This window comes from Homo sapiens, chromosome 17 (assembly GCF_000001405.40).
Source record: "Homo sapiens chromosome 17, GRCh38.p14 Primary Assembly".
In the NCBI taxonomy this organism is placed as follows: Eukaryota; Metazoa; Chordata; class Mammalia; order Primates; family Hominidae; genus Homo; species Homo sapiens.
In genome coordinates this window covers 44,642,841-44,754,467 of record NC_000017.11, presented here as the reverse complement: position 1 = coordinate 44,754,467, position 111,627 = coordinate 44,642,841, and the positions used below count along the sequence as shown (strand labels likewise).

At 44.7% G+C, this 111,627-nt stretch overlaps 3 protein-coding genes, 4 long non-coding RNA genes and 3 pseudogenes across 34 annotated transcripts, besides 6 other annotated features; 5 read left to right on the top strand and 5 right to left on the bottom strand.

The window, feature by feature from the left end:
• Positions 908-1,408: an enhancer, noted in NCBI's record as "H3K4me1 hESC enhancer chr17:42830428-42830928 (GRCh37/hg19 assembly coordinates)". NCBI's record gives its function as "activates a minimal SCP1, AML or CMV promoter by ChIP-STARR-seq in primed H9 embryonic stem cells {active_cell/tissue: H9 hESC(primed)}" and the evidence as "EXISTENCE:reporter gene assay evidence [ECO:0000049][PMID:30033119]".
• On the bottom strand, positions 2,204-45,803 carry DBF4B (DBF4B-CDC7 kinase regulatory subunit). 24 transcript variants are annotated; one of them, NM_025104.4, is made up of 15 exons: positions 45,629-45,803; positions 45,102-45,164; positions 31,446-31,588; positions 24,372-24,563; positions 23,453-23,503; positions 22,203-22,290; positions 20,305-20,378; positions 17,602-17,638; positions 16,044-16,089; positions 13,016-13,132; positions 7,277-7,385; positions 6,953-7,077; positions 6,003-6,127; positions 3,791-3,873; positions 2,204-2,528 (listed from the first exon to the last, which is right to left on the bottom strand). In NM_025104.4, the coding sequence occupies exons 1-15, from the start codon at positions 45,645-45,647 to the stop codon at positions 2,505-2,507; spliced, it is 1,296 nt and encodes a 431-aa protein (NP_079380.2). In that variant the 5' UTR covers positions 45,648-45,803; the 3' UTR covers positions 2,204-2,504. The 24 variants fall into 24 exon arrangements, 21 of the variants coding, with proteins under 21 accessions (NP_079380.2, NP_663696.1, XP_047292776.1 ...); NM_145663.3 differs by having other exon boundaries at positions 2,204-3,873; NR_148206.2 differs by lacking the exon at positions 6,003-6,127 and having other exon boundaries at positions 2,204-3,873; positions 13,016-13,067.
• On the top strand, positions 13,561-20,375 carry LOC107985044 (uncharacterized). Its single transcript, XR_001752906.1, has 3 exons — positions 13,561-14,105; positions 17,045-17,512; positions 20,287-20,375. It is a non-coding gene; the product is annotated as an uncharacterized LOC107985044 (long non-coding RNA).
• Positions 33,853-34,731, top strand: RPL6P26 (ribosomal protein L6 pseudogene 26; annotated as a pseudogene).
• On the top strand, positions 35,338-35,607 carry RN7SL819P (RNA, 7SL, cytoplasmic 819, pseudogene; annotated as a pseudogene).
• Positions 44,969-45,482: an enhancer, noted in NCBI's record as "H3K27ac hESC enhancer chr17:42786354-42786867 (GRCh37/hg19 assembly coordinates)". NCBI's record gives its function as "activates a minimal SCP1, AML or CMV promoter by ChIP-STARR-seq in primed H9 embryonic stem cells {active_cell/tissue: H9 hESC(primed)}" and the evidence as "EXISTENCE:reporter gene assay evidence [ECO:0000049][PMID:30033119]".
• Positions 45,483-45,997: an enhancer, noted in NCBI's record as "H3K27ac hESC enhancer chr17:42785839-42786353 (GRCh37/hg19 assembly coordinates)". NCBI's record gives its function as "activates a minimal SCP1, AML or CMV promoter by ChIP-STARR-seq in naive H9 embryonic stem cells {active_cell/tissue: H9 hESC(naive)}" and the evidence as "EXISTENCE:reporter gene assay evidence [ECO:0000049][PMID:30033119]".
• On the bottom strand, positions 64,158-64,687 carry LOC124904010 (uncharacterized). The gene is made up of 2 exons (XR_007065770.1): positions 64,614-64,687; positions 64,158-64,473 (listed from the first exon to the last, which is right to left on the bottom strand). It is a non-coding gene; the product is annotated as an uncharacterized LOC124904010 (long non-coding RNA).
• Positions 64,370-64,959: an enhancer, noted in NCBI's record as "H3K27ac hESC enhancer chr17:42766877-42767466 (GRCh37/hg19 assembly coordinates)". NCBI's record gives its function as "activates a minimal SCP1, AML or CMV promoter by ChIP-STARR-seq in naive H9 embryonic stem cells {active_cell/tissue: H9 hESC(naive)}" and the evidence as "EXISTENCE:reporter gene assay evidence [ECO:0000049][PMID:30033119]".
• Positions 64,562-64,701: an enhancer, noted in NCBI's record as "active region_12265". NCBI's record gives its function as "activates an Ori minimal core promoter by ATAC-STARR-seq in GM12878 lymphoblastoid cells {active_cell/tissue: GM12878}" and the evidence as "EXISTENCE:reporter gene assay evidence [ECO:0000049][PMID:35858748]".
• CCDC43 (coiled-coil domain containing 43) lies at positions 64,692-77,028 on the top strand. 2 transcript variants are annotated; one of them, NM_144609.3, is made up of 5 exons: positions 64,692-64,918; positions 70,509-70,596; positions 72,330-72,465; positions 73,825-73,883; positions 75,425-77,028. In NM_144609.3, the coding sequence occupies exons 1-5, from the start codon at positions 64,715-64,717 to the stop codon at positions 75,610-75,612; spliced, it is 675 nt and encodes a 224-aa protein (NP_653210.2). In that variant the 5' UTR covers positions 64,692-64,714; the 3' UTR covers positions 75,613-77,028. The 2 variants fall into 2 exon arrangements, with proteins under 2 accessions (NP_653210.2, NP_001092695.1); NM_001099225.2 differs by lacking the exon at positions 73,825-73,883.
• On the bottom strand, positions 65,455-75,506 carry LOC105371792 (uncharacterized). 2 transcript variants are annotated; one of them, XR_007065769.1, is made up of 4 exons: positions 75,419-75,504; positions 66,445-66,614; positions 66,175-66,290; positions 65,455-65,527 (listed from the first exon to the last, which is right to left on the bottom strand). It is a non-coding gene; the product is annotated as an uncharacterized LOC105371792 (long non-coding RNA). The 2 variants fall into 2 exon arrangements; XR_934780.1 differs by lacking the exon at positions 65,455-65,527 and adding an exon at positions 66,720-66,818 and having other exon boundaries at positions 66,250-66,290; positions 75,419-75,506.
• A 352-nt stretch (positions 77,029-77,380) lies between the features above and the next one.
• Positions 77,381-98,000, bottom strand: MEIOC (meiosis specific with coiled-coil domain). Of its 3 annotated transcripts, XM_005257236.4 has the most exons (9): positions 97,786-98,000; positions 97,207-97,341; positions 91,997-92,151; positions 88,980-89,084; positions 86,235-88,092; positions 84,951-85,085; positions 80,922-81,102; positions 80,374-80,492; positions 77,381-77,518 (listed from the first exon to the last, which is right to left on the bottom strand). In XM_005257236.4, the coding sequence occupies exons 1-9, from the start codon at positions 97,852-97,854 to the stop codon at positions 77,513-77,515; spliced, it is 2,763 nt and encodes a 920-aa protein (XP_005257293.1). In that variant the 5' UTR covers positions 97,855-98,000; the 3' UTR covers positions 77,381-77,512. The 3 variants fall into 3 exon arrangements, with proteins under 3 accessions (XP_005257293.1, NP_001138552.2, XP_047291758.1); NM_001145080.3 differs by lacking the exon at positions 77,381-77,518 and having other exon boundaries at positions 78,667-80,492; XM_047435802.1 differs by lacking the exons at positions 77,381-77,518; positions 80,374-80,492; positions 80,922-81,102 and having other exon boundaries at positions 85,055-85,087; positions 86,236-88,092.
• Positions 97,987-98,196: a silencer, noted in NCBI's record as "silent region_8599". NCBI's record gives its function as "represses an Ori minimal core promoter by ATAC-STARR-seq in GM12878 lymphoblastoid cells {active_cell/tissue: GM12878}" and the evidence as "EXISTENCE:reporter gene assay evidence [ECO:0000049][PMID:35858748]".
• On the top strand, positions 104,119-108,104 carry LINC01180 (long intergenic non-protein coding RNA 1180). The gene is made up of 3 exons (NR_110661.1): positions 104,119-105,700; positions 107,082-107,183; positions 107,764-108,104. It is a non-coding gene; the product is annotated as a long intergenic non-protein coding RNA 1180 (long non-coding RNA).
• SMCO4P1 (single-pass membrane protein with coiled-coil domains 4 pseudogene 1) lies at positions 108,053-109,202 on the bottom strand (annotated as a pseudogene).

The following is a 111,627-nucleotide window of genomic DNA, read 5'->3' as shown; positions in this document are numbered from 1 at the left end:
CCTGGCACCCGGCCTCGGCTAGACCTCTTGCCTCTCCCTTGATCACAGTCCCCAGTCCCTGAGGTTCCACCTCCCCTGTCTCATGCTTGCCTCAGCTCTCTTAGGAGCTGTGGGATCCCCACACAGAAAGCTTGCTTCACGTTCTTTCACCCACCGTCCCTCCTGAGGTCAGGGCTGTCTGTTTTCTCATTGGTGGCCCTTCATCAGACTGGGACTTCAGAAGAGCAGGGCTTGTCCTCCTCATCAGACCTGACCCTGATAGCAAGGGCTGTTTTCTGCTTAGATCGGGGCAGGCCTGTGTCTCCCCCTCAAACATAGGGTTCCCTGGGGGGCCCCACCTCAACTTCATAGCTATGGCTGGCTCCTTCGGTCCATCCATTGAGGCTGGGGCCACTATTTCTGCTGCCCTGATGCCACTCTTGGGGTTGCTCTTGCTGAGGGAGCTGTGGGGCCCTGAGGGGTGGGTCTCTGGCCTCCCTTAGGAAGCCCCTTCCCTAGGAGGCCGGAGCCTCCTTCCTTCTGCTGCTCTTCTAGCTCTTTAGCCGGTTCTCTCAAATTTTCCTGCATAAGGGCCAAGTTGGGGATGCAGGGCCAAGACCTTGTCTCCGCAACTCCAGGTAAGGGAGAGGTCCTGGTTGCCCCCAGCCCTGGGGTGATACCACCGGCAGTGATTCCTGCCAGTGGAGGCCGTCCAGGCCTGGTGACCAGCCTTAAGTCCTGCAGCACAGACCATGCTAGTCAAGGGGGCAGGATTCAGGTCTCCAGGCTGGGGTCCCAATCCTGCCTCCCCCACAAACTGGCTGTGTGACCTTGAGCAAGCCCGCTGGCCTCTCTGGGCCTTGGTTTCCTCATCCACGACACAGGGGTTAGAAAACCACCCCCCTCACAGTGCTCCTCTCGGGGATGATGGCTGAGCTGCCCATGCTTGGAGCAGCGTCTGGCACATGAAAGGGGCTCAGTCACCCTGGGCTCGCACCGTCCAAGGCGCCGAGGAGCAAACCGGCTCCCTGGCCCTTGCCCAGGACCCCAGGCCTCTCTATGGCTTGGGGTCCTCGGGGTCCTCTCTCTACCCAGCACAGAGAGAACCTGTGCCTGATGTCGTGATGTGGAGGGGTGGCAGCAGGGGAAGTGCCTAGCATTTGGACAGGAAGTTCATCCTGCTTCCTCTTAGATGCCAGCCCAGGGTCCAAGGACCGTTCTTCTCATCTGCATAGCTCTCCCGGGAAACCTCATGCTCCTCCCTCTCAGGCGTCCAAGTGGCCCCTCTTTTAATCTCTGAAGCTCTCAGGCTTCACCAAGGGAGGAGTTGGGGGCACCTGGGGCACCAGGATCCCAGGCACACTCATCCTTTGGGAGGTCTGTGGGGCACAAATACAGTCACACCCATAAGGGCCCAAGTGCCACTTCTTTTCCACAAAAGGGATCCTCCTGGAGCTCAGGAGAGGGCCCTTGGGAGGGGGCCTGGGACAGGGGGTCTCACAGTGCCCCTCAGCAGCTTCATCCACAAATGCTCACCCGAGATGAGGACGCCAGTTACCAAGGGACACTGCCAGGTGGGAATTAGTGAGAATAAGCTTTATGTAAGTTTAGGAGGGAGGCCTCACAGGCATGTGTGCCTGTGGGTAATATGTTATTTGTTGAGACAATGTGCCAAGCTCTGTGCCACATACCTCACAAACACATCTGATTTCACTCTTGTGATTTCCTAGCGAGGTAGCAACTATGATTATCTCCATTTTTCGTATTTATTTATTTATTTATTTATTTTCGAGACAGTCTCGCCCTGTTGCCCAGGCTGGAGTGCAGTGGCACAATCTCGGCTCACTGCAACCTCTGCCTCCCAGGTTCAAGTGATTCTCCTGCCTCAGCCTCCCGAGTAGCTGGGATTACAGGCATGCCAGCATGCCCGGCTAACTTTTGTATTTTTAGTAGAGATGGGGTTTCACTATGTTGGCCAGGCTGGTCTCGAACTCCTGACCTCAAATGATCCGCCCGCCTCAGCCTCCCAAAGTGCAGGGATTACAGGCGTGAGCCACCGTGCCCAGCCTAGATTACCTCCATTTTTTAGATCAAGAAAACAGTTTGAGCTGGGCACAGCTGAAACTCCCCTGGGAAGGGGAGCCAAGATCCAGGATGAGAAGGAGTGCTCGGGTATACAGCACTCCTGCTGGTGGCAGGATAGGGAAAGACATAAAAGATTTGCTGGCAGTCACAGTATTTTATTATTGGAAAGGGTCCTGAAATCATCTCATCCAAGCCCCTTACTTAAAGACGAGGAAACTGAGGCCCGAGTAATAAAGGCATTTTTCTGAGGTCACAGTGAGTTGGAGGCAGCTAGCTCCTGCATTCCACCCAGCAGAAGGGAGTTGGGGTGGAGCTACCAATCGGTCACATCTGCCGAGAAGTGAAAGGCTCAGCGAGAAGAGGCAAGAACAAAGGCCTGGGGACCTAGTCTGAGTAAAGTAGTTAGGGCTGGAGGGCTCTTCAGGTGTCTCGGAGCTGACTCAGGGCAGACGGCAAGGCCTGTGCTGAATGAACGAACGAGGGAATGGGCAATGGTGAGGAAGGGCAGGGGGACAGGAGAACCAGGCCACTGAGGGGCTGCTGCGACCAAGGGAGCCAGGCTTCAAGGAGGAAAGAAAGGAGAAAAGGAACCAACTTTGGTCACCAGTAGCCTGTCCATGACCTTGGAATAGATGATCTTAGTGGAATGCTTCAGGCAGAGCTACCCAGGAAGGAAGTGTGGAAGGGAAGGAGGTGAAGAGGAGGCGGTAGGTATAGACCGCAGGAAGGAGCCAGAGAACAGAAGGTGGGAGCCTTCAAGTATTTGAAGTCGATTTACTGAATCAACTCAAGTGTTTTCCAGGAGAGGAGCATGGCATTTTGGGGCAGAGGGGAAAGGTGGCAAGTCTGAGAAGGAAACCAACAAGAGTGGTTGGCGAGGTGGGCTGGAGGGCCAGGGACAGACAGTGTGACTTGTGGAGGGAGGACACCTCTTCAGAAAGAAACGGCAACATGTTGAAAAGGGACTGACTGCAAGATAAGGCAATGCCCACTGGGTCTGGGTAAAAGTCATCTGGTGCGATGTGGAAAGGGGGCTGGAGTGGAAAGGAGTCTGAGCAGTGCTCACGCCAAGGAGCCACTGCGGGACCTCATTCACATCAAGCAGCACCCATCCATCCTGGGTCAAGTCTCAGGTGTTCTGGGTTCACCTCTAACCTGAGTCTACAGCCAGGAAGCCGCAATGGAGAAATGGCTGAGGAGTGTTCCAGCCTTGGGGTTTGGCCTGGCAGAGATGTCCAAGGTCATGATCATTGAGATAGGAGGGGAAGGCAAGGGTACACGGATGTGAGGTTCGGGGAATGGGTCCTGCAGTTGACAATGAGGGCACCCGAACCCGGCACCACAGGCTTTGTGTGAGCAGCAGGTAAAGGTATCCAAGTCTGAGACAGGGGCAAGGGGAAACTTCCTCATGCAGAGGGGTGGTGTCATGGGGAATGAGGCAACCCCATGTCACAAAAGGAAAGGGACGAACCCAGCAGCGTGCAGACATAAGCCACGGTCTGGCTTCAGGGAAGAGGAGTGGGCCCTTAACAGGAATGTCCGCCGGGGCAAAGGAGTTTTCTTGGGAGGGATGGAGGGGCATGTCCTCTGCAGGCGACCACTCCCCAGGCAGCAGAGCCAAGGAAGTGACCAGATGAGACTGGGTAAAGGAGGCTGGGCAGGGACAGAGGCAGCCCTGCTCCCTGGAGCCCTTGGGCAAGGCCGGCAGGAGGGTTGTGGCACTCACACATGTGTGACTTGCAGGAGGTCCCATCACACCATCTAGTGATTCTGTCCATCGCTGCTGGCCCGCAGCCCTGCCTTGGGTCACTGGAGGGCAGATCAAGGACCGACATATGGCATTCCAGCCCCATCTCTTTGCTATTTGTAATTAACAAATTTATTTACATTTCCTGAACCAAAATTAATTGTAAAATTTAACAGGAAGGGGGTAACATGACCTCTAAGGTGGGCTGTACACATAGTTGCTCTATTTCCAAACTAATAACTTGAGTCCTCACCCATAGCTGGGCCCCCCCTTCTTCCTTTGAAAGGAGACACAGAATAGCATCAGGCTTCCGGAAGCTTCAACATTTAAAGAGACAACTCTTTAAATGCACGGACGCAGAGAAGGGTGAGAAGAATCACGGTACAAATTGTAATGAAAGAAAAAGTGGCCAGAGAATCGATAGCAAACCCATTTCTGTCTCCAGATTAATGGCTTGGCTGCCAGAAATGGGGGGAGGTCCTTGGGGAAGGAGAGGAGGGAGCGAGGGAGGAGGGTGATGTGGAAGTTGGCAGGTGACACACTGGCCCCGGAACAGCCGAACTTCGGGCAGGCAGCTCAAGCTGAGGAGGCAGAGAAGGGGCGAGAGGGGTCCCAGAGGGGGCTCTGGCCACATCCTGGGCTCAGGGGAAAGGTCAGTGCTGGGCCCCAACTAAGTGCCTGGGGGAGGGAGCTCTGTGAGTGGTGCAGCCCAAGCCCCTCCTCTGCTTCATATGTTCCTGAGGATCTGTGTGCGGGAGCGTGGGGGGCTGGGGGAGGGGACAAACACAGTCATTTTGGAAAGCAGGAGCGGCCACATGCTCGTGAGAAAGGAGGCCGGGGTTGGGGGTGGAGCACACCAACAGCTAACCCGCGGCTCTGCAGAGAGGCAAGGGCCTGTGGAGGGCCAGGAAGCCGGGCCAGGACTCCTGCTGCCCCAGCTCCTTTGTGGTCCCTCCCCATGCCAACTTCGCCTCTGCCTCCTGGCGTGGGCGGCCAGCCTCAGCTGGGCAAGCCCACTGTAGACTCTGCCTGGTCAGGAACATGGCAGGAGGCAGGGGTAGGAGAGGGCAGCCCCCAGCCCAGATTCTCTCCCAAAGACCTGGCCAGTGGGAGGGGTGGCTCTGTCAGCTCCATGGAGCTGAGCGTGACAGCTGCTTGCTGGACTTCAAAGGCCAGGCCCGGGCCTCCTTCTAGCTCTTTTGGGGAAGTCCTGGGGTTCTGCCCCTCCTGCGTCCTGGTCAGCCCTGGCCGGGTGTGCAGCACCCAGCAGAGGAGTAAGTTGTATCTGTGGCCCTTCAATCTGGAGCTGCCTGGCCCTGTGAAGAGCCAAGCACCTTGGGGACTCGTAGGAGCAGCTCTCTGCCAGCATGGGGCTGGGGCTGGGGCTGGGGTTGGGACCAGGGCTGGGAGACAGGGAGACAGGGCACCTGGAGAGGCTGGGGGGCCCAGAGGCATCGGGAACAGCTGGCTCCCGCACTGGCTGGCAGGGGCTGCAGGAGGGAGGTAGACCTGCTCTCTACAGGTGCTCCCGAGGGCTGCACACTGGTAGCTGAGTACAGGGGAGCTGATGGCCAGCCTGGAGCTGTGGGGCAGCTGAGGAGCTGGCCAGCCTCCTGGGATACAGGGCCAGTGGCTGTACACTCAGAATCCTCAGGCCCTGGGGGCCACCCTTTCCCCAGCCAGGAGGGCTGTGTGGCCCAGAACTCTGCTGGTCTGTCTGTGGGCTGCCAGGGGAAGGGGTCTGGGAGAGAGAGGCAGGTCTGTGAGTGGCACAAGGGCTGGAGGGAGGCGAGGAGCCTGGACTCATGGCCTGTAAGGGGAAGAGAGGGAAGACGCTTGCCACTAGTTGTCCTGGTGCCGCAGGGGTTGGGGGCTATTGGGACAAAAAATGAAGCCTGTGGCCAGGAGGCCCCCACTCTCTTCTTAGCACTGCCACTGGGGAACTGAACCTTCCGCTTGTGGCCAAAAAGTGCCAGGTCTGGGCCAGAGGAGAGTTCCATAAAACCAGAGCTAGGCAGGAGGCATTGGCAAGCAGGGCTCCTGGACACTGGTATCCCTGGGGGGTCCACAAACACATCAACTGACACCCCCAGGTCCTGGCAGCTTGCTATAGGTCCAGGTACCTCACCAGTCCCTGCACGTTCAGCTGGTGCCTGCGTGCTGTCCACTGTCCCATCCTGCTCTGGGATACCTGATGCCTGGCAGCTGTCTTCTTTCCTTATCCTGGGAGATGCTGCCCTGGGATGGGAGGGCTGATGGGGGTGCAGAGTCTCAGGACAGAGAGGGTCACAATCAGAAGCTGGGGAACCTGACCACCTGTTGGGACAGAAACACTGTGAGCTGCAGGTTTCAACTTCACAGCAGGCCTGGGCCAGGGCTGAGGGCACAGGGAGAGCTGCCACAGCTGGCGGTTCATGTGCCGAGAGAGCTGCCTTCTCTGAGGCCCTGTGTGAAAGTCCTCCTGTTTGGGTCTAACCTGCCGCAGCAACCAGCACTGTGTGCACTTCTCTTGGCTCTGCAGCCTGTGGTTGGGGCCGGCCAGAGGAATAGGTTAGAGGCTATTCCATTTCATGACTTCACAGAGGAGGCTGTGCCCTTTGGCAGCTGAAGAAAGCAGCGCAGTGCCTGGCTGTGCAAGTTGAGCTTGAGGTGGAGATTTGGGGTGAGAGGTGAAGCCACAGCCCCAGGTGGGAGAGGGTCTGCCTTGCTGGCAGCAAGGGGAAGCAGGGCTCAGAGGGCCCTGGAATTCCCACCAAACCCCATGCAGTCCTTCTTTCTGGGGGTGACTTCTACAGAGGGGAAAGACTTTGCTTTTCACCTATCTAGGAGAGGCCCAAGCACTAACCCCCTGCTCCCTGGCCAGAACTGCTTATCAACCACATCAAAGCCTGTGGAGTTGGAAGGGAGCCACAGTGTAGTCTGGGTCTAGTCTTCATCAAGTGAAGCCACAAATGGAGGTCTTTTTATTTTTTTTGGCCAGCCCCAAAACAAACAGGACTGAGGATAAGGGGAAAGGAAGGTGAGAAAAGAGGAAAACATCACAGTCTGGTCCCAGCAGCCACCAACCTGAGGGTCTCTTCCCACCCAGAGGGCAACAGAGGAGAGAGCAGACACAGTTGTGCCTGCCAGCGTGGCACTCACCTGGGGAGGCCAGCCTGGAAAGGGATGTCTGCAAAGCTGTGGCTGAGCTGAGCAATGATCCTGTCCACTTCTGCATATAGATGGGCTTCCAGGGCAAAGCTCCGGTGCTGGGCACTCTGAAGATGCTGCCGGCGGGGGAGAGGAGCACAGGGCATTAGATGAGGCCTGGGGGGAGGGGGACACGGAAGCTGACCTCCCAGCCCATGCTCTGGCCCTGGAGGACAGCCATAGCAGCATAGAGATCGCATAGGAAGGACTCATCCCCAGTGAGCAGGCTCCCTCAGGGCACTCTGGGAGCAGCTGCTTAATGGGGAAGGGGCTCACCACATGGAGCTCCTCGAAGGCCTCCTGACAGCACTCGCAGTAGCCTTTCTTCCTCCTGGGCATGGTGTGGGCAGCTGATCGTGGGCTTGGCTCTCCATCCTTGGATTCTCTGGGGAGGGTACATAGTGCGGCAAAGTGGTTACTGCTGGGGCCCTTGGGGGGAGGAGCCACTACTTAGAGCCTGGAGCCTAGGTCAGGGAGGGGAAGGACCAAGATGGCCAAGGGGCTGTGCAGGCACCGGCAGGCAGGCCTTCCCTGAGCTTGGTACCAATCATCTAAGAATGGCAAGAGGGGAACAAGGAAGAAGACGTCTGGAGACCTCCCTGTGGGCAGCCTGTCTTATCTCTGTCCTCTCTCTCTTTTTTTTTTTTTTTTGAGAGAGTCTAGCTTAGTCACCCAGGCTGGAGTGCAGTGGTGCGATCTTGGCTCACTGCAATCTTCACCTCCTGGGCTCAAGCCATTCTCCTGCCTTAGCCTCCAGAGTAGCTGGGATTACAGGCGCCCGCCACAATGCTCAACTCATTTTTGTATTTTCAGTAGAGACGGGGTTTCACCATGTTGGCCAGGTTGGTCTCAAACTCCTGACCTCAGGTGATCCACCTGCCTTGGCCTCCCAAAGTGCTGGGATTACAGGTGTGAGCCACCGCGCCAGCCATCTCCGTCCTTCTCTTAAACGACAGGTGAAGATGGGATGGTGACGGCAGCAGCAAGAATCCCTTGTAGGAATTCCAACTCTGTGCTCAAACCTACACCCACATTCATGAGACCTGAAAGATGAAAGGGAAAAGGTCTCAACCACAGTGAAGGGACTGCTCTTCTTTTCCACCCTGAATGTCTCCCCAGCTTGGTTCAGTCTGTCCCTTCTCTCATGCTGCCTTGGATCTCTCACAGCTGTCCTCACTGTCCGCTAGGATTTTCAAACCTTCCTCAAACCTGACTTCTTTTTTTTTTTTTTTTTTTGAGATGGAGTATCGCTCTGTCACCCAGGCTGGAGTGCAGCAGCATGATTTCGGCTCACTGCAACCTCCACCTCCTGGGTTCAAGTGATTCTCTTGTCTCAGCCTCCCGAATAGCTGGGATTACAGGAACACACCACCACGCCTGGCTAATTTTCTTTCTTTTTTTTTTTTTTTTTTTTGTATTTTTAGTAGAGACAGGGTTTCACCATGTTGCCCAGGCTGGTCTCAAACTCCCGACCTCAGGTGATCTGCCCACCTCAGCCTCCCAAAATGCTGGGATTACAGGACTGAGTCACCACATCCGGCCAAGCCTGAATTCTTATCTGAATATCAGCCCCATATTTCTAACAACCAAAGGGCATTTCTATCTGGCTGTCCAGCAAACTCGACAAGTCCAAAACACTCCTTTTAAAGACTTCCTAAGTATGACACAAACCCCAGAAGATATACAGAAAAACTCATAAATTCAGCTATATACAACTTTAAAATATGTATGCATGGCAAAGAATCATTAGCAAATGATATGGTTAGGCTTTGTGTCCCCACCCAAATCTCATATTGAATTGTAATCCCTATAATCCCCAAGTGTCAATGGAGAGACCAGGTGGAGATAACTGAATCAGGTGGTTTCCCCCATGCTATTCTCGTGACAGTTCTCATGAGATGTGATGCTTTTGTAAGGGGCTCTTCCCCCTTCACTCAGCACTTATCCCTCCTGCCACCTTGTGGAGAAGGTGCCTTGCTTCCCCTTTGCCTTCCATCATGATTGTAAGTTTCCTGAGGCCTCCCCAGCCATGCTGAACTGTGAGTCTATTAAACCTCTTTCCTTTACAAATTACCCAGTCTCAGACAGGTCTGTATAGCAGTATGAAAATGGACTAATATAGCAGAGTTAAAAGACAAACCACAAACTTGGGGTTTTCTTGTCTTTTAAAAGTATTTACAACTTCTCTGCTCAGGGAGGCTTAGGAAAAAAATATATATATTGATTTATTTACAACTGCCAGGTACAGTGGCTCACACTTATAATCCCTGCACTTTGGGAGGTCAAGGTGGGAGGATCACTTGGGCGCAGGAGTTCGAGACCAGCCTGGGCAACATGGTGAAACCCCACCTCTACAAAAAATATAAAAATTAGCCAGGTGTGGTGGTGCACACCTGTACTCCCAGTTACTTGGGAGGCTGAGATGGGAGGATTGCCTGAGCCTGGGAGGTGGAGGTTGCAGTGACCAGAGAAAAGAAAATATTTACAACTAATAACAAAGAGCTCATTTTTCTAATATGAGAAGGGCTCCTTACAAATCATTAAAGTGATCAATAACCAAATAAAAAATGGGCAAAGTATAAAAAGAAGGTTCACATAAAAAGAGATTCAAACAACCAAACATATGCAAACTTACTTAGCCTCATTCATAGTAAGAAAAAACAAAAATTATAATTATACTGAGATACAGTTTTTAATCTGTTATACTGGAGGTCAGCATATCTGCCAGTCACAGCATGAGGCAAGGGGATGGGAAACAGCCTCTCTCATGCAGTGTAGGTAAACATATAAGTTGGTATCCGCTCCATGAAAAGCCATTTGGCTGAATTTATCAAAATTATAAATGCATATATCTTTTAACCCAATATTTCTACCTTTAGGAATTTATTCCACAAATGAGCAATTGCAAATTTACTCTGAACATGATTTTCATTGGAGCTAATCTAAGCATCCATGAATAACAGACTGGTTAAATAAAATACAGTAAATACATTCCATACAATGGAATAATGGATACCCTGCAGCCATAAAAGGGAATGCAATTTTTTTTTTTTTTTTGAGACAGGGTCTACTCTGTCACCCAGGCTGTTGTGCAGATTCACCACCTTGGCTCACTGCAACCTCTGCTTCCCATGCTTAAGCAATTCCCCAGCCTCAGCCTCCTGAGTAGCTTAGACTACAGGCTTGCACCACCATGCCTGGCTAATTTTTGTATTTTTAATAGAGGTGGGGTTTCACCATGTTGCTCAGGCTGGTCTCAAACTCGTGAGCTCAAGTGATCCACCTGCCTCAGTCTTCCAAAGTGCTAGGATTACAAGTATAAGCCACTGTGTCTGGCCAGATTTTTTAAAAATATAAAAATAGAGATGGGCGGGGGGGGGGGGGGGTGGTCTCATTATGTTGCCCAGGCTGGTCTCGAACTCCTGGCCTCAAAGTGATCCTTCCCCCTTGGCCTCCCAAAGTGCTGGGATTACAGGTGTGGTCTATCTCCAGAGATAGTTCATGGATATATAGGTACATGTGTATCCTTCGTTCCCTCTTCTTACATAAAGAATCATATAGGCTGGGTGTGGTGGCCCACACCTGTAATCCCAGCATTTTGGGAGGCTGAGGTGGGTGGATCACGAGGTCAGGAGTTCAAGACCAGTTGGCCAACATAGTGAAACCCCATCTGTACTAAAAACACAAACAATTAGCCGGGCGAGGTGGTGTGCACTGTAATCCCAACCACTCAGGAGGCTGAGGGAGGAGAATCGCGTGAACCTGGGAGGCGGAGGTTGCAGTGAGCAGAGATCACGCCACTGCACTCCTGCCTAGGCAACAGTGTGGGACTCATTCTCAAAAAAAAAAAAAAAAAAAAAGAATCATACAGTATTGACTATGCTGGATGTTACTTGCTTTTTCTTTTCATGCTGCCCCAGGCTGCACTCTCCATTTGGCAGGGGTGAGGCACCACTCGGATCTCCTCCAGCCTCTACCCCTGGGAGGAAGGTTGCACCAGTGAGGGGATAGAACTGGAGGCTGGGTGTGGAATATAGACTTTTCACATTAAACCATTTGTAACACAAATTTTAAACTTTTTAAATTTAAAAATTTTTAAACTTTAAAATATAATAATGATTTCAAAAATGTAAAAATTTAAACACTTCTTCCTACACATATTTTCCACATACACACGTGCCTGGAACTTTGATGTCCCACCAGGGCCAACTCCCTGCCTAGGCGCCTCACATGCAGATACCAAAGCTTCATTGCTTCATCTTCCCTTTACAGCCTCTTAGCTCCTCTGTGATCCCAAGGCCATCCCAGGCCTAGCATCACTGCCAGCGCCAAGCCTGGGCCACCTTCTGACTGGCTCTCCCTGGTATCCCTTGTATTGGGACTTAACCTCACCTCTTTCTCTCTTTGCTCCCATTTCATCTACTGCCACATTCCCTTAATTTTTTCCCTCCTATTTGTACTATTTTCTTACCCACAGCCTTTGTCAGCTGATGGAAACCACAGAGCCTCCTTGGCCCCAGGAACTCCAGGGCTGAGAGTCTGCTCTGTTCTCTCCTGGTCTATAACCCCACAGCCCAGAGGTTAGAAAGGGTCTGAGAAGGCATCTCACCCATCACCTGAGCTGAATTCCTTCTCTACTTTGGTTAATGAGGGTTCAAATTCTCAAACATCTGCAGAGTAGAAACATTAACAAGCCCACAAGCCATGAGCCACGTAATGCAGCGATCTTCTCCCCCGCCCCGCCCCTTAGTTATTCCTGATGTTTGGCCCAACCAGTTTAAACTTTGATATTCACTGAAATCACATGAGAGCTTGTAAAATGCAGCTTTTGGGGCTCCATCATCAGATATTTTGATTCTATAGATATGGGGTGGAGTTTAGGAACCTGCATCAGGGTTTCACTCTGTCACCCAGGCTGGAGTGCAGTGGCACAATCATAGCTTACTGCAACCTTGAACTCCTGGGCTCAAATGATTGTCCTGCCTTAGCCATCTGAGTAAGTGGGACTACAGGCACTTGTCATCACGCTTGACTAATTTTTTTTTTTTTTTTTTTTTTGAGAAGGAGTCTCGCTCTATCACCCAGGCTGAAGTACAGTGGCGCAATCTCAGCTCACTACAACCTCCGCCTGCCGGGTTCAAGCCATTCTCCTGCCTCAGCCTCCCAAGTAGCTGGGATTACAGGTGTGCACCACAATGCCTGGCTAATTTTTTTTTTGTTGCATTTTTAGTAGAGAAGGGGTTTCACCATATTGGCCAGGCTTGTCTCAAACTCCTGACCTGAAGTGATCCGCCCCCTTAGCCTCCCAAAGTGCTGGAATTACGGGCATGAGCCACTCTGCCTGACTCATAATTTTTTACATTTTTATTTTTATTTTTTGTAGAGGCAGAGTCTTGCTATGTTTGTGTGCCCAAGTTGGTCTCAAACTCCTGGCCTCATGTGATCCTCCCACTTTGGCATCTCAAAGTGCTGAGATTACAGGCATCAGCCACTGTGCCCAGCTAGAACTTGTATTTTTAATTAAAGAGACCCCAGGGGACTCTGATAATGGTGGTCTATAGATATGAGTTTGAGAAAGCGGTCTATTGTCTTCTGTGTATACTCGGTAAACCCTGCCGAGTGAGGTAACTGCTGGGTGCACCATGTCTGGTTGCAATGGTCCATGCTCTGGGGGAAACAGTGCAGGCCAGGGGTTCTGGGCGGACAGGGTAAGAGTGCTGTATCTCAGCAGTGAATTAACAAATAGGTCTTCTTCGACCCTTAAGGAGAAGGGGGTGCCCTTCACAACCCTGGCACCTCCCTTTCTTCTTCAAGTTAAATTCTTCAGTACGGATGAAGAACACAAAATAAAATGGATGAACGCTCCTAGTCTCTCTTCTCTGGGCTACGTTCCCAGAATAGACTTTGCCTAAGGAGCAAACACATGGCCATTCCCAAATCTGACCAGCAGGCCCCCGATGGGGAGGACTTTGGCCTGTAACCAGCCCTTGGTACTCAGGAACCAGAAAGACCCACCTGGTATGGTGCATGCTGCCCAGGGTCGTCGGGGCCTCAAAGGGACTTGCATCTTTGGGTCCAAGAAAAGAAATTTCAGGAAAGGATTTAAACTGATGATGGAAAGGACGAAACTTCCTGCAACAGAGAAAACTTCCACTTTGACTACAATGGGGAAGGTAAAGGCTGAGGAGGGGGCCTCGCCCAATGCCCTAGAATTCCAGCCCTGATAAAGTGGACTCTCACCTCCACATCTTTTAAATTCTATAACAAAACTCATCAGCCTTTCTAGGTTAAATTAATACATATGTTCTCCCTGTCTACTTTTCTTTTTTTTTTTTGAGACAGAGTCTCGCTGTCGCCCAGGCTGGAGTGCAGTGGCGCGATCTCGGCTCACTGCAAGCTCCGCCTCCCAGGTTCACACCATTCTCCTGCCTCAGCCTCCCGAGTAGCTGGGACTACAGGCGTCCGCCACCATGGCCGGCTAATTTTTTGTATTTTTAGTAGAGACGGGGTTTCACTGTGTTAGCCAGGATGGTCTCGATCTCCTGACCTTGTGATCTGCCCACCTCAGCCTCCCAAAGTGCTGGGATTACAGGCGTGAGCCACCACGCCCGGCCCCTCCCTGTCTACTTTTCAAACTCATACCACTGCCTCCCTGGAATCCTATAAGCACCCTCTGGGCTTATCCTATTTTATATCTAAGGAAATGAAGCCCAAGAGGTTCTGTGACTTGCTCAAGGGCTCACAAATAGTTAAGCAGCCAAGGTCAGATCAGAAGCCACATCTCCAGACTCCTGATCTACTTTTCCCCACCTTCCCATTTGTTTCTTGACCCTACAACAATCTTTGAGGACTCTAGCCTGGCAGATTCTAAATGGAAGAATGTTTAAACCAGAACAGTTATTTCCCTGTTCTGTGAAGTGTTCTTGCTGGTCCTTAGAACTATCTGAGGGCTGGGTTCTGAAAGGAGAAGACAGGCACAGTGAAGGTTCTGGATAGTCAGACCTGGACTGAGTGGTTCTGGCAGTGTGCCTCAAGTTGCAAACATTTAAGAGATTTGCAGAGACAGAAGTGATCTGTGTATACTTCGCAAACCCTGCCAAGTGAGGTAACTGCCGGGTGCACCATGTTTGGTTGCAATGGTCCATGTTCTGGGGGAAACAGTGCAAGCCAGGGGTTCTCAGGGAGCAGGGTAAGAGTACTGTAGCTCAGCAGTGAATTAACAAATAAGTCTTCTTGGACCCTTAAGGAGAAGGGGGTACCCCTCACAACCCTGGCATGTTTCTTTCTTCTTCAATGATATTGTTTCTGCTTAGGGGGCTTGAAACTTGAGGATGGGCAGGCTAATAGGCCTAATAGGCTTTGAATGCACCTGCTTCAAAACAGCACATAAAAAAAAAATCACAAGAGGCTGGGCACTGTGGCTCCCACCTGTAATTCCAGCACTTTGGGAGGCCAAGGCAGGTGGATCACCTGAGGCCAGTTTGTGATCAGCCAGGCCAACATGGCCAAACCCCGTCTCTACAAAAAATACAAAAATTAGCTGGGCGTGGTGGTGAACACCTTTAGTCCCAGCTACTCGGGAGGCAGAAGAATCGCTTGAATCTGGGAGGCAGGGGTTGCAGTGAGCCGAGATTGTGCCACCGCACTCCAGCCTAGGTGATGGAGTGAGACTCCGTCTCAAAAAAAAAAAAATTTCACAAGAAATCTCAGCTCCAGTTGGATCTCCTCTCTGGCCTATAATGCCAGGAATATGTGTACCCCTCTCTGGTGACAGTGATATACCTGTGCCTGCCATGTGCAGTGCAGATACTGAGGCTGTAACAGTGCCTTTCAGCCGTTGCATATGTGTCATGATTACCTACATTTAAATAGGTGTGAAGGGGCTGGGGATGAACACGCAATCCATCCCACTGGAACTGGAAGACAGCACCTCTGTACCATCCCATTGTTCTCTCCACTTGCCTTTGGGCCACCAAAGCCAGCGCAGCACTGTCTGCAGGTGCTGAGAAGTGACCCTGGGCTTGTCTGGAGGATGGGCAGGCATGCCAGGCTCCTAGGGCTGGTCTCAGCTGCCCTGCCCTTCCCTGTCTGAGGCACACAGACAATTCTGTCCTCAGTAGTCTCTGCTGGATACACATGGACTTATTTCCTTTAAAAAATTTATTTAGTCTGAAAATGCCTTTTTGGAAAAAATATTAAAAACAAAAATTTAAATTTTGAGATAATTATAGATTCACATACACTTTCGATCTTGTACTTACTGAAGATTCAGTGATAACCAACATGGCTGCTAATAGCTCATTAGGTTAACATTGTCATGGGACCCTCCTGCTCCGAGGGAAGAGGAGATCATAATGGTGGACAGAGAAGACACAAGACAGGGTAGGCAGGACACCTGGATTCTAGCCTTAGGCTGCAATTTATTAGCAAGGTGGCTGTACACAAGTCCCTTCCTTTCTCTGACCTCAGTTTTCCCCATTAGGAAGAGATGGGCTCTCCTCATGCTTTTTTCACCCAGGGCTGTCAGGAGGTAACATGAGCCAGAAAACGATTTTCAAAGTGAAACAGAAAGGCTTTATCAAGTACAGGGTGGCCTGACAAGGGAATCCCCAGTACCACCCCTAGCACCCTAATTTCAGCCAAGATGATGTCTTGGACTATACTAGCACTGTGACTGGGTAATGATTTGACATGAAATGTCAGCATACACCCAAGGGGAAAGGAGTTGCAATAATGAGCCTGCATGGGACACCATGAGCTCATAGAGCAGAGTATTAAATGGAGGTAATTCACACACAGGATCATTAACCTCTGACTCATCTCCAAGAGGACTATTCACTGTATAATGCCACTCTGAGGCTCCTCCTGGTTTGCATGAGACTTCTCCATGACAATGGGAGAAAGTGGCTTCTCAGGAAGATGAAGGTGCAGGGTTAAGGGGCTCCATGTCTTCACATTAGCTTGAGGCCCCTGAGCACCCCTCCCTCCTCCCTCCTCTGTGCAGGCCTAGCTGGGGCAAGCAGAGAAAGGAGGTCCCACTCACCTGCTTTCATCTTCGATTTTGAGGAACGGGGCCTTCAGTCTGGCCACTGAAAGGGGAAGAATGCACACATCAGCTATCTGTCTGCCCCTGTGCAGGGCCTGCACCACACATGCAGGAAATGCTGAGAGGGAAGGCTCTGCCAAAGCCTAAGAGCCTTGCAAGAGCTGGAAATCATGCCACCCCAGGCTGCGCTCTCCATTCACTCAGATCTCCAGCCTCTACCCCTGGGAGAAAGGTTGCACCAGTGGGGGGATAGGCTGCAGTTAACACTGAAGCCCTAGATGGGCCCTTCCTCTGCAGGACGCAGGAGCTCCTGTGTGTGGATTCTGGAGGCTATCGACCAACCAAAGATGCCACCACCATCAGACACCTGGCTGGTTTGGTGGGAGAAACCCAGCCCCTGATGGCTTCTGCTAAAAGCAGGGTGGGGGTGGTCATTCCCACAAAGTCCCAGGTCCTTCCTAGCCCTTTGCTTCTGGAGCCTCAGGATACTGAGGGGCCTAAGATCAACTCCCAGGCAGAATGCTCCAGGAGGACCCTGGGTTTTTTGGAGGGGAAGCAGAGAGGAAGAGGGATAAAGAGTGTTTAGTGGTCTTATTAGCAGGATGGTAGAAAAATATCACAGGTAAAATCTGATTCCTGAAAAAATAGGGCAAAGGAGTGCTGAGAAGATGAATTTGGAGTCAATTAAGAGACTCACCCCTATTAGATAGTTATTCGCATAGCTTACAAAATCCCTTAGGCATCAGGACCCACAGTGACCAGGAGTCCTGTCGAAGGGGCAGCCAAGGCAGCTGAAATCCTGGGCCCATCTGACAGCCATAAATTCCCCAAAGACGCTGGCACCTTACAGCTCCCAACTGTACTTGAGGCCACCAGTAGCACCCAAGCAAAAAGCAGCCTTTTCTCCTTTAGCAGCAGCTCTCATTAATTACTTTTTGGGGACAATTTCTTGTCTTTCTAATTAACTGAGACAGTTATTAAAATCAATTCCCCTACAGACTTCCTTGAATTTTGAGCATGAGAGAGGTGCCAAGTGACTTTTCTTAGCTCCTGCTTGTGCATGAATAAATGCCACTGAAAGAGCATCTTTGGGAGAAACATCCAGGGGGAGCAACTCTCCTGCTGTCCAAGAGGAACCAGGAGACGGAGTCCATCAATCTGCCAGTTTGTCAGTTTCACGGAGTTTGGCAGTTCTGAAAACGGTAGGCAGCTGTCAAACTGCCCACCCCCAAACTGCTACTGAATCAGAAGGAAAAGGATGCTGAACCTCAATCGATGCCCAGGAACAGCCAGAGGACACAGGAGCCAAAGTGTCTGCATGGGGTCTTGGCTCTAAAGGAGAAGCCCCGGCCCAGCAGCTCTGGACTTGCTCTTGGGCATGCCTCTCTCGCTCCAGAAACCTGAGGACCAGGCCCTGGAAACACAAAGGGGCAAGATAACCTGGACTCGCTTGCTGCCACAGAAAAGTGAGCAGATGCTGCCACAGAGGGAGTCGTGGGGAAGTGTTTAGGGAGGGAGGGATTGCAATTAGATGAGGAAAAGCTACCACACTGACCTTTCCGTGTTCTTGACTCTGCTGCTGGACATGTTCCCTAAATGGAAAGGAAAAATAGGTTAAGGATGTGAGGAAGCCACGGGGGTCAAGGAACTGGGCCTGATAAGCCAAGTGGCTGCCAGTCTGTCCCACTTTGCTTCCTGCTGTTGAGAGGCCTGCAGAACCAGACTCTCAGGCCCTGAGCTGGAGCAGACCTGGGCACAACGGCTCCCTCTTCGGCAACACGATGAATAAGGGGGGCACTCGGTGTGTGAATCTTAATGGCAGCTGACTGTGCAGGGAGTGCAGGACAGTACAGAGAGCAAGAACTCTGGAGTCCCAGAGGCCTGGTGGGTACTTCAGCTCTGCCACCTGCAATGTGAAGAGTACCCACCGACCTCATCGCATGTGGCACAGAATAGATGCTCACTAAATGGCAGCTTTATTTTCTAGGTACTGATGCTGTTCCAGGTACCCTATAGGACTAGGATAAAGACGATAGCCATTTGCTTTCCTATGTCCTATCTTGTGTACTCTGATCCTGTGGGTCAAAATCAATGTTTAAGCCAAGGTCAAACAAAGCTGATATTAAAAAGTAAATGGAGGCCGGGCGTGGTGGCTCACGTCTGTAATTTCAACATTTTGGTAGGCCGAGGCAGGTGGATTGCTTGAGCTCACAAGTTTGAGACCAGCCTGGGCAGCATAGTAAGACCCTATCTTTAAAAAAAAAAAAAAAAAATTAGCCAGGCATGGTGGCGCATGCCCGTAGTCCTAGCTACTTGGGAGGCTGAGGTGGGAGGATGGTTTGAGCCCAGGAGGTGGAGGTTGCAGTGAACAGAGATGGCGCCACTGCACTCCAGCCTGGGCGACAGAGCCAGACCTTGTCTCACAAAAAAAGTAAAGTAAAATAAACAAATAAAATAAAAAGAAAAAAGAGTAAATGGATCTTCTGGTATATACCTGAAAAATAAGTAAATAAATGTAAGATAAATGGAATAAAATAAAAAAATCAGCTTTAGCTGGAGGGCCAGGATGATGGTGGATCCATGACCACCTGTGCCTCTGGGCCTTAAGAAGTTCCAGATTCTCCTCTAGGCCACACCTTGGGGGCAAACACAATCCAAAGAAGCCTCTCACATTCCCTTGCGTATCAGCACATTACACCCAAAACTCACTTCACTGCTAGATATCTACAAAACTAATTTTTTTTTCTTTTTTTTGAGACAGAGTCTCACTCTGTTGCCCAGGCTGGAGTGCAGTGGTGTGATCTCAGCTCACTGCAACTTGTCTCCAGGGTTCAAGCGATTCTCCTGCCTCACCCTCCCAAGTAGCTGGGATTACAGGCATGCGCCACCACACATGGCTAATTTTGTATTTTAGTAGAGACAGGGTTTCACCATGTTGGCCAACTGGTCTCAAACTCCCGACCTCAAGCGATTCACCTGCCTCGGTCTCCCAAATTACTGGGATTACAGGCGTGAGCCACTGTGCCCGGCCTACAAAACTGATTAAGTTAAAGTAAAAATGCTGTGTATCTGCATAGAAGGGGGGAATTTTTGACATATTTGCTTCTATGTGCATAGAGTCCTAGAAACTGTTCACACTTTCAGGGAGGAAGGTCAGTGGTTGAGGAGAAGCTGGAGCAGGGCGAGAATTTTTGTTGTATACCCTTTTGAATTTTGAATAACACAAATTTAACAGCAGCAATGTCCCCAACACTCCTAGAGGAGAGGGTGTGGAGAGGGCGTCAGTGTCTGAATGCTCCATCCACTATTTTTTTATGTTTTTTTGAGACAGAATTTTGCTGTCGCCTAGGCTGGAGTGCAGTGGTGCGATCATGACTCATTGCAACATGTCTCCTGGGTTCAAGATTCTCCTGCCTCAGCCTCCTGAGTAGCTGGGATTACAGGCATGTGCCACCACGCCCGGCTAATTTTTGTATTTTTAGCACAGTCGGGGTTTCACCACACTGGCCAGGCTGGTCTTGAACTCCTGACCTCAAGTGATCTGCTGGCCTTGGCCTCCCAAAGTGCTGGAATTACAGGTGTGAGCCACCATGCCCAGCTGCTCCATCCACTTTGGATGTGGCTTGCTAGTTCTGTTAGCTAATTAGCACTGTTAACTAATAGCTATTACTGTTCGTCCTGTGCCTGGATGCCAGGCTGTGGGTAGATCTGTAGATTTAATCCTTCCTCAGATTGAGGCTTGGGTGAAGATACTGTGGCTTTAAACCAGGTTGGGCTCTCTTGATGTAGTACACACAGTTCTAACGCCAGCAAAGAATGGAAAACAAACAAGGATTTAGAAGATGGCAGCTATTTCAATCACTCCTTCTCACCCCTGCAGTATGCAGACTCGTTCCCAGTCTAGAGGCTGTACAGGGAAAGTTCCAGAATAGCAGCCTGGTCAGTGCCATGGGCATTTATGAACTTTATCTGGTCCAGAACTACTGTAGGGAGCCCATGGCCCAGGCAGTCCAGGCCATAGGGATGTCTCAGCAGGGTGTGTGCCATGGGAGGACTGCAAGTGCCACAGAGAAGAGAGAAGAAAGGGTGTTGCAAAGCTATGGGCACTAGGACTGAGGTAAATAAGAGGCTGCATTCCTCTTCCATCTTTCAGAATGGCCAGGAAGAGATGGTTTGGGTGGGCCATGGATTTACCTAAGTTGTCACTGATTTCATTGAAAACCATCCATTTGTCCTTCAGTTCAGCAGGATGACCTACCTCTGGCTTCTTTGGCTGTTGTTTTTTCACACATAAAGACGCAAGAGACAGCTGTTGCACGTGCATCATCATTTCTGTGGAGAAGACAGAGGGTTTGTGCCAAAGGCTTCCAGTCTTCACTTACCTAGCACAGCCCCTTCCTGGGCTGCAGGACTAAACTCGCTGGGCCAGCCCACTGAATCACTCCAGCCTTGCCTGCCACCTTCTGGCTACACATCCCCTCTGCATCTCCTGACAGCGGAGGTTAAGGACTGGGTCCTCTATCCCTGGAACAGCACCTGAGCGGGTGTCATGCTCTTTTGCAGCATTGAATACAACTCATCTTTGAACAGAAGGTGCCTCATGGCTTGCTAAGGACTTTAAGGCACCACTGAAGAGCTGTGGCTGTGAGGGAGGCCATGCTGTGTGAACTACTCAGCTGTACCCTCAGGTGAAAGACCAGCAAGGGCTAAACATGCTAGCACTCCTCTAACAGAGAAAGGCAGGGAAGGAAATCAAGTCAGAAATGGCTGATTTTTCAGTGAGATGAAGCCCTCCACATCCCAGACCAGGAACTTCCCCTGTACAGCCTCTAGACTCCCCTGGAAGATCTTGGTACCAAGGGGTGGGGCAGCGCCCCAGTCAGCACCTATGGGCTGTCCCATCTGGACCAATCCTCTAAAATGGATCACAGAAAACTCCAGACTCAAGAATGGAGCTGGGTATGAAACCACTCACTGCCACCTGGTTCAAGACAACTATTCTAGTGTAAACAGGCTGCAAACAGGTTGTTTACAGTGTGAAAAAAGAAGGAGCACAAAATTTACAGCTGAGTAAAACTGAGAGTGGTGGGCCACACTACACACTCTGGTGAGACCATGGACAATTTGCCTAATCCCTTTGAGGCTCAATTTCCTCATCTGTATAATGGGGACAGGACTGTAGTGAGGATTAAATGAGGTAATTCGTAGCACAGAGTCAATACCTGTTAGGTGGCCATGAATTTTTTTTTTTTTTTTTGAGACGGAGTCTCGCTCTGTCGCCCAGGCTGGAGTGCAGTGGCGCAATCTCGGCTCACTGCAAGCTCCGCCTCCCAGGTTCACGCCATTCTCCTGCCTCAGCCTCCCGAGTAGCTGGGACTACAGGCGCCCGCCACCACGCCCGGCTGATTTTTTGTATTTTTAGTAGAAAAGGGGTTTCACCGTGTTAGCCAGGATGGTCTCGATATCCTGACCTCGTGATCTGCCTGCCTCGGCCTCCCAAAGTGCTGGGATTACAAGCGTGAGCCACCGCACCTGGCCGAATTTTTTTTTTTTTTTGAGACGGAGTCTCGCTCTGTCACCCAGGCTGGAGTGCAGTAGCATGATCTTGGCTGACTGCAACCTCTGCCTCCTGGGTTCAAGTGATTCTCCTGCCTCAGCCTCCTGAGTAGCTGGGATTACAGGCACGCACCACCAGGCTCGGCTAATGCTTCTATTTTTAGTAGAGACGGGGTTTCACCACGTTGGTCAGGCTGGTCTCGAACTCTTGACCTTGTGATCCACCCGCCTTGGCCTCCCAAAGTGCTGGGATTACAGGTGTGAGCCACCTCGCCTGGCCAGTGGTCATGAATATTAAGATCATTTCTGCATTTGTAAAACAGGATCATCATACTAGCTGGGGGAGAGCTGTAGCAGGTGACATGAAACGGCATGTTCTAGGGACCTCCTGCGGGATGCCGAGGCCACAGCCTGCACTCTGCGTCCTCACCGCTTTCCCCCTTCCCCACATCCTCCCACCTTTGTGGATCAACATGGCAGCTGAGTATTTCTGGCTTCCGGTGACCAGAAGCTCACATGACCATGATCCTTCTAAAAGCTGACACTCCTGGTCAAAGTCACCAATTCTCCCTCCACAGGAGCCCAGCACAGAAAGGGTACCATCCACGTGCAGAATCCTCACTCCCCAAGAGCGGGCATTGGTCAGGAGGCTGCTGCTGCCCCCACTGCCTCCTCCACTGATGCTCCCCTGAAATTACAACACAGAGTCAGGTAGGAGCAGAGACTCCCCAAGGCCTGAAAGTGAAGGGGACAGATAGAAATTGCTTCTGGGAGGCCTGAGTCATCCATGGGAGGGACTGCAGGGAGGCAGGTAGGAGAGAGAGTACAGTGCCCAGAGAGTCCATCCCAACCCCCAGGAAGACATCCTGTCCTCCACATGGCCACATTGGGAGAGGAAGGACCACTGGTCTGCCTATACATTGTGCTCTGGCCACCTCGTGACCAGGAAGGAACAGATGCTTCTGAGAGAGCTGTTCGTTGGGAGGGCCTCTGCGAGGAAAGCTCTCAGCACAGTAAGTACACAACAAACACGGTGACCATCATCCTCACTGAGCATGAAACTATGCTAGCTGCAGATCTTCCCCCTCCACTGGCTCAGTCCAGCAGCACCACCTCCCCCATCACAGCCATGTACCCCTCCTGATGTCACCAGCATGACTCTTCTCACAAGATCACCTTAACTCCTCCTCCTGCCACTAAACTTTAACAGCCCTGGATTTTCACACAAGGAATAAAGAGTTACTTGTTTTTTGTTTTTTTTTTGAGACAGAGTCTAGCTCTATCGCCCAGGCTGGAGTGCAGTGGCACAATCTCGGCTCACTGCAACCTCCACCTCTCAGGTTCAAGTGATTCTTCTGCTTCAGCCACCTGCGTAGCGGGGACTACAGGTGCGTGCCACCACACCCTGCTAATTTTTCGGTAGAGATGGGGTTTCGCCATGTTGGCCAAGCTGGTCTTGAACTCCTGGCCTCAAGTGGTCCACCCACCTCAGCCTCCCAAAGTGCTGGGATTATAGGCGTGAGCCACCACACCCAGCCTAGAGTTACTTGTAAAAGAAGTCTGGCTTCTGTACCCAGCAACCCTGTCCCGCCACATCCCACATCCCCACAGTTCTCTTGGTAGGCTCCAGAGTTGGAGGTGGCTCTGGCTTCAACACTTACTCTCTAGGTGAATGGCTAAATAACTTGTCTGAGCCTCCACTACCTGATGTAGAAGAAGGAAATAATGACAATACTACATATCGCAGAGTGTGCATTTTGTGTGGGTGCTTCAGAAGAACCTGGGAAGAAGAGTGAAATCCCTCCCTATGCTGGAGACCACCGGCTCTGTCCCATCTTGCCCCAGCTCACCTGGTTTCTGATAGCCTTCTGCAGCAGCTCCTTCCCTCTGCTTAGAGGCACCTGACAGGGACAGAAGAGCAGTGAGGTCTGCTGTTAGGCCACCTGTGCACTGAAAGATGTTTACACAGGAGCTGGTGAGGGGTTATGTCTTGGGGTTATGTCCCTCGGAAAGCTGGGAGCAGTGACAACTGAGGATTGGTAGAAATGAGAGCCTAGAAAACGTTTAGGAGGTAAAGGTAAAGCCACAGGAAATTTAGGTCACCCTGAGGTGGCAGCCTGAACCTGGTGGAGAGAAGGGCACTCTGAATTCACTGAGATCCAATTGTTACAAATGTCCTGAGACCCTCTTTAAGAGTCTCTGCACCCTCCAGGAGATAATGAAAGCAAATGTTTCACTTTAGAAATTTTTGCTCGTAGGAAGTCCCATCTGTCATCACAATGCCAACAGTGTATGTTCATGGACATTTTAATATTAATATGTTAGACAAAATAAGAATGCAAGCCTAGAGGGGAAAAGCCATATTCCATTTTAAATCAAAGACATAACATGTGTATTGTCCAAACTCTTGGCCCTTCATACATGCAAGCAAGGAAGAAGGGAATGGCTGCCTACTCAGGGTACTCCTGCCCAAGCGCAGACCAATCCCAACACGTCTTCTCTGGTTTATGAAGACTCTCCTCTGGTTTCTAAACCTCTGACTTTCAAGTCCCGTAAAAACTGACATAAGGCATAAAAGGGTAGCATGGGGGATAGTATGTTGCTGAGGTGTTTAGATCCAGAGCTATGATAAAATATTCTCAGTCCCTGAATTCAAATGAGAGATTAAATTAATCCAGATGAAATTAAAACCAGAGACTGCCTTAAAAGGCTCACCAAAGCCTACTTCCTTTGTTTACACAGCATACCTTTCCTACATGAGGTTCTTACCGAGTCAACGGGTTTCCGTGAAGGCCTGGGGTGGCTGCCTTTTGGATCAACCATGGCCGATGTTTCCACTCTGACCTCACTGGGGCTAGGGCTAGGGCAGCCTCTATGGCTTTTCCCACTGCTCTCTGCCTTTACTTCTCTGCGGCTGGACACGATGTAACTTACTTCTTTGCTCAGAAAACCCTCAATTACCTGAAACCAGATCACAGAGGTGGCTGAAAACCAAAAAGCAAATGCAGAATTGTCAATATAAAGAGGCTGGAGAAGGAAATCTTGGCTGCCAGGAGTTCCAGAATCAATGTCTTTAAATAGACTAAATGCAGTTTCATACCAAGTTCCTAAGAAGACATCATCCTGAAATCTAATGGGGTGTGTGTGTGTGTGTGTGTGTGTGTGTGTGTGTGTGTGTGTGTATGTGTATTACAGGTTTTGTCTACAGGACTGCTGCCCCTGACCCAGTGGCAGAAGGCTGCGGGCTTTGAGTTCTATGAGCAGTTTGAGTTTGCATGCAGCAAGAACACACTGAAAGAGCTGGAAAGGATTAAGACTAGATTGTGTAAGCTGTGATTTTTCTGTGTAAGACACACTGGGGACCAGGTGTGGTGGCTGATACCTGTAATCCTAGCACTGTAGGAGGCTGAGGTGGGAGGATCAATTGAGGTCAGGAGTTCAAGACCTGCCTGGGCAACATAGTAAGATCCTGTCTCTAAAATTTTTTTTTTTTTTAATTAGCTGGGTGTTGTTACATGCACCTATAGTCCTAGCTACTTGGGAGTCTGAGGCAGGAGCATCACTTGAGCCCAGTAGTTCAGTGATGCAGTGAGCTATGACTACACTACTACACTCCAGCTTGGGGAGTGAAATCCTGTCTCTAAAAAAAAAAGAAAAAAAAAGGCTAAAATGGCTTATTTTATGTTATATACACTTTACCACTATTAAAAAAATTAGTTATGAATTGAAGGATTACATTTACCTTTTTTTTTCTTTTCTTTTCTTTTTTTGAGACAAGGTCTCACTTTGTCTCCCAGGCTGTAGTGCAGTGGCATGATCTCGGCTCACTCTAATCTCCACCTCCCGGGTTCAAGCAATTCTCCTGCCTCAGCCTCCCAAGTAGCTGGGACAACAGGTGTGTCCCACCACACTGGCTAATTTTTGTATTTTTAGAAGAGATGGGGTTTCACCATGTTGGCCAGGCTGGTCTGGAACTCCTGACCTCAAGTGATCTGCCCACCTTGGCCTCCCAAAGTGTTGGGATTACAGGTGTGAGCCACCGTGTCTGATCACATCTACCTTTTTTTTGTCACCAGGCTGGAGTGCAGTCATGCGATCTCAGCTCACTGCAACCTCCGCCTCCCAGGTTCAAGCAATTCTCCTACATCAGCCTCCCGAATAGCTGAGACTACAGGCGCATGCCACCACGCCCAGCTAATTTTTGTAATTTTAGTAGAGATGGGGTTTCACCATGTTGGCCAGGATGGTCTCGATCTCTTAACCTTGTGATCTGCCCGCCTTGGACTCCCAAAGTGCTGGGATTACAGGTGTGAGCCACCGTGCCTGGCTGCATCTACCTTTTTTAATACAGCAAAAGCAAATGCTAGAGGGTAGGAGTAGGGCAATCAATGATTATCCTATATAAATATAGGAGATTGTTAATGACCATATATTCCTCCTCCCATCCCAGTATACCCACTCCTTTGCAATATGACTTTGCTCTTCCTGCCATTAGGAGGTGGGACCTACTTTTTTATGCCCTTCAATCTGACTCGATTGGACCAATAGAACATGTGGAAATTATGATGTGTGAGTTCTGGAGCCTAGGCCTCAGAGGCCTTAGCTTCCTGCCTCACTTTCTGGGAAGGTGGCCTTGAGACCACCATGTTAAATCAGCTAGTTTAGCTTATTGCATATAGTTATGATAACTGACACAGAGTGCCAGATGTGTGAGTGAGGCCATCTTGGTCTTTCCAGCCCAGGTGACCGTCCAGCTGAATCCAGCCTCAGGAGTGAGCCCTGCTGAAACCACCAGATAAACCACCCAGCCAACCCACAGCATAATGAGAAATAATAAATTGTTGTTTTGGCCAGGTGTGGTGGCTCATGCCTGTAATCCTAGCACTTTGGGAGGCCAAGGCAGGTGGATCACCTGAGGTCAGGAGTTTGAGACCAGCCTGGCCAACATGGTGAAACTTCGTCTTCACTAAAAGTACAAAAAAAAAAAAAAAAAAAAAAAAATTACCCGGGCATGGTGGCAGGCACCTGTAAACCCAGCTACTCTGGAGGCTGAGGAAGGAGAATCGCTTGCACCTGGGAATTGGAGGTTGCAGTGAGCCAAGATCGCACCATTGCACTCCAGCCTGGGCATCAAGAGCAAAACTTTGTCTAAAAATAAATAAATAAATAGAAAATAAATTGTTGCTTTAAGCCCAAGTAGGGTTGGTGTTTTACATAGCAAAGGCTAAATGACAGAAAGGACTAAAAGTTCAAAATGTAATTATGGGCCAGTTTGGTTATATAATCCTCATTCTATCCATCCTCACCACTGAGTTTCTGCAGTCCTGAGTTTCTGGGTTTGACAGCAAAGAGCCTCTCCATTCCAAGCCCTATTCATCCAGTTTCCCCAGTTATTAGTCTCTTTTGGGTCAAGCACTATCATGCTGTTTTCTTTTTTTTTTCTTTTTGAGACAGAGTCTTGCTCTGTTGCCCGGGCTGGAGTGCAATGGCACAATTTTGGCTCACTAGAACCTCTGCCTCCCGGGTCCAAGCGATTGTTGTGCCTCAGCCTCCCGAGTAGCTGGGACTACAAGTGCGTGCTACCATGCCCTGCTAATTTTTTTATATTTTTAGTAGAGACAAGGTTTCATCATGTTGGCCAGGCTGGTGTAGAACTCCTGACCTCAGGTGATCTGCCCACCTCAGCCTCCCAAAGTGGGATTACAGGCACGAGCCACTGAGCCTAGCCTAAATATATATATGGTTTTTTTTTTTTTTTTTTTTTTTTGAGATGGAGTCTTGCTTTGTTGCCCAGGCTGGAGTGCAGAGGCACGATCTTGGCTCACTGCAACCTCCACCTCCCGGTTTCAAGCAATTCTCCTGCCTCAGCCTCCCGAGTAGCTGGGATTACAGGCGCATACCACCACACGCAGCTAATTGTTGTATTTTCAGTACAGATGGTGTTTCACCATGTTGGCCAGGCTGGCCTTGAACTCTTGGCCTTAAGTGATCCGCCCGCCTCGGCCTCCCAAAGTGCTGGGATTACAAGTGTGAGCCACTGTGCCTAGCCCCTAAAAATATTTTAATGGAATCAAATATAGCAAATGCTTTTTACTCAAAGTTGTTCACCTGTGTTATTTCTAAATGCTAAAAATTATTAAGAGTCTAAATGTCCACAGAGCAACAGTTAAGTAAATTAATAATCCACTCAAAAGAATATTATATTCCCACCGCAAATGATGCATATGAAGGGCAATAATGGTAGAAAAGTGCTAACGCTTTAAGGTTATGGGTAAAAAATTGATAATAAAAATGTACTAACGCCAGCTGGATGCTGTGGCTCATGCCTGTAATCCTAACATTTTGGGAGGCTGAGGTGGGGGGATTGCTTGACGCCAAGAGTAAAAGACCAATCTGACCAACACAGCGAGACCCTGTCTCTAAAATTAAAAAAAAAGTACTCATGATCATAGCTAGAAAAAAAATAAGCATTGCCCTGCCCCTCCCAGCCTTGCCCTCAGCTCCCTCTTGCAGGCAACTGGGTAAGGCAAAAATAAATAAATAAATAAATAAATAAATAAATAAATAAATAAAAAAGGGCCGGGTGCGATGGCTCACACCTGTAATCCCAGCACTTTGGGAGGCTGAGGTGGGTGGTTCACCTGAGGTCAGAAGTTCGAGACCAGCCTAACCAACATGGAGAAACCCCGTCTCCACTAAAAATACAAAATTAGCCAGGCATGGAGGTGCATGCCTGTAATTGCAGCTACTTGGGAGGCTGAGGCAGGAGAATTGCTTGAACCCGGGAGGTGGAGGTTGCAGTGAGCTGAGATCGCACCATTGCACTCCAGCCTGGGCAACAAGAGCAAGACTCCGTCTCAAAAAAAAGAAAGAAAAAGGGCCAGTAGCAGTGCCTCAGGCCTGTAATCCCAGTACTTTGGGAGGCTGAGGTGGGAGGATTACTTGAATCCAGGAGGTCGTGACCAGTCTGGGGCAACATGGCGACACTCTGCCTCCACAAAAAATACAAAAATGAGCAGGGCATGGTGGCGAGCACCTGTAGTCCCAGCTACAGGGAGACTGAGGCGGGAGGATCACCTGAGTCTGGGGAGGTTGAAGCTGTAGTGAGCCATGACCGCGCTCCTGCATTCTAGCCTCTGTGACTGAGTGTGGCCCCCTCTTAAAAAAAAAAAAAAAAAAAAGAAGCACAAAAAAACAAAGGCAGGATGGAGGCAGAAGGTAGATGGGCATTACCAAGGGCTAGGAGTATCAAGGATATAGGGAGTTGCCCAAGCATATAGGGAGTGACTGATAATGGGTACAGGGTTTCCTTTTTGGGGTGATGAAAATGTTCTACAATTGACTATGCGATCATACAACTTACACATTTCTGTGAATATACTAAAAACCACTGAGCTGTGTACTTTAAACGGATGAATTTTATGACATGTGAATTATATCTAAATTAAGCCATTATGAGAGGAAGGGAGGAAAGAAAAATACTTAAAAATGCTGGTTGTCACTTGGAGTAGTTCCATGTTCTCTAAAATTTCTAGAGTGAACAGATAATATGTTTGTTTATTTTAACATTATTTTTGAGACATGGTCTTGCTCTGTCATCCAGGCTGGAGTGTAGTGGTGCAATCATAGCTCACTATAGCCTCAAACTCCTGAGCTCAGATAATCCTCCCAGCTTAGCCTCCTGAGTAGCTGGACTACAGGCATGTGCCACTGCCCCCAGCTAATGTTTTTTTTTTTTTTTTTTTTTTTGAGATGGAGTCTTGCTCTTGTTGCCCAGGCTGGAGTGCAATGGCGTGATCTCGACTCACCGCAACCTCTGCCACCTGAGTTTAAGTGATTCTCCTGCCTCAGCCTCCTGCATAGTTGGGATTACAGGCATGTGCCGCCACACCCGGCTAATTTTGTATTTTTAGTAGAGACAGGGTTTCTCCATGTTGGTCAGGCTGGTCTCAAACTCCTGACCTTAGGTGATCTGCCCACCTGGGCCTCCCAAAGTGCCGGGATTACAGGAGTAAGCCACCGTGCCCGGCAGCTATAATTTTATTTTTCGTAGAGATGAGGTCTCACTATGTTGCCCAGGCTGGTCTCAAACTCCTGGACTCCAGCAATCCTCCCACCTCAGCCTCCCAAAGTGTTGAGATCACAGGTATGAGCCACCACAACTGGCCATTAAGTTTCCTTTTTTTTGGCTGGGCATGGTGGCTCACGCCTATAATCCCAGCACTTTGGGAGGCCAAGGCGGGAGGATCACGAGGTCAGGAGATCAAGACCATCCTGGCTAACACGGTGAAACCTCGTCTCTACTAAAAATACAAAAAAAATTAGCCGGGCGTGGTGATAGGCGCCTGTAGTCCCAGCTACTTGGGAGGCTGAGGCAGGAGAATGGCATGAACCCGTGAGGCAGAGCTTTCAGTGAGCTGAGATGGCGCCGCTGCACTCCAGCCTGGGTGACAGAGCGAGACACTGTCTCAGAAAAAAAAAAAAAGTTTCTCTTTTTTTTTGAGACAGGGTCATGCTGTGTCACCCTAGCTGGACTGCCTCCCGGGGCTCAAGCGAGTCTCATGCCTCAGCCTACTGAGTAACGGAGACTACAGGCATGTGCCACTGTACCTGGCTAATTTTTGTATTTTTAGTAGAGACAGGGTTTTGCCATGTTGGCCAGGGTGATCTAAACTCCTGGGCTCAAGAGATCCACCTGGCTCGGCCTCCCAAAGTGCTAGGATTACAGGTGTGAGCCACCGCACCCAGCCTTTTTTTGAGACAAGGTCTCACTCTGTTGCCCAGGCTGGAATGCAGTGGTGCAAGACCTCGACTTCAGCTCACTGTAACCTCCGCCTTTTGGGCTCAAGTGATCCTCCTACCTCAGCCTCCCAACTACAGTCATGCACCACCACACCCGCTTAATTTTTTGTATGTTTTGTAGAGACGGGCTCTCGCCATGTTGCCAGGCTGATCTTGAACTCCTGGACTCAAGTGATCTGTCCTCCTCAGCCTCCCGAAGTGCTGGGAGGACAGTCATGAGCCACTGTGCCCAGCCTAAGTTTCTAATAAGGAAAAAGATTTATCTTTATTTTTTGAAGGTTATTTATTTATCATTTTTTTTTTTTTATACAGAGTCTCACTCTGTCTCCCAGGCTGGAGTGCAGTGGTACAATCTCGGCTTACTGCAAACTCCGCCTCCCAGGTCCAAACAATCCTCCTGCCTTAGCCTCCTGAGCAGCTGGGACTATAGGTGCCCACTATGATGCCTGGCTAATTTTCATTATTTTTAGTAGAGACAGGGTTTTGTCATTTAGGCCAGGGTAGTTAGTCCCTAACTCCTGACGTCAAGTAATCCACCTGCCTTGGCCTCCCAGAGTGCTGGGATTACAGGTGTGAGCCACTGCGCCTGGCCAAAAAAATGGTTTATATTTAAAATTGCTTTCGGAAATGTAGTGAGACCGCTGAAAATACCTGGAAACTGCTGGGTGTGGTGGCTCACGCCTGTAATCCCAGCACTTTGGGAAGCCGAGGTTGGCAGATCATGAGGTCAGGAGTTCAAGACCACCCTGGCCAACAAGGTGAAACCCCATCTCTACTAAAATACAAAAAATTAGCCAGACGTGGTGGTGTGTGCCTGTCATCTCAGCTACCTGGGAGGTTGAGGCAGGAGAATTGCTTGAACCCGGGAGGCAGAGGTTGCAGTGAGCTGAGATCATGCCACTGCACTCCAGCCTGGGTTATAGAGCAAGACTCTGTCTCAAAAAAGAAAATACTTGGAAACCATAGATATAATCCCCATCCAACTCCTGCTCTAAGCCTGCAAAGGCACATGGCATCGCAGGAGAAGAGCAGGTTACCTACCCCACCCAGTTGCTGAATGGCCCCCGTCAAAAACTGGAGATTCTTGCCAGCAGGCAGATCCAAGTAAAAGGACTTTCCGGAAAAGGGATGCTTCCTGGCACCTGGTGAGTTCTTCTGGCATTTTCCTAGACACCTGGAAACTCCTAGAAAACAATAAAGAGGAGCAAAGTAAGAAGTTTGAAAAGAGAGTCCTGAAGCCAGGTGGCCCTCACTGACAGCTCAGTCTGTGTGCTATAATAGCACAGACTAGACCCTGGGCACACACAGACAGCTGTGAAGCCAATGCCCTTACCCTCAGAAGCTCAGATGTGGTGAAATTGGAACCTTCCAAACAAGATAATAAGCAAACAAGGCTTGCTGACTTCTTCACTTCTTCCTTAGAATCTAAATCTAGGGAAGCCATTTAAGTAAAAAGAAATTAGACAGATCCCCAAACCAGACATTGGGGGGCTGCAGTGAATAGTAAACTAGGGAAAAGAGGGCCGAGATTCACACGGGGGTGCCAGGCAGGAGGATGCTTTCTAGCTGTGCTGAGTGAGTCACTGCCTGCCCTGTTGCCAGTGCCCAGCCCCTAACCAGAGTCAGCAGGGTAACATCATGGCAGTGTTGCCGCCTAGCTTAGGGCGAATATGCATGTGTATTCGAGACAGATAAGAGGAAAAGGGGACAGTGAACTTGTTGGCTCCTGAATGGGCCTACTTCCCAACCTCTGCATTTGGTAACTTAGGTAATTATAACTCAAAAAGACAGCTCTTGAAAAACAACAAGACAAAGTGTGTGTGTGTGTTGGAGAGCACAGAATGCTGCTGCAAATGGAGAGTGAATGAGCCCATATTCCAGGGGCTTTGCACCATAGTGGGGTCGTTTCCTTTTTTTTTTTTCCCTTTTGAAACGGAGTTTCGCTCTTGTTGCCCAGGCTGGAGTGCAATGGCGCGATCTCGGCTTATCGCAACCTCCTTCTTCCAGGTTCAAGCGATTCACTTGCCTCAGCCTCCCCAGTAGCTGGGATTACAGGCATGCACCACCATGCCTGGCTAATTTTGTATTTTTAGTAGAGTCAGGGTTTCTCCATGTTGGTCAGGCTGGTCACAAACTCCCGACCTCAGGTGATCTGCTCGCCTCGGCCTCCCAAAGTGCTGGGATTACAGGCGCGAGCCACCATGCCTGGCCAGGGTTGTTTCCTCTTCTATGCAACCTCCAATCCCTAAACTCAGCGGAGGGACACACGAGATAGGGCATAAGCTTTTGATCTTCCTTCGAGCAGCACGTTACCAATCAGAGTGGCTAATGTCCCAAAGGGATATTTGTGTATAAGAAAACATGAGGCAACTGAAGAAAGCAAGTACTACCAAAGAAACTTTATCTGGTATAGATTGTCTATCTGTCATAATAATGAACCAGATAGGAAAAAGAAAAACCATTGAAGTATAATAAATATCCTCAAAAAGGCTAGGGAGGATACAGGAAAACATAAAGCAGGAACAGCAGTTAAAGAAAAGAATTAGGCCGGGCACAGTGGCTCATACCTGTAATCCCAGCACTCTGGGAAGCCGAGGTGGGCACATTACTTGAGGCCAGGAGTTCGAGACCAGCCTGGGCAACATGGCAAAACCCTGCCTCTACTAAAAATAGAAAAATTAGCTGGGCATGGTGGTACACACCTGTAATCCCAGCTACTTGGGTGGCTGAGGCACAAGAATTGCATGATCCTGGGAGACAGATGTTGCAGTGAGCTGAGATCATGCCACTGCACTCCAGTCTGGGTAACAGAGGGAGATTCTGTCGCAAAAAAGGGGAGGGGGGGGGAAGAATTAGTTGGAGATAATGGACATGAAAAACATAGTATTTTTAAAATCTTGGCCAGGTGCTGTGTTTCACACCTGTATCCCAGTACTTTGGGAGGCTGAGGCAGGTGGATCACTTGAGATAAGGACTTCGAGACCAGCCTGGCCAACATGGTGAAACCCCGTCTCCACTAAAAATACAAAAAATAACCGGGCGTGGTGGTTCACGCCTGTAATCCCAGCTACTCGGGAGGCTGAGGCAGGAGAATTGTTTGAACCCAGGAGGTGGAGGTTACAGTGAGTTAAGAGTTAAGATTACACTACTGCATTCAAGCCTGGGAAACCAAGCGAGATTGACTTAAAAAAAAAAAAAAGCCAGATAATAGCAAGTGTTGGTGAGGATATGAGAAACTGGAACCCTCATATACTTCTGGAGGGAATGTGGAATCGTGCAGTCACATTGGAAAACCATGTGTTAGTTTCTCAAAAGGTTAAACACAGAGTTACCGTATGACCCAGCAATTTTACTCCTAGGTATATCCTTGAGAAATGAAAACACAGCCACATGAAAACTTGTAAATGAATGCTTATAGCAATATTAATCATATAGCCAAAAAGTGGAGTCTTTCCCATCTTGCAAGATGATGGGTGAGAAAGCTGAGAAGCCAGATACTAAAGAGAAGAAACCTAAGGCCAAGAAAGCTGATGTTGGTGGCAAGGTGAAAAGGGGCAACCTCAAGGCTAAAACGTCTAAGACAGGGAAGCCCCATTGCAGCTGCAATCCTGTCCTTGTCAGAGGAATTGCAGATATTCCCGATCTGCTATGTATTCCAGAAAGACCACGTCCAGGAAGAAGTACTCAGCTGCTAAATCCAAGGTTGAAAAGAAAAAGAAGTTTCTTGCAACTGTTACAAAACCAGTTGGTGTTGACAAGAACAGTGGTACCCAGGTGGTTAAACTTCACAAAATGCCTAGATATTACCCTACTGAAGATGTGCCTCTAAAGCTGTTGAGCCATGGCAAAAGAAACCCTTCAGTCAGCATGTGAGAAAACTGCGATCCAGCATCACCTCCAGGACGATTCTGATCATCACCACTGGGCGCCACAGAGGCGAGGGTGGTTTTCCTGAAGCAGCTGGTCTTGGGACTGGACCTCTGGTCCTCAATCAAGTTCCTCTACGAAGAACACACCAGAAATTTGTCATTGCTACCTCAACCAAAATTGGTAGCAGCAATGTAAAAATTGCAAAACGTCTTACTGGTGCTTACTTTAAGAAGGTGTGGAAGCCTAAACACCAGGAAGGTGAGACCTTTGACACAGAAAAAGAGAAATAGATTACAGAGCAGCGCAAGACTTATCAGAAAGCTGTGGACTCACATGTTTTAGAAAAAAATCAAAGCTTTCCTCAGCTCCAGGGCTACCTGTGATCTGTGTCTGCCCTAACGAATGGAATTTATCCTCACAAATTGGTGTTCTGAATTTCTTAAGAACCTAATAACATTTTGTTTGTGTCTCTTAAAAAAAAAGTGGAAACTCATATGTCCATTTGATGAATGGATAAACAAAATGTGGTATATCCATATAATGGAACACTACTCAACAATAAAAAGGAATGATGTACTGACACATGGCACCACATGGATAAACTGCAAAAGCATTATGCTAAGTGAAAGAAATCAGTCACAAAAGACTACACATTTTATGACTCTATTTATATGAAATGTCCAGAAGAGGCAAATTTATAGAAACAGAAAGTACATTAGCAGATGACTAGGGCTGGGGAGTCAGGAGAAATTTGTGAGTGGCTGCTAATGGGTATTCTTTTTTGGAGTGAGAAAAGTGCTCTAAATTGATTGTGGTGATGGTTGCCCAATTCTGTGAACATACTAAGTCACTGAATTGTACGCTTTATATGGATGAATTGTGTGGTGTGTGAACTATAACTCAAAAAAGCTGTTAAGAAAAAAAAAATAGGACAGGCGTGGTGGCTCATGCTTGTAATCCTAGCACTTTGGGAGGCCGAGGCGGATGGACAATGAGGTCAGGAGATCAAGAGCATCCTGGCCAACATGGTGAAACCCTGTCTCTACTAAAAATACAAAAATTAGCTGGGCATGGTGGCACGTGCCTGTAATCCCAGCTACTTGGGAGGCTGAGGCAGGAGAATTGCTTAAGCCAGGGAGTTGGAGGTTTCAGTGAGCCAAGATCGCGCCACTGCACTCTAGTCTGGCAACAGAACAAGACTCCGTCTCAAAAAAAAAAAAATTTATTTATTTTGAGACGGAGTCTCACTCTGTCACCCAGGCTGGAGTGCAGTGGCGCGATCTTGGCTCACTACAACCTCTGTCTCCCGGGTTGAAGTGATTCTTCTGCCTGAGCCTCGAGTAGCTGGGATTACAGGCATGCGGCACCAAAGCCAGCTCTAAAAGAAAAACAATTTAAATTTCAGTATTTGCACAGTCTCAAAGTATCTTCCTGTAAGATAGTTATTAATTACAGAAGGTAAAACAGTAACTTTTCAGTGGAAAAACCTAGCAGACACCACTTTTAATCAAGGGATCGAAGTTAATGAGATTTATCTTATCTTCATCATGTGCCTCCTGATAACATACTGGAGAGGGGATAACATCACTTCTGTGCCAAAAATGCTTTAGCTGAATTCAATCATGTGGACGTACCAAACAAACCCAAATTTAGAGGTGACTTCAAAAGTACTGAGGTCATCAAAGACAAAGAAAGAATGAGGACCTCCTCTCAGGAGGAGACTAACGAGATATAATTAAAGGCAATATGTAACCTTTTTTTTTTTTTTTTTGAGATAGAGTCTTGCTCTGTCGTCCAGGCTGGAGTGCAGTGGTGCGATCTCGGCTCACTGCAACCTCTGCCTCCCAGGTTCAAGCGATTCTCCTGCCTCAGCCTCCCAAGTAGCTGGGACTACAGGCGCACACCACCATGCCCAGCTAATTTTTGTATTTTTAGTAGAGACAGCCATGTTGGCCAGGATGGTCTTGATCTCTTGAACTCATGATCCGCCCGCCTCGGCCTCCCAAAGTGCTGGGATTACAGGCATGAGCCATCGTGCCCAGCTGCAACATGTAATCTTAAACCAGGACAAGAACATTGGGGGATAATTGGTAAAATGTGAATGAGATCTATAGATTAGTTAATAATATCAACATTAATTTCCGGATTTTCTTTTCTTTCTTTTTTTTGAGACAGGATCTCACTCTGTCACTCAGGCTAGAGTGCAGTGGTGTGATCATGGCTCACTGCAGCCTTGACCTCCTGGGCTCAAGGGATCCTCCCCCTGAGCCTCCTGAGTAGCTGGGATCACATGCACCACCATGTCACGCACCACCATACCTGGCGAATTTTTTTGATTTTCTGTAGAGACAAGATCTCACTATGTTGCCCATTCTGGTCTTGAACTCCTGGGCTCAAGTGATCTTCTCACCTCAGCCTCCCAAAGTGCTGGGATTACAAGCATGAGCCAACACGCCTAGCCCCCTGGATTTTTTTTTTTTTTTTTTGAGACCAGGTCTTGCTTTGTACCCAGGCTAGAGTGCAGTGGCACGATCTCGGCTCAGTCCAACCTCTGCCTCCCGGATTCAAGTGATTCTCCTGCCTCAGCCTTCCAAGTAGCTGGGATTACAGGTGCCTGCCACTACATCCAGCTAATTTTTTTGTATTTTTAGTAGAGACAGGGTTTCACCATGTTGGCCAGGCTGGTCTCGAAATCCTAGCTTCAAATGATTCCCCTGCCTTGGCCTCCCAAAGTGCTGGGATTACAGGCGTGAGCCACCACGCCCAGCCTGGATTTTTTTAATTGTACTATTATTACATAGATGTTAATATTTGGGGAAGCTGGGTAAAGAGTAGGAACCTTTGACTATTTTTGAAATTTTTTTATAACTGTGAAATTATTTTAAAATTAAAAACGAAAAGATCTATCCACATCAATAGATGAGCTAAATAGAACAGTGTGAGCTGGTAAATTAGGTTGAGTAACTCTTTCAGAAGGTATCACAAAGAGATAAATAAATGGACATCAGAGAATTTAAGAAATGCAGAGGATAGGGATAGAAATGTCAACAACACCAGAAGAGTTGCAAAGGGGGAAAAACAATGGAGAGAAGAAAATATTTGAAGAAATAATGATCCAGGCTTCTGCATAAATGTGGAAGATGAATACAAGAACTTCTGTTCTCTCTCCAAATCTCACTAAAGTGACAGAAAAAGAATAAAAATAGATAAAGAAACTGGCAAGAAGACAACAGGCAAGAGATGCTACAAAATGTTGGACGCTGGAAATTAGATGGGTGAGTGAAAAACAGACAGGAGATAAGAGAAGGCTAAATCCTAAGCCAACAAGAAGCAAGCTGATTAGAGCTGAAAGGCCCAATCAGAGGGACCATACAGAGTAGAATGCTAGAATGAAACAGTAGGCTAAAATACCAATTATTTGAAAGACTTTAAAAGGAATAGACTCTCAGAACCCTCTCCCACCCCAGCAGAAGACTAGAGCCGTGGTTCTTAACTGGGGAGATTTTTCCCCTCAGGGGATACTTGGCAACCTCTGGAAATGTTTTTGGCTGGCACAACTGGGAAGTGGGTGTGCTCCTGGCATCTAGCGGGTGGAGGCCAGGGATGCCACTTAGTATCTTACAAAGCACAGGACAACCTCAGAAAACAAAGAATTACTTGGCTCAAAATGTCAATAGTCTTGGGGCTGAAAAAATCCCTGGACTAGAGGAACATTGGGCACAGGTGAAAGCAAAGATAAAGCCCCAGTGAAAACATAGGGGATCAAAAGAATATCTGTATACTGAACAGTAAGACCTACAGATCTGTTGCCCCAGTGAGCTCCCAGAATGCTGACAAGCTTATACTTACCAGAGAGAGGTTTGGAGGACTCTTCTCTAGCGAACTGACTAGCTCAAGACAAAAACATACAAACTAGTGACAACTGAGGTCCCTCCCCCACAAAATTGCCAGGTCCCAGCTTACAATGAAGTCTATCAAGTTGACAACCCCTTCTCCTCACTCTTAAATATGAATAGGTAAACAAAGATCATCAGACATTTAAAGGAAGTTTCTAACAAGAAATTAGGCTAGACTGGGTGTGGTGGCTCACGTTTGTAATCCCAGCACTTTGGGAGGCCGAGGCGGGTGGATTACCTCAGATCGGGAGTTTAAGACCAGCCTGGCCAACATGGTGAAACCCCGTCTCTACCAAAAATACAAACAATTAGCCAGGTGTGGTGGCATGCACCTGTGGTCCTAGCTACTTGGGAAGCTGAGGCAAGAGAATTGCTTGAACCTGGGAGGGGGAGGTTGCATTGAGCTGAGATCGCGCCATTGCACTCCAGCCTGGGAGACAGAGCAAGACTCTGCCTCAAAAAAAAAAAAAAAAAAAAAAAAAAAAGAAAGAAAGAAAGAAATTAGGCTAACAAACAGAAAAAAGAAGAGGAAATAGACATAATGTAGGAAGCAGAAGAAAACTAAAAAGAAACAAAAACAGTACAATTAACAACCAGGGAGAGGAAAGGGAATACATTATATCCATTAAGCACAACAAGACACTGTAAGAAAAGAAACACACAGAAAAGAAAAAGCTCTTGGAAATTTATAAATGTTATAGAAATTAAAAATTCAACGAAAATTGGAGATTAAGTTGTGGAAATTTTCTAGAGAACAGAATGAAAGACAGATGCAAAATGGGAGAGAAAAACAAGAAAACTGGCCGGGTGTGGTGGCTCACACCTGTAATCCCAGCACTTTGGGAGGCTGAGATGGGTGGATCACCTGAGGTCAGGAGTTTGAGACCAGCCTGGCTAACATGGTGAAACCCCATTTCTACTAAAAATACAAAAAATTAGCCAGGTGGCGGGTGCCTGTAATCCCAGCTACTTAGGAGGCTGAGACTGGAGAATCACTTGAACTTGGGAGTCAGAGGTTGCAGTGAGCTGAGATTGCACCATTGCATTCCAGCCTGGGCAACAAGAGCAAAACTCCGTCTCAAAAACAAACAAACAAAAATCCACAAGAAAATCAAAGGAAGAATCTATGAGATCTAATATCCAAACAATAAAAGTTCCAGAAAGAGAAAAGAGAAAATAGAAGGGAGAAATATTATAGAAATAATGCTAAAAATTTCCCAGAACTAAAGAAAATGATGTTACAGATTGAAAGGTACCTGCTCCATAAATGAAAAAAGTCCCACATCAAGACACACTGTCATGGAATTTCAGAATACTGAAGAGAAAGACAGGATTTGACTTACATTGTAGCCAATATTGGAGACCAGCTAATGTAAAAGCCTTCCTATGGGAGCCTCTCTGAACCTATTCTGGTTTGGGGGCTGCCCATTAAAAAAAATAATAATAATAAGCTGGGCATGGTAGCTCACATCTGTAATCCCAGCACTTTGGGAGATCAAGGTGGGAGGATCACTTGAGCTCAGGACTTCAAGACCAGCCTGGGCAACAAAGTGAGACTCCACTTCTACAAAAAAATCAAAATTTAATAATTTTTGACAATAATAGCAATAGAAATAGCAAATATATATCGCTATGCACAATACATTCTCAACAGGTCTATAAAGAAGATAAAATTATTATACCTGTTTTACAGTTATAATAATTACAGTTACAGGAAACTGAGGCACAGAGAAATCTTGTATGCCCAAGATCATACTGTTAGTAAGGGGTAGAAATGGAATGAAGGATACCTCTTACTTGTTTAGTGAAAGTTAAAAACAAACACAAAAAACATACAGAGACTGTTACCACATCGGCATATAGATGGATAAATGTTGAGATAGTCTTGTCTAAATTTATACAGAATTTCAGGAAAGCCAAATATTGCTGTGGGGCTCCCCAAACTTATACTTCATTTTCAAAAGTATTATTTATTTCAATAGCTTCTGGGGTACAGGTAGTTTTTGGTTACCTGGATGAGTTCTACAGTGAATTATGAGATTTTAGTGCACCTGTCACCCAAGCAATGTACACTGTACCCAATATGTAATCTTTTATCCCTCACCCCTCTCCTAACCTTCCCCCTCATCAAATCCCCAAAGTCCATTATATGACTTTGCATGTCTTTGCATCCTCACAGCTTAGCTCCCACTTACAAGTGAAAACTAAATGGTATTTGGTTTTCCATTCCTGAGTTACTTCACTTACAGTAATGGCCTCCAGCTCCATCCAAGTTGCTGCAGAACTTATTTTGTTCCTTTTTATGGCTAAGTAGTATTCCATGGTGTAAAAAATATAGAATTTAAAATACAGGAGATCCAACACAGGAAAGAGGCAAAAAGAATTCCACAGAATAACGAGGGGAGATCGGAGGATGAAATCAGTGCAATAGGCCTAGTACACAGCCAGGCCAGACTGGAGTACTAAAACGCTATGTCTCCAAGACAAATTGACAGATCCTCTGATGAGCTTGAAAGTATTGAGAGAAGGCCCATACTCTGGTGAAGAGTTTGGACCTGAATTAGTGATCCATACATAAAAAAACAAAGAAAATCTCCTAGCTTATTATATAGCTCAGTGATGAATAATGTTTTGTTTGTTTGTTTTTTTGAGACGGAATCTTTCTCTGTCGCCCAAGCTGGAGTGCAGCGGCATGATCTCGGCTCACTACACCTCTGCCTCCCGGGTTCAAGTGATTCTCCTGCCTCAGTCTCCCAAGTAGCTGGGATTACAAGCGTGCACGACATCCTACTGATTTTTGTATTTTTAGTAGAGACAGGGTTTCACCATGTTGGCCAGGCTGGTCTCAAACTCCTAACCTCAGGTAATCCACCTGCCTCAGCCTCCCAAAGTGCTGGGATTACAGGTATGAGCCACCGCGCCCGGCCGAATAATGTTTACATAATGAAAATAATGTCGGCGGGGCGTGGTGGCTCACACCTGTAATCCCAGCACTTTGGGAGGCGGAGGCAGGTGGATCACGAGGTCAGGAGATGAAGACCATACAGGCTAACACAGTGAAACCCCATCTCTACTAAAAAAAACCAAAAAATTAGCCGGGCCTGGTCGTGGGTGCCTGTAGTCCCAGCGACTCCAGAGGCTGAGGCAGAAGAATGGCATGAACCCGGGAGGCGGAGCTTGTAGTGAGCCCAGATCACGCCACTGCACTCCAGCCTGGGCGACAGAGCAAGACTCTGTCTCAAAAAAAAAAAAAAAAAAAAAAAGTCAATACAAATGACTAAATCAAAATTACTACATATATACTGGGGAGATAAAAGGAAAGGTGGGAAATGCATGTGCGTTTGTGTGTGGTGCAGAGAAGTGGTAGGACAGAAAAAATCTTTATTGTCCATAGAAGACAGTCAATAGATATAATTCAAAATTGACTGGGCATGGTGGCTCACGCCTGTAATTCCATCACTTTGGGAGGCCGAGGTGGGCAGATCACTTGAGCCCAAGAGTTCAAGACCAGCCTGGGCAACACAGTGAGACCCCATCTCTATAAAAAAAAAAGAAGACAGGCCGGGTGTGGTGGCTCACACCTGTAATCCCAGCACTTTGGGAGGCTGAGGAGGGCAGATCGTGAGGTCAGGCAATCGAGACCATCCTGGCTAACATGGTAAAACCCCATCTCTACTAAAAATACAAAAAATTTGGCTGGGCGTGGTGGCTCATGCCTGTAATCCCAGCACTTTGGGAGTCTGAGACGGGTGGATCACGAGACCAGGAGATCAAGACCATCCTAGCTAACACAGTGAAACCCCATCTCTACTAAAAAGACAAAAAATTAGCCAGTCATGGTGGCACGTGCCTGTAGTCCCAGCTACTTGGGAGGCTGAGGCAGGAGAATCGCTTGAACCCAGGAGGCAGAGGTTGCAGTGAGCCGAGATGATTGTGCCACTGCACTCCAGCCTGATGAGAGTGAGACCGTCTCAAAAAAAAAAAAAAAAAAAAAAAGAAGACATAATTCAAAATGGAAAACAATTAAAACAGTATGAGCATATTATTACAGAAATAAGGTGGTAGCTTCTAGAAGAAATAGTTAAAAGCTGTAAATGGCTGTTTCTTAGGAAGTGGGAATCAGACAGCCTGAAAGGGGATTAACTCTCATGCCTCCTGTTTTTTGTGAGAAACTTTGGCTTTTTTTTTTTTTTCTTTTTTGAGATGGAGTTTCATTCTTGTTGCCCAGGCTGGAGTGCAATGGCACAGTCTCGGCTCACTGCAACCTCCACCTCCTGGGTTCAAGCAATTCTCCTGCTTCAGCCTCCCAAGTAGCTGGGATTATAGGAGCCTGCCACCACGCCAGCTAATTTTTTTTTTTTTTGAGACAGAGTCTTGCTCTGTCGCCCAGGCTGGAGTGCAGTGGTGCAATTTTGCTCACTGCAAGCTCCGCCTCCCGGGTTCACGCCATTCTCCTGCCTCAGCCTCCCGAGTAGCTGGGACTACAGGTGCCTGCCACCACGCCCGGCTAATTTTTTGTATTTTTAGTAGAGATGGGGTTTCACCATGGTCTCAATCTCCTGACCTCGTGATCCCCCTGCCTCGGCCTCCCAAAGTGCTGGGATTACAGGTGTCAGCTACCACGCCCGGCTCTGTTTTTTGTATTTTTAGTAGAGACAGGGTTTCACCACGTTGCCCAGGCTGGTCTTGAACTCCTGATCTCAGGTGATCCGCCTGCCTTGGCCTCCCAAAGTGCTGGGATTACAAGTGTGAGCCACCACACATGGCCTGCCTTTTAAGCTATGTCAAGAATCAAACAGGAAGCCAGGTGTGGAGACATGCACCTGAAGACATAGCTACTTGGGAGACTGAGGCAGGAGATTGGGAGACTGAGGCAGGAGAATTGCTTGCACCCAGGGCTTTGAGGCTGCAGTGAGCTATGATTGTGCCACTGTACTCTAGCCTGGGTAACAGAGCAAGTTCTTGTCTCTAAAATAAAATAATAATTTAAAAAAATTTAAAGAATCAATCTGGAGGCCAGGTGTGGTGGCTCACGCCTATAATCCCAGTATTTTGGGAGGCTGAAGCAGGTGGATCATGAGGTCGGGAGTTCAAGACTAGCCTGACCAACATGGTGGAACCCTGTCTCTAGTGAAAATACAAAAATTAGCCGGGCATGGTGGCGTGCTCCTGTAATCCCAGCTACTCAGGAGACTGAGGCAAAAGAATTGCTTGAATTCTGGAGGCAGAGGTTGCAGTGAGCCGAGATGGTGCCACTGCACTCCAGCCTGGGCGACAAAGCGAGACTCTGTCTCAAAAAAAAAAAAAAAAAAAAAAAAAAATCAAACTGGAATAAAAACGAAAATAAAAACCCTCTAAAATCCACACATTATCATCTTATAGTAAATTTTAAGAACAAATATAAAAATGTATAATCTAAAATATTGGGCTGGGTGCAGTGGCTCACTCCTGTAATCCCAACACTTTGGGAAGCTGAGGAGGGTGATCGCTTGAGCCCAGGAGTTGAAGACCGGCCTGGGCAACATGGCAAAACCTCGTCTCTACAAAACAAACAACAAAAAAAAATTAGCTGGGCGTGGTGTTGAGTGCCTGCAGTCCCAGCTACCTGGGAGTCTGAGGTGGGAGGATCACTTGATCCCGGTGAGGCCAAACCTGCAGTGAGCCATGATTGCTCCACTGCACTCCAGCCTGGGTGCAAGACCTCAAAATAAATAAAATAAAACATTTTTTTCTTTCATCAATATAATCCATAGGTTCACATAATCTAAAACATCTAATGAGAAAAGGAGGTCACTTACAAAGCAGCAAGAATAAAAAAGAAATGCTGAAGAAAACAAGGAGAAAATACTGTAATTTTTCAATGTGTTGAAGGAAAAAAAATTGACTTAAATTTTACTACAAGGCTGAAATAAATATATTCTTAGTTTATCACACAAAGCCTCCTTTTGAAAACACTCTTGAAGTTCTCCAGAGAAACAGAAGGGGGAAAAAAAACCAACAAGAGATGGGAAGAATGAATAACTCAGTAAATGAAGTGGATTACTGTTTAAAAGGCAACAAGCCGATGGCATATCTGTTAACAATCCAGAAGTAAAAGTAGACGGTATTTTTTTTTTCTTTTTTTTGAGACGGAGTCTCGCTCGGTCGCCCAGGTTGGAGTGCAGTGGCGCAATCTCGGCTCGCTGCAACCTCCGCCTCCTGGGTTCAATCAATTTTCCTGCCTCAGCCTCCTGAGTAGCTGGGACTACAGGCACGCCTCACCACGCCCGCCTAATTTTTTGTATTTTTAGTAGAGATGGGGTTTCACTGTGTTAGCCAGGATGGTCTCAATCTCCTGACCTCGTGATCCGCCCGCCTTGGCCTCCCAAAGTGCTGGGATTACAGGCGTGAGCAGCCGCGCCCGGCCAACTAGATGATATTAACTAAAGGGGCAGTACGGAGGGAAGTGCCATGTGCTAAAATACTTACCTAATTAGGTAGCAGTGTTTAACTTAAGGATTTTATTGTAAACAACTATGAATGTATTAATTTATATATTTAATAAGTCACTCTATCCTGACTCCACATCTGTCTGTTAATCTTGTTCATAATATGACTCTTACTTGACCTTTATCATGAATCCCAAAACGGTCTATGATGCTGCGTCCATACACACACACACATAAAACCACTAAGTGGGCCTGGTGAAGTGGCTCACACCTGTAATCCCAGCATTTTGGGAGGCCTAGGCAGGAGAACTGCTTGAGGCCAGGAGTTTGAGACCAGCTTGGCCAACACAGCAAGACCCCATCCCAATAAATAAAATGAATAAATAAGTACATAAAAACACTGAGTGATCGAAAACTCCAACAGGGGGAACATTTTTCGGTCTTCTCCAAGAGACCCTGGGGCAATTTTCACCTCACGTCCCTAGTTCTGTCCTGTTACCCACCTAGGTCCGGGGCCCGGAGCCTACTCTCAGCCATGGAACTCTCCAGCTCGAGGCAATCGTCTCCTGAGAAAGGACATAACAGCAACTCAACCATCTTCACCAACCCTTGGAACTTCCATGCCTCCCGCCCACTACTGTCTCCCAAAACGCGCACAGAAACGCGACTCCTGGGAACAGCAAGACTCAACTCCATTCCGACCTACATCCCGCGACTCCCGCCAGGCTCTTGCCCCTCATGCCCTCCGCCTCCTTTCAGACTCCGTTCAGTCAACGGCCGTGACCTCTTGGCCACCTCCTGTCCATCTCAATCTCCATACATCCCTCCAGGCTGTTGTCCCCTACGTTCCTCTGCCACCTTCATTCCTCGGTCCCCTCAACTCCTGTGGCTCCTTCCCGGCCCCTATACCCTCCTCAGCTTCGGCACCTACCCGCTGGTCACTTCCTAAGCCCCCTCCACGACTCCGCACCTCGCCTCAGCTATTAACGACCCCTTCCGCCTTTCTTTCTCCCCTTCCCGGCATCCGTACCCTTTCCCGGTTCGCTCATCAAATGCCGGCTCCTTCTCGGCCTCCGTACTCCTTCCTCAGAGGCCTCCGTATTACATTCGCGAGCTCCATGAGCTCTTCCCGATTCCACAGTCCTGGTTATCTCAGGGCAGCTACAGCATCAATCTCTTGGCGTTTTCGGCCGCGGCTTCAGTTTAAATTTCCTGCCGGCTCCACCCCTAAAAGAACGCCGTAGCTGCGAGATCCGCCCTACGGTGTCCTTGGAAGGACAATATTAGTTTCGCGATTCCTCTTTCCGTTCCCCCACCGCCTACGTCTTCTCAAACCGTCTCTTCATTTCTTGGCTCTTCACTGGCTAGACGGCTTTGCCCCTTAATGGCCCTCAAGTTGAGGACTAGTGGTCGCTTTTTAGTGATTCTTCACACTGAGCTGCATTGAAATTCCTAGAAGTTTGAATACTAAATAACAAAATAAGCCTAACACTTGCAGAGCATTTGCAGTTTACATAAAGATTTCACTTACACATCATTTCATCTTCACATTTTTGTCCCCCTCCCGTTCTTCAATTATTACCTGCCCAACAAAACTTCTCAAAAGACGTATCTTTATCCCTCACTTCCCATCTTTTCTTCAACCCATCTAATTAGACTGCTAATTAGAGATCAAATTTGATCTAATAAGAGATCATTCAGTGGAGAGCTGGGGACCTCCCCACAAAAACTGTACTTATCCAGGTCAACTGTGATTTCCACAGTCTGAAATACTATCCTTATCATATCCAACTTATAGATGGACTATTCCTTCTTTGAAATACTTTCTTCTTTTTGCTTCCATGACTCAGCACTCTACCGTTTTTTTCCCTATCTCAATGGTTCCTCCTCAGTCCCCTTTGCTGGATCCAAAGCCACTGTTCACCTATATATTTTGGAGTATGCCAACGCTTTAGCCCTTATCCCTCTCCCTTATCTCCCTAGGAGATCTCATCCAGCTCCACAGCTTTACAATTCAGCTCTGCCACACCTTCAGATTTTCTGTAGCTCTGACCTGTCTGATCTCCAGACTCACATATTCAAGTGCCTACTGGCTATTTCAATTTGGATGTCTAATAGGCACCTCAGGCTGAACACATTCAAAACAGAACATTTGTTTCGCTGCCCCTGTCAAAAAACCACCTGTTCTCCCCCCAGGTCTTCCCCTCTCAGTAAAATGTTACTGTTTACTCAAATGTCACAATCATTCACCCAGTTGCTCAAACCAAAAACCTAGAAGTTGTCTTTCAGTACTTTCCCTTGTGCCCATCCCCACTCCAAGAAAAAAATCCTACTAACTCTGCCTCCAAAGTACATCTGGAATCAGACCACCACCACCCTAGTTCAAGCTGCTATCATTTCTTGCCTAAAGTACTGCGGTCAATTCTTCACTTCTACTCCCGAGTAGCTTCCTATCTCTCCCCAGTATAATCCATTCTCCATTCAGCAACCAGAGTGATAGTTTTTATATTTATTTATTTTTTTATTGAGAGGGAGTCTCGCTCTGTCGCCCAGGCTGGAGTGCAGTGGCGCAATCTTGGCTCACTGCAACCTTTGCCTCCCGGGTTCAGGCCATTCTCCTGCCTCAGCCTCCCGAGTAGCTGGGATTACAGGTGCCTGCCACCATGCCCGGCTAATTTTTGTATTTTAGTAGAGTCGGGGTTTCACCAGGTTGGCCAGGCTGGTCTCGAACTCCTGACCTCAGGTGATTCATCCGCCTCGGCCTCCCAAAGTGCTGAGATTACAGGTGTGAGCCACCGCGCCTGGCCCAGGGTGATATTTTTTAAACACTGGTAGAGGTATATACAGTACATAAACTTGGTATCTCTTCCAGTGGGACTCCTCCCTGAGGAAGCTTATACATCTCAGCCCTGATGAACGAACGAAGCCTTGGCCATATGACTTGCTTTGGCTCATGAAAAAAGAAAAAAGTGACATCACTTCCAAGCAGAAACTTTAAGAGGCAAGATGGTTCAGCATGTTCTTTTTTCACATGTGTGACAGAATTTGTATAATAAAGGTATCTGCCTCAGCATTGTTTGCAATACCAAAAGATCAAAAGCAACGAAAATATTGATTAACAACGGGCAGTAGGTTAAATAAATTATGGTGTAGTCATACTGTGCAACACTATGCAACTCCAAAAAATGAAAATACTTTAAAATATAAATGTATTTAGGGAATCCTAGCCAGAGCAATCAGCAAGAAAAAGAAACAAAAGGCATCCAAATAGGTAAAGAGAAAATCAAATTATCTCTGCTTACTGATGATATGATTCTATAGCTAGAAAACCATGAGGACTCCACCAAAAGGCTCCTAGACCCAATAAATTACTTTAATAAAATTTTAGGATTAAAAAAAAGTCAACACACAAAAATCAGTAGCATTTCTATACACCAATAACGTTCAAGCTGAGAGCCAAATCAAGAATGTGATCTCATGTACAACAGCCACACACACAGGCTGGGCATGTTGGCTCACACCTGTAATCCCAGCACTTTGGGAGGCTGAGGAGGGTGGATCACTTGAGGCCAGGAGTTCGAGACCAGCCTGGCCAACATGGTGAAACCCCATCTCCACTAAAAATACAAAAATTAGCCTGGAGTGATGGTGTGCAACTGTAATCCCAGCTATTCAGGTGGCTGAGGCACAAGGATCACTTGAGCCCAGGAGGCGAAGATTGCAGTGAGCCAAGCTCACACCACTGCATTCCAGCCTGGGTGACGAGACTCTGTCAAAAAAAAAAAAAAAAAAAGCGCCAGCCGGGCATGGTGGCTCACACCTGTAATCCCAGTACTTTGGGAGGCCGAGGCGGGCAGATCACGAGGTCAGGAGATCGAGACCATCCTGGCTAACATGGTGAAACCCCGTCTCTACTAAAAATACAAAAAATTAGCCAGGTGTGGTGGCTGGTGCCTGTAGTCCCAGTTACTTGGGAGGCTGAGGCAGGAGAATGGCATGAACCCGGGAGGCAGAGCTTGCAGTAAGACGAGATCACCCCACTGCACTCCAGCCTGGGCAACAGAACGAGACTCTGTCTCATTAAAAAAAAAAGAGCCACACACACAAAACAATCCCTAGGAATACATCTCACCAAGGAGGTGAAAGATCTCTACAAGAACTATAAAACACTGCTGCTGAAAGAAATAATAAAAGACACAAACGAATAGAAAAACATTCCATGATCATGGATTGGAAGAGTCAATATCATTAGAATGTCCATACTGCCCAAAACAATCTACAGATTCAGTGCTATTCCTATCAAATTACCAATGTAATTTTTCACAGAATCAGAAAAAAAAACTATTCTAAAATGCATATAGAATGAAAAAAAGAGCCTGAATCGCCAAAGCAATCCTAAGCTAAAAGAACAAAGCCAGAGGCATTACATTACCTGACTTCAAACTAAACAAGGCTACAGTAACCAAAACAGCATGGTAGTGGCATAAAAATAGACACATAGACCAATGGAACAGAATAAAGAACCCAAAAATAAAGCTGTACACCTATGAGTAATGGGGAAAGGACTCCCTGTTCAATAAATGATGCTGGGAAAACTGGTTAACCATATGCAGAAGAATGAAACTGGACCCCTACCTCTTACCATATACAAAAATTAACTCAAGGTGGATGAAAGACTTAAATGTAAGACATCAAACTAAAAATTCTGGAACAAAACCTAGGAAATACTGTCTAGATATCAGCCTGAGTCCTCAAAAGCAATTACGACAAAAAAAAAAAAAATTGACAACTGGCACCTAATTAAACTAAAGAGCTTCCAAAGCACAGCAAAAGAAACTATCAATGAAGTAAACAACCTACAGAATGGGAGAACATATTTGCAAACTATGCATCTGACAAAGGACTAATATCCAGAATCTATAAGGAACTTAAATAAATCAACGACAACAAAAAAACCTAATTAAAAAGTGGGCAAAGGCCAGATGCAGGGGCTCATGCCTGTAATCTCAACACTTTGGGAGGCCAAGGTAGGAGGCTTTACTTGAGCTCAGGAGTTCAAGGTCAGCCTGGGCAAAATAGGGAGGCCCATCTATATAAAAATTTTTTTAAATTAGCTAGGCCTGGTGGCATATGCCTGCAGCCCCAGCTACTTGGGAGGCTGAGGTAGGAGGATCACCTGGGCCAGAAGGTCAAGTCTGCAGTGAGCCAAGATCATGCCACTGCACTCCAGCCTGAACGACAGACCAAGACCTTGTCTCAAAAAAAAAAAAAAAAAAAAAGGCAAAAACATGAGCAGACATATCTTAAAAAAAGACATACAAGTGGCAACAAACATGAAAAAATGCTTAATATCATTGATCATCAGAGAAATGTAAATTAAAACCACAATGAGATACCATCTCATACCAGTCAGAATGGCTACTATTAAAAAGCCAAAAGATAATAAATGTTGGCCAGTCTATGGAGAAAAGGTAATGCTTATATACTGTTGGTGAGAATGTAAATTAGTTCAGCCCCTGTGGAAAGCAGTGTGATTTCTCAAAGAACTAAAAATAGAACTATCATGTGACCCAGCAATCCCATTACTTGGTATATACCCAAAGGAAAATAAACCATTCTACCAAAAGGACACCTGCACTATGTTTATTACCACACTATTCACAGTAGCAAAGACATAGAAACAACCTAGGTACCCCGTGAATGGTGGATTGGATAAAGTAAATGTGGTACATATACACCATGGGATACTATACAGCCATAAAAAATAATGAAATTGCTGGGGGCAGTGGCTCACGCCTGTAATCCCAGTACTTTGGGAGGCCGAAGTGGGCGGATCACTTGAGGTTGGAAGTTCGAGACCAGCCTGACCAACATGGAGAAACCCCATCTCTACTAAAAATACAAAATTAGCCGGGTGTGGTGGCGCATGCCTGTAATCCCATCTACTCGGGAGGGTGAGGCAGGAGAATAGCTTGAACCTGGAAGTCAGAGGTTGCGGTGAGCTGAGATCTTGCCATTGCACTCCAGCCTGGGCAGCAAGAGCAAAACTCAATCTCAAAAAAAAAAAAAACATCATGTCTTTTGTAGCAATGTGAGTGTAGCTGGAGGCCATTCTCCTAAGCAAATTAGCACAGAAACAGAAAACCAAATATTGCATGTTCTCACTTTTAAGTGGGATCTAAACCCTGGATACACATGGACATAAAGATGAGAACAATAGACACTGGGGACTCCAAAAGGAGGGAAGGCTGGAGAGAGGAAGGTGGGTAATATGTTCACTATCTGGGTGATGGGATCACTCGAAGCCCAGGCCAGGTGTGGTGGCTGATGCCTGTAATCCCAACACTTGGGACACCAAGGCCCGAGGATCACTTGAGCCCAGGGGTTTGAGACCAGCCTGGGCAACATAGGGAGAACCTTTCTCTACAATAAATAAAATAAAAAATTAGCTGAGCATTAGGTATGCACCTGTGGTCCCAGCTATTGGAGAGGCTGAGGTGAGAGGGTCGCTTGAGCCCAGGAGGTCAAGGCTGCAGTGAGCTGTGATTGCCCCACTGCAGTCCAGTCTGGGCAACAGAGGGAGACTCTGCCCCAGCCCACCCTGCCCACCCCCCACCGACAAGCCCAAATTGCAGCATTGCACAATATACCCTTGTGACAAACTTGCACATGTACCCCCAAATCTAAAAGTTAAATTTAGGCCAGGAGTGGTAGCTTATGCCTGTAACCCCAGCACTTTGGGAGGCCGAGGCAGGCAGACTGTTTGAGACCAGGAGTTCGAGACCAGCCTGGGCAACACAGCAAGACTCTGTTGCTTAAAAAGAAAAAAAAAAAAAAAGAAAGAAAGAAAAAGAAAATAAGGAAGTAAGAAAGAGAAAATAAGAATAATTGAAAATGAATTAGCTAAGTGTTCAACTTGAGAAGTCAGAAAAATGAACAAAACAGTGAGCCCAAAGGCTGTAGACAGTCAGAAATAGCAAAGGATAGAAATTAATGAAATGGAAAAGAAAAAGTAGATTCTTAAAAATCAATGTGGAAAAGACAAATAACACAAAAGAAAAATACGGGCAATACAAACATGAGACATTTTAAGGGCTGATAAACATAAAGCATGCTACGACTCACTAATAATTAGGAAAATACCAATTTAACAATAATTAAATGCCACTTCATAACTTTTGATCTGCAAAAATTAATGTGTATTAAAACCAAATTCTAGTAAAAATGCAAAGAAAAGGGTGGGGTATAAAACTGGGGCAAACCTTGGGAGAGCAATTTAGTACCCAATAAGGTACCTGCCCTTCAGTCTAACACTCTTCTAGGTTTATCCTGGGCCGGTGGTCTCCAAAGAAAGGTGTGCCTTGGCCAGGCATGGTGGCTCATGCCTGTAATCTCAGCACTTTGGGAGGCCAAGGTGGGCGGATCACTTGGGGTCAGGAGTTCAAGACCAGCCTGGCCAACAGGATGAAACCCCATCTCTACTTAAAAAATATAAAAATTAGCCAGGCATGGTGGTGTGTGCCTGTAATCCCAGGTACTTGGGATACTGAGGCAGCAGAATTGTTTGAACCAAGGAGGCAGAAGTGGCAGTGAGCTGAGATGGCCCCACTGCACTCCAGCCTGGGTGACAGAGCAAGACTCTCCGCCCCCCACCCCCCCGCCCCGGCCAAAAAAGAAAGGTGTGCCTCAGGTACAAGATGATTACAAAGGTCAGGCATGGGGACTCACACCTTTAATCTCAGCACTTTGGGAGGCTGAGGCAGGTGAATCGCTTCAGCCCAGGAGTTTGAGACCAGTCTGAGCAACATAGTGACACTTCATCTCTACTAAAAATTAAAAAAAAAAATTAGCTGGGTGTGGTGGTGCATGCCTGTGGTCCTAGCTACTCAGGAGCCTGAGGTGGGAGGATCAGTTGAGCCCAGGAGGTGGAGGCTGCAATGAGGGATGATTATACCACTGCACTTCAGCGTGGATAAGAAAGTGAGACTCTGTCTCAAAAAAAAAAAAAAAAAAAAAAAAAAAGAGCTGCGTGCAGTGGCTTACGCCTGTAATCCCAGCACTTTGGGAGGTTGAGGTGGGCAGATCACCTGAGGTCAGCAGTTCGAGACCAGCCTGACCAACATGGCGAAACCCTGTCTCAACTGAAAATGCAAAAATTAGCCGGGCATGGTGGTGGGCGCCTGTCATCCCAACTACTCAGGAGGCTGAGGCAGGAGAATCGCTTGAATCCGGGAGGCAGAGGTTGCAGTGAGCCGAGATTGCACCACTGCACTCCAGCCTGGGTGACAGAGCAAGACTCCATCTAAAAAAAAAAAAAAAAAATTGATCATAGAGGTGCTGAAAAAACACATTATAATTTAAGTGTATTATATTATCTAAAAGAAGAAAAACAAGTAAGCTTTATTAATATTTAGTAAGTGGATTGACACTGGGCATCTGTTAGACATCTTGGGTTATGTAAGACAGGTGAGGTAACTGGGTAAGGGGTCAGGAGCTTCGTATTTGGAGGGGTTGTGTGTTTTCTTTCAGTGTCCTGCGCCATGTTTGCTTTTCAGTGTTCTACACAGTTTTTATTATTATCATTATTTTATTTATTTACTAATAGTTTTGCTGTGTTGCCCAGGCTGGTCTTGAACTCCTGGCCTCAATCGATCCTCCTGCCTTGGCCTCCCAGTGTTGGGATCACAGGTGAGAGACCACACCTAGTCTCTATACAGTTTACGTATGTCCAGATAAGTGGATTTACAGATTATGCTATCTAGATATAATTTTTCCTAACTCTCCAAAGTGGACAAGGGGCTTAACCATATTCTTGTGAATGAGCAAGATTACAGTTACAAATAATCCTAGTGCTTCACACACAAATGAGTATTACAGGTACAAACTCTTATGGTTCGGTGAGAATCCAGTGTTGAGAAGGAGTCAGCTGGCCAAGGGGTGAAAAAAATCACCACTAATCAAGAGAAGCTCATGCCATAAAGAGCATATTTTGAAGACACATGTTTGGAAATGTTTTGATCTTTAATGACTTTGTTTCTAATAAAGGTATGTGAACCATCTTTAAAAATAAAACAAAACGGGCCGGGTGCGGCGGCTCATGCCTATAATCCCAGCACTTTGGGGAGCCGAGGTGGGTGGATCACGAGCTCAGGAGATCGAGACCATCCTGGCTAACACGGTGAAACCCTGTCTCTACTAAAAATACAAAAAGTTAGCCGGGCATGGTGGCGGGCGCCTGTAGTCCCAGCTACCCGGGAGGCTGAGGCAGGAGAATGGTGTGCACCTGGGAGGTGGAGCTTGCAATGAGCCGAGATCGTGCCACTGCACTCCAGCCTGGGTGATAGAGTGAGACTCTGTCTAAATAAATAAATAAATAAATAAATAAATAAATAAATAAAACAAAACATCTGATTCTCACATTTAAAAATCTAGGCTGGGCGCGGTGACTCACACCTGTAATCCCAGCACTTCTGGAGGCCAAAGCTGGTGGATCATTTGAGGCCAGGAGTTCAAGACCAGCCTGGCCAACATGGCGAAACCCCATCTCTACTAAAAATACAATAATTAGCTGGGGGCGGTGGTGCTTGCCTGTAATCCCAACTACTCAGAAGGCTGAGGCACAAGAATCACTTGGCAGTAAGCTGAGATTGTGTCACTGTACTCCAGCCTGGGCTACAGAGTGGGTCTCTGTCTCCATAAAAAGAAAAAAAAATCTATAAAACAGAATTTGCTAAACCATTTAAAAATCTTCCAAGCAACTGTCTCAATGGGTTTTGGGCAGGAAAAGGTGGCTCATACCCGCAATCCCAGCACTTTGGGAGGCTGAGGCAGGTGGATCACTTGAGGCCAGCAGTTTGAGACCAGCCTGGGCAACAACACAGTGACACTCTGTCACTATAAAATACTTAAAAAAAAAATGGGCTGAGGTGGGAGGATTGCTTGAGCCCAGGAGGTTGATGCTGCACTGAGCTGAGATTGCCCCACTGCACTCCAGTCTGGGCAGCAGAGTGAGACCCTGTCTCAAAAAAAAAAAAAAAAAAAATTGGCTAGATCCGGTGGTGGGCGCCTGTATTCCTACCTACTTGGGAGGCTAAGATGGGAGGATCCCTTGAGCCCAGGACTTTGGGCTGCTGTGAGCTGTGATTGTGCCACTGCATTCCAGCTTGGGTGAAAGAGTGAGACCCTATCTCTGTATATATATTTTTTAAAAAGGTGGCTGGGTGCGGTGGGTCATGCCTGTAATCCTAGGACTTTGGGAGGCCAAGATGGGCGGATCATGAGGTCAGAAGATCGAGACCATCCTGGCCAACATGGTGAAACGCCATCTCTACTAAAAATACAAAAACTTAGCCGGGTGTGGTGGCACGCGCCTGTAGTCCCAGCTATTCGGGAGGCTGAGGCAGGAGAATCGCTTGAAGCTGGGAGGCAGAGGTTGCAGTGAGCCAAAATTGCACCACTGCACTCCAACCTGGGTGACAGAGCGAGACTCCATCTAAAAAAGAAGAAAAAACAATGCTGGGTGTGGTGGCTCATACCTGTAATCCCAGCATTTTGGGAGTCCAAAGTGGGAGGATCTCCTGAGGCCAGGAGTTCGAGACCAGCCTGGGAAACACAGGGAGATTCTGTCTCTCTTAAAAAAAAAAAAAAAAATCTAAAAAAACTAGCTGGCAGGCTGGGCACAGTGGCTCACGCCCGTAATCCCAGTACTCTGGGAGGCCGAAGTGGGCGGATCACCTGAGGTCAGGAGTTCAAGACCAGCCTGGCCAACATGGTGAAACCCCATCTCTACTAAAAATACAAAATCAGGCCGGGCGTGGTGGCTCACGCCTCTAATCCTAACACTTTGGGAGGCTGAGGTGGGCAGATCATGAGGTCAGGAGTTCCAGACCAGCCTGGCCAACATGGTGAAACCCTGTTTCTACTAAAAACACAAAAATTAGCCCAACGTGGTGGCATGCATCTTTAATCCCAGCTACTTGGGAGGCTGAGGCAGGAGAATTGCTTGAATCCAGGAGGTAGAGGTTGCAATGAGCCAAGATTGTGCCACTGCACTCCAGCCTGGGCAACAAGAGCAAGACTCCATCTCAAAAAAAAAAAAAAAATCAGCTGGGCGTGGTGGTAGGCACCTGTAATCTCAGCTACCTGAGAAGCTGAGGCAGGGAGAATCACTTGAACCTGGGAGGGTGCAGTGAGCCAAGATCACGCCACTGCACTCCAGCCTGGGTGACAGAGTGAGACTCTGTCTCAGGAAAAAAAAGAAAAGAAAACTAGCCGGGCATGGTGGCATGCACATATAGTCCTGGCTACTCAGAAGGCTGAGGTGGGAGGATGTCTTGAGCCCAGGAGTTCAATGCTGCAGTGATCTATGATCCTGCCACTGCACTCCAGCCTGGGTGACAGGGCAAGACCCTTTCTCAAAAGAAAAGAAAACAGGCCAGGCATGATGGCTCCCGCCTGTAATTCCAGCACTTTGGGAGGCCGAGGTGGGCGGATCACCTGAGGTCAGGAGTTTGAGACCAGCCTGACCAACATGGAGAAACCTCGTCTTTATTAAAAATACAAAATTAGCCAGGCGTGGTGGCACATGCCTGTAATCCCAGCTACTTGGGAGGCTGAGGCAGGAGAATCGCTTGAACCCAGGAGGTGGAGGTTACAGTGAGCTGAGATTGTGCCATTGCACTCCAGCCTGGGCAACAAGAGTGAAACTCCATCTCAAAAAAAAAAAAAGAAAAAAATACAATGCCTTCTGATTAGTTTGGAAAAAACAACTGATAAACATCAGGGAAGATTCCGTAGCAAAACATCTCATGTATCCCAGAAATATATATACCTACTTGGTACTCACAAAAATTAAAAAAAAAAAAATCAGGGAAGATAGAAATGAGTCCAATTTCAATAAAAGCCTTGGTAGATGGGATTTTAAAATGACTGGTTTTGTTAAGCACAATGATGCAGATTTTAGAGAAATGGAGCATAAAAAATATTCATGAAAGTAGATAGAGTACTATAATAAACCCCTAAGAGTCCATCATAGGGGTCAAGACTGCAGTCAAGACAGTCATGAAAACCAAGAATTGAAATGAATAGAACTTAAATAGCTGTAATACACATTGTTAAACCAAAAGTTTTAAAGTAATGAATACAGCTGGGTGTGGTGGCTCACGCCTGTCATCCCAGCACTTTGGGAAGCTGAGGCAGTCGGATCACCTGAGATCAGGAGTTCAAGAGCAGCCTGACAAACATGGAGAAACCCCGTCTCTACTAAAAATACAAAATTAGCCTGGCGTAGTGGTGCATGCCTGTAATCCCAGCTACTCAGGAGGCTGAGGCAGGAGAATCGCTTGAACCCGGGAGGCAGAGTTTGCAGTGAGCCAAGGTCACGCTATTGCACTCCAGGATGGGCAACAAGAGCAAAACTCCGTCTCAAAAAAAAGGTAATGAATACTTAACACTACTAAACGGTAAACTTAAAAAGGGTTAAGATGGGGCCGGGTGCAGTCCCTTATGCCTGTAATCCCAGCAGTTTGGGGGTCCGAGGTGGATAAATTGGTATATAGTTGGATGTTAAGATGGGTCCGGGTTGGCTGGGCGCGGTGGCTCACGCCTGTAATCCCAGCACTTTGGGAGGCCGAGGCGGGCGGATCATGAGGTCAGGAGATCGAGACCATCCTGGCTAACACGATGAAACCCCGTCTCTACTAAAAATACAAAAAAAAAAATTAGCCGGGCGCGGTGGCGGGCGCCTGTAGTCCCAGTTACTCCGGAGGCTGAGGCAGGAGAATGGCGTGAACCTGGGAGGCGGAGCTTGCAGTGAGCCGAGATCACGCCACTGCACTCCAGCCTGGGCGACAGAGTAAGACTCCGTCTCAAAAAAAAAAAAAAAAAAAAAAGATGGGTCCGGGTGCAATCTCTTATGCCTGTAATCCCAGCACTTTGGGGGGCTGAGGTGGACGGATTGCTTGAGGCCAGGAGATCGAGATCAGCCTGGTCAACATGGTGAAATCCTGTCTCTACCAAAAAAAAAAAAAAAAAAAAAGATTAAAATGCCAAATTACATATTTTACCACAATTAAAAATAAAAATAAATAAAGAAGTGGGGGTGGTAATGAAACATCTTCAACTACATTATTTTTACTAAGGACTTTTGGTATACTACAAATAATAAATATTTATATTATGTACTTCTTTCTTTTTTTTTTTTTTTCAGACGGAGTCTTGCTCTGTCGCCTAGGCCTGGAGTGCAGTGGTTCAATCTTGGCTCACTGCAACCTCCGCTCCCCGGGTTCAAGCGATTCTTTTGCCTCAGACTCCCGAGTAGCTGGGATTACAGATGCCCACCACCATTGCTCGGCTAATTTTTGTATTTTTAGTACAGACCCGGTTTCACCATGTTGGCCAGGCTGGTCTTGAACCCCTGACCTCAAGTGATCCACCCACCTCGGCCTCTCAAAGTGTTGGGATTACAGGTGTGAGCCATCACGCCCGGCCTACTTCATTTTTTAACGATTTTCTCCTTTTTGTAGTTCTCTTTTTGTATGTTTTATGATGGACATACTAATTTGATATAGCAGTTCACACAAATAATTCATAAATAACTACATATTAGTGCATTAGGTGTACATGCTGAGAATATTTTTACTGCTAAGAGTATGTGGCAAAAATGTCTGATGCTCACTGATCTAGAGGAACTTTCCCATGGTGGGCAAGGGGACCACCTAAGAATGTGAACTGGTGCACTGACTGGAAAACTAGGAACTAACCTCACCATCCATCGGCAGAGGAATGGATCAGCTGGAGCATATTAAAGCAACGGAATACTATGCAGTGATTTAAATGGATGGATAAGAGCTACATATATCAACATGGGTAAAGATATATATAAAATATATATAGATACATATATATTATATATATTTTTTTCTTTTTTTTTTTGAGATGGGGTTTCGCTTTTGTTGCCCAGGCTGGAGTGCAATGGCGCGATCTCGGCTAACCGCAACCTCCGCCTCCCGGGTTCAAGCGATTCTCCTGTCTCAGCCTCCCAAGTAGCTGGGATTACAGGCATGTGCCACCAAACCTGGCTAATTTTGCATTTTTAGTAGAGATGGGGTTTCTCCATGTTGGTCAGGCTTGTCCCGAACCCCTGACCTCAGGTGATCCGCCCGCCTTGGCCTCCCAAAGTGCTGGGATTACAGGCATGAGCCACCGTGCCCGGCCATATACACGTATATATTTTTTGAGACAGGGTCTTGCTCTGTCACCTAGGCTGGAGTGCAGTGGCGCAGTCTTGGCTCACTGCAACCTCCGCCTCCCAGGTTCAAGCTATTCTCCTGCCTCAGCCTCCTAAGTAGCTGGGATTACAGGCGTGCGTGACCACGCCCAGTTAATTTTTGTAGCTTTAGTAGAGATGGGGTTTCACCATGTTGGTGAGGCTTGTCTCAAACTCTTGACCTCAGCTGATCCACCCGCCTAGGCCTCCCAAAGTGCTGGGATTACAGGCATGAGCGACTGCGCCCGGCCCAACATGGGTAAATATTTTAAACAACCTTGAGTGAAAAAGCACATTGCAGAATGAAAAGTACAGCATGCACACCAATGTGATATATTATGGATACATCCATATGTTGTAATATGTATTATATATGTAGCAATGTGTACTATGTTTAAAAACATTCAAGAAGAAAATAAACACCAAATTCAGGAATAGTGGTTACATCTGGGGAGAGAGGGGAGAAAATGAGGTTGGAGAAAGGGCTTCAAATTTGCTTTCTTTTACAAAAAGATACAAAGTAAATAAATATAACAGTTCAAAACCAGTCTCCTTCAGTTCTCCTCCTCAGTGGACAACCATTCTCACATATCCCTGGTGTATCTTTCCAGAGATAGCCTATGCACATACAAGGACACATATGTACATGTATTCCCCTACCCTAACTTCTTTTTAAATAGTGATGGTGGCAAGCATTACATATTGTTGATCTGTACTTTTTAAACAATGTATCTCGAACTTTGATACATGTCAGTGCATAAAGAGCTTCTTTGTTCTTTTTTTTTTTTTTTTTTCGAGACGGAGTCTTGCTCTGTAGCCCAGGCTGGAGAGCAATGGCATGATCTCCTCTCACTGCAACCTCTGCCTCCTGGATTCAAGCGATTCTCCTGCCTCAGCCTCCCGAGTAGCTGGGATTACAGGTGCTTACCACCATGCCCAGCTAATTTTTGTATTTTTAGTTGGCCAGGCTGGTCTCGAACTCTTGACCTCAGGTGATCCACCTGCTTTGGCCTCCCAAAGTGCTGGGACTACAGGCACCAGCCACCGCGCCCGGCCTCTTTGTTCATTTTTTTTTTTTTTTTTACAGCTGTGCAATACTTCTTTGTGTGGCTACCAGAGTTTTTGAACCAGTCTCATATACATAAAATGTAGACTATTCTTTTACTACAAAAAGCTTCACTACAATGAATATCCTTAGAAAAATGTGATTCTACACAAATGCACAGTTTTATTTTTTAAAGACAGAGTTTTGTTCTGTTGTTCAGGCTAGAATGCAGTGGCATCATCATAGCTCATGTAAATTTGAGCTCCTGGGCTCAAGTGATCCTCTTGCCTCAACCTCCTGAGTAGGTAGGACAAAAGACATGCACCACCACTTTTTTTTTTTGTAGAGCTGGGGTCTCATTATGTTGACCAGGTTAGTCTCGAACTCCTGGCCTCAAGCAATCCTCCCTTGTCAGCCTCCCAAAGTACTGGGATTACAGGTGTAAGCCAGTGTGCCTGGCCATTATACAAAATATTAAATCAAAATTTTTTTCTTTTTTTGAGACAGAGTCTCACTCTGTTGCCCAGGCTGGAATGCAGTGGCATTATCTCAACTCACTGCAACCTCCGTGTCCCGAATTCGAGTGAATCTCCTGCCTCAGCTTCTCAAGTGGCCAAGTAGCTGGGACTATAGGCATGCATTACCACACCTGGCTAATTTTTATATTTTTAGTAGAGACAGGGTTTTGCCATGTTGGCTAGACTGGTCTTGAACTCCTGACCTCAGTGATCCACCCACCTTGGCCTCCCTAAGTGCGGGGATTACAGGCGTGAGCCACCGCGCCCAGCCAACCACGCCCAGTTTAAACCACGCCCAGTTTAAACAGGCACCACGCCCAGTTTAAACCAAAAATTTTAAAAATAATTAATACTTAACACTATTAAATCGTATACTTAAAAATAGTTAAGATGGCAAATTGTGTATTTTACCACAAGTAAAGATAAAAATAAATGAATAACTTATGAACAAATTCCCAGAAGCAGAAATGCTGGGTCTTTTCAAACAAACAGTCCTCCAACAAGACCAGATCCATTTACTTTCTGCTCTAACATTTTCCAATGTCTTTTACCCAAGCACAGTTCAATACAGCATATTATCAGACTTTTTTGATCTGAAAAGCGGACGTGGTATTTCACTGCAATCTTAATTTGCGTATTTTATTTTTTGTAAGCTTTCAATTTGTCGCTTATCCATTTATATAATTTTTTCTTTTTTTTTGTTGAGACAGAGTTTTGCCCTTGTTGCCCAGGTTGGAGTACAATGGCGTAATCTCAGCTCACTGTAACCTCCGCCTCCTGGTTTCAAGCAATTCTCCTGCCTCAGCCTCCCAAGTAACTGGGATTACATGCGCCTACCACCATAGCTGGCTAATTTTTTTGTTTTTTTTGTTTTTTTTTGAGATGGAGTCTCACTCTGTTGCCCAGGCTGGAGAGCAGTGGTCAGATCTCGGCTCACTGCAAGCTCTGCCTCCCGGATTCGCGCCATTCTCCTGCTTCAGCCTCCCTAGTAGCTGGGACTATAGGCGCCCGCAACCACACCCAGTTAATTTTTTTTTGTATTTTTAGTAGAGACGGGGTTTCACCTATTATCCAGGATGGTCTCGATCTCCTGACCTCGTGATCTGCCCGCCTCGGCCTCCCAAAGTGCTGGGATTACAGGTGTGAGCCACCGCGCAGGGCCATTTTTTTGTATTTTTTTAGTAGAGATGGGGTTTCACCAGTTGGCCAGGCTGGTCTCGAACTCCCGACCTCAGTTGATCTACCCGCGTTGGCCTTCCAAAGTGCTGGGATTACAGGCGTGAGCCACCGTGCTTGGCCTTATATAATATTTTTTAAAGCATGAGCTATGTTACTTTTGTAGTAAAATAGCCATTGAGGATATTCTTAAAATTTAGGGTCTGGAGAACCTTGATTCAGTTTTTGAGAAGCTTGTTGATGCTTTCAAAAAACCTTATTGCATTATGGCCAGGAGCAGTGTCTCATGCCTGTAATCCCAGCGCTTTGGGATGCCGAAGCAGGTGCATCACCTGAGATCAGCAGTTTGAGACCAGCTTGGCCAACATGGCAAAACCCTATCTCTACTAAAAATAGGAAAAAAATTAGCCGGGTGTGGTGCTGGGTGCCTGTAATCCCAGCTACATGGAAGGGTGAGGCAGGAGAATTGCTTGAACCCAGGAGACGGAGGTTGTAGTGAGCTGAGATCATACCACTGCACTCCAGTCTGGACGACAACCGTGAGACTCCACCTCAAAACAAAAACCAAAAAAACCTTATTGCATAATACCTATATCAATTTCCTGATTTACTATTATACTGTCTTTATGTTTGATGTTACTATTGGGGGAAACTGGGTGAAGGTGTGCAGGACTCTATGTACTATTTTTGAAACTTCTTGTGAGGCTGTATTTCTAAAAAACAAAATTTTGTGATGTTTTTCTGGTTTGGGGGCTCTGCACTGACCAGCTATCATCCTTGAGCCATGATGGCACCCAGGTCTGTGAACTGACAAGCCCTACCTGCAAGACAGCTACTAGATTAGAAAGAATAACTGAGGACTTGAAAAAGAGGCAAGCCTTTGGAGGCTGACTCTGGCCTCTGACTCTGTTAGTGTCACATTCTATCTAACTCAGCGAGCACACAGAAGCCACGCAACTAAAATTCACACTCTGCCATATTTCTTACATTTGTATCTGTGCCATTCATTTAGTGTCCATTCATTTACATAATCCCAATGCCACTAAGGGTAGACCTCTGCAATAAGAGGACCTCTGCAAGGTATACAAACTCCTTTCCTTCTTTTTTTGTTGTTATCCCCTGAATATCTTCTATTTGAATCCTGTAGCTCAAGCCATACATGACTCTCTGGAGGCCCCCTAGCAAGCCTTTGAATTCACAGTTCCCCTGCATCTGGATCTACCCCCTTTTTCCCTCCAGTCCCTTTATGTAAAGAACTCCTACCATTCTTCAAGAAAGTTCAAGCATCATCTCCACTGGGAAGCCTTCCTGGATTTCCTATGAACCTCTCCCCACCTGCTTCCAACTCCACTCCAACAGGTAAAGTTAACTCAATCTTCTAGGCATCCTACTGCAATCTCCGCTAGATAAAGCTCCATTAAAACATTTATATCACTATATTGTCATCATTTGTTTAAACATGTCTGTTCCTAATGGATTAAAAACCCCTGAGGACATATATTTTGTGACATTCATTTTTGTGTTTTCAGTGCCAGCAACAATGCCATACTGAAGGTACTCAGTACATATTTGAGGAAGGAGTTAGCCAGGACCTTGCCAGCTTCCTCTGCACTTCAGCTAAAGCCAACCAAATTCTTGGGTAATTCATTCCAGCCCAGAGCCAGGTGTTTTGACGTCAGCTGAAGCTCTCATAACTCTGCCAAAGAAGAGTTCTTGCCACTGGTTAGGCGCCCTCTAGTTGTGTGACTCTCTCCATATCTGTCTCCTTATCTTTAGTGATTTTGTTTGTTCGTTTGTTTGTTTGTTTTTGAGATGGAGTCTCACTGTCGCTCAGGCTGGAGTGCAGCGGCGCGATCTTGGCTCACTGCAACCTCCGCCTTCCGGGTTCCAGCGATTCTGAGTAGCTGGGATTACAGGCCCGCGCCACCACACCTGGCTTTTGTTGTTGTTGTTGTTTGTTTTGAGACGGAATTTCGCTCTTGTTGCCCAGGCTGGAGTGCAATGGCACGATCTCTGCTCACCGCAACCTCCGCCTCCTGGGTTCAAGCGATTCTCCTGCCTCAGCCTCCCACGTAGCTGGGATTACAGGCATGTCCCACCACGCCCGGCTAATTTTGTATTTTTAGTAGAGACGGGGGTTCTCCATTTTGGTCAGGCTAGTCTCGAACTCCAGACCTCAGGTGAGCTGCCCACTTTGGCCTTCCAAAGTGCTGGGATTACGGGAGTGAGCCACCGTGCCCGGCCTTATTTTTGTATTTTTACTAGAGACGGGGTTTCACCATGTCGGCCAGGCTGGTCTCGAACTCCTGACCTCAGGTGATCCACCCGCCTCGGCTTCCCAAACTGTTGGGATTACAGGCGTGAGACATGGCGCCCGGCCTGTCTCCTTATCTTTAAAATGTGGACAATAAAAGCATCTCCCCACAGGGCTGTAGGGAGGATTACAAGAGATAATGCATGAAAAGCTTTTGGCACAGTGCCTAGCAGAGGGTGGGGTACGCTTCTCAAAGAATAGTCCCGTGCACGCGTTGAATCAATGAGTGGAAGAAATAACTTGAGGTTGCCTGTTTATTTACTGAGTGCCTACCATGGAATCAGGGAAGGTTTTCTGCAACCTTTACTTTGACAGGGAAGGGCTTGTACAGGTGAAGGTGGTAGCCGTCGGTAGCGACGACGAGGGTATTCCAGGCTGTCAGGAGGTTCTTGCCAGACAGCTGTGTGGGAGTGGGCGGCCAGCATCCCCCGAAAGCGCGGGGAAGGCAGCTCGGTCGGGTGGAGGAAGCGATGGCATCCACGCTGAGCTCCAGTCCTGGGTAGTTATTAGCCGCGTGACTTTGGCCAAATTACTGCACCTCTCTCAACTTCCCGAACTGTAGAATGAGTCTGTTAAGAATACTCACATGCCAAGCATCTTGTGAGATCACGCGACCGCACGTATGCGAAGACGCGCTTCATCTAGAAAGCACAAAACTCTCAAGCCGGCCGACACGGCTGCGCTCTTTGCACTTACGGGCCTGGGCTTCCTCTTCAGGCATGCGCGGTGGACCTGCGGCGCGGCCCGTCAGGCACTGCGGTAGGCGCCCTAGGGGCTTGCAGGACCCTGACCCCAAGATGGCGGCGCCCAGCGAAGTGGCCGCGATAGCCCCTGGCGAAGGCGATGGCGGAGGCGGCGGCTTTGGCTCCTGGCTGGACGGACGGTTGGAGGCACTGGGAGTGGACCGAGCCGTTTATGGAGCCTACATCTTGGGTATCCTGCAGGAGGAGGAGGAAGAAGAGAAGCTGGACGCTCTGCAGGGGATCCTCTCTGCTTTCCTGGTGAGTAGCCTGGACACATTCCTTCAGCCTCTGGCCAGCATCTGAGGACCTGTCAGTACTTTGCACCCTCCCTCCCCTACCGGGTATCCCAGAGGCTCAGTGGTCTCACCTGGGAGAGGTATACTCCTCTGATATCTGGGCGGCGGGGGAAGGAGGTTGCTCCCCAACCAGGTGTGGGAAGCCTGAAAGCTGCAGGTACACAGAGAGGAAGGGCTTTCTCGTATTCTTGGGGACAAGGCCCTCTCCGATGCTTGTGAGTGAGCCGAGGAGGGTTCTTCCGAAGGCATTGAAATGTCAGAATGGGAATGTTATCATAAATATCTGACGACCAATTCCATTTCCATCCGTTTACAGTGTTCACTGGGGGTATTAAAATGCTCTTGGGAGGTCTGTGCCTATTACAAGGCAGTTCCCAGGGCTGTCCCATGACAGAAGCCTGCAGGAAGTGCCCTTTTGATTCTTATATGGATGTAGGAGTCCATAAAAGGTAAGCTGGTGGTAGAAGTCTTTTCATGCCCACGCAGAACTGAAGCAAACGTCGTGCTTGATCCATTACAGTATTTACAGTAATCATTGGTGGTGGGAAGGAGGGTATGAGAGAGATCAGAGCTTTAACGAAGAGAGAGAAACTTAGTCCTTAGCCTGTTAGAAGCAAGGTATTCAGAAATGTGTACTTTAAGCTATGTTTACATAGTAAGTCACCCAGATGTCCACTTTTTCAACCTGATCATTTCTGCTGCCTTCATCTTCACTTCCCACACCTCCAACATACACACTTATTAGACTGGTTATTACAGATTAAATTGGTTGTAGGTGCTACCTGTGGCTGTCTAACAAATTGTTTCCTTTTAAATACAAGCTTAAAAATAAAATTTACTTGAATCATCACTAAATGCTGTAGAAGCTAGAGTTGTCTCTGCATTCATGGATTAGAGGAGATCCTGGATACCTGATTGCTACTGTGAGAGCCACCTGTCTGTCCATCAAAGGCTTTATCCTCTGGCATTTATTACAATGGACAGGTTAGAAAAATGGGTTCTTTGTTATTCTCAAAACCAATTTTGAAAGGCTAGTAATAGAATCAAAATGTACCATGAGGTGGGGCACAGTGGCTCATGTTTGTAATCTCACCACTTTGGGAGGCTGAGGTGGGAGGATTGCTTGAGGCCAAGAGTTCCACACCACACTGGGCAACATAGCAAGACCCTGTCTCTACAAAAAAATTTAAAAAATTAGCCAGGTATGGTGGCGCATACCTGTAGTCCCAGCTACTCAGAAGTCTGAAGTGGGAGGATCACTTGAGCCTAGGAGGCTGTGGCTGCAGTGAGCCGTGATTGTGCCACTGCACTCCAGCTTGGGTGACAGAGTGACCCTGTCTCAAAGAAAAAAAAATTAGTATAAATATATATAGATATAAATGTACATATTCATATCTCATTTTTTTAAAAGGGTAGAAGGCAGAAACATTTTCAAATCCAAAAGTGTTTTGTGAAAGCGGAAACAAGTGCTAGGAAAAAATCACTCACATTTGGTGGAAGCAGTTCATAGATTGGGTACATGGTTGAAATATAACACTAGTGCAGCTGTCCCAGATTCTTCTGGCAGTAACCCATTTGAGTTCCAGAGCCTCTTCTGGCAAGATTGGCTTATAAATGGGAAAACTTTAACACAGCCTGTGAGGAAGCTTGGAAGTTCACTGGAAATACAAGACAGTGGAATCAATTCTTTTTTTGGACCACAACATTACAGATTATAGGGAGAAAGAGTAGGAGGCAAGCAATTTAAGGTAGTTTTTATTTACAGCTGGGAAGTTTCTAAACACTCCATGAAGCTGTTGAAATAACTTTGAGACTTCTTGGTACCAGCTTCTTGATCAGTCCATCATTATTTGGAGCTGTTTCTGTTGATAAAGGTAGACATTAGTTTGCCTTTTTTTTTTTTTAAGAGAGTCTCGCTCTGTTATAGTAATGTGATCATAACTCACTGTAGCCTTGAACGACTGGACTCAAGCAATCCCCTCTCATCAGCCTCCCAAGTAGCTAGGACTACAGGCACCTGCCATCACATATCATGCCTGGCTAACTTTTTTTTTTATGTTTTATGTTTTATTTTTTGAGACAAAGTCTCACTCTGTCACCCAGGCTGGAGTGCAGTAGCAAAATCTCGGCTCACTGTAACCTCTGCCTCCTGGGTTCAGGTGATTCTCAGCCTCCCGAGTAGCTGGGATTACAGGCATATGCCACCATGCCTGGCTAATTTTTATATTTTTAGTAGAGATGGGGTTTCACCATGTTGACCAGGCTGGTCTCAAACTCCTGACCTCAAGTGATCCACCCATCTCAGTCTCTCAAAGTGCTGGGGCTATAGGCGTGAGCCACCACACCCAGCCATGCCTGGCTAATTAAAAAAAAAAAATTTTTTTTTGTAGAGACAGGGTTTTGCCATGTTGCTCAGGGTGGTCTTATGCTCCTGGGCTCAAGACATCCTCCTGCCTTGGCCTCCCAAAGTGCTGAGATTACAGATGTGAGCCTCTGTGCCTGACTTGGGCTAGGATTTAATATGAGGAATTTAGAAGTTTGTTAGCAATAATCTGAGGTAAAATTCAAGAACAGTGGCATATAGTTAGGAGCAAATAACAGTAAACAAAAACTTTTATCATCCTTCTCTTCAATAGTACTTGCATTGGTTGATTGATTTATCAAATTTTTATTGATGGATTACCGTATGCCAGGCACTACCCTAAGTGCTTGGGGCACTTCAAAGAATAAAACAGATAGAAATTCCTGCCCTCATGCGGTTACATTCTAGCATGGAAAAGCATCACTAGTAAATTATATAGTATGTTACAAAGTGATAAGTGCCAGGGAAAAAGGAGCATTGTAAGTAGGATAAACTTTCCTCTTAGTGCCTTGAACATAGCAGGCACCTTCTGTATAAATAAATGAAGGAATGGATGATTGAACTACATTGATTTGGATGAGGAGACTGAGGAAATAAACCACTTTGTCCTCTTAAGAGTTCCCGTTCTCTTTTGCCTCTCTGCTGCTCCTTTTCCTGCCATTCTTTTTCTTTTGGTGGGGGATTTTAAAAGAGCTGTACCACTTTCTCATCCTTTTTTCTTTTTCTGTTTCTTTGCTTTTCTTGCTGGTGGGGGTTGGGGGAAACCCATGAACTATTGAAACTCTGGACCAAGGAAGTTCTGTGTGTCTAGCATGTAGCTAAAAGGATGCAAGGTAGAGGAAGAAATCCTTTGCTGGGTACAAAATAAGGATATACATAATAAGTCTGTGTTCTGACTCTCCACTTTTCTTTGGGAGATGGTTAAGAACATGGGCTCGGCTGGGCGCGGTGGCTAACGCCTGTAATCCCAGCACTTTGGGAGGCCAAGGCAGGCGGATCACGAGGTCAGGAGATCGAAACCATCCTGGCTAACATGGTGAAACCCCGTCTCTACTAAAAATACAAAAAATTAGCTGGGCGTGGTGGCGGGCGCCTGTAGTCCCAGCTGCTTGGGAGGCTGAGGCAGGATAATGGCGTGAACCCAGGAGGCAGAGCTTGCATTGAGCCGAGATCGCGCCACTGCACTCCAGCCTGGGCAACAGAGCGAGACTCCGTCTCAAAAAAAAAAGAACATGGGCTCTAAGCCAAACTGCTGGGGTTCAAATTGTGTTTAATCCATTATTACTTGTAAGACCTTGGGCAAAGTAATTAACCTCTGTGCTTTGGTTTCCTCTTCTATAAATTGAGAGTAAAATAGTACTTAATGGCATTATTTTAATAATTGAGAGTTCTCATGTAAGGCTTTTAGAGCAGTGCCTGGCACATGGTAAATGCTTAATAAATGTGAATGCTGACAGCTTGCCCTGAGAGGTAGAACGTGAAGGTGGGGAATGCAGCCGTAATGAAGATGGAGGGAAGTGCTCGTGTTTATTAGATGCTTGTTCTTTGACAAGTAGGGTAGGCATTTATATACATTTTCATTTATCCTCAGTAAAATCCTGGGAGGATGTGAAGATCAGAAAGTTAAGAAACTTCCTCACAGATCTGGGATTTGAACTTAAGTATCTCTAACACTAAAGACAAGATTTTTGTTATATCATGCTGAGGAGGGAGATTGGTTGGTATGCAGAATATGTATGCTTCTCTAAAATGGACAGCGGGATGGTTGGACAAGAGACCATTTTGTCATGTATCTCCTCTTTATTATGTGTCAGCAAGCTAATGGATATGATCTAGCATGAAAGTTGATAACCTTAGGGAAGGTTCTGAATTGTATACGTCAGCCAAGGAATATTTCACAGAGGAGTTTTGACTTAGGGAACAGGTTTTTGCTCCAAAAGAATTGGGGGAGGTGGATGGGAAAAGGGAAGATTGTTGATCAAAGGGTATAAAATTGCAGTTAGACAGAAGGAATATACTTTAGTGATCTGTTGCATAGAATGGTGACTATAATAAGTAATAATCGGCTGGATGTGGTGGCCCAGGCCTGTAATCCCAACACTTTAGGGGGCCAAGATGGGAGGATTGCTTGAGGTCAGGAGCTGGAGACCAGCCTGGGTAAGATAGTGAGACCCCATCTTTTAAAAAAAACAACAAACTCAATTAGCCAGGTGTGGTAGTACATGCTTGCAGTCCTAGCTACTTGAGAGGCTGAGGCAGGAGGATTGCTTGAGCCCAGGAGTTTGAGGTTACAGTGAGCTGTGATTGCACCACTACACTCCAGCCTGGGTAACAGAGTGAGACCCTGTCTCTAAAAAGTAATAATAATAAATAAATAATAATGCATTGTATACTTCAAAATTACTAAAAGAGTACATTTTAAATGTTTTCTTTCTTTCTTTCTTTTTTTTTTTTGAGACAATTTCTCTCCCCTCTCCCAGGCTGGAGTGCAGTGGCGTGATCTCGGCTCACCACAACCTCTGCCTCCTGGGTTCAAGTTATTCTTGTGCCTCAGCCTCCCGAGTACTGTGATTACAGGCATGTGCCACCACACCCGGCTAATTTTTGTATTTTTAGTAGAGATGGGGTTTCAGCACGTTGGCCAGGCTGGTCTTGAACTCCCAGCTTCAAGTGATCCGCCCTCCTCAGCCTCCCAAAGTGCTGGGATTACAGGCGTAAGCCACTGCACCCAGCCTTAAATGTTTTCATCACCAAAAAAATGAGAAATATGTGAGGTGATAGATTTGTTAATTAGCTTGATTTAATTATTCTACAATGTGAACATATATTGAGACATCACAGGGTACCCTACATATATATAATATATACAGTTATTATTTGTCAATTAAAAATAAAATAAATATTTTAAGAGAGAATGAGGAAGGCTGCCCTGAGTTGGTATGAATCTTCCCTTGGAGCTTATCAGGATGGAGTGGCTGTTCTTGATGTAGGAGGTGTGGGTTCTGGGACACACAAGCAGGATCAATTCTGTGTCCAGAGCCTCAGAAAAGAAACATACTCTATTGTGGCTCCCAGACCCTTCCATAATTTCACAGCATGGAGAGCTGTGCTTTCTTCATAGGCTTTTTTGAGGTTACTATTGTTTTTGAGGGCTCCCTCAGGAAATTAATTGGTCTGCTTTTCCAACTAGGAAGAAGATTCCCTCCTTAATATCTGCAAGGAGATTGTGGAACGATGGTCAGAAACTCAGAATGTTGTCACCAAAGTGAAAAAAGAAGGTAGAGTCAGAGTTTCTGTGTTTAACTTCCTGAGCCTTTTCCAGCAGCCTTGACTGTATAGCTGTTAGGAAGAGATCTTTTCATTTTCCCCTTGGATGCTCATTTTCCCGAAGATAGTGTACACTGGCAAACACCCAACAGCCTGTGTTACCTTTACTGAACATTGGCTTCCTTTTCTTTTTTTGCATTTTTCCATTTCGACTGACCACAGTTTTCTTCATTGTGGTTTTTTACTTTTTCTTTTTCATCATCTTTCCACTGCTTCTTGTAGATTTGCATTGCAGGTATGGAGTCAACTATATTTTTACCACTTCCTACTTTTTTCATGTTGTCTTTTTTTTTTGAGACAGAGTCTTGCTGTGTCACCCAGGCTGGAGTGCAGTGGCGTAATCTCAGCTCACTGTAACTGCTGCCTCCCAGATTCAAGTGATTCTTGTGCCTCAGCCTCGTGAATAGCTGGGACTACAGGCTCATGTCACCATGCCTGGCTAATTTTTGTGTTTTTAGTAGAGATGGGGATTTCACCATGTTGACCAGGCTGGTCTCGAACTCCTGACCTCATGTGATCTGCCCACCTCAGCCTCCCAAAGTGCTGGGATTACAGGCATGAGCTACAGCACCCTGCCTCATGTTGTCATTTCATAACACAAATTATGGTTGGTATTTGGCTTTATTCAGCTAAACACTTTACCCTTTAAAATGGAAGAGAAATGGGCGAATATACCCACCACTAGGATGGTAAATTAGGTACAGAAAACTCAAATCATAAAAGCCAAATTTGGAAAGATTCTGAACTCTGTACACTGTTGGTTCTCAGTTTTGGCTGTATATTAGAATCACTTAATGTACCTGGGTTGGGGCCCAGGCATTTGTATTTTTTAAAAGCTCCTGTAGGTGATTCTAATGTGCAACCAAGTGTGAGAACTACTATTTTACACCATTGTTTCCTTTTCTTGAGACTGGAGAACTTACTAGTTGATTTTATTTTATAGCATGGCAAAATATTTTTTTTTTTGAGACGGAGTTTTGCTCTGTCGCCCAGGCTGGAGTGCAGTGGCGTGATCTCGGCTCACTGCAAGCTCCGCCTCCCCGGGTTCACGCCATTCTCCTGCCTCAGCCTCCCGAGTAGCTGGGACTACAGGCGCCCGTCACCACGCCTGGCTAATTTTTGTATTTTTAGTAGAGACGGGGTTTCACTGTGTTAGCCGGGATGGTCTCGATCTCCTGACCTCATGATCCACCTGCCTTGGCCTCCCAAAGTGTTGGGATTACAGGCGTGAGCCACCGCGCCCGGCCAAAATATTCTTAATCTAAGAATTCCACCTGGCATAATCAGAAACATAAACAGGACCAGCTTAAGTTGATTTTAGATTCCTGCTTAGGTTTTTGGGATGCCATGGGGAAGTTGAGTGTTCAGAGGCTTAGTTTTCTGTGGTTCTAATGCAGTGCTTTTCAACCTTTTTTTTTTTTTTTTTTTTTTAAGGCAGCAGAACTTCAGTATATAAAACAAGTAAAATCAGGGCTGCTCTGATTGAAGATGGATACAAAGCTTGGCCTGCATGGCCTTTCCTTTCCTTTCTCAATGGCCCCCGAGCCATGTCCTTTGAACTGCCAGGCTCTAAGGAGGCAGCAGATGCCAATGTCTTCAGTACAAGTGCTGCCTATGTGGACTAGTGGTTCAGTGAGCTTGTTCTCTCTCATACAACCTTGTTCTTCCTTCCACCACCTCCCAGATGAAGTACAGGCCATTGCCACCCTAATTGAGAAGCAGGCACAAATCGTAGTAAAGCCAAGGATGGTGTCAGAAGAGGAGAAGCAGAGAAAAGCTGCCCTCCTGGCCCAGTATGCTGATGTGACAGATGAAGAGGAATATCCTTTCTGGAGTCTCGGCACCATTCCCTAAAGCTCAAGCCAGACATATTTGTGGGTTTACAGTGACCTTTGGCAAGTTGCTAATCCCCCTCTATAGCTTAATTTTCCCCTCTAAAATGGCAGTAATCTATGGCCCTTTGTGGATATGCGGAGTGATATTGGATTAGTTGATACTGGACTTATATTTTTCAACACATAATCATTATATTCCTGAAAACTTTGGTGTAAAACAAATAATGTCTTAATAGTCCATTTATATTATGCTTTCAGAAAATACAATATAGCTGTAATTCTTTATATTTGTATAATACTTTTCTATACAGTGTAGTATAAAGTATAATCCATCTTTATGTTCTTTCCCAGTCAATAAGGAAACTGAGACACCAACAGATGAATGGGTGATCAGAGGCATTCAGAAGATTAGTGGCAAAACCAGGACTAGAACCTGGGTATTTTTGGGTGAAAGATTCTCTAAATTTAGAGCAGCTTGCATCTTTTCTTTCTTATGTGACCAGGTAGTTAAAAGTAAGGCTGAACCTCCAAAGCAATACCAGAATAATTCTGGACAGAGTCTCGCTTCGTCGCTTAGGCTGGAGTGCAGTGGTACAATCTCGGCTCACTGCAACCTCTGCCTCCCGGGTTCAAGCCATTCTCCTGCCTCAGCCTCCCGAGTAGCTGGGACTATAGGCACGTGCCACCACGCCCAGCTAATTTTTCGTATTTTTAGTAGAGACAGTGTTTCACCATGTTAGCCAGGCTGGTCTCGATCTCCTGACCTCATGATCTGCCTGCCTCACCCTCCCAAAGTGCTGGGATTACAAGCGTGAGCCACCGCGCCTGGCCTCTCTTCTAATTTTTTTTTTACGAGTTTTCTTGCCAGGGTTGGCAGAGCTATGGTTCCGGTGACATAATTTCTCATCTTGGGCTAGAAAAGGACTTTTAAAGCAGTGGTTCTCCTGGAGGACTTGTTAAAACACAGATTGCTGGGCTTCACCCACAATTTAGTAGGTTTGGCATAGGTCCCAAGAATGTGTATTTCTAATATATTCCTGGGGGTTTTGTGAACCACACTTTGAGAACCACTGTTTAAAGGTCATCTGGCTTCCAGGTAATGTGGCAATCCACCCAGACCAACTTAAGTTTCTTTTCAGCCTCCAAGAAAAGGATCTTATAGAAGATATATCAATCTTTCCTAAGTTGAGGTTTCCAAAGATGAATCTCCTGGGTTTATCGCCATATCCCTGATAATGTGCTCCCTCCATTCAGTGTGCTTTTCCTACTTACCAGTCTATTGAATGTTTTCTAATGTTAGGTTGGGATGTTGTTTTCCATCTGACTTTCCTTAACATCACTTACTGAAGCAGATGAGAAGGATGATTCAGGTGCTACCACAATGAACATTGGTTCTGACAAACGTATCCTTCTGGGTCCCTCCCTATGTGTTTCTCCATAGAGTCCTCTTGAGATCAGTTTTTATTTTGCTGTCATTGCTGGCGGCTCCCCTTTACCTTCAGGAACTCATGTCATGCTAACATTGGGAGCCCTATTCCTAGGACAGCCCTAGATAGTCAGTTTAGCAAGAACTTTCCCCAGAGAAAACAAGTTAACAAGTACTGTAAAGGGATTAGTTTGGAGGAAGGATTTCTAAGGGAAAAATAAAAATCTATACTCTGAGTTGCCCAGCATTAGGGAGAAAATTAAAATAATATTGAGGTCAGGCGTGATGGCTTACACCTGTAGTCCTGGCACTTTGGGAAGCCGAGACAGGTGGATCGTTTGAGCCCAGGAGTTTGAGACCAGCCTGGGCAACATGGCAAAACCCTGTCTCTACTAAAAAAAATACAAAACACTAGCCAGGTGTAGTGGCATGTGCCTATAGTCATAGTCCCAGATACTCAGGAGGCTGAGGTGGGAGAATCACCTGAGCCCAGGAAGTCAAGGCTGCAGTGAGCCGAGATCTTGCCACTGCACTCTGGCCTGGGATATGAGAGTGAGACTGTGTCTCAAAAAATAATAAAATAATGTTGAAATTTTCTCTTTTTCCTCAAAAACCTTATAATTTGTCAGAGAATACAAACACCAAACACTTTTTTTTTTCTTTTTTTTGGGACAGAGTCTCGCTCTGTTGCCCAGGCTGGAGTGCAGTGGTGCGATCTCGGCTCACTGCAGCCTCCGCCTCCTGGGTTAAAGTGATTCTCCTGCCTTAGCCTCCCGAGTAGCTGGGACTACAGGTGTGTGTGCCACCATGCCCGGCTAATTTTTTGTATTTTTAGTAGAGACGGGGTTTCACCTGTTAGCCAGGATGGTCTCGATCTCCTGACCTCATGATCTACCTGCCTCAGTCTCCCAAGTGCTGGGATTACAGGCATGAGCCACTGCGCCCAGCCTAAACTCATTTTCTATCTCTTATAGATTCAGTGTGTATGGTTATTAGAATGTGGTTTTCACTTCAGCTTTAGTAGTCTAGGAACAAAAGCAAATTGATAAAGTTTAATAAGGTTAAACATCTTATTTAACTCTTTTAAGGCATTTTAACAGAGCCAAGTACATAAACATTTAGTCAGTTACATTACTACTCTGTTCACCAAAACTAGCCTAGATTCTCTAATATTCTGCCATTGAATGATATAAGTACTTATTCTAGAATGAAATTTCATTTTGATGAAATATTTTGTTTTCTTATTTTTTTGTTTCTTTGGTAAAATATTTTAAAATTCAGATTTAGGTAAATCTGAATAAGAGTTTTATTCCAAAGGACATTTTAAAACTTTTGTAATATAGCTTTAGGATTTCTCTGTTAGACCAAGGATAAACATAAGGGTTTTTTTTAAAAAACCAGGAATAGATAAAGACGATTCAGGACTCAGCAGGTGGAGAGAGGATAAGTAGAATGAGGAAAGGCAGCAGTAGGTGTGATCTGTGTGACCTGTACCCTAATCCCTTAACTCACCTGTAGTTCTGTTCCGAAACACCAATGTGGAAGATGTCCTTAATGCCCGAAAACTGGAGCGAGACTCACTTCGGGATGAATCCCAAAGGAAGAAGGAACAGGACAAGCTGCAGAGGGAGAGAGACAAACTAGCCAAGCAGGAGCGCAAGGAAAAGGAAAAAAAAAGGACACAGAGAGGGGAGCGAAAGCGATAACCTTGGCCTACTCTATTCTTTCCCCCCATGAACTTATCAAAGGGAGAACTGGTTGTGTATTTAAGAGAAATGAGAGTGCATTGCAAAGTAGTTTCCCAAGGCATTTCCCCTATTGTTTACATGGTCAAAAGGAAAATCAAAATCACTTCTAATTACAAAATGTGCTGTTTTGGTGGGGTGGGCAATCAGATTATTATAGTTGATGACTGTACCAAAGATCTGGAATGGGGGCCACCTTTATATTTTAATACTCAAGTCCTGTGCTCCTTTTGGCCACTTTAAAAAGTCTTCCCTCACCTTGGATAAATAGGATTCAGAAAGCTAACAGTTTTCATTCTGAAGGAGCAGAAACATAATCAATCCCTCCCTGAGATAAAATGTGGGCATGCACATTGCTTTGGAGTCAGTATTCAGCTGTAAGTGTAGTATTGTTTTATGGCTGAAATAGAAAGCTAATGAAGAGGCCTACCTGGATCCAGATTTTATGTTAACATGGCAGCAAAACTAGGAAAATGGGAAGAAATTACTTGCGGGGTGTTCTAGATCTGATTTTTTTTTTTTTTTTGAAAGTTTCAGCCTGTGGGAGGAAAAGAGGTATCTTTTAAAATAGAGATAGTTACATATTTTCCTCATCTAGGCTGTGTCACTATTGGGTGCAAGGATATCATTGTTGGCTAGATTCATTTTGTATAATCATGTATCCTCTTGTGTGCTGGTAGAGATTTTAATCCTGATTTTTCCATAAAACATGAGTATTAAGAAATAATTCCTGGTTTGGAGAAACTGGAGAAATCACCCTTTTAAGGAAGAAACACTGGAAATTTCTGCTAACACCAAGATATTTAAGAGTGTACATAGTAGGTGCTCAACAAATTTATTGAATGAATGAGTGAATGGAAAAACTGGGAGAGTCAAAAGTGAGCAGAAGCTCTCCATTTCTACTTCTGTCACAAACCACATTAAATTGTAAATAAGGCCCTTCTCCACTTGACTTCAGGCAGCAGATTGTCTAGAAGCCTAAGGACAGCAATTTCTCTGACAAGACAAAGTAGATATTTTATACCAGGGGTTGGCAAACTACTGCCCACGGGCCGAATTTGGCCCAGTCTGTTTTTGTATGGTGCAAACTAAAAATGATTTTTACATTTTTAAAGAGTTATAAAAGAAAAAAATATGTGGTCTGTGAAATCTAAAATATTTACTACCTGGCCTGTTGGAGGAAAGGTTTGCCAATCTCTGTTTTATACCATTAACTATGAGATTAACAAAAACTTTTACCTTTGTGCAGAAGGTTAAAAAAAAAAAAACATGGTTAAGGAAAAGGAGACATGTTACCTCTTCATACACTCCTATAACTGTGGCATTGCAAAAAATAAAAATAACCACCTTTAAAAAAATAAATCTTATTTAAATTGCTGTCTTCTGACTTATTTTGATTGCTTCTACGTACCCATGGAAATGAAATATGTGTGAGTAGTTACTTAGGAATGTGTTGATTTTTATTTTATGCTTTGTTTTGATTAGCCCTATAACTTATATTCCACTAGTGGAAGCTCTTCCTGGAATCCATAAATCCTCTTTCTCAATTTTCCTTTTTGTGAAGTAGGAATTAGATCAGAAAGATTAGCATGTTTTTTGGAACATCAGGAAATTGGCTTAGAGGTCCTTACTATTACAGTCTTAGTCCTTTATGTGGTGGTAGCGATAGGGTATGATAGAGCCTATTTTAATTTAGTAATCCTTATTTTGGGATTTTGGGTTGTTCTCACCTTGATTTTTGTCACTGAAGGAGTCAGGTTATATCCACGGTCCCCTGAAGGGTACTTGTTTCAATTTGTTAGTAGTCAGTTCTTTCTTCTGGGACTCTGCTATGTATGTCACAGTTAAGTATACTCTCAAACTAATGCTTAAACAGAAAATAGAGGATCAGCTCATTAGGCTTTGAGTTTAGTTATCCACTTGACTCAGGTGCTAATAAATCCTTTACGTCTAAAATGTTCAGTATTGCAAAGGGCATATTTTTTTTGTTTGTTTTTTGAAACGGATCACTCTGTCACCCAGGCTGGAGTGCAGTGGCGCCATGTTGGCTCACTGCAACCTCCACCTTGCGGGTTCAAGTGATTCTCCTGCCTCCCCCTCCCAAGTAGCTGAGACTACAGGCGAGTGCCACCACACCCAGCTAATTTTTTGTATTTTTAGTAGAGATGGGGTTTCACCGTGTTAGCCAGGATGGTCTCGATCTCCTGACCTCGTGATCCACCCGCCTCAGCCTCCCAAAGTGCTGGGATTACAGGCGTGATCCACCGGCACCCAGCTGCAAAGGGCAAATTTTAAACAACCATATCTTCTATGGTAAGATTGAGTTTTAGGCCAGATTTTGGATTTCAGTCATAAATTCTCAACCCTCTAAAACTTTATAGTAGCAGATTATTCAAGTGAGAAGGACACTGATAACAACTCAAGGTAATTTTGCTTTTTCCATTAAAAAGAATGAGTACACCAAGTTCTTTCAGATTAGAAATGGCGGGAGCATCAGTTTTATCAGTTTCACTGCAAATTTTGTAAAAGTTTTATAATGTTTTCATAGGTTGTAATTCAGAAGTACAATGTTTTATAGGTTGTAATTCAGAAATACAAGTACATAAGAACCATCTGTTAGAGGATATGCCACTGAAAGGGACAACCGACTAATTTAAAAATTATCTATTGGGTGATATGATTAACAATATTTCAAAGAATTTTTTTAAGTGTTTGGTTCTTATTAACGGACTGGTATTTCATTTCTGACCAGTATCATGTAAAAGCTTCCCTAAAATTTTTATTCTGGTTTACACGGATTAGCATAAAGATAGAGCAAAAATTTCATCTTTGAAGGAGATCTGGTTAGATCCATGGATATCTGAATGGCATTGATTTATAAACCAACATTATTACTTGTGCGTTAATAATGAAATCTAAAACTTAGTATAAGTTCTTAAATGAAATTCATTTGACTTTCTGATATGAGTGACTCTTAAGGTTAGAAACATATGAATTTAGAAAAATGAAACCAAATGTTTTCAACAAAGTAATTTATTTTTTTCCTGAGACTAAATTCAGTACAGTATTTGTTTTTATAACATCCAACATGTCTTATGTTAAACTTAACCACTTTCTATGCAGTGACTGTGGTGAGATGATCTATTTTATTTGACTACCCTCAATGTAATTCATTTGGGTAGTTCTAAGGCATATCAGTGATCAAAATGTTTCTCCCTACAGTTACTCTTGCATTCTCAATCAGTTTCTTCTGCACATCATCTAAAGAAAATTTATGTGGTATGATTACACTCTTTTTTTTTTTAATACCAGAATTTCTAAAACTAAGAAAAACACTAACATTTAAAACATCAGTGTTTCTAGTCAAGGATATTTCAATTAAATTTCATCAGTACATTATAGTTTAACTCATGCTAGAAATGTTAAAACCCAAGATCTTCTGAGTCACATAATACCAACATTTCATATTAACGAATAAATTACTCAAGTTCTATACAAAGATACTAAGTGATGAGAAACAGAAAAAGTTAAGCTTTCAATAGTTTTAAAAAAATACAGAAGCAAACTAATGAACACAACTACGCAAAATATAGGCTAACCAATTGCAAGCTAAACTAGTTAGAGATTAACCTTTAAAAAATACATTTTAGAACTTAGAAGCAAACTAATGAACACAACTACACAAAATATACACTAACCAATTGCAAGCTAAACTAGTTAGAGATTAACCTTTAAAAAAATACATTTTAGAACTTCGTGACACCCTCATAAAAGGCAGCAAACTAAGGGTATTAAAACAGTAGTCATTATTTCAGTTACTGTGCATCAAGTCTAAAAGATCCAGATAAAGGGAATGTTTTGTGATTCAATTTAAATAACTTTAAAATTGGAAACATTTAACAATTGATAATATAATTAAAATTTAAAGAATATACACAAATGATCTGAATAGGTTTTATATTCAGTAACTTGCATGGTTTTTACACTGACACTTTTATCATTAATTTAGGAGAATCAGATGCATTTCCCTCCATATACCTAGGCATTAAGATTCCAAATTTATAAATATGGTAGTATAGTATTTTAAATATTAAGTTTGTACATGAATATTGGGTTTATCCGTATTTTCCTTTGTTTCCCAGGTATTATCCAGTTTTGTAAGGAAAACACTTTGATATCACAATCAAAACTTGTCTTGGTTACTAGGCTGTAGCCGTAATTGGGTTACAGTCACTTAGATTCATTATTTGGAATTATACTTAACTAAGACAAACCTAAATGAAATTTATCTCCTAGAAGAATTTCACATTTGCATTTACCTGCATGGCAGAATGAGTTTAAGCACATTTTAGCTGTTAGGAAATATTTAATTTACTTAAACTTGTTATCTGACTACTCAGAACTCTGAGTAGTCAACTGTACCTTTGCGTTTACTTAAAACTATATCGGATTCACTTCAAATAGAAGATTTTTAAATAGAAGTTAGACTTCATTAAGGTACTGGTATTAACTTTAAATCTGAAAGAAAACATACTGAAAGTTTGACAAGTTCATTAAAACATTTTTAGCATGTCTTGGTATATTTATCAGCTTTTTATTCTTCTTTCTGCTGGCATTTCCTTAATGTTTGTTTGTTTCACCTCTCTGGTTCATTGGATTGCTACTATTTATGCTTTCATGGACTTTATCTTCACAGTTTACTGTATCTTGTAAAGGCTTTACCACATCAGCTGTACTGGCTGTTTTTGGCAAGGTCATCTGCAGTGCACACCACAGGGCAGTGCGTGTTTTCCGAGTAGCCACACACATCTCTTTAATTGCAGAAGCAAGGGCAAAAACATCTGTAAAATAAACATTCAGGGTCATTTCATATTAAATGCCATTTAAATATCTGTTAAATCTTACAAAACCCAGTGCTTTTGCTACTAAATGATCAAATGTTATTTTTGTAAAAAAAGGATAGTTATTGATTGAACCAAAGTCCTGTCCTTTATCATTAAAATATTTAAAAGTATTGATACTTTATTTCTGACTTGTACAATAGTGACTATAGTTTGAGTAGAACACAGACTGTCTTGAAACAGTTATAACAGACAAAATTAATAAAATGGAAATACTTTTGGAGTAAATAATGTGGAGATTATTTACCAATTTATTCTGTAGGTAAGTGTTAATTTTAGAAATCTAATCTTTCAACCTCAGAATCTGATTTTATCAATACCTAAATTATCACACTGACTTATCACAAGAATATGCATTAATATTTGTACCTCTGTCATCTTGGCATCTAGGAACTCCTTGCCTTTGCCGATTGGAAGCATTAACAATTTCATCCTTTCTACGTGACTGTACAATGTGAATAGACTCCAAGTGTCTATCAAGAGCAGTAGAGATACTGGCATGAAGAAGAGAACTCCGAAGACGTTCCATTTTGCCTAGTAAAGTCACAACCTGAGGGAAGCATTTTAAATTTTGATAAGACATGTCCTGCCATTAACTTAAGTAAAAACAAATCTTCAGTGAAGCAGAATAGAGATGACAGCAATAATATTCATTCAATAAATCAAAGAATGCTTACTGTGTCCTGACACCATGCTGGGGGAAACAAAAATGGAAAGTGTTTTCTATCTACTTGTCTATGTTAATTCTAAAAATATGTGGTAGTTGATTACTGAAAATAAGCATCAATGAAAATGTTAAATATTCAAACATTACCATGTCATTAACTGCAAATACAAGATCTGATACTGTTTTTGACAAATAAGAGACCAGCCTGCAAACAGCATTGTTAGGAAGTATTGTAATCTAATGGAAAAAGTTTTGAGCTAAAAAGAGAAGTACTTGACTGATTAATCCTGACCTCAACAAGTCTTTAATTTTTCTGGGCCTCCAATGTTCCCTTTTTGGAAATCAGAAATATTCAGATAGTAATACTGACTAGTGATAGCTTTAAGGAATCCATAATACAGAAAATACTGATTTAAATTTACATTAAAACAATACAAAATGACTCCTGTAACTGTCAAAACTGCTAAAGAAAATTAGGATGCTTCTCAATCCTCTGGATGATGAAACTTAAAAAAGGGCACTGATATATTAGGTCAGTAGGGGGAGTATGTTTCATATGCCTAACTTGTTTCAAATTCTAAACTTGGAAAGTATATGGAAAGAGAACTTTTTGAATAATTGCAATTTGAAGATCAAGTAAATACAGTAATTGTCTTTGGGAATTAAATGATTTAACAATTGATAGCAGAACTTGGTGTTCACTGATTGGAGAATATAGGGGGAAAAAGCTTCTCAAGAAACCAATGGCACTGGAATTAATGTTTCTCTAACCTCAAACTCGTATTAAGTTTCTTCATAATAAGTCTATTCCGTATGTTAAATATTTTCCTCTCAACTGTGTATCAGCCAGATCCTTCAGGGGAAAACAAAACACACACAAAAAAACCTCCAGGGAACTACTAATTATTTTTAAATAAGACAATAATTTTGAGCAAATGATAAAGAGTAAAGAAATGTGCAAATTGGGGCTGGGCACTGTAGCTCACACCTGTAATCCCAGCACTTTGGGGAGGCCGAGGCGGGCGGATCATTTGAGATCAGGAGTTCGAGACCAGCCTGACCAACATGGTGAAACCCTGTCTCTACTAAAAATACAAAAAATTAGTCGGGTGTGGTGGTACACACCTGTAATCTCAGCTATTCAGGAGGCTGAGGCAGGAAAATCGCTTGAACCCGCGAGGCAGAGGTTGCAGTGAGCCAAGATCTTGTCAGAGTGAGACTCCATCTCAAAAAAAGAGAAAAGTCTGCACAGGTGATTTTTAAATAAAGTTTAAAAAATATTTTTTTTTCAAAATTCTACAAAGCTAGCAAACTAGAAAATAGTAATTTTTTTTTTTTCTTTTGAGACGGAGTCTTGCTCTGTCGCCCAGGCTGGAGTGCAGTGGCGCGATCTCGGCTCACTGCAAGCTCCGTCTGCCAGGTTCACACCATTCTCCTGCCTCAGCCTCCCGAGTAGCTGGGACTACAGGCGCCTGCCACCATGCTCGGCTAATTTTTTATATTTTTAGTAGAGACCGGGTTTCACCGTGTTAGCCAGGATGGTCTTGATCTCCTGACCTTGTGATCCGCCCACCTTGGCCTCCCAAAGTGCTGGGATTACAGGCATGAACCACCACGCCCGGCGAAAATGTAATTTTAAAATCCTCTGTTAATGAAATAATGTTGCTAAGTATAGATAAAATGAATTTTTTTTTTTTTTTTGAGACAGGGTCCCACTCTGTCCCAGGCTGGCATGCAGTGGTATCATCTCAGCTCACTGCAACCTCTGCCTCCCAGGCTCAAGTGATCCTCCCACCTAAGCCTTCCGAGTAGCTGGGACTATAGGCACATGCCACCATGCCCAGCTAATTTTTGTAAAGAAAATAAAATTATTATAACAGGCATAAACATATCCTTCTAAATTAATGTGAAGCATAAGCAAAGCTGGGAAAAGTATATCACTATCCACAGTATGTCATCCTTCATTTCCTAGAAATGTATTACTGAGATAAAGAAATTTTAATTTGGAAGTTTTTTTTTTTTTTAAATAATAAAAGATTGAAGTTTTTATTAACATCTGGCTGTACCTCATATGTTAGGCTCTGAATGTACCATGGATAAATTCCATTGTACAGATTTACAAATTTGACCCATGTTGATTTTTCTAATTCCTAAAATGGTTTTATTCAATAAAAGAGGTAATCCGTTTTGCTGCATTTTTTTTTCCCAGGAAGAATCTTTATCAAATTTTATTTGGAAAACTAAGTTTTTAAGAGAGGAAGGTCAAAAAAGGAAAAGTTTACCTACCCTAAGTTGCTTAGAAAATTCTGAAATTATAAAGAATAGGAATAATCATTAAATTACAAAATGACTTAACGAGGATTCTTTACAACATTTGACTTGAAGTCATATCCTACTTCGCCAAAACAAAAGTATTTTGTTGACTGGTGGTGGCTCACACCCAGCACTTTGGTAGGCTGAGGCAGGTGGATTGCTTGAGCTCAGGAGTTTGAGACCAACCTGTGCAACATGGCGAAACCCTGTCTCTATAAAAAATACAAAAATTAGATATGTGTGGTAGCGTGCATCTGTAGTCCCAGCTATTTGGGGGCTTAGGCAGGAGGATCTCTTGAACCCAGAAGGTCAAGGCTACAGTGAGCATAGATCATGCCACTGCACTCTAGCCTGGGTGACAAAGTGAGACCCGCCTCAAAAAAAAAAAAAAAAAAAAGGAAAGATAGTAATTCCCTATTAAGTTACCATCTTATGTAAGCACAGCTTGCTCATCAAGCTGGAAAACAAATGTGACAAAGAAATGAGACTTTCTCCATAAATAATACTCAAAATGATTTTTGCTTTTTAAAAAATTCTTTCAGTTGAGGATTAGCTCCACTGCCAATTTGAGCTTCAAGAGGAACCATTTAAATTACGAAAATTACTTTTAAAATGATTGAGTGGGACTATTTTCCCGTTCCTTTTTCTTTTTTTTTCTTTTTTTTTTTTTTTTGAGACAAGATCTTGCTCTGTTCCCCAGGTTGGAATGCAATGGTGTGGTTATGGCTCACTGTAGCCCTGACATCCCAGGCTCAAGCTATCTTCCCACCTCAGCCTCCTGAGTAGCATAAGCATGTGACACCATGTCCAGCTAATTTTTAATTTTTAGTAGAGACAGGATCTCCCTATGTTGCCCAGGATGGTCTCAAACTCCTGGGCTCAAGTGATTCTCCCACCTCCACTTCCCAAAGTGCTGGTATTACAGGTGTGAGCCACTGCACCCAGCCCCTTTCCTAAATATTATAGTTCTAGGACCAAACATGAAAAAAATATATTTCAGAGAGTTAGATGTAAATGTGATTTAAAAACCCTTCAAAGCTCTAAAACTTGATGAGAGTTTTATTTATTTATTTATTGAGATAGAGTCTCGCTCTGTCACTCAGGCTGGAGTGCAGTGGCGTGATCTTCACTCACTGCAACCTCTGCCTCCTGGGTTTAAATGATTCTCCTGCCTCAGCCTCCCAAGTAGCTGGGACTACAGGCGCATGCCACCACCCCCAGCTAATTTTTGTATTTTTAGTAGAGACGGGGTTTCACCATAATGGCCAGGCTGGTCTCGAACTCCTGACTTCAGGTGATCTGCCCGCCTCGGCCTCCCAAAGTGGTGGGATTACAGGAGTGAGCCACCACGCCTGGCCTGAAACTTAAAAAAAATTTAACAAAAAATCCATCCACTGTTATCTATTTTTACAGCTTACTCTGGCTAGTTCTCGAAGTTCATCCACAATTAAGCGATCAACTCTAGATGGGTTGGAAGTCAGCCTTGGAACTGGAGTGTTGTTAGTACTGGATACTTTTTTTCCAGGATAATTCTTGGCAAGGGCTAATTCAGTCTGTAAAAAATTACATACTTTTTAGATGTAGAATTTTCTAAATATGATTCGACCATGAATAATAGTTTTCGTAAGCCTAATAAATAGAGTATTACCACTTTAAATGAAAATTCTGTTTTGGTATCAAAAGACAACAAATGTAAACCACAATACCACAGTATTTTTCTATCTTTTTTTTTTCAGATGGAGTCTCACTCTATTGCCCAGGCTGGAGTGCAGTGGTGCAGTCTCGGCTCACTGTAACCTCCGTTTCCCGGGTTCAAGCGATTCTCCTGCCTCAGCCTCCCGCGTAGCTGGGATTACAGGTGCCTGCCACCACGCCTGGCTAATTTTTTGTATTTTTAGTAGAGACTGGGTTTCACCATGTTGGCCAGGCTGGTCTCCAACTCCTGACCTTGTGATCTGCCCACCTTGGCCTCCCAAAGTGCTGGGATTACAGGCGTGAGCCACCGCGCCCAGCTATCGTCTTAATACAAATAAAATACCTGAGTATACCAACAGGTTAACACTACAAAATTCAAAGAAATAAACTTGTAACAACTAAGGGGGTAAAAAATCTACTTCAGGGCAAGTCAACTTAGAATAACAATAACTTTAAAATGTCAAGCATTTTTCATCTTCATTTATTTAAGCTTCCCATTGGCCAACCCCATCCATTTTTAGTTTTTAAGTAACCCACTTAATTCCTTACAGTAATGAACTTACAGCAAATCCTGGACATTATAGAATTCAGCTCAGAAATAAGGCAAGTTAGCCGGGTGCAGTGGCTCACATCTGTAATGCCAACACTTGGGACATCAAGGTGGGAGGATGGCTTGAGGCCAGGGGTTTGAGACCACCGTGGGGAACATAGTGAAACCTAATGTCTACAAAAAATTAAAATTAGCCAGGCATGGTGGCATGTGCCTGTAGTACTAGCTACTCAGGAGGAGGAAGGATTGCTTGAGCCCAGGAGTTTGGTTACAGTAAACTATGATTCTGCCACTGTACTCCAGCCTGGGCAACAGAGCGAGACTCTGTCTCTTTAAAACAACAACAAATAAAGCAAAAAGAAATAAGGCAAGTACTCTTACACTACACTAAGGTAAACAGAATGAAGACAGGCAAAAGGAACATACTGTTATTCCTAAGTGGTTAACTTTGTGTTACCTTTTTTCTCTCTTTTTCTAATGCTCTCCATTGTTCACAGCACTCTTCTAGACGAATATGAAGTTCACTGGCTGGTCCACTACGGGTTTTAATTGGTCTTTGAAATCCAAAAGTTGGCATGAGACCAGAAAAAGAATTATCACCATACATCATATTAAAATAAGGGTACAAATGGCTTAAGTCATCATAAGAAAGTAAGTCATAGGAATCCAACAGTGGAACAACTGAATGGCCAAATGGGTGGGTGGATCTTAGGGGAAACCCATTTGAACCAAGTTGTTGAAAACACTGATTATGCCTTAAATCTCCCATCATATAATTATTAGAAAAGCATGACACTTGTGTGCGATTCACACGGCTATTGTCTCCACCTCTCGTTCTGTGGCTATTAGAATGACCCTGTGACTCCAGTAGATCTTGGTATGTATTTTGTGATAAGCCATCTAAATGCTTTGGACCTTCCTCAGGATCATAATGTCCACTCTGGGGCTTGGCTTGAAAATTATGTTTGTTTACATTTTCAATTATCCCATACTTCTGAGCTGAATAGTTATCACAAAATCCATTTGGCTGCTTTATTTTTTTATCCGTAACCAATTTGAAGAGATTTTCTTCTCCAGGCTTTGTTAGTCCTTCTATGTGATTGACAGATTGGATTCTTTCTGCACCACTGTAACTAAAATCAAAACTAGAAAATGCTGAAGGGTTTTCTTGGCAATATTTCTGAAATAAATTGCTATTTGGGGTTAAGTTTGTGGATGATAGTTGGGGGAAATCTGAAGAATGGTTAGAACCTTTTGAAGCTGCACTTAAATGACTATTTAATTTCATCAAGTTACCTTGATTTCGATAAGGAATAGGAGTGTTATTTTTTGTTTGAACATTCATCCAAGTTGGTCTGTTTAAATTGATACCTCCTGAAGATGTTGCTGAGTTTGATAATAAATTCACTGATTTAAAATACTCAGAATGTGGGGGATCAGGTTTAGCAAACTGTTGCTTTTCTGTGACGTTAGCAAAATCATTAGCGGGACAAGCTGTGTGAGGTTTTAGTCCATATTCTGATGTTAAGCCAAAATCAGCAGTGAATACTGCTTCCTTTGCAAACTGTTTCTCTGTCAGATGTGGCGTAGTTTTTGGAAATGTGAAATTCTGCTGATCAGGGATTGTCTCCTCCATTTTTTTCTGATTCGCTGGCTTAACCTGAAATAACTTTGTGTAGGTGTCTGCTTCTACAGTTGGTGTTTCAGGTGTGCCATTGGCTAATTTTTTGCTATCTTGGACACTAAAATTTGAACATTTATTAAGCTTAGCCTTATTAGGATGAACATACTCTGGGTATCTACAATAATCTACATTTTCATTGTATCTATTAAATTGAGAAAGAAACATCTCTGCCCTTTTTTGCTGTAGTGGTGCTTCAAGACCTTTAGTACATATTCTGTCTCTTCCATAATGGTAGATATCAACTCCTGATTCTTTCATGATATCAGACAGACCAGTTTGGGGTGTAAAACAGTTTTTGATAAGTGGATATTCTTGGAATGTTGTCTTAGCTGTATCATTTGTCTGAATATTGTGACAGTTAGAATGATCACTTCGTGAGGGGTACATCCATTGTTCTTCAAGATCTAAACCAGTAAATCCATGATGAAGTTCATCTATTTTTTGTTGTGGTGTGAGATTACTGTTACGCAGGTATTGCTTTTCCATTGCTGACACAGATTCATCACTATAAAAAGCTTGCTGAGAGATGACTGTATCTATTGGCCTTTTGGTTTCTGTTAAGAGGTCATGGTGATCTGCAAATCTGCTTGTGTTCATTGGCCAAACTGACTTTAAATTGGAGGAGCAGGTCCTAGAACAAATAAATATATTTAATTACAACTTAGGTTTTAAAGACTTTATTTCTTCAGTGGAAAAGGGAGAAAAGGTCTTCAAAAACATTTATCTTGCCCCATGTCACCATTCTCTAATCCCTTTCAACTCTGCTTTATAAGCTACCATTAGCTCCAGATAATTATCTGTCACATGAAATGTGCTGTATGTTACATAAATATGCATTTTAATGTCTTCGCTGTACTTTCCCAAGAGACAATAACTAAGGCCTAATATGTGACTTCATGGTCTTAGATGAATTATTTATCTATAGTAAGCAGAAAATAAGTTTTTCCTTTGCTTAGGTTATTACATAAAAGCATTGTTGACCACAGTTTTTTTTAATGAAAAAAATGTGTTTTGCTTAAACTTTGTGAAATTAAAATATTTTAATTGGTTATATGTGTGCTACATACTTCCCTATTTATGAAATAGTATATTTGGGTAATATAGCTTCCACACTTCAATAAAACAATTGAAACATTACAAAATTTTCTAACACATGAATAAAATCCATATGTATTTCTGCATAGTAGTAATGAGTTTTATTCTTTGGGATCTATGTATAAAAGTTCCTTTGAATTTATATTATTTAAGCCAATCTTTAGTTCATGAACTCAAGGGAAATAGCTCTGAATTATGCAAGAATAATTTTTCAATGAAAGTCCTTATACAAAACCTTAGACTGAACTTCCAATTATATAGCAAATACTTCAGCAAAATCAAGTCTCCTTGAAACAATATTTGAATTAAGATACCTACTGTCAGATGATCCACTATTAAGTAAAAATAAAAGTTAATAAACAGGGTAAACTAGTGTATGTTAGTTTAAAAGCCTGTTATATACTATATAGATTATATACTAACCCTTCAGCAAAATATGGCTGTGACTTATCTTGTTCTTCCAAAATGTTAGACACAAGTCCATATAAGTCTGTTTCACTGCCATAGTCATTTCTTTCTGTTTGAATCCTAAAAATAAATGAATTCGTGCTGAAATACAATATATTGATTACTCTTTCCAGACTTATCCTACCTTACCATCTTTATCTATAAAATATGTGGACTGAATCTACACCATCATTTCAAATAAAGAAGAGACTAGAACTCAAGAATATTTTCTTTTCTACATAAATATTTTTATGTGGAAATGTCTTTTCCACATAAATATTTCTCCTTCATTTCAAATCCTATATCTAACTTACAGTGCATGCTTACCTCTTATTTCTCCACAACACATGGTTTTCATTTTAGGTGACCAAGATATAAATCTGTCATCTATGATGTCACAGACATGCTTGGTATCATAGCTGCTCCTGAAAGCAAGTCTTGTCTTATTATACATTATTCCATCAACACCTGCTCAGCTTCCTCATTTGCAATTTGAAAACCATATGAACCTGATGCTCTATTCTATTTTTGTGACTCTATATTAATATTGGATAAAAAAGTGAAATGCGATATGGTCATCCTAGACACCACAGCAATTTTGCAGTTGTCGCTTAAATGTAACAGATTTGGGAGCCATCCCTAATGCTTGCAAAGCATGACTGGATGGAGTTCCTTTTATCCCAGAAATCCACCTAGTGACTGATACTGACTAAATACAAAATGTAAAAACCACAAGCACGTGGAAGATTGGTACCTTTTACCTGTTACAGTTTTTGGGTAATTTCTTCCTTGAAGTAATACAGGTTGAGTATTCCTTATCCAAAATGCTTGGGATCAGAGGTGTTTTGGATTTCAGGTTTTTTTCTTGGATTCTGGAAATATACATTATACTCCAAATATATAATGTATACTTGTATATTTGGTTGAACGTCCCTAATCCAAAATCTGAAATGCTCCAATGAGCATTTGTTTTGAGCATCATGTCAGCACTCAAAAAGTTTTGGATTTTGGATCAGTCTGGATTTCGGATTTTCAGATTGGGATGCTCAACCTGTACATCTATTTGTTGGTTTGTTTGTTTATTTATTTATTTATTTATTTTTGAGATGGAGTCTCGCTCTGTTCCCCAGGCTGCAGTGCAATGGCGCGATCTCTGCTCACTGCAACCTTCGCCTCCCAGGTTCAAGCGGTTCTCCTGCCTCAGCCTCCCAAGTAGCTGGGACTACAGGCGCGTGCCACCACGCCTGGCTAATTTTTTTTTGTATTTTCAGCCTGACCATGTTGGTCAGGCTGGTCTCGAACTCCTGACCTTGTGATCTGCCCACCTCAGCTTCCCAAAGTGCTGGGATTACAGGCGTGAGCCACCAATCCCGGCCCTGTACATTGTTTTATAATAAATTGTAACTTCCGGTTTTTTCATATTTCAACATTTCATAGTGTTGGGATATTTTTGAAATAAAATACCTTATATTTGCATAACACTCATATTTAATTGATCTTCATAACATTGGAAAGGTAAGCATTAGTAATCATTCGTTATTATCTGTTGAATAAATGAATGATCATTTGAGATATTAAGAAACTTGTATTTTGCAAGGGTATATGACTTGCCAAACTACTACATACTTGCTAAATAGTCTCCCTGTAAGTCCAATACCTTTTCTACTACATGTGTTATCTCATAAAAGTTCAATATAAAAGCTTTTTTGTGTAATTATGTATTAGTATATATCTAAAAAAAATTCAATGTAATATATACCAAACTGCTAGCAGCTGTTATTGGGTGGCGGGGGGAGAAGGTTAAGACAGACTTTCACTTTTCTTGATATATATTTCTGAAAAGTTTGAATTTTTTCACTTGATCTTAGCCAAAAGCGAGAATAGGCTTGAATTTTTTCAATAGCATGTATCAACTTTAAAAATATTTTTGTTTTTTGTAGAATTATGTATTACGTAGACTTTCTAATAAAATTATTTTAGAGAATTTGCCAAGAATTTTAATTTTTTAACACTTTTCTAATAAATACAAATAACTATTTCCTGGTTAGACTAATGAGGCATCAGCCTCTATAAATAGCTCCCATATATAATTAAAGATAGATGTCACTCCCTTAGGGCTCCTCTTTGCAATAGGCTCCCATAATATCCTAGTTATCGTCATCATCATCATCATCATCATCATCATCATCATCATCAAGATTATAAAGGCAAGGATAATATTTGCCATGTTTAAATTCTGGTATCCCCCATAGAAAAGCATCTGATGTACAGGGGGCCCTTATTATTTGTGGAATTGAACAGAAAAATAATTTAAAATATCTTATGTTTGATAAAACCCTGTTTGTTGTAGAGTTGTGAAGGAAAAAAATGGAAAATTTAGAACTGGATGACAAAAACATCTAAAAGTTTTAACTCATTCATATAAGTCATCTTTAGAAAGAAGAACTTAAGATTTATGCACTAAATGTTCCCACTAATGAATTTTTTTAAGTAATAACCTAGCTGGGCAGAGGCTCATGTCTGTAATTCCAGCACTTTGGGAGGCCAAGGTGGGAGGATGGTTTGAGGCCAGGAGTTCAAGACCAGCCTAGGCAACAAAGTGAGACCTCGTTTCTTAAAAAGAAAAGGCAACAAATTTTTTTAAAGTTAGCTGACCACCGTGGTGCATACCTGTAGTCCCAGCTACTGTGGAGGCTGAGGCAGGAGTATGGCTTGAGCCCAGGAGTTCAAAGTTGTAGTGAGCCATGATCTCGCCACTGCACTCCAGACTGGGTGACAGAGCGAGACCCTGTCTCAACAAAACAAAACAAAGCAAAACACCGTAAAAACTATACACAAATAACTGCCCAGTTTACACTTTCCTAAAAGTTTGAAAAACACAAAATGCCACAATAGTAAAATGATAATGTAGGGAACAGAGAGCAAATAACCTCAGTTCCTATGTAATTAAATTTAAAAATACCTCAATTACCTTGAGAAATGAATTAATTTACCTGTTCTTTATACTGATCTGAGAATTAGAAGGTTGTTTAATGTCATCTCCATAAGTAGACCATGGTGCACAGAAAAGTGAAGAATCTACAGAACTTGAATATTCTGTTGAAGAAAATGGAGTATAGGTCTGCCTTAGGTCTACATTGTCTTCACTCTGAAAGTTTTAAGAAATGTTTATCAGACACATCAAAACTTCATTTGTTGTAGAATATGAGAAAAATAAGAAAGCGGAAATAACACAGATGTAAGAGTTGGGAGAATTACATTCAAATGCAGACTTAGTGACTTAAGCTTGCTTTATACCAGGGATTGGCAAACTTGTTCTGCAAAAGGCCAAATAGTAAATATTTTAGGCTTAGCTGGCCATTAAGGTTGCTGTCAAAACTCTTCAACTCTAATGCTGCAGCACTAAATCAACCATAGACAATAAACAAATGGGTTTGGCTGCATTGCAATAAAACTTTATTTACAAAACAGGTATCGGGCAGCTCTGGCTCCTTGTTGCTGGTCTGTGGTATAAAATACCTATAATTATTGTAGTTTTTTTGTAATTTTTTGAATAGATAAGCATTATGTGGATACTAGCAATGTTATTTTTAATACATTATATATAAAATTCAGTCTTGGGGCCAGGCGCGGTGGCTCAAGCCTGTAATCCCAGCACTTTGGGAGGCCGAGGTGGGCGGATCACGAGGTCAGGAGATGAGACCATCCTGGCTAAACCCTGTCTCTACTAAAAATACAAAAAATTAGCCAGCTGTGGTGGTGATGGGCGCCTGTAGTCCCAGCTACTTGGGAGGCTGAGGCAGGAGAATGGCATGAACCCGGGAGGCGGAGCTTGCAGTGAGCCAAGATAGCACCACTGTACTCCATCCTGGGCGACAGAGCGAGACTCTGTCTCAAAAATAAATAAATAAATTTCAGTCTTAATGTCCCCAATCTCTGAAAAAAGTTAATGTATATTTATATGGAATTTTACACTATTCAAATAAATTTCACATATATTATCATATCCAGTAAACCTTGTGACATGAGTATTATCTCTACTTTAAAAACAAGGAAACTGAGGCTGCAAGTCACTCAGCCAATATGTAACAAATCTAAAACCAAAACTGAAGGTCTTTTTCCTCCTATTTGAGGACATTTTATACAGTATCTTTTTTTTTTTTTTTTTTTTTTTTTGAGACAAGAGTCTGGCTCTGTTGCCCAGACTGGAGTAGAGTGGCGAGATCTCGGCTCACTGCAACCTCTGCCTCCCGGGTTGAAGCGATTCTCCTGCCTTAGCCTCCCAAGTAACTGGGATTACAGGCACCTGCCACCATGCCTGGCTAATTTTTGTATTTTCAGTAGAGAGTTTTAGGGTTTCACCATGTTGGTCAGGCTGGTCTCAAATCCTGACCTCAAGTGATCTGCCCGCCTTGGGCCTTCCAAAGTGTTGGGATTACAGGCGTGAGCCATTGCACCCAGCCTCGGTGAATGCTTCTGTAATGAACCTGAGTAAACAAAAACTTTGGGTGTTAAGTTTCTTTTTTTTTTTTTAAATAGAAATGGGGTCTCACTGTGTTGCCCAGGCTGGTCTTAAACTCCTGGCCTCAAGCGATCCTCCTGCCTTGGCCTCCCAAAGTGCTGGGATTACAGGTGTGAGTCACTTTGCCGGGCCTTGGGTTTTAAGATTTTAATGATTTAAACCCTGCCTCCTTCCAAAAGGGACCATGTAGGGAAAGTGAATTTAACAAACAAAAAAAGATTAAGCTAATTTATACATTGTTTATTCTAGAAAATGCTTCCTTAAAGAAGACTGAAAGTATAAATTCAAAATTTTTAACTCTCCAGATAAGTAACTATTAAAACCTGAGATGCAATAACTATAAATACCCAGACATAAACACAATGAAAATAGTATTTTCTTATAAATACAGAAGAGATGTAATTCTGGCCGGGCGCAGTGGCTCACACCTGTAATCCCAGCACTTTTGGGAGGCCTAGGTGGGCGGATCACCTGAGGTCAGGAGTTTAACTCCTGATCAACATGGCGAAAGCCCGTTTCGACAAAAATACAAAAATTAGCCAGGTGTGGTGGCAGGTGCCTGCAATCCCAGCTACTCAAGAGGCTGAGGCAGGAGAGTCACTTGAACCCAGAAGGCGGAGGTTGCAGTGAGCCAAGATTGAGCTATTGCACTCCAGCCTGGGCAACAGAGGGAGACTCCATCTCAAAATAAATAAATAAATAAATAAAATAAAATAAAATAAAAAAGGAAAAGATATAATTCTGGCTAAAAGTATTTTCTAATTGCTTTTATTCTGTTAATATTTCTAAATTTTTGTTCCTAATAGATATGATCACTGAAAAACATTTAAACTATACAACGTTATATGATACCAACAAAATGTGAACATTAAGAAATACCTTCCAATCATCCATCTTCAAGAATCTCAAAATATTTTACAACCATTTGTTTAAGTTCTGGTTATGATTCTATTTAAAACCCACACATTATAATTTTTCTGTTTATAGTTTATATTATGACTATTCTCAAGTTGAGGAAATGGAAACACAGAAGGGATTTTGCTGAGAGCTAAAACTAAAAACTACCTTTCCAGAATTTGTTGGTTAGCAGCAACTTTTACAAAGGCTTTTTATCTTTCTTTCCTAATTTTATCCTTTGAGTTCTAAAGTTATCATCATAGGCCCACTCTTATGTGTGAAGTATCCAAAGTGACATAAATAATTGTTCATCTTTTTGAAATAGTTGCTTAAACAAAAGGAACATTTTCAGATTATGTAATGTCAAATGAATAAACAGTATTGGAAATTGAAAATATTTTGGGAGTATTCTTTCAAGTACATTTTACATTTTAAAATACATTTTGAATATTACAAATAAAATCCTTTTAAAGGACTGACTTAACTTTTGTATTCTTGGGTTAAAACAACTAAAGTAATGTGGTGGATTCAAACAATCATACTTGAAATATCTGCATCCCTTTCGTTAACAGAGGCCAGGAAATATGCAAATATTTGAGTGGGCATATTAACTGGATTAACTTTAAAATGTATCACTTATATCCTTAACATACTTAAAACAGTGAACTGAAATTAAATCCAAATAAATTTTAGTCCGGATGTAAACACTGCAGAGAGCAGTGGAACTATGGTCTGGGTTCCACTTGAGCTTTGTCATTTAGGGCACAAATCAAGCTCTCTGAGGCTCAGTTTCTCAATCTGTACAGTGGCATAATAATATACAAGATTCTTAGTGTGGATTAAATAAAATAATTTATTTCTAGATATTGTTATAATTCAAAGTACAACAATATCAACATTGATGTCCTGGTTAAATAATTTCAAATGAAAATTACTTACATTACCCAAGCTTTATTTCCTTTGATTAATAAATCTAAATGTCTTGGTGAGGTAAGTGGTAGCATATAATTTAAGACATTGTTAAAACCAGAAAATAAAGGAGTAAAGTGAAATTTTCACCTTTAAATTATCAAAAATATGTTTGTACCAACTTGCAATAAATGCCTGAACGAAAAAAAACATATTTTAATCTTACTAAATAATGGATTTTCTTACATTTCTGGAATTATGTTATGCTAAGGACAAGATGGAAACGAATCAATGAAAAATCTTATTCTTCAATTTGTTTTCTTTTTTCTTTTTTTTTTTTTTTTGAGAGGGAGTCTCACTCTGTCACCCAGGCTGGAGTGCAGTGGCATGATCTTGGCTCACTGCAACCTCCACCTCCCTGGTTTAAGATTCTCCTGCCTCAGTCTCCCAAGTAGCTGGGATTACAGGTGCCTGCCCCCACACCCGGCTGATTTTTGTATTTTTAGTAGAGATGGGGTTTCGCCATGTTGGCCAGGCTGGTCTTGAACTCCCGAACTCAGGTGATCCACCCGCCTCAGCCCCCCAGAGTGCTGGGATTACAGGCACGAGCCATGGCGCCCGGCCCTTAACTTATTTTCAAAGCAAAGTATGTATTCTGCAAACACTGTATTTAAAAGATTGTAGCCGGGCGCGGTGGCTCACGCCTGTAATCCCAGCACTTTGGGAGGCTGAGGCGAGCGGATCACGAGGTCAGGAGATCGAGACCATACTGGCTAACACAGTGAAACCCCGTATCTACTAAAAATACAAAAAAATTAGCCGGGCGTGGTGGCGGGTGCCTGTAGTCCCAGCTACTCGGGAGGCTGAGGCAGGAGAATGGCGTGAACCTGGGAGGTGGAGCTTGCAGTGAGCGGAGATTGCGTCACTGCACTCCAGCCTGGGCGACAGAGCAAGACTCCGTCTCAAAAAAAAAAAAAAAAAATTGTTCCTGGGCTGGGCGCTGTGGCCTGAAATCCTAGCACTTTGGGAGGCCGAGGCGGGAGGATGGCTGGAGCCCAGAAGTTCGAGACCAGCCTGGGGAACATGGTGAAACCCGGTCTCTAAAAACAATACAAAAATTAGCCGGGCATGATGGCAGGTGCCTGTAATCCCAGCTACTGGGGAGGCTGAGACGGAAGAACTGCTTGAACCAGGGAGACAGAGGTTGCAGTGATCCGAGATCGCACCACTGCACTCCAGCCTGGGCAACAGAAGGAGACTCCGTCTCAAAAAACAAAACAAAACGGCTGGACGCGGTGGCTCATGCCTGTAATCCCAGCACTTTGGGAGGCCGAGGTGCGCGGATCACCCGAGGTTGGGAGTTCGAGACCAGCCTGACCAACATGGAGAAACCCTGTCTCTACTAAAAATACAAAATTAGCCAGGCGTGGTGGCGCATGCCTGTAATCCCAGCTACTCCGGAGGCTGAGGCAGGAGAATAACTTGAGCCCCGGAGGCAGAGGTTGAGGTGAGCCGAGATCGCACCACTGCACTCCAGCCTGGGCAACAAGAGCAAAACTCCATCTCAAAAACAAAAAACAAAAACAAAACAAACAAAAAAAACAGCCGGGCGTGGTGGCGCGTGCCTCAGGAAGCTGAGGCACAAGAATCGCCTGAGCCCGGCTGGCGGAGGTTGCAGTGAGCCGAGATGGCGCCACTGCACTCCAGCCTAGGAGACAGAGCAAGACTCTGTCTCAAAAAAAAAAAAAAAAAAAAAAAGTTTTCCCTGGTTTTCTCTTCCTTAACTGTGGAGCCATTAAACACCTATGAATCGGTGGCTCGAGTAAATCCATTTGAGAATAAATCGTCTAACAGAGGCAGAGTTTACTAAAGGACCTGCGATGTGTAGCAATCGTAGAAGGAAGCGGAGCCAGTCAACATCACGCTGCCGAAGACGTCGGTTAACCTGCTGCCGGCGTCGGCGCCGAGGTTCCAACAGCGATTCGCACCTCCGGGGAACGCGACTTTGGGCTGCAGCACACGGGAATAGGAAATATCAGAAAGTGGTCACGAGGGTGACGCCGGAGCTGAAACGGCCCGACACCTGTTCTACCTCGGCTGTTCGGCTCAATTCCGAACCCTCTCAGAGGACACGAATGTGGGGGCCCGCGCTTCCAGCCTCGGGATTCTCACTCTCCCCTCGGGCCCCCTGAGTGCTGACCCCGAGGGGCGCCCCTCCCCGGCCACCGCCTCAGCGCGACGGCTGCCTCCCGGGAATCGCGGCGACCCGCGCTCCGTCCGGCCCGTCCAGTCAGCCCGCGCCGCGCCCCCCGCCCGCCCGCCCCGTTCGGCCTCCCCACCGACGACCCGCCTCTGCCGCCCCGTCTAGGGACGCGCCCCCTCCTCAGCCTCTCCTCCTCGTCGCCTCTTGCAAGTCTGGCCGCCCCCTGGACCCTGCCCTTCCTCATCCATTACCTCAAGTCCTTCCTCCCTCAGGCCTGAGGGGTGAGGGCGCGGGCAGGTGTCTCCGCGTCTCACCTCCATGGGGCGCCCCCCAGCCTCTCCTGGACTAGGCACAGCTCCTGGGGTACGGGGGTGATGGGGGGGGCGTCCAGGCCCGGCTCCCTCAGCCCGCACCCCGCCGTCTCCGCAGCCGCCTCCGCCGCCCGGGCGCTGCCTGGAGCCAGTGTGCGGGTAAGGGAAGTCCGAGCGGGGAGGGAGGGGCGGGGGCAGAGGCCGTTACCTGGCCTGCCTGGGGCTCGCGGCTCGGCACGCGACACGGCACAGGCGCGCCCCGCCCCGCTGTGAGGCCCGCCCCTCCCGTTTCGCAGCCCGCCATTGGTCCGATGCCCATCCAATGGGCGACCACTCCAGGCTCCGTTACCCCCCAGAGACAAGGAGAGGAAGGGGCGGTTAGCGGACCACGCTCTCTCGCCGCTTCTGAGCTTTTCCCGCTCAAAGTAAATGTGTTCGGGATTGGCCCGGACTGGCAGGCACCGGCCCGATGATTTGCTGATAGGGCAGCGGAGAGGCCGGTCGTGGAAGGTTGAAAGAGCTAAAGAGCGCAGCCCTACCGGGTGGGAGAGGTGTTGGAGGCACTTGGAAGATTTGAGAAGTCGCTCAGCAACTGGCTTATCCTCCAAAACCTAGCTGTTGCGCACATTTCATTTGTCCGACATTTCATATTTGTTCCTTAGTCCCTCCCGTAGCTTCAGAATCCGTTGGAGCTGCCCAGAGACTGATATATCTTGTACCGGTTTGGGGAGGGCGAGGAGCAACTTGTGGATTGGGTGTTGCTGGGAGACCCCTTTTTGAGGGAGAGCTGCCCTGTGTCCTAAGCCCGGGCTTTCAGTCCGGGTTAAGGCATTTAAGTGTTAATGTGACTTTTGAACAAAGTTCGCTGTGACCTTTTTGTTCGTTTTTGTTTGTCTGTGTAAAACAGGGTCTTGCTCTGTCGCCCAGGCTGGAGTGCAGTGGCGCTATCATAGCTCGTTGCAGCCTTGAACTCCCGGGTTCAAGCGACCCTCCCGCCTCAGCCTCCCGAGTAGCTGGGGCTGCAGGCACGCGGCGCCACCACTCCTGGCTAATTTTTTAATTTTTTTGTAAAGCTGAAGGGCGGGGGGGTTGGGTCTCCTTATGTTGCCCAGGCTGGTCTCAAACTCCTGGTCTCGAGCGATCCTCCCGCCTCAGCCTCCCGAGTAGTTGGGGCTACAGGCGCGTGCCACCACTCCCAGCTAATTTTTTTTTTTTTTTTTTTTTTGGTGAGATGGAGTCTCACTGTCGCCAGGCTAGAGTGCGGTGGCGCAAAGGCTCACTGCAACCTCCGCCTCCCGGGTTCAAGCGATTCTCCCGCCTCAGCCTCCCGAGTAGCTAGGACTACAGGCCCACGCCACCACGCCCCGCTAATTTTTGTATTTTTAGTAGAGACGGGAATTTCACCATGTTGTCCAGGATGGTCTCGATCTCTTGACCTCGTGATCCGCCCGCCTCGGCCTCCCAAAATTCTGGGATTACAGGCGTGAGCCACGGCGCCTGGCCCTAGCTAATTTTTTAATTTTTTTGTAGAGCTGGGGTTGGAGGTGGGGATGGGGGTAGGGGGTTGGATCTCCTTATGTTGCTCAGGCTGGTCTTGAACTGAACTCTTGGCCTGAAGTGATCCTCCGCCTCGGCCTCCCAAAGTGTGGGATTACAGGTGAGAGCTTACATAAACAAGCCATTCCAGGCACCCAACAAACCATTCACATAGCAGTCAGATTGGGGATGTGATGGTCTCAGAGAAATGCTAGTTTTTGTCCCTAGACACTGCTAAAAAATCAGATAGTTGAAATATAAAAGAAGTAAACACAGTAAGCACCTTTAGGCTGTTTTTATATTTAAAATCAAAACTTGAGAAATGAGCACTTAAGTGGAAGATACTGTTTTAACTCAGACACGAATGGAAGTAGGAGGATGAGTTTTATTGACCCATATTGTCCTGATAGTTACTTCAGGTCTCTACTCAGCTTTGAGTTCAGAAAGCTCACCAAGGCTGGGCGCAGTGGCTTGTGCCTGTAATCCCAGCACTTTGGGAGGCCGAGGCAGGAGGATTGCTTGAGCCCAGGAGTTGCCCAGCCAGGGCAACATAAGGAGACTTCGTCTCTACAAAAAAATTAACAATTAGTTGGGTGTGGTGGTGTGTGCCTGTAGTCCCAGGTACCTGCACTTGGGAGGCTGAGATGGGAGGATCGCCTGAGCTGGAGAGTTGGAGGATGCAGTGAGCCATAATCACTCCATCACACTCCAGCCTGGGCAACAGAGCAAGACCCTGTTTCAAAAAAAAAAAAAAAAAAAAAGGAAGAAAGAAAAGAAAAAAAGCTGCTGGACTCACACCTGTAATCCCAGCATTTAGGGAAGCAAAGGCAGGAGGATAGATTGAGCCCAGGAGTTTGAGATTTGCCTGGGGAATATAGTGCTCCACAAAAAGGAAAAACAAAATGTGCATGCACACACACACACACACACACAAACACACACACACGCACACACACTTAAAAAAAGCTGACCAGGTGGTGTGGCTCTAACAGTTACATTTCTCTGCCTCAGCCTTAAAGTTGCTGGTGTAGGGCTCATTGCATTGAGGACTACTGGCTTTTTCCCCCTCTCCTATACTCCCTAGAAGCATTTTGAAAAGCTATGAATCCCCTTATGTATTTTTATAGTAAAATATACATAAGATTTGTCGTTTTTAAGTGTTTGGTTAAGTGGCATTAAGCACATTCATAATGTTGTGTAACCATGACCGCTCTACAGTTTCAGAACTTCATTAATCACAAACAGAAACTCTGCAGCATCCCATAAATAATTATTCCCCATGCCCCCTTCTCCCAGTTCTGGCAACCACCATTCTACTTTCTATCTCTATGAATTTGACTACTCTAGGTACCATATATAAGTGGAATCATACAATATTTATCCTTTTGTGCCTGGCTTATTTTACTAAGGTAAAATAAACCTTGTCATCAAGGTTCCTTCATGTTATAGCATATACCTGAATGTCATTCCTTTTTATGGCTGACTAAGGTTCCATTGTATGGATATACCACATTTTGTTCAAGCATTCATCTGTTTATGGACACATGGGTGGTTTCCACCTTTTTTTTTTTTTTTTGAGTCAGAGTCTTGCTCTGTGCTGCAGGCTGGAGTGCAGGCGCAATCTTGGCTCACTGCAACCTCCCCCTTATCGGAGGAATCGTTCAGATGATTCTCCTGCCTCAGCTTCCCCAGGAGCTGGGATTACAGGCATGTGCCACCAAACCTGGCTAATTTTTTTTTTTTTTTGAGACAGAGTCTTGCTCTGTCACCCAGGTTGGAGTGCAGTGGCATGATCTCAGCTCACTGCAACCTCTGCCTCCTGGGTTCAAGTGATTCTCCTGTCTCAGCCTCCTGAGTAGCTGGGATTACAGGCATGAATCACCATGCCTGGCTGATTTTTGTATTTTTAGTAGAGACAGGGTTTTGCCATGTTGGACAGGCTGGCCTCGAACTCCTGACCTCTGGTGATCCGCCTGCCTCAGCCTCCCACAGTGCTGGGATTACAGGTTTGAGCCACCGTGCCCCGCCTAATTTTTGTATTTTTAATAGAAATGGGATCTCACCATGTTGGCCAGGGTGTTCTCGACCTCTTGACCTCAAGTGATCTGCCTGCCTTGACCTCTCAAAGTGATTACAGGCATGAGTCACCGCGCTTGGCTCTCAACTTTTCACTATTGTGCGTAGTACTGCTAGAAACATTGGTGTACAAGTATTTGATTAATTTTTTTTCCAATTATTTTGGGTATATACCTAAGAGTGGTATTGTTGGGACATATGGTAATTGTATTCGATGTCTTGAGTAATTCCAAAATGTTTTACACTGTGGCTGCACCATTTTACATTCTCACCAACAATGCATGAGAGTTCCCATTTCTCCACATCCTCACCAACACTTGTTATTTTCTTTTTCTTTTTCTTTCTTTCTTTCTTTTTTTTTTTTTGAGACAGAGTCTCCCTCTGTCACCCAGCCTGGAGTAGAGTGGCACGATCTTGGTTCATTGTAACCTCTGCCTCCCAGGTTCAAGGGATTTTCATGCCTCAGCCTCCCGAGTAGCTGGGATTACAGGCACGCACAACCACGCCTGGCTAAATTTTTGTATTTTTAGTAGAGACAGGGTTTTTCCATGTTACCCAGGCTGGTCTCGAACTCCTGAGCTCAGGCAATCCGCCTGCCTCGGCCTCCCAAAGTGCTAGGATTACAGGCGTGAGCCACTGCACCCAGCCTATTTTTTCTTTTTAAAATTTCTCTCTCTATAGATATACATATAGATAGATATAAATAGATATAGAGAGATCTATCTCTGTATATCTATCTATATATATCTATCTCTATATATAGACAGGGAGATATATCTATAGATCTATATATATCTATATATCCCTGTATAGATCTATATATAGTAATCTATGGTAATCTGAAATTACTATATATATGTATTACTGTATGTGTGTGTATATATATATATATGTATACACACACACACAGAGATTGAGAGAGAGAGATGGGATCTTGCTCTGCTGCCCAGCGTAGACTGGTAGACCACAGTGGCATGATCATAGCTTACTGAATACTCAAACTCCTGGCTTCAAGTGATCCTCCCCACTCAGCCTCCCAAAGTGCTGGGATTACAGGCACCACACCCAGTCTCTTTTTCTTTCTTTAAAAAAAAAAAAAAATATATATATATGTATATATATACATACATATATATATATATATATATATATTTTTTTTTTTTTTTTTGTAAAAACAGGGTCTTTCTGTGTTGCCCAGGCTGGTCTTGAACTTCTGGCCTCAAGCAATCCTCCCAAAGTGCTGGAATTACAGGTGTGAGACATTGCACTCAGCCTTTTTGTTTTGTTTTCTTTCTTCTTCTTCTTTTTCTTCTTCTTTTTTTTTTTTAAAAAGCCAGTTGGATACAGTGGCATGCTCCTGTAGTCCCAGCTAGTCCGGAGCCTGTAGTGGGAGGATCCCTTAAGCCCAGGAGTTTGAGGCTGCAGTGCGCTGTGATCATGACACTGCACTCCATGCTGGCGTGCATGAGAGATGAGAGACCCCATCTCTCAAAAAAAATTTTTTTTTAAAAAAGATGGCTATCCTAGAGGATGTGAATTGGTATCTCATTGTGGTTTTGACTTACATTTCCCTAGTGACTAATGATGTTGACCATCTTTTCATGTGCTTATTGGTATATCTTCTTTGGAGAAATACCTATTTAAGTTCTTGGCTCATTTTTTGAAGTCATACTGTCTTGTCGTGTATTAATATGGTTTGTCGTAGAAATAAAAATTACTGGCAAATTTAACACTCTATTGAATTCGAGTGAATACATTAACAAAGAAAACATTTTGGTTATGAACAGAGTAAGTATATAATATGTAGTTAGTTCTTTCAGTTCTTTCATTCTCTTTTGGAAGATCTCATTTTCAACGTGTGTGTTGAGGGTTGGGTGGGGTTAGTTTCCCAGTCTTACTCAGACATATATACAAACCTCAGATTAAAGTGAGAAAGAGTTAGGAATACTCAAATAATTGTTTTATGTCTTCTCTGCCTTGATCTGAACTTAAAATTTTGTGGAGGGAGAGACTATTGACCCTCTTTCTCCATTTATTGTTTCTATACAGGGACAATGACGAAAGACATGTTTATACAATAAGATTAATTACATTTCAGTAACTTTGATCCAATTCAGAATGATGCTGCCCTCAAGTAAAAAAAACTTTTTCTTTTTCTTTTCTTTTCTTTTTTTTTTTTTGGAGTCTCACTCTGTTGCCCAGGCTGGAGTGCAATGGTACGATCTCAGCTCACTGCAACTTCCGTCTCCCAGATTCAAGCAATTCTCGTGCCTCAGGCTTCTGAGTAGCTGGGATTACAGGCACACACCACCAGGCCCAGCTAATTTTTCTATTTTTAGTAGAGACGGGGTTTCACCATGTTGGCCAGGCTGGTCTTGAACTCCTGACCTTGTGATCCGCCTGCCTCGGCTTCCCAAGTAAAAAACTTTTTTTTCCACTTACTATTTTGGGGATATTTAAGTGAATCTGAAATTACTATTGGATTTTTTTTTTCTCTTGAAACAGAGTTTTGCTCTTGTTGCCCAGGCTGGAGTGCAATGGTGCAATCTCGGCTCGCAGCAACCTCCACCTCCCAGGTTCAAGTGATTCTCCTACCTCAGCCTCCCAAGTAGCTGGGATTACAGGCACCCGCCACCACGCCCAGCTAATTTTTGTATTTTTACGGAGACAGGGTTTCACCATGTTGGCCATGCTGTTTTCACCATGTTGGCCGGGCTGTTTTCGAACTCCTGACCTCAGATGATCCATCTGCCTCCCAAAATGCTGGGATTACAGACGTGAGCCACCTCACCCGGCCCTACTATTGGATTTTTAAAGACAGATATTTAAGAACATTCTTTGCTAGAACTGAGGACAATTTAAACTTATTCCATTCAAGAAAACTTAGTGCAGAATGCAGACTTTCCCTTTCAAGTATATGTAAAAGTTAACTTCTTTTTTTTTCCACCTCTGGAAGACAATGTACAATGTAGTACTCTTCAGATACACTAATGAGACCCTTTTTATACTTTAACAGGGACGTAAACATTTCCTTTTGTAACAAAAATAAATTATGGGTTTCATTTTAAAAAGCCTATCCCCAAGAAATGTTTTGAGTGTTAATCTAAGTAAGATTTCATTATTCTCATAAGTAAAACTTTGAGTTCAAATAAAGTTTTGATTTTTTTTTTGATAATTGAAGGTATATGTAGGGGCTCAACCTAAATGCCAGGGAATTAACCCTCCATAGGAAGTAATCATATAATTCTAAGTCAGTATATAATTGAATTGATGTAGGATTTTTAAGTATTCTCTCAACTATATTAAATGAATTGTTTTTCCAGTTTTCTAGTGGTCCAAAAACTTAAATAGGCTGCAAATCTGCTGTGATTCAAACCGTGCAATTCCTCACAGGCATCTCTGACTTGAGGGACTAAGTTCCTGTAATTATGTGTCCTGAAATTAACTGGGTTGCCAGATAGGTTTTCTCAACCTTTAATAGCTTGTTGGAAGGCTTACAGAATGCTCTTTATTAGAAATATTTGGAACTACTTCCCCCCTTTTGGATACTCAAATTAGTGTTTTTCTAGTTCTCTGGCATAATTTGTATAGCTGCTTCCTTTGTAGAAAGTAAGCTTATGTTCTGCTTTTCCCTTTCTGGTTGGCTGGAGTGCTAGGTCACTCTTATCTGTGCTCTAGGAAACTTTTAGATTTCTACTTAGCTTAGGATGACACCCTGAAAGATTTAGGGTCTGCTTCTGTTTGGGTTAGGGGGTAGACACTTGAATTCATTGGTCTTTTTTTTGGCTCACTGCAGCCTTGACCTCCAGCACTCAAGGGATCCTCCCACTTCAGCCTCTAGAGTAGCTGCAACTATAGGTGCCTGCCACTATGCTCACTAATTTTGTGTATTTATTGTAGAGACAAGGTCTTACTGTATTCCTAGGCTGGTCTCGGACTCCTGGACTCAAGGGATCTTCCTTCTTCAGCCTCCCAAAGTGCTAGGGTAACAGGCATGAGCCACCATGCCCGGCCAAATAGATTGGTTTTTATCAAAGATGCTGTAATATTAATATGCATCTTCCTGCTATCCCTTCAAAAGTGAGAATTAATGTTGTTTTCTTTTCTTTTCTTTTTTTGAGATGGAGTCTCTCTCTGTCACCCAGGCTGGAGTGCAGTGGCGCAATCTTAGCCCACCGCAACCTCTGCCTCCCGGGTTCAAGCAATTCTCCTGCCTCAGCCTTCCGAGTAGCTGGGATTACAGGTATGCACCACCACACTCAGCTAATTTTGTATTTTTAGTCGAGATGGGGTTTCTCCATGTTGGTCAAGCTGGTCTTGAACTTCCGACCTCAGGTGATCCGCCTGCCTCGGCCTCCCAAAGTTCTGGGATTACAGGTGTGAGCCACTGTGCCCAGCCCAAAAAAGACTTTATTTTTTAGAGCAGTTTCAGGTTCATGGCAAAATTGAGAGGGAAGTACAAAGAGTTCTCATATACAGATTTGCTGCCCCTTCACAGATGCAGCCTCCCCCAATATCAGCATCCTGCACTAGAATGGTACATATGTTATCATCAATGAACCTACATTGACATATCATTATCAATCAAAGTCCATAGTTTACTTTAGGATCCACTCTTGGTGGTGTACTTTCTATGGGTCTAGAACAGTATATAGTGACATGTATCCACCATTTTGGTATCATACAGAATAGTTTCACTACCCTAAAAATCCTCTATGCTCCGCCTCTTCATTTCTCCCCCCCCTCAACCCCTGGCAACCACTGATTTTTTTTTTTCTATCTCCATAGTTTTGCCTTTTACAGAATGTCATAGAATTGGAATCATACCATGTGTAGACTTTTCAGATTGGCTTCTTTTACTTAGTAATATGCATTTAGGGTTCCTCTATGTATTTTCATGGCTTGATAGCTCATTTCTTTTTAGCACTGAATAATATTTCATTGGATGTACCACAGTTTATCTATTCACCTACTGAAGGACATCTTTCAGTTTTGGCAATTATGACTAAAACTGCTATAAACACCAGTGTGCAAGTTTTTGTGTGGACATAGTTTACAACTCATTTGGGTAATACCCAAGAGCACAATTGCTGGATCATATGGTAAGGGTATATTTAGTTTTGTAAGAAACTGCCAAATTATCTTCCAAAGTGTCTATACTATTTTGCATTCCTACCAGCAATGAATGAGAGTTCCTGTTGTTCCACATCCTTGCCAGTATTTGGAATTGTCAGTATTTTGGATTTTAGCCATTCTTTTTCTTTTTTTTTTTTTTTGAGGTGGAGTCTCTCTCTGTCGCCCAGGCTGGAGTGCAGTGGCACGATCTCAGCTCACTGCAACCTCCGCCTCCTGGGTTCAAGCGATTCTCCTGCCTCATCCTCCCAAGTAGCTGGGATTACAGGCGCATGTTACCACGCCCAACTAATTTTTTTTTTTGTATTTTTAGTACAGATGGAGTTTCACCATGTTGGACAGGGTATTTTCAAACTCCTGACCTCAGATGATCTGCTCACCTCGGCCTCCCAAAGTTCTGGGATTATAGGCGTGAGCTACCATGCCTGGCCTAGCCATTGTAATAGATGTGTAGTGGTATCTCATTGTTTAGTGCTTTTTTTTTTTTACAGGGTCTTGCTCTGTCACCTAGGCTGGAGTGCAGTGGTGTGATCACAGCTCACTGGAGCCTCGACCTCCTGGGATCAAGCGATTCTCTCACCTCAACCTTTGAAGTAACTGGGACTAGTCATTATCATGCTTTGTTGATTTTTAGGTTTTTTTTTTTTTTTTTTTTGTAGAGAGGGAGTTTCCCTGTGTTGCCCAGTTTGGTCTCAAACTCCTGGGCTCAAGTGATCCTTCCACCTTGGCCTCCCAAGGTACTGGGATTACAGGCATGAATGAGCCATCTTGCTTGGCCTAGTTCTTTTTTTTTTTTTTTTTTTTTTTTTTTGAGAGGGAGTCTCACTCTGTCACCCAGGCTGGAGTGCCGTGGCACGATCTCAGCTCACTGCAGCCTACTTCTCCCAGGTTCAAGCAATTCTCCTGCTTCAGCCTCCCGAGTAGCTGGGATTACAGGCATGTACCACCACACCCATCTAATTTTTGTATTTTTAGTAGAGATGGGGTTTTCACCATGTTGGCTAGGCTGGTCTCAAACTCCTGACCTTAAATGATCCACCTGCCTTGGCCTCCCAAAGTGCTGGGATTACAGGCGTGAGCCACTGCGCCCGGACTTTTTTTTTTTTTTTAAACCACTTTCTTTTACATATCCCTGGCTCCTAATTGCTTTTCTACTTTTTCTTACTGCTCCAGCTTCTAGATAAGTGGTTCTCAAAGTGTGGTCCTTCAACCAACAGCATCATCACCACCCAGGAACTTATTAGAAATGGAAGTTCTTGCACCCTGCCAAAACCAGAAACTGCGGATGGGTCCCAGCAATCTTTATTTTAACGACTGTTAAAATCAGAATCAAGTGATTCTGATGCAAACTTAAGTTTGAAAACATTGTTCTATTAAAAGTAATGGCAAAAACCGCAATTACTTTTGCACCAACCTAAGAGCTCTGCACTGTTCAATATGGTAGCTTCTAACTATTGAATTTTTTAATGCTATTATCTCCTTTATTCAAAAATAAATATTTCACTTTGATTCAACATATTTCAAATTACATTAAGCACAGAGAGGAAATACATTCCCTTTGGAGATTGTGAACACGTGTTGGAAAGAGGCATGATCCAAATAATGGGGATGAGGTGAGTGTGGATTCCAGCTGCTTCCTGACCCAGAAGTTCTGCCCCTCTTCAGGTGGAGCTACTTATCGATTTTTAGGCGAGAAAAAGACAGACACACACACACACACACACACACACACTGCTTTGAAGTCTGAAAGGCATATGAGTGGACCGTAAGGTATATGGCACGTTCACTGATAAAACATCCCCTACTCCCTCCCAAGAAAAGCAGAGACACTTTAATCAAGTCAAAGGCCAGAGAAGGGCCTGGTGCAGTGGCTCACGCCTGTATCCCAGCACTTTGGGAGGCCAAGGCGGGTGAATCCCGAGGTCAGGAGTTCGAGACCAGCCTGACTCATATGGTGAAACCCTGTCTCTACTAAAAATACGAAAATTAGCTGGGCGTGGTGGCATGTGCCTGTAATCCCAGCTACTCGTGAGGTTGAGGCAGGAGAATCGCTTGAACCCAGGAGGCAGAGGTTGCAGTGAGCTGAGACTGCACCATTGCGTTCCAGTCTGGGTGACTGAGCGAGACTCTGTCTCAAAAAAGAAAAAAAAAAAAGCAGCGAAGACAGGGTGCTCCTGCTTATAGCTCAGCAGCATGAACATCTCTGAATATGAAAGCCATTTTTCATTTGCTTCTACCTCCTGTGCCTCCTTTCCCTGCCGACTGGGTCCGTGGATGGCCGCGGTGCTCACTTGGTGATGGTGGGGCGTGTGGCTGCATACACAAACACCACAATCAGCAGCACGACCGCGGCCAGCGTGGGCAGCACCACCGTGGTGATCTGCTGCCGGGCCTCCTGCATGGCTTGCTTCTGCTCCTTCTTGTCCTTCCATGTCTCCTTCCTGGGCTTCCCTTTGAGCTGCCTCATCTTTCCTAGAAGATGCTGGGAGGCTGTGTCCAGAGGGATTCCAAAAAGGGCCACAATCCTCTTGTCAAGGCTGGAACCTCCTTTTCTTCAACTTGATTCAATAATTTCAGCAAACTGATTTCCAGTACAGGTGACTTGACTTATTTGTTGTAACAGATCATGTCTTCAACATGCAACACTCTCAGATGGTGCAGCTGGGAAAATGGACAACATCTTTACTGATCTTTAGCAGTCTGTAACTATTGAATTCTTATAATATATTTAGAATGAACCGAGATGGGCTATAAGTGTAAGATACATCCTGGATTTCAAAGGCTTAATATGAAAACAGAGAAAGTAAAATATCTCACTGGTAATTTACATATTGATAGCATTAAAATCATATTTTTCATATACTGGGTTAAATAAAATATTAATTTTACCCTTTTAAAAGTTTTTACATGAGATTACTAGAAAATTTTAAATTACATATATGGCTCTCATTATATTTTTTTCTTTTTTCTTTCTTTCTTTTTTTCTTTTTATTTTTTTAGAGATGGGTCTCACTATGTTGCCTAGGCTACATCTAACTCCCAGGCTGAAGCAAATCCTCCCACCTCAGCCTCGCAAGTAACTCGGACTGCAGGCATGTTCCACTGTGCCTGCCTTCAGCTCTTATATTTCACACCATTCTCCTGCCTCAGCCTCCCGAGTAGCTGGGACTACAGGTGCCCACCACCACGCCCGCCTAATTTTTTTGTATTTTTAGTAGAGATGGGGTTTCACCATGTTAGCCAGGATGGTCTCGATCTCCTGACCTCATGATCTGCCTGCCTCAGCCTCCCAAAGTGCTGGGATTACAGGCATGAGCCACTGTGCCCGGCTTTCTTTTCTAAGAGACAGAGTCTCACTCTGTTACCCAGGCTGGAGTGTAATAGTGGATGTAATAGCTCACTACATGCTTGAACTCCTGAGCTCAAGCAATCCTCTTCCAGCCTCATTCTCCCCAGTAGCTAGGACTACAGGTGCACACCACCATGCCCAGCTGATTTTTAATTTTTTTTTGTAGAGATGATCTCTTGCCATGTTACCCAGGCTGGTCTTAAACTCCAGGGCTCAGGGAATCATCTCACTTTGGCCTCCCAAAATGCTGGGATTACAGGTGTGAACCACTGTACCCAACAGCTCTCATATTTCTATTGGACAGCGTTGTTCTAGACCATGGGTCTGCAAACTACAGCCTGTGGGCCAAATCTGGCCTACCACCTGTTTTTGTGCAGCCCATGAGCTAAGAATGGTTTTCATTTTTTAAGTGGTTGAAAATAATTTTTAAAAAGAATGATGTCCTCTGACATGTAAAAATTATATGAAATTCAAGTTTCATTGTTTATAAGTAAAGTTTTATTGGAACACGGGCACACTCATTTATTTGTTTATCATCTATGACTGCTTTTGCTTTACAGTAGCAGAACTGAGTAGCTGTGATAAGGATGTGCAGCTTGAAAGTCTAAAATATTTACTATCTGGCCCTTTATGGCAAATGTGTGCTGATCCCCGTTCTAGACCATCAGCTTTCATATATTCCCTGGAAGAGGACCCTGCTTTTAACTTACTCCTATTTTTTTGTTCTCAATCTTTGCTTAGCTTTTAGGCCCAACTCCTTGATATGCCACTGCCCAAATCTCAGTGGTATTTTGGGGTTACAAGAGCTGACCTATGCATTCTTTAGACTACAAAGAAGTCAGCCAAAAATGTTCTTGCCTTCCTAGAGCTGCACAGGAACTGGTGGATCTAGCAAAAGAGAACAGAGAGATGTTCAATAGCTTCTTTCTCCAAAGGTAGGGACTTCCTTCTCAGAGGACAAGCAAATCCAGGATTGATACAACATCAGACTGAGAGGGGAGCCTATGATTTGGCTGGCCAGTTTCTTTTCACAGCTCAGTGATACCTCCTTTTTTTTTTTTTTTTTGGATACAGAGTCTCACACTGTTGCCCAGGCTGGAGTGCAGTTGCCTGATCTTGGCTCACTGCAACCTCTGGCTCCCAGGTTCAAGCGATTCTCATGCCTCAGCCTCCTGAGTAACTGGGATTACAGGCATGCACTGCCATACCCGGCTAACTTTTGTGTTTTTAGTAGAGATGGGGTTTCACTATGTTGGCCAGGCTGGTCTCAAACTCCTGGCCTCAAGTGATCTGCCTGCCTCGGCCTCCCAAAGTGCTGGGATTACAGAGATGTGAGCCACTATGCCCGGCCAGCAACGCCTCTTGAATTAAATCTTCTCTCTCTTCCTCTCTCCCTCTCTTTCTCGCTCTTGCTCTCGCTTATGCTCACTCTCAGTCAGTGTAGTTGGCTTCTGCATGGTCTGTTCCTGCCAGATATTTCGTGGAACTCACTATGACATTTTTTTCCACTCCAATGAAGCAGACATCTGGATCCTTTAGTGAGCTTCTTGATCCCAGTGTGCAACCAAAGCCTTGTTGGCTTAGTGAATCTTTATGTTCTCATGTTATAGGATTCCTAAGGAAGAGGAGTAAGGCTATGGTTTCAGAATGTTAATTGATAACGGTTCTTGGCAACAGTGCTCTTCCTG

Bases quoted from the DNA above. Each gene is read 5' to 3' on its own strand.
- DBF4B (XM_047436809.1), bottom strand. From the start codon at position 34,273: ATGCTGACTGAAGGGTTTCTTTTGCCATGGCTCAACAGCTTTAGAGGC. The intron at 23,504-24,371 runs GTAAGAACCTCA...TGTCCCTGTCAG, and splicing joins CACGGAAACCCGTTGACTCG to GTGCCTCTAAGCAGAGGGAA. The intron at 7,386-13,015 runs GTGGGTCTTTCT...TACCCTCCCCAG, and splicing joins GGCAGCATGCACCATACCAG to AGAATCCAAGGATGGAGAGC.
- CCDC43 (NM_144609.3), top strand. From the start codon at position 64,715: ATGGCGGCGCCCAGCGAAGTGGCCGCGATAGCCCCTGGCGAAGGCGAT. The intron at 70,597-72,329 runs GTAGAGTCAGAG...ACCACCTCCCAG, and splicing joins CACCAAAGTGAAAAAAGAAG to ATGAAGTACAGGCCATTGCC. The intron at 72,466-73,824 runs ATATCCTTTCTG...AACATCACTTAC, and splicing joins GATGTGACAGATGAAGAGGA to TGAAGCAGATGAGAAGGATG.
- MEIOC (NM_001145080.3), bottom strand. From the start codon at position 97,854: ATGGAGGTGAGACGCGGAGACACCTGCCCGCGCCCTCACCCCTCAGGC. The intron at 92,152-97,206 runs GTCCTTTAGTAA...TAAAACTTTCAG, and splicing joins ACGATTGCTACACATCGCAG to AGTGAAGACAATGTAGACCT. The intron at 88,093-88,979 runs GTTAGTATATAA...TATTTGTTCTAG, and splicing joins CAGCCATATTTTGCTGAAGG to GACCTGCTCCTCCAATTTAA.